The 121,896-nt window shown below is 41.3% G+C and overlaps 4 protein-coding genes, 2 long non-coding RNA genes and 1 pseudogene across 7 annotated transcripts in view; 4 read left to right on the top strand and 3 right to left on the bottom strand.

The window, feature by feature from the left end:
• Positions 1-875: 875 nt before the first annotated feature.
• On the bottom strand, positions 876-7,217 carry MTERF4 (mitochondrial transcription termination factor 4). Its single transcript, XM_044432874.1, has 4 exons — positions 7,101-7,217; positions 4,675-5,185; positions 2,932-3,116; positions 876-1,935 (listed from the first exon to the last, which is right to left on the bottom strand). Exons 1-4 carry the CDS (start codon positions 7,119-7,121, stop codon positions 1,585-1,587), a joined length of 1,068 nt encoding a protein of 355 aa, XP_044288809.1. The 5' UTR covers positions 7,122-7,217; the 3' UTR covers positions 876-1,584.
• Positions 7,218-7,266: 49 nt separating this feature from the next.
• LOC123024750 lies at positions 7,267-40,954 on the top strand. The gene is made up of 5 exons (XR_006414983.1): positions 7,267-7,312; positions 9,263-9,339; positions 28,185-28,404; positions 37,742-37,920; positions 40,831-40,954. It is a non-coding gene; the product is annotated as an uncharacterized LOC123024750 (long non-coding RNA).
• On the bottom strand, positions 9,207-54,678 carry PASK (PAS domain containing serine/threonine kinase). Of its 2 annotated transcripts, none has more exons than XM_044432871.1 (19): positions 54,617-54,678; positions 53,340-53,549; positions 52,427-52,662; positions 51,195-51,365; positions 47,898-48,038; positions 47,038-47,172; positions 46,330-46,644; positions 45,533-45,704; positions 43,842-44,007; positions 43,314-43,712; positions 40,635-41,779; positions 36,210-36,391; positions 24,617-24,784; positions 21,979-22,104; positions 19,696-19,830; positions 18,703-18,902; positions 17,867-18,000; positions 12,414-12,554; positions 9,207-11,971 (listed from the first exon to the last, which is right to left on the bottom strand). In XM_044432871.1, the coding sequence occupies exons 1-19, from the start codon at positions 54,663-54,665 to the stop codon at positions 11,787-11,789; spliced, it is 4,410 nt and encodes a 1,469-aa protein (XP_044288806.1). In that variant the 5' UTR covers positions 54,666-54,678; the 3' UTR covers positions 9,207-11,786. The 2 variants fall into 2 exon arrangements, with proteins under 2 accessions (XP_044288806.1, XP_044288807.1); XM_044432872.1 differs by having other exon boundaries at positions 40,635-41,776.
• On the top strand, positions 40,975-44,204 carry LOC123024751. Its single transcript, XR_006414984.1, has 2 exons — positions 40,975-41,036; positions 43,976-44,204. It is a non-coding gene; the product is annotated as an uncharacterized LOC123024751 (long non-coding RNA).
• A 2,785-nt stretch (positions 54,679-57,463) lies between the features above and the next one.
• On the bottom strand, positions 57,464-57,878 carry LOC123024749 (annotated as a pseudogene).
• Positions 57,879-59,987: 2,109 nt separating this feature from the next.
• PPP1R7 (protein phosphatase 1 regulatory subunit 7) lies at positions 59,988-82,363 on the top strand. The gene is made up of 10 exons (XM_044432873.1): positions 59,988-60,081; positions 62,328-62,450; positions 71,552-71,607; positions 73,104-73,169; positions 74,072-74,202; positions 76,066-76,228; positions 77,183-77,299; positions 77,768-77,872; positions 80,041-80,127; positions 81,970-82,363. The coding sequence occupies exons 1-10, from the start codon at positions 59,991-59,993 to the stop codon at positions 82,144-82,146; spliced, it is 1,116 nt and encodes a 371-aa protein (XP_044288808.1). The 5' UTR covers positions 59,988-59,990; the 3' UTR covers positions 82,147-82,363.
• Positions 82,364-88,249: 5,886 nt separating this feature from the next.
• Positions 88,250-121,896, top strand: part of ANO7 (anoctamin 7) — a 40,102-nt gene continuing 6,455 nt past the window's right edge. The window contains exons 1-20 of the mRNA XM_044432914.1: positions 88,250-88,609; positions 93,180-93,505; positions 96,656-96,731; positions 98,242-98,402; positions 99,221-99,328; positions 100,600-100,739; positions 102,382-102,439; positions 103,035-103,145; positions 104,947-105,112; positions 107,569-107,659; positions 108,326-108,422; positions 109,414-109,557; positions 109,637-109,774; positions 110,354-110,452; positions 110,542-110,644; positions 112,568-112,679; positions 114,414-114,468; positions 116,244-116,341; positions 118,165-118,307; positions 119,951-120,156. Of these exons, the coding sequence (XP_044288849.1) occupies positions 93,224-93,505; positions 96,656-96,731; positions 98,242-98,402; positions 99,221-99,328; positions 100,600-100,739; positions 102,382-102,439; positions 103,035-103,145; positions 104,947-105,112; positions 107,569-107,659; positions 108,326-108,422; positions 109,414-109,557; positions 109,637-109,774; positions 110,354-110,452; positions 110,542-110,644; positions 112,568-112,679; positions 114,414-114,468; positions 116,244-116,341; positions 118,165-118,307; positions 119,951-120,156 (2,388 nt within the window). The 5' untranslated portion in view covers positions 88,250-88,609; positions 93,180-93,223. The remainder of the gene's footprint in view (positions 88,610-93,179; positions 93,506-96,655; positions 96,732-98,241; positions 98,403-99,220; positions 99,329-100,599; positions 100,740-102,381; positions 102,440-103,034; positions 103,146-104,946; positions 105,113-107,568; positions 107,660-108,325; positions 108,423-109,413; positions 109,558-109,636; positions 109,775-110,353; positions 110,453-110,541; positions 110,645-112,567; positions 112,680-114,413; positions 114,469-116,243; positions 116,342-118,164; positions 118,308-119,950; positions 120,157-121,896) is intronic.

Below are 121,896 nucleotides of genomic sequence, written 5' to 3'. Positions count from 1 at the left end.
TCATTATCAATACAACTTCCATAGTACAAAAAAGGTGGTGGGGCATTTACAGTATCAGCAAAATACTATGTTTTTCCAAGCCCAGTGTAAGCGTCTTTAACGTAGCTGTAGCCGACAAAGGCAGACCGAGATCTTCATAGCCAGTTTCCTGTCTGTTGAACAGTGATACTGGATTTTCCCCCCAGCACTGTCTAAGGTAGAACAGAGTCTGTATCAAGCCCATATTCTATAGCAAGATCTAGGCATATGTAATGCAGCAATAAACCAAAAAAATATTCTGTCAAAGTTATTTTGTTTTGCATTTTAGATTAAAATTACAATTTATTTAAAAGCCAGTCTGCTTTATTTAAAATATGTGAAGATTGCTGGAGTTGGCTACAAGAATCCTGTTATTTTAACCCCAAGTTTAACCACAACACAATGGATCTGCCTGCACATCAGAGGTGATTGCTGGTTAGGAACTTTGCTTGGTCCCACATTTCCTTTCTCATAAAGCCTTGCATAGTCTGTATTTCACAAAACCTTTCCACTCTAAAAGCACCATTTGATTTGGCCTTCCCCTCAGTGGAGATTTTACTCTGCAACCTGCACCTTGAAGGGAAATGTCATGATCCTGACAATAGCAGTGCCTGGGGGGGGGGAGGGGGGGAGGTCACAACATTTTGAGGAATAAATTAGAGTGATTCCCCAGTACACAACAACGTGATTTCACAAGAGTATAGGAACACCAGCCTGCAACAGGTGTTATTACCATGTACCCAGTTCAGTTTTGAAAAGGTTTAAAGCCACTCATTTGATCTTTGAGAAATTGAACTACAATTTACTACCGTAAATATTTTAATTATGCATTTATGTTATTAAAAAACATCCTTAAAATGTAAATAAATTCCTACCTCCAGTGTACCTATGGAAACCTAAATGTACAGGAAACGAAGGAAAAAGAAACAAAATAGGCAACAAATGTTTTTTGGTTTCATTATTTTTATATAGCAACCAGGTTCACCAAAACTAGGTATTAACTGCTAACATGGATGTCTCTTGGAACCAATACTGACCACCTCCCACTCTCCATCTGTTTTACAAATAATACATTTCTGTTCCTCTGCAAAGCAGAATAGAGAATGAGTACATCCAACAGTAACAAGCATGAAGGGGGCAACCCTCTGGCTACCTGCCATATGGGGGGAGGCAATGCAGGATTCTTTGGAGTCCAAGAACCAAGGTCCTACAACTTCAGTGCTCCAACCCCAGCAGCCAAGTCCCAATGCTGTCTCCATCAAATCAACTGCCTCTGAGAGCAGAAATGTACTTCAGAAAGAGGCAAAATGGGAGCTGTGTGGGGAGGAGGCTGGAATTGTCTACCTATGCTGATTCCTACTGGCACTCCAGCTTCTTTCCTGCCCAATTCCAGGCATTTTTTCTAAATGACCAAAAATAGTCCTCTAACTCAAATGCACAGGCACTACAGCAGCTGTGATTGCCACCACTGCTCCTTTCTGCAGCCATGGATACACATAAGTGGTTGTGTGCATCTAAGGCAGGGGGATAACAGGATAGGTCCCAGGTCTGTTTAACCGCAAGTTGCTATTCTTCATCAGATTCTTCTTCATCACTCTCCACATCGGATAGTTCACTTTTCATTACCTCCTCCTCTTTCTGCCTCCGCTCTTCTTCACGGGCCAGCAATTTCTTAAAGATCGTATACTCCTCAACTGAAGAGCAGGCTATTGTAGCCACAAAGTCACTTTCAGAGGCTCTGATGATGCCTTTCAGTTTGGGATTGACAACCTGAGTTTGTCCTTTCTTGTCAGGTGTTTGATAGAGTCCCAAGCGCTCCAAGAAAATGAATCTGTTCTTTATCTCAACCAGCGGAGCTTGGAAGTAACCAGCTTTCACAATTTCTTTGTGTTTCACTCCCATCCTGAAATAGGCAAACTGAGAAAGAACAGCTCTAAATACATGGACTATTCAGTGGAACTACTTTTCATAAGTTATTATCACTCTATGCCAAGGACAGTGTTCTGTGCAAATTTAGGCATACTCAGGCCTAAATTTTATCACTGTGGTAAAATATCCTAAATGCAATACTGAATTGTGAACCAAGAATTGTAAGTGCATTATTTGTCTGAATTACACTTCAGAACTTTTTCTTATTGTTCTCACTACTATTATTTTGCCTAACGAAATTAAAGTCAAATCAAGCAGGTCACTAGCTCACACAACACTAGGACTATTGGATTTGGAAACCATTTCCTTCCTAAAGCCAGGAAAATATCTGAAGTATTGAACCAAAAGAGAAACAGCTGTGTAATTGTGGTGGAGGTGTGGTAGCCATTCAAAGAAATGTGTTACTTTGAAAAGCTCTGAATGTTACAAAGTTGTTACAACATACAGGATGCACCAATGGAAGCTTTAGTGGTTTTGGAATATCTGATTGGGAGCAGGTGGGCAGAGGATGTAGCTAAGGATTAGTAAAATCTAAACATCCATACATGTTTCACTTGAAAAAAAGATGGGAAACTACAGTCTCTATTACAATACATGCAAAGGCAGAACTGTTAGTTGATAGAGGAAAGTTCAACAGTACAATCAGCAGAATCCATGTAACAAACTCAAACAACTAGAAAATGTAATGGGAAGGATAAAGCCAAGTTTAGTCTAACTATTCCATATTCTGTCAGCATTTGGAGAAGGGGAAAATATTTTTTAAAAGAAGTACAGTCATGTTCTGCAGAAACAGAAGTTATATAGAACTTCCTGTTAAAACACTCTTTTCTTCTATGCAAGCTCTGAGAGTGCATTTTACTCAAGTACTGGAACCATGAGCTTAGCATTGCCAGCTAATACAGAAGCGTGCAGCATGCTATATGGAAACTAACTATAGTCATATGTATTAGCAAAAAACCATTCTAAAAATGCAGCATACATTACCTGGAATTTGTATTCCACATCGTTTAGCTCCTCCAGCAGGATGTTTGGGCATGTTTGTAGAAGTTTTGATACTTGCTGAACTGTGAAGAGGCATTTTTCTCTGAGGAGATGCTCTACAACTGTAAATCTCTTTTGTGGCAATGTGAAGACATATGGAAAATAAACTGCCACATGGTTCAGACTCACTGTCAAAGAGAACATGCATGTAAGAATGGGGCATGTTTTTCCTCCTACAGAAAAAATCACAGGGCTGAGGTAGTCTGTTCATTGAGAATGATGTCCCTTTCCCTATGGGAAAGTTTGCACCTTATTCAAGAGGTAGTAACTTTCCCAAGATGTTCCTTGTGATGTCTGAGCAGATCTGTTGAGGAATATTATCTATTGCTAATTGGAGCACCTTATAAGAAGGCACCCTGATTTGTCATTTCATGCAGTACACTTTCACAGACTATTTACTTAATGAATTTATACCTTGCCCTTCAATGTAAAACATTTCCAGGGTGGCTAATGTATGTATTGTTCCTTATTTACACACAGACATTTGTGTATTCATGTGTAAAATACACAGAAAGAAACACAGGAATAAAGGGAATACCAAGGAGCAAATAAAAAAGCAGCAAAAGTGTATCCTTTTCCTTATAAACTTGAACTGCTTTGAAAATGCAGCTTGCATGACAAAAGGGACATTCTTCTAACACAAAACAAATTTGGAGCCACAAAAGAGGAAAGACACTGAATTTCCCCCATCCATTCCGACAGAGATTTTACTGGGCAAGTATTTAAAAATCTAATTAGGATGCAGTCCTATTATTTGTGCCCTCAATGCTTGTAAGCCTCCAAATTCAGAAGCCTATTGAGCATCCAATGCAGAACAGGAGGTGCAGCAGTGATGTTCTCTGCCTCCCCACACGGCCATCTTCAGCCATGGAGAAAGAAGCTAGAACACCATCAAGACAGGAACACTCCCCTTTAGCTCATCCTTGGAGAGACAGTTACTGTGGTTCTTTGTTTCCCAGTCATGAAGTAGCAGGAAGGGGAATGAGAGTATGGACTGCCAGCTCTTGACATCAGAACTGGGAATCCAAATTAACATATACCCCACTTCCAGCTGCTGCTGCTGTGCCATAAGAACTGTTTAATTTGTAGAAACAGAGGAAGCACTCACAGAGGGGCAGATATGTAATCTTGCATTTCACCTCAAATGCTGTGGGCCAAATTATCAAAGCAGAATCTAAACTGCTTGCTATATTACATGCACAACTTAATATAGACCCCTTCCTAAATATCAATTTTAATATAATGTATTCCATTAACATCTACCAGAAAATGCTCACAAAATACAAGCAAATGGGTCTCAAAAATATGGTATGGTTCACAAAACACAATTCAGTAGATAGATTCACCCAATTTACATGTAATTTCTGGGTTTTGTAAAACAGAAATTGCCATTACTAAGTGGGAATGCAATCCTAGATTGTTAACAGTGATGTCAAAGCTAGGAAATCTGGGTTATTTAAGGGTTAAACAATGCAAAGTTAACTAACCAATCACCCATGATTTGTTGTTGGTTAACTCTGGATTCTTTAACTGCTAAACAACACAAAATGAGGGTTTAAACATCATAACTGCAGAAATGATGACTGTAAGATGGTAGACCCACTTGGCCATGGCAATCCTTGAATAAAAACCAAACCAAAACAGGAATTGTCATTATGTGATTTCATAGCTCAAAAATAGTGCTACCTTCCTGAAAGCCAAATCTTCTCAGAAGATCTGCACGATCCCTCAGATGTTTTACTGATAGTCTTAGCAGTTCTGGATTCTTCCGTAGTGCCTTCAGCATGCTGTCTGGACTTAAGCCCAAGAGAAGGAGCTCTGAAACTACAGTCAACATGGTTGGAGGTGGCAGTTTGGGTTGCAGGTTGAACAAAAGCATTATCTGATCAGAGCTGAGCCCCATGTCCAAGAATGGTTTTGCTGCCTCCCCTAGCTTTAAGTGGCCCACTCCTGCTTGCTTTTCCTGCTCTACAGGAGGAGTAGTGAAAGTCTCCAGGAGCACTTGAGTACTTTCATTGCTGTCTGTTTTGGTGCTAGAAATGGGCAAGCTTGTTCCGCTTTGTTCAGGAGAATTTGTACTACTCAATCTACGGCCCAGTTGCTGAAGAGAGGATAGAAAGACAACAGGTAATGTTTTCCAAGAAGTTGACTGGATAAAGTGACAGGTGAGCGGTGAAAAACTGGGTCTCCAAAAGACCTACGGCAACAGACAAAAAAACTGTGTTATAAAGAGAAAATCTGACACAGGAACTAGCAGATTAAACAGGTCTGCTGGTCTACAGCCATAAGAAAATTGGTAGAGACTGGTCCTGCAAAAGTAAAACCGCCTTACTCCAAATAGCTATCTTCCTAAAACTGGTAGCATGACACAATTAAAAATACTAAAGACAACCCCAGGCCTAACATATCACTGGTGATGTCATGTATATTGAAGAAGAGGTATCTTACAATAGCTCCTCTTTAAGTGGGTTGAATTACGATAAAAATATGTGAACAACCACCACACTGGTTTCAATATTTCCAATATTATAATTACACAGAAAGGAAAATATATCAAGGACTTCAGAGAACAACTGTAAGCTTTTACAACAAATTATTCATAAAGGAATCTGATAAAAAGGATTATTAGTTTGAATATATAATACATTATTGACTAAAGAAGATTTAAAGGGAAGCTATTTTAGGAATACATAGAAAAGACTGAAAATGGGGTATCACATCAAAAACTAGGGTAATTTTATTTAAAAATTTTCATAAAAGTTTTATCATAAATATTAGAGAGAACTACTGTAAGATTACACAGAGTATTACATACAGTACTTTACTTCTAAATGGTGATTAAAGATTTATAGACAACAGAATAATGTTGGTGTTGTCAATTTTTACCATACAAAGTGGAGCTATCCTAGGTTTGTCCTAATGCTGAGAGACAAACAGTAAACATAATGAAATTAGGTTATAAGATATCATTAGACCAAATGATTGCGATACACAAAAGAAGTAGAATTATGTGAATATCAGGTGTGAGCTTATAATTTATAGCAGCCAAAATATTAAGCATCACCAATGGGGAAAAAATGAGATACCCACTGTTAGATGCTGGTTAGTTGGTACACAAAAGAATGGTAAATTAACCAGAATACATATATAAAAGAATTAGGAAGTAGTGAGGGGACTTCCCTCCCAATAACTAGAAATATTTTCCAAGATTTTGACTCAGAAATACCATTGGCTAACGGTAACTATAAGAAATTGTAAATTATAGAGAGTAGGTGTATGGTTAAAATAAGATTATATTTATGTATTGAAAAGTTCTAGCATTTACCGTATATACTTTTAAAACATTATTTAGAATAACATACATTATCAATTGAAATATTTACCAATCTTGTAAAACGTTACTAATCAGATTTACTCAAATGGATTTTTGTTTGTTCTCTCACACACACAAGCAACATGAAGAACCACAACTGAAAAGTCTTGATTTCATTTTCACTTTTAACACAGAATAAAAATGCAGTTTTGCCATCACTCAGACATTAAGTAGTAATACTTAGGATACTGAGAACACATTTTATATAAATTTCTTGTTGCTGTTAGAACACACAAGATTTCCCTTTTGCGGTGTTCAGACAATGTACTTTCATCGTTTCTCAAAGCACAGCGGTACACTGGGCTTCTAAAAAGAGCAAACAACCTATGTCTGCTAGGAAACCCCACCAAAGTACAAGCTTCGAAGCATTTCTCGTCATCCCATGAAGCACAATACTGAACTACCATATAAAATTACTACAAGCATTCTGAACACGTAAAAGCAACGTGCACGCTAACACAGGGATGGGACGTGGACGGAAGGTGAAAAGGGCCCAAGGTCACGGACTCCGATTAGGGTTGCATGCAGCTGCTTCTGCGGGGCCAGCAAGGAGTAAAGCTGCAAGCGTAGGAAAGCAGAGCCGTGCCCGCCCACCAAAACAACGGGGCATAACAGAGGCTCACAGAACATAGCTCTTGGGTTCGGCCTCGCAGTTCACCCTGCTGCCCCCTATTCGCGCGCCATGAAAACAATTCGCTAGCCCACCCAGTCTACTTTTTCAGCGAGACGCGCAACCCACCTGCCTGCAAAGATATCCCATCTTCACCCTCGCGCCCCGTGCACTTCCTCCCCGCCGTGAGATAAAGGGACGGAAAAGGAAGGTGTTCGCGCACGTACTCTCCTCCTCAGAAACGGAAGCGGAAAGAAACGTTCCGCCGTGTGCCAAAGGGACCCGACTAATCTGCGTTTAGGAGTATGAACGTCCCGTTGGATGAAGGCTTCAAGTGCCAGGTGGGAAAGATTGTGGTAGAAGCTAACTGACTTTATAAAACGTTTGATTGCGTTCCTCCACATTTCTTCACTGATACTTTAAAAGGGTACCCTCACAAGGCTTTGTGTGCTCGTGTATTATAGTGGTATTTTTACAAGTATTCCAAATTCAAAATGTGCATTATTACACGCGTAACAGTGGGATTTGAACTTGGCCCTATTTCTTTTTTTAATATCCTTCATGTACGACAATGGAACCTATTGCCTAGGGAGATTATGGGCTCTCTTGTGCTAGAAGCATTCAAGATGCAACTGGATAGACATCTGAGTGGGATGGTATACCTTGGTGTCCTGTACTAACAGGGAGTCGGACCTGATTGCCTTCTTGACCATTCCAACTCTACTATGATAAGCCAATCTTGCCACCCAACTGTATAAGGAAATAGGAATAAAGGCTTCTACACTTGGGCAATATAATTAAGATCAGAGCTAAGATTTTCCATCTGCAGCTACCACCTCTGGTGCATGTGAATTGGCCCTGGACGCTTGCATATTAGACACTGGCTTTGGAGTATCAGCTCTTAGCTTAGCATTTGGCTTAAACAGAGCCAGTTTAAAAATCAGTGGCACTATGATTTAGTTGGCACATCCCAGCATCAAAAACTAATCCCAGTTAGCTAGGAAATTCTGAGGAGTAAATAAGGGCAAAATCCCATAGTCAGAAGCCCTGCAACTCTCAACACTCCCCATGACTGGCAAACACATGAACATGCATTGGATTGCATCTTAGAAGTACCAGCAAAACACAGCTGAGGTTTTTATTGTGCAATCTACTGGGACAGAGTAACCATATGTCAACTTCCATTTGTAGACCATGTTTCTCATTGCTTTCTCTTTTTTCTTAAGGGCAAATTAAAACATAGGTTTCCACAACTACAGCATATACAACTGGAGCCCATATGAAAAATAAAATAGTTATTATTGTCACTCTCTCAGCCTAGCCTGCATTAATGTCACTGTGAGGATAAAATGGTAATATAGTTGAAGAACCACAGGCTGCCCCGAAATACTTAAGATGAAATTAGAGTGCAATAAATCAAGCATTGACCTGGATTAAACTTACTATGAATTAAAAAATGAGCCATATTTTAAAAACACTGGGCATAGAAAGGCAAATTCTGTACTTGCCAATGAATTGTCGTTCTCAAGAAAAGGAGAGCTTGTGCTACAATATGCTTCTTCTCCAGGATACAGAATGCAATCTACTGATCTTATTTCTGGAAGCAAAAGGGCTGCTTTGCTTGGCCCCCAAATAACTTCCTGCTGGCAGACTTAGGCAGGGATGCTATTTGCAAAAAAAAAACCCAACAATGATTCTCTCCCACCATTTCTGCTTTTGAAGAGAGGGAGCACAGAGTAGAGAGATCTCTTTTCAGCTGCTTCTTTCTGGCACTCAGAGTAGCCTTGTGTAAAGGAAGAGAGAAGACTTTCACAGCACCATCTCTAAGCTTGAAGGGAACCAATATGGTACATATACTAATATAGAGGAAACAACTTTTCAAAAACAAATTGTAGCAGATAAAATCCATCAAGCAAAATACATCATTTTAAAGTACTTGCTTATTAAATTCAAAACAAAGCCCGAGTCATTACTTTCCTGCCATTTTTCCCTTTCTGGTCACATATTCCTGGAAATCTCCTATATGTGAACTACGTGCAATGCTTTTGCTTTGCAACCTTCTTTTTGTTTATGAGTTTTACTGGGTGGCTTGGCTTGCCAAGCCTATTCTTCATTGATTTATATCCCACTTTTTTTTTTTTAAGAACTCAAAGCAACCCCTTGAGGAAGGATAGACTGAGAGACCGTGACCAGCCCCAGCTGGCTCCATGGGCTAGTGGGGACTAGAAGCCAGATCGTCTGAGTCCCAGTCCTGCTTTCTTAACCACTATACCACATACATTGTCTTCCAGTGTGGTGATGATCAAATGAAGGTGCAGGAAGAAAAGAGCCCCATATGCCACCTTGAGCTCCTTGGAGAAAAGATGAGGTAAAATACCATACAGCGTTGGTCTTTTCTGGTTTGAGAAGGAAAACAGAGTATAACAAAAGTATGAAAAGCAAAGTGTGTAGCGTCACAAAAAAAGCCTAAGGCTGGACCACTGCTATCAGTAGCAAAAAACTGTAGCATGCACATTAAAACCCTGCTATTTCTTCGGTTCGCTTTGGCAGACAAAATGATGCAGCACAATTAAGATGGAAACCACAGCTTTCAACAATATACTTTTTATTCTAAAAAGTTCTCCTGTTTTAAAATATAGCCTACATTAAAAAAAAAAAAAATCAGGATGCAGGACTTAGTTTAAAGGTACTGAACAAGCACATTTTGCTCCATTGAAGCAACATCCAGTAAGGTTTTCTTGCATTTTTTCATGTGTAACTTGCTATGATTTCCTGAAACATTTCTTTTTGGAGTTATAGTTAATGTAGGACCATTAGTAGACAATGTATCCAATAAACACTGCCCCTAAATAACAAATACTAATGGACAAGAGCTAAGTACACAACCTTTAACATACAGAACTTACAAATCAGATTGCTTTTTGGGTAGGTACCAAATGTCCTCCCTGTGTTACGTATACACACTGGGCAAATATGACTAATTCATGCATTTTATTCTCTGCTGTATAAATTGCCTGAGAGATTCTTTCAAGATGAAGGAAAAGACTACTTAGGGCACAATCCTATCAAGATTATCAAATGCAGAGGATGTGCAGCAGAAGCTATTTTCACACACACGTACATTCCTCCTTTTCTACATTTTCACTAGACCTTGTGTCTTAGCTGGCCCAGTCTCCTCCCCTTGAAATAGTTCTTTCTGCATCAACTGCAAGGGGGTTGGTTGGGCAAGGGATCACAGCTCTGATTCTGAACTCCATAGTCATGGTGCTGTCTCTAACCTTAGTGCTGAGAATTCAAACTATTCTATGGGCCCCAAACAATTTCTAGGGCCACAGGATTATTCCTTTGTCCTTGGAGTACAGCCAATAAAGGAAAGGTATTATAGAGAAGCAAATACACTGGGGTCCAAAACAATCAAAAACAGTTAAGGCCTATTCTGTAAATAATATTTTGCAGATAGCTATATTAGTATTTTCTGAGTGCCAAATATATGAATTCTTTTCAGAGTGTTTATCTGTCAGGTCATCCAAAACTACCAGTCAGTAGTGAAAAATGATTGTGCACTGAACTAATCTGCAAAAAATAATGTACTTTTCTAAAAACAGTTGAAAATTGAATTACAAAATAGCTTAAGCATATAGAAATGGCTATTATCAATATTAATATTTCACTGATCTTCCACAGCATCTACATAAATATGTGCATTTCAAAAGTTGGAAAGATGTGCCAGACCAACTGAATATGAACTTTTAAATGACTGCTTCTTTTAGCTGAATCATCAGACATACAGTCATAGTCATAAATGTCTGGTTTGGGTTCTTAGCTGGAAAGGACCTTCAGTTTGAAGTGCAGTCACTGAATAAAACTAACTGTAATAGAAAAAAAGTGTCTTTTCCTCTGGATAAGTAAAATGTAATCTTCAATATGTGGACTTCTGAGAAGCAGGGTCATATGTGGAAGGTGTTAGGTTAAAAGTGATTATTCCTTGGCTATGAATGAATACAAATTGTCCTCAAATGGTAGGATAAGCAGCTGCAACAGGACAAATTTACAGCCACCAGAAATCTTCCCCAAAGGCAGCTCTAAACAGTTGTCAGTTTCACCAACACATAATTTACTTACCTTAAAAAAAATTAAAAACTACAGTAAGTGCCAAAAAGAAGCCCTGAACTTCCAATGAAGAAAGATACGAAAGGACACTGCTTCTGGCCTCCATCCCCAAAAGGTCCAACACTGCCTAAACCATGAAGCAACTGCATCCATAAGACTAACCAGAATGACCAGAAATTGAAAGATCAGTACTATCAATTCAGCAGTCTAAGCTATTTTGACAACAAAAACTTATGTTGCCTAAGTACATCCAAGTTAGCTGTAACAGCCAGCTCAGATGATCTTTGCAACTGTGTACGGTAAGGAAGTGGGACTGTGGTTATCCGAGCTGTCCATTGTGTTTCCTATGTAGTCTCCAGGCTTCTATATCATCATGTGTGCTATGTGCATAGTGTATGCACCTAAAAAAAAATCAGTATGTAGGTTTGAATCCTATGGTTGATTCCTACATTTTAAGCAGCATATCCACCTGCAGTTTGAGCTTTTATGCTTTGGGGGTGTTGTACATAGACACTGAAAATCAGGATTTCCACATGTAGAACTCCAGGAAGCATGTAGATGTGACAGCTGCTTCCAGAGGGCAGAATGAACAGCACAATTCCACTACTGCACGCCACAATAGCCAGAAAGTATGTCAGAATTCATGTCATTGCAGCATTTTTTTAGCACCAAAGAAAAAGCAAAATGTTAAGAATACATATCTCACTAGTCCTGAACACAGAGAGATGTTGATGGCTCTTGATCTGCAGAAGCAGTTCCTACTGGCTGAGAATTAGCCAGCTCATGATAAATGGAGTCATCATGAAAGCTCTGTTCACTTTCCAGGCTTGGAACAGCCCAGATGTCACCACGACTACAACTAGTGGAATGCATTTTGAAGTGGTTGCTTTCTGAGTAAAAAAGAGAAAGAAAATTAATAATCATGGAGACATAAATATTGTTCAGCTGCCATTATCTCTGATTGATGCTGAAATTCTATAATAACACATGAGTGCTGCAGCATTCACATCCTGCTTGTGGACTTCCCACAGGAATATGGCTGGCAACTGTGAGAACAGAATGCTAGATGGGATAGGCCTCTGATCTGATCCAGAATGGCTCCTTATGCTCTTATATTAGAAGGAACGAGCCTGCTGAACACAGCTGGATTTACCTTGACATGATCAAGCTGTACTGGACAGCACCCACAGAGATCAATTTCAAATCAACAAACTATCCCACCCCAGTGTCCAATATCCTTGAGAAAACTACATTGAATGGGAAATCATTCATTTTATACTGTTTTAGTTTGTGCTCATTTAGAAACTATGTTTCAGAACCCTTCCCACCTACCTGTCTTAGCAAATACTTTCTCCCATGAGTAGTTAGCTAGATTCACAGCTTGCAGCACCCAAGGGTCCTTCACGACTTTTTCTAGAGTTGCACGGTTCTCTGGAAAAGGCTGCAAGAGCTCAGAAAGAAGATCCATCAGGTCTGAGGGAAGCAAGAATAATAATATCAGTAGCTTTCAGACTGGCATTCAGTCTGTCAATTGTTCTAGTTACATTAGGCACTAGTGCAAATTCATCAACTTGAATGATTTTAAATACAGTATCCACTCATCACATGTCAAAAATTTTCACACACACACAGCTTCTTGAGTAATTATTTTATTCCCTCAAGAAAGCCTCCACTTAGCTACAAAAATGAAGCAGAGTCAAGCTTAAGCACCACCTGCTTAGATGGTCCCAAAGGATTCATATAATTGTAATAGCCAGTTGGCTGTCTGCTTAAAAAGCAAATCCCTCATAGATCTTTGGAAATAGGATTGTTCTGCTTTGTTTTGAAGCAACACAATTCATTACTTGATCCACAAGTCACACAAAAATGATGTACAAACTGGAAAGCGCAATCCAGAGGCAATACAGTAAATACCACTTCTGTGCCTGTGAGTGGTATGACTGTTACATGCATGTACTTGTAAAAACAAAAACCCAATTACTGCTTTTCCTAGGGAAAGACAGCTTTTCCCTAACCTTTTGAAGAAATCTGGCAGGCAAGCACCTACTTCTGAAGTGCATTACTCCCCAAGATTATTTGGCCTAACACACTTGCAAAGGGGCAAAAGAAGGAACTGTTTGCTATGTCGCCTCTGACAAGACCAGTAAAAGCAGGTTGCTTACCTGTAACTGATGTTCTTCGAGTGGCCATCTGTGCAGTCACACATATGGGTGCTGCGCCTGCGCAGTGCCTTTGGCCGGAAGATTGCCAGCTAATGGTTTTTGGCGGGAAGCTCCACTCCCCCTCCCCCCGTGGCCTATAAAGAGCGGAGCGTCCGCCATTTTGTTCAGTCTTTGCGACCGAACGTGTGCCCCCTTGTGGAAAAATTTGTAATTCGAGATAGGGAAATAGAGGGTCGGTACCATGAAAAAAGGGAACCTTCGGTACCGATAGATGTATCCACTCACCGACACCGAGCGGAGCCGGCAGGTGGGTTGTGTGACTGCACAGATGGCCACTCAAAGAACATCAGTTACAGGTAAGCAACCTGCTTTTCTTCGTCGTGGCCTCCGTGCATCACACATATGGGTAGATTAACAAGCTTACCATAAAGGAGGAGGGAAGGTGTCCTCAGTGAAGAACAGACGAAAGAACGGCTCTGCCAAAGGAGCAATCCCGTCGAGCCCAAACATCAAGACGGTAATGTCTGGCGAAGGTGCAGGGGTTCACCCAAGTGGCAGCTTGGCATACATCATCAAGCGAGACCCCAGATGCAAAGGCGGACGAGGTTGCAACGGCCCTAGTGGAATGGCCTCGAGGGACTGAAGGCAAATCTATCTTAGCTAGTTGATAAGATGATAGTGTGGACTATCCATTTGGACAGTCTCTGTGGCGTGACTGGATCGCCCTGATCTCTACTTAATGAACAGTTTATTTGAACGTCAAATAGACTCAGTCCTCAATCTGTAAAAGGCTAAGCAATGCCAAACATCAAGTGAATGCAAAGATCTCTCTAGTGGAGTTGACGGTGACGGGAAAAAGGCAGGTAACACAGTATCTTGCCCCATATGAAAAGGCGTAGTCACTTTAGGCAGAAAAGACGGGTCAAGGCATAAAACGACCTTCTCCCTGTGTAAGTTCAAATAAGGAGGGTCTATGCAGAGAGCGCAAAGTTCACTGGCCCTTCGGGCTGAAGTGACCGCCACGAGAAATGCTGTCTTCCATGAAACCAGGCGCAGATCCACTGCTGCCAATGGTTCAAAGGGGGGCTTTCGTAAGGGCTTGTAGAACAACAGAAAGACTCCAGGTAGGCATTACTGGTCTGATTAATGGGTTAAGCTTATATAGTCCCTTAAGAAATCTCTTTACGATAGGTTGAGAAAAGAGAGGTGATCCATCGACTAAGCCACGATAGTGGGCTATTGCTGCCGTATATACTTTAATAGACGACGGCTTTAATCCAGAATGGTGCAGTTCCAATAGGAACTGAAGGATTTGATGTATAGATGACATGAATGGAGAGAACGAACGAGACTCGGCAAAGTTGAAAAAATGTTTCCATTTAGCCGCGTATGATTTCCTTGTGAACGGCTTTAAGGCAGAATCAATGATATGTTGGATATCAGGGTGAAAAGCTGTCAAATTCGACAGGTCATGTCTTGAATCCGATGGTACAGAATGAACAGAGGAAGAGGAAGCACCAGAGTGATTGGATTCGACAACTGGATTCGATTCAATTGAAGTTGTCGTTGGTACCAGGGGGACAATGGTAGTCATCGGATTCGCCACGCTGTTAGATTCAATGAGAGCAAGTCCGGGTGGCGAAGCATACCATCCTGTTGGGTTATAAGGTATGGAAACGATGGTAGATGAAGATATTCCCCGTGAGAGATGTCGAATAGTGTCACAAACCAAGCTTGGTGTGGCCACCAAGGGGCAACTAGTATCCCCGATGCTTGGTCATGCACTATTTTCGCTATGACCCGCATCATAAGAGGGATCGGGGGGAAGGCATAAAAGATCATGTTGTTCCATGGGATCATGAAAGCGTCCCCTAAGGATGCGTCTCCGATTCCCGCTCTCGAGCAGTAAGCATTGCACACCCTGTTCTGTTGGGTGGCGAATAAGTCCACGTCGGGAAACCCCCAGCTGGAAAAGATGGTCGCTAGCTCCCATTCGTGAGAGGTGAACATGTGCCTGCTGAGAAGATCTGCCTGCACATTGTCCACACCAGTGAGGTGACCAGCCATTAGCGTGATGTCTCTCGGAATGCACCAGTCCCAAATTTTCATGGAAAGTCTGGCCAGAGTCGGTGACTTCGTTCCCCCCTGCTTGTTCAGATAGAAGACGGTAGCTACATTGTCCAAGGTTATCTGAACGACCCGATGTTGAAGAATGTCCTTGAAAGAGCACAGGGGTCTGAGTACTGCCAATAGCTCGAGGAAGTTGATATGATTCATGGATTCTCGATGATTCCACGTGCCTTGGGTATACAGGGTGGAGCATATCGCTTCCCATCCCAGAAGAGATGCGTTGGTACCGAGGGTTATCGAAGGAGGCCATGCTCTGAAGGGCACTCCAACAGTCAGATTGGCTGGTACCGACCACCAAAGTAGAGAATGGAGTACGGAAGATGGGATTCGAATCAATTTCGACGGTGGGTCTCTCTGAGGATGGTACACCTTGTTGAAGAGAAGTTGTAGAGGACAGAGCCAAAGCCTGGCGTGCGGAACTACAGCAACCAAGGAAGCCATATGGCCCAGGATCCTCTGGATGGACTTCGCCAGGACCGTCCCATCTCATCGCATTCGATGGATGTGGCGAGCAAGAGTCTGTTGTCTGTCCCGAGGAAGGAAGGCTTTCTCCAGCGTCGAATCCAAGCCCTGGGAGGACTCCACTATGACCAAGTTCGGCTTGGGGTGGTGGAGGAGTAAGGGGATGTCCTCCTCCCGAACCCAGTACATAGATTCGTACCTCCTGGATGTAGGCTGAGGGTGGGAGGGCAAGTCCCAGGGCTGCGTCATCACTTGCCGAAGGGTGGTTATGAGTGGCAGGATGATCAATGTCGACTGCTCTCCGCGGACATCGTAGAACTTGTCCGTTGTCGGTTCCGGACGCTGGACAGCGTCGATGTCGAGGGACTGGACAAGTCTGGACATCGTCTGGACATCAGCTCCGCGAAGGAGACGTGAGATTCGTCCGGTGACGCAGGACCCTGGGATGTCACGGCGATGTCTGGGGAGGCTGAATCGCCCTCTGAATCATCAGAATCGGCACCATAGTATGGTGGAGCCAATGACGAAGCTCCGCTGGAGAAAAAGAGCGGCTGCTACCATCCCTAGGGGATCGTGGAGATACACGTCTCGGGTCCGAGAGATGTAGTCGGTCGCGAGATGGTGGAGAGGACCGACCCATAGGAGCGGGGTAATATCCTACAGAGAGTGGATCACCCCAGGTATGATAGTAGGGGCGACGCCATCCCTCCGAACGTTGCTCCATGGAGCGGCTCCTCCGGCTCCCAGGTGGGGACATCCCTGCATCTGCCTCCACAGTGGCCGCAGGCATGGGTGTAGGCGACCGAGCCCTAAGGGGAGAGTCCTGAATTTCTCCATCAGAAATCAAGCCCCTTTGCAGAGTTGGAAGGGGCGCAGATGGGAGGTTGGCCATGCGGCGCGGGGACCCTTGAGGGGTAACCCACACAGGCTCCTGAAGAACCGGGTCGGGTGGAGTCGGTACCGTGAGCGCTACAGGTACTGAGGGTGCCGTCGAATCCGAATCCCGGTGACGAGGACGATCCAAGTCCCTCGGTTTTTTGGAAGGCTTGGAGACTTTCTCCTTCCTGGCCTTCTTATGGCCTGCCGACTTCTCGGGTTCAGCATGCTTCCACTTCTCATGCTTCTTTTTGGGGGAAGCAGAGGTAGCCACCATAGCAGACGCGCCTTTGTCCGAAGGGCGTGAAGGTGGGGCTACTGAAGCGGAGCCAGGCTTTGGAGCAGAAAGCAACAGGTCGGACTGCATGAGAGCCCGATCCCAAAGGAGCCTCCGGAAGCGGTTTTCGCGATTCTTCCTGGCCTGCTTGGAGAAGGCCAGGCAGTGAGCACATTTATCGGTCCTATGCCCCTCGCCGAAACAGAGGAGGCATAGGTCATGCGGGTCAGTTGGTGACATTTTTGACCCGCACTCCGCGCATTTGTGGAAAGCCGCTCGCTGCACCATCGCAGAAAAGGAAAAAGAGTGCAGAAGGTAAGCATATATTTTTGGGGGGGTTTTTTTAGATAGATCGAAAGAAGGTAGAGTGATAGAGAAAAAACTACAGGAACTATACGAAGCAGAGATATTTAACTAACAGGAATAAGGAGAAAAAACCGGAACTATAGAACTGGAACAATCGAGAAGAAAAGGCTAACGAGTAATGGTCAGAGCGAAAGTCGAAAGTGGCACGAGGCACAGTGAACGGCGGTTGCAAAGACTGAACAAAATGGCGGACGCTCCGCTCTTTATAGGCCACGGGGGGAGGGGGAGCCGAGCTTCCCACCAAAAACCATTAGCTGGCAATCTTCCAGCCAAAGGCACTGTGCAGGCGCAGCACCCATATGTGTGATGCACAGAGGCCACGACAAAGAACATAATGGTTACTGGTCACAAGCTATCATGCCTCTTTATATCTCCAGGCTTATCAGAGGCCTGAAATGAATGTGAAAGGGGACTGAACATTTTACTTCAGCATTATCTCAATGGTCTCACCCAGAAAAATTAGCCCTTGGCCTGTTTCCTTTCCATCTGTAACTTCTTAACAAAATACCCACCAGCTGACACACTGTATGGGGGCCTTAATACAGCATCCATAGTTTCTTCCAGTTCACAAAAAGGATTTTCTCCAAAGACGATTGTATAAAGTGTTACACCAAGTGACCACATCTCCAGCTCTGGTCCTAGATATCTACAGAGGAAAACACAGTTCAAGACAACAATGCTCTCCAAAAATTCAACCAAAAGGAAAATGCGAGCAAAAAAACCTCCACATATAACTGTTTAAGAATAGGATTTGGATGAAAAATGAACCAAACACAATTTCTTCTTCATACCTCCCAAAACATTTGTCCTCTACTCCCATCACCCAGCATCTAGTTTCTGGAGATCTTGTTGAAAAAATGGCACAGGTGTGTCTATCACTGGTCAAGCAGAACTCTCCACCCTGCCCACCCAAAAAGAGTTTGGAGAAAGAGTGTTCTAGATCAAAATAATTTCTGAGTTCAATGATAACCAACAGAATATAAAAGCCTAAATCAACTGGGAGGAATCATCTCCTATCCTGACTATTTTTTGACTATTGCATCTTGGCTTATTAAACATGCAAGTATTTTGCTTTTCTCTTTGCAGAAACAAGCAAATAAACCAGAAGTTACTAATCAACCATAGTATGTGAACCAGGAAATTATACTGAACAGCTTTAGAACAAGCAAGGATATTATATCATTGTCAAACCATGGCTTATATCTTGATTTGTTCCTAAGTTATTAACCACAGTCTGAACTGGGATACTCTGGTTAGTGGAAGTCTTCATAGTTTGTCACAACCAAAAGGCTCACTTATTCTTATTTTGGCTTATTAATTCAGGAATGAACTCTAAACGCATACATACGGATTGCCTGAGAGAACTTCTGGTGAGCAGTACTCAATTGTCCCACAGAAAGTATAGAACAGCTTGCCAGGTTCTAGGTAAGCAGCTGAACCAAAGTCTATCAGCTTAATAGTGAAATCTTCAGCTATTATGATGTTCTCATCCTTGATATCTCTGTGTAAAATATTCCTACAGCGTAGATAGCCCACAGCAGATACCAGCTGGCCAAAGATGAGACAGAAACAGAAATCAGAACTGACTCTATTACAAATAATTTAAATTACAATGCCTAGAAAATTTATACCAGTGTTTTCCTTTGAAAACTAGTTGTGTTCATTAAAAAGTTACAAACTTTATTTATTAGCATGCCCCATGTTTCCCTGACTACCCTGCCTGTAAAATATTTTCCTGACTGATCCTCATACAGATCGTTCTTTCCCTGCCCCTGCAAACAGCAACAAGTGATTTGTATCCGGATCACTGATAGGAAGCTTCTTGTGCAACCCAAGTCAGTATCACATGTTGCTGTCAGGGCTAAAAAGACTTTGCAGCCCAGAGCTAGTACTGAACCTGGCATTCATTCTAAATAGTTTCCCACTAATACATGTGAAAATTATTGCAGTTATTTGAAAGTTACTGGGGCTGACTCAATGGAAATCTAGGCAGCTGCAATGCAAAGGAAAGCAAAACAGGGGATGTTTCACTGATTGCCACTGAGGTCCTCCCTTTTTCTTCCCCAGATTACAATGTGTTGCTGATAAATGCATCATGGATATAGCCCAAAAGAGATGTGTATATGTTGACACAATTTGTAATTGCATGACTTTTTTTCAAATAAATAAGCAGTCACAGGAGTCCCAGTTGGGGGGTGGGAAGGGCTTTAACCATCTGAAACACAACAGGCTAAATTCAACCATACTTCCCCATGGCCATTTGCATCAGGAAAGTTTTTCCCATTACCTTATCAGCTAATAACCTGTAGATCCATTTAAAATAAATAAATAAAAATCGTACCTGTCTGAATATGTAGCTTGCTAAAGGCTCATCCAAATCAGGCTGGTTATCAATGAATGTAAAGAGATCCAGACCTGTTCCATGCTTCTCCATGACTAGCTGGAAGAACTGCTGGTTCTCAAATACATCTAGCACCTAGTGACAAAGGATGCCATATGATTACTTCAAAGTAACTTTATCTCACTGCGTTCCCCTTAAGGAAAAAAATGACTCAGCTACATTATAACACAATTAAATTCAGAAATTTCAGTTTAGGAGAACCTAAATGGAGATTTATTATCACATATATATATTATAGCTATCACATAATACCTTAATTGAGAACTAACAAGAAATTTCATTCCATTCCTTTTCATTACATTTCTATACCACCCAATAGCCAAAGTTCTCTGGTCAATTCATAACATGATAAACGTAACATAAACCTTTGATCATTCAAAAATGTTTGAAAATATGGGGGAGGGGGTGAAAATACATTAAAACCAACTAACAATGAAGCCTAACATATGCCTTTAAATGCCAGTAGAATAAAGTCTTAACCCAGACCCCCAATTCATATGGTGGCAAACCATGGGTTTATGGGTTAAACAGCCCAGAAATAGTCCAGTAACAAATTTGGATTTGGACTGCACATTCATACCTTATGCATGTGTTCTCTGTAGGTTTGATGCAGATTAGAAATGAACCTGGAAGCAGCTCCTCTGAGCAGACCTATACTGGCATATTTCCAGGTTTATAAGTAAACAAAGTATATTCAGATAAACTATACACAAAGGAGAAAGGGTTGGCAAAGCCTTCTTAAAGTTAACAAAGCTTATATATGATTTCTGCTTACCAATGTGCAATACAGATATGGTAATACTCAAGAAACTACATTCAACTTCTCTGGATCAGAGAAGTCCAGGTCTAATCAAAAGATCCGCTGCTGATCTCTCTCTTAGTCTGGGACAAGCTGTCCCAAAACTTCCACTTTGGTGCATTTCATTCATCATTGTAGTTGCTGCAGACCATCAAGCCATCTGCTACTTGATTTTTATATTCTTAAAAAATGGAAGCTGTTTGTTTCATCAAGTTGTTTATGAACCCAAAGTGGCTCACAAACAGCATAAAATCCCACAAACTGTATGCTAAGCCACAATCTGACACTATGACATACAAACCAAGACTAACTGGCACTAGATATTCCCCCCGGGGAGAGCACTCTACAATCAGGGGACCACTACCAAAAAAGCCCTTTTCCTTGTTGTCATCCTCTGAGCCTCTCTGGGGGGAAGCTCTAAGAAGAGAGCTTTAGATGTTGATCACAGTGTTCAGGTAGGATCATACCATGAGAGGCAGTCTACACCAGGTACTGTGATTCTGAGCCATGTAAGGGTCAAACTCAAGACATCGAGTTGGGATTAAAAATATATAGGCAGTCAGTACAATCAGCCAGAAGTGATGTTCCATCTCAGATCGTTTGAACCCCACTATCCATCTGGCTATGTTTTGCAGAAACTGCAGTTTCCAAAAAAGTTTCAAGGATTTGTTTATTAGCTTTCATATAGTCCACTCTCACAACCAGGCGCTTATCTAGCACATCACAGACTCACCTGTTAAAGATGAAAAGGAAAATTAGAGCTATGTGTCATGAGCATACTGATGGCAATGCATTCTAAACACCAGTTGACCACAATCCAAACTTTCACATCACTGTTAAATATCACGGCAACAAAAATGACCATGCAGAAGCTCATGCTGGAGAAGAATTCATGGAACTGAGCAGTATTCAGCAAGCACCACCTTCTGAAACAAACTATCCAAACGGGAACAGAACCACTACAGTGCAGTACCCCGTCTCACTTCACTTAGTCTTTCTAAAAGGGTATTATGATTACTGGTATCAAAAGCTACCAAAAGATAACAGAGAATCAACAGGATAACATTTCTCCATCTTTTTCCATACTTAGGTCATCATATAGGACAATCAAAATTGTTCCTATGCAAAAACCTGGCCAAAATCCCAGTTGAAATGGATCCAGTTAAACAGTGGAAATTATGGGGGAATCCTAAAACTTAAGATTTTACATAGGAACATTAACTTCAGTATCACAGATTTTACTGCATGGACAGGTATTCACACCAGATAAAAATTTGTAGTCAACTTCATATATGACAAATTCTTGACATCCAACTGTATTTTCCACTACTGATGCCAAACACAGTGAATTTGTGCTACAAACCCAAACAATAAAAGAGCTCACTGTATGAATTTAACAGAAACCATATCTCAACCAACTATACCTTAATGATATTGGGGTGCTGAAGCTTTCTCAAAATTGCAATCTCCTGAGTGACTGTACCCAGCTCAGGATCTTCTACCCAGCAGTAGTCCAATACTCTCTCTTTCCAAATGAACTTCACTACAGCCTGCGAATGACACAAGGGAAAGGGAGATTAATATTAAGCAGACAACTAAAATGCAGGGGAGAAATAAGTAAGGTACTTAAAAAATAATCAGAACAAATGAATTCTAAAAGATTGTATGTTTCAGCAGTATATTTGACAGCTCAAATATGTGAATGTTTCATAGGCATTTTGTATAAGTACTTCTGGACAATTATTTCTAATCTCTTTCATATACGCTAGAAATGTATTCCTTACATGCATTTCTTCCTCCTTTTAACTGTGTAATGGCTAAATTAGAATTTTTGGAGACAATTGTAAGTAGTACTACACTAATAACCACTTACAGTTTCAGGTTTCTATTTCACAATTCAGTTACATCAGAACATCTAGGTTTACACCAATGTACAGCCTGATCACATGAATTATTGCAGAAGGATGGCTGCTCATAGCTTTTAACGTAAGAGTTCCACCATTGGTAAAGATATTATTAATCTCCTGGGACAAAACACTAGGGAGTTGCTAGTGTTTTCTCCTCGACTCAAACCCAATTATTCTAAAGGATAATATACAGAGGCCCACTAGCTCCCGCTGATAGGTCTTTTGCTGTCTTTGGATTTTTGTAAGTGTGGGAAGCAAGAGTACTATGTCTCATTTGTTATACACAGGGTATTACCAGGAACGCTCAGGAAGTCCTTCTCTTCTAAATTTCTCCCAAGATTTTATGGTTCTAAACTTCCTAGTAGGAAGGCCACCACTGTTCCATTATCTAAAATTTCTAAACATTGCTTAGAATGTTGCAGATACAGTTTTTTGCAATTTGAACCCTGTCCCTTCCTGCTTCCTGTGTACACAAGTCCATTGACTAAAATAACAGGGCATCAAGGAATCGTGATATGACTATGCCATTAGATCAAGATAACATTATGTGCTGAATTTTAATTAACATCCATGTACAGACTATCAAGAAAGAATACAGCAAATGAAAACTGCAGCAAATTGTACTTAGATCAATCCCAGCGTTCCACAGCTGGAAAGGATCACACTATATATTGTACTGATTCCAACATCCTCTTATAACTGAGCTCCAGATTAAAACAGAGAACAGTGTGTTGCAATAGGTGGCCTAACCATTCCCAATATAGATCAATTGAAGTCTGTTCCAAGTAGGTGTTAATCCCAGACATCAACTGGAAACAGACAAAATAGATTAACTCTGCTACACACAAAACATATCTATATCCTCAAGACTCATGGAAAAATGTGAAGTTTTCTCTGTTAAGCAGTACTGTGTTATAGCTGTTCACTGTTATTAAACATGCAGTTCAGCATTTTCTGACTCATCCCCACTCCCTCCTAAAAAAGGGCAAACTTCAAGCTTCTTGGAACAACTTTGGGTTTTTTTTTACTAGAACCCCAGAGTCCACCAAGTGAAGCCGAATTCACAATCAAGGCTCAAGATAGCAATCATACCCTTGGAATTAAGAAACAGGATGTTCCTGAGCACATACTCAGCCCAGGCATTTGTTTATAGTGCTAGCGCAGAAGTCATAATCATAAATCTATTCCTGTTCTCATCCAACACCAGCTTCCTTTCTTTTTGTTGATGTTTTGTTAAGCTGATGGGAATCACAATTCCTTCTGATGTGCTGCATGTCACCTAGAGATCTACCAGTAGATAACTCATCTACCTTCTGCCCTCTACTGCTCATCTCAAAGAAAGAAACAAGAAGGAAGCCATGCTGGATCAGATCAAAGGCTTAGCTAATCCAGTTTGCACAGTGGTCAGCAGCATAAAGCATGAATCCAATACCATGCTCCAGCTTGTATACCCCAGCAACTGCTGTACAGAAGCATACTACCTCTGATACTGGAGTTATTATATAGCTATCATGACCCATATCCTTAGTCACCTCCCATATCAAAAATATTAGAGGATTTTGTTGTCAGATTACAACAGACTGCCTGCTGGGCCTGTAATTTAAGGATACTAGCTAGGCACTTTACAGACCTAAGGGAGTAGGCTGAAACACCAGCTGCCACATCTCCTAGCAACTAAATTATGCATGTTTTATGTCTTACTGAGAAGAAGAAGAGGCTGACATTCCTGGTCTCTGCAAACAGGAAGGAGATGACTTGACACCTCTAAAATAGCAATTATATTAATCCTGTGGGAAAATATATCCGTCTAGAGTTGTAACAAATTATTGAGAATATAAACTCTTTTGAATGCGCAATACACAAATCACCAACTTAAAACATAATGCCAAGCAATAAATAAATAGCTTAATTTGAAAGGCCCATTAAATTGTATTCATCAATAACCATGTTTCTAACTGAACTCTGCAATGAAGAAAATTGAGTGCTTCAGAAACCTACATACAAACACATTTTTCCAAAATCAAAAAGACTATGAATGAGCAATATACTAAGAAAACACTTGAGAAATAGTGTTTCTGAATACTATTAAGAGACTTTTAGTATTGGGATGACATATAAAATCTTTAAACAAAGTTTGTTTTTTTTACTCTTTCACCTCCTTGAGATCCTTCTTGCATTTGGCTGTCCAGACAAATCCAAAAGCTCCTTTGCCTATGAGCTTAAAAGTATCATATTTCTTTTCATAGTCTCCTTCACAAGCCTTCAATCTTTCCAATTCTTCAGCTTTTCGTGAATTCTCAAGCAAGGGCACAGGTTTGATCAACTGCAGTAGAAAGGAACAGACAGATACACACTACAAAATCTGAGTGACCTAATCATTGTATGTATAATCAGTAAGTAGCAGAACAAGGAAGATGCAAAGATAAGCAGGTATTGTAAGCAGCAACTTCCCCAAAATTACTGGGCTAGTTCTTTAAGTCCATCCAACTGTTTACATTAGTGGTCTATTTATATCTTTGCAACCACTTACACATTTGAAATAGATTCAAAATGATTCTTGTACTCAACCTTTATTAACCCCACAGGATGCTCATTTCAACTAATGATTACATGATTTTAAAAACCTAGATAACTTAAAATAGATCCATTTGGCAAACTTCTCCATTCTAAATATACCAGTGATCAGCATCTTGGCAATTCTATCTACTGCTCTGGGAGTATGTTGTGAACAATGGCAAAACTTGCCCATCAGTGATGGGCATCCTTATGTTGGGAGACTGCACAGAATTGCCAGGAAATAGCTAGAACAGCCTTCCCCTGCCTGCTGCTCTCCAGATATGTTGACTACAACTATCAGCATTGTTGTCTAATATGACTTGAGGACACAAACTTGTATAAGACTGATCTAGAAAGTCACTAAGTGTTCTAAATACGGTAAATTATTAGCAGGGCCTATTTTTTTCTCCCCGGCTAAGACACCCACACCCATACTACGTATGGGTAGTATCTGCGTATCTGCTTTTTTTCAAGCGTATCTGCTTGAAAAAAGAATTCAAGCAGATGCAATGTATATATTTAACAGAAGGGCTTGGATATGCAAAAATGAATAGAATCTGTGGAAAACAGAGAGGTAGGTTTGAACTCTAGAAGGCCACTTTTCAAGGGTCTGCTTCTCTGGGGATGTTATGTGAGGCTATGAATTACTGCTCAGTAGGAGTGCTGCAGTGTCTGCTTCCACCTTATTTTTCTTATTTATTTTGATTTTTATACACCACCATATTCCCATAGGTTTGGGGGGCTTACAAGAAATTAAACCCAAATTTAGACTAAAATAAGAACTTTAAATAAAAATAATCTGGGAATGTTTTTATTTATTAAACAAATTAAAGCTGTTCTCAATTATGTATTTGCAAAGGAACCCATGTATTACAGAAACGCTTTATGTCTTCCATGAATTTTCCCAAAGGAAATGAAACACAGGAAGGTACTGCCCCTCAAACATCATGCTTGGAATGAGGTGTAACTACTAAACTGCATTCTAAAGAAAAAAAGAACTTTTAAAAGCACCCTCATGTACATTACATCTAAGCAAAAAGGGTCTATACTTGCTCCTGCCAACATAAGCAAGGATAAAGAGAGCTCAGTCTCTGTCCAGGATTGCTCAAATTACCACATCCCAACAATGTAGGAATATGCAATCACAAAACAATAAAAAATGTCCGTCATACACAGGATGTGAGTGTAGTAATACACACTGCAGCATAGGAGAAAAGATACTTAACATAGCTTAATGCAATTCCTACAACAGCAGTTCCTCTACAACCCATGCTGGGAAAGGAGTATGGTAATTGCTCATAATGGCATTGCAAATAAATGTTAATACACACTGAGTGCAAGCCAGCCTCCACAAAATAAGCTCAGACTGTACATTTACTAGGGTAATGGTGATAATGGAAGGGTTCCTTCCAGTGTTGTGAGGCTGGCGATCCTTCCCAGAGAAAGCAATCACTCCAGCAGATACTGCAAACATCTTTATTCCAAAAAGCTATACATATCAAATTGAAACAGGATAGAAAGTTGACCTCTCGCTCTGACGAACTTTACCCCACACTTTGCTTATGAACCCTCCGCGGTCCCACCCCTGGAGGCGGGGCGCTGTGAACTCTCTCTTGTCGTCATTCAGCTAATCAGGATTCCATCTGCCCCAGTCTGTGCATGCGCCTACGAGAACAAGCATCCTCAAATTCTGCTTGCTCCTTATCAGTTTTGTTCTCACACTCTGTATCGGAGTTCATTCTCTTCTTTACCCCCCAAATCACCCTGTTCCTGTGCCTCTGTTTTGTCTTCTTTTGGCACAACACCATCTGGCTCTGTCCTAATCACACCATCTGTGAGAGTAGGGTGGGAAGGTTGTTCTGCTGGAACCAGAAATAAATCTTCACTGATGCTCTGGTTCTCATGAGAATTTTCCTCCCCTTGTGCGTGTGTCAGAGACTCTTCTAAGCACGCGCACATGACATCTAGTGTGACAGAGACATTCAGTCTCCTTCCACTGCCTAAGTAAGGCAGAGATCAGAAGAATGATTTTTAATAATAGATTTGATGCTGTAAGACCCCTTTTCAACCATGTCATAAGAACATAAAAAAGGCCTTGCTGGATAAGACCAACGGTCTTTCTAGTCCAGCACTCCATGCACACAGTAGCAAACCAGTTGCCCACAGGATTCCTCAAGCAGGATAAGTGCAAGACCTCCTCTTCCCCAAGCATCTCAGTATCTGGTATATGCAGGCATGCCACCCAGTCTGGTAAAGGAGGAAGCACAGTCAACAAGGCTACTACCCGCTGAAAGTCTTCTTCCTCATGAATCTGTCCAATCCCTTTTTAAAGTAATTCAGAATGGCGGCCATCGCCACACGCCCCCAGCAGCAAATTCCAGTTTAATTATACTCTGTGTGAAGTACTTTTCTTTTATACAACCTAAAGTTCCACCAATCAGCTTCAAGAGATGACCCCAAGTTAAAGTGTATGGGAGAGGGAGAAAAATGTCTTCCTTTCCACATTATTTTAAAAATGTCTATCATGTTGCGCCCCTTACTCATTCTGAGCTGAATAGTTTCAGTTCTTGTAACCACTCCTCATAAGGGAGCTGTTCCAGCCTCCTGATCATTTTTGTTGCCCTTCTCTGTACTTTCTTTAACTCAATTAAATTACCCTTTTCAGGTAAGGCAACCAGAACTGAACACAATATTCCAAGTGTGTTTGCGTCAAAGATTTGTATAGATTAAGGCATGTTTGATGAAGATGTGAGGCATGTATAAGGCATGTTTGATGAAGATGTGAGGTGTTCTCAGTGGCTGCTCCTGAATTCTTCTAAAGAGTGGGTGAACACCACATTTGCCTGTTTAGTCTAGGCCCTGGATTTTGATGAAGCTTAGATTTCTTACCTTTCCCTCCTTTTTTCAGAATGTGGGGAGGAAGAAAGAGAAGAATCTTTAAAGTTTGCTTGATTTTTAAAAATAAATTAGTATTTCAAAAGAAATGTTGGGAAGCACAGGATGCCAGCTTCATTGGAGGAAACTAACTTTGGAGAAGTCAGGATTGCTAGACCAGGATAGCCTGGAGGAGCAAGACAAATTTCTGTCCATTCCAACTGTTTGCAAAGGGCTAAATTTGTTTCTTGATTTACACTGCCATCTGGTGGTGTGCATTTTGTCATCCCAAGGTAAAGGTCTGGCTTGACACAAAAACAAAGAGGCCAAGAAGAACCATTGCTCTGTTCTCCCACCTGTGCCATCATCACTATGTTCCTGCTGAGTTTATCTGGAGGAGGAAGGCAGAGGTCCCTTACATGTTTGATGTTGTGCTGCTGCCAAATCACCCCCATGGTAACACCAACTAGCACACAGAGAGACATCTCTGCCTGATCCTGTATGGCCCTGATGGTATGTATGTATGTATGTATGTATGTATGTATGTATGTATGGGGTGCCGTTTGGGGTGCCGTTCGGGGGGACGAGAGGGGGGCTGGGCTGGCCATGGACTCTTGTTGAAATAGGCTTGCCTACTGCTGATTCTCAGGGAAGAGGAAGGATCCCCTTTTTTCTTTTTTTTTCTTTTTATCGTTCTTTTTCTCCTCCTCCGACCTACTTTATAATCTTACCCTGCTTTAATTAGTGCTTTGAGTCATTCCTGGCCATGTCGACGTTTATATATCCTGGGGAACCCACGGGGGCTGCTATTGGCGTGGTCACGGGCAATGGTCGTTACAACAATAGGGGCTTAACGTGTCCACGTAGAAGAAGGATGGACAGATGGCTGACACCTGTCCCTCCTTCTGATCCTGCCCCCAACCAGAGGGCGCCAGGTAGCCTTGTCAACCACCCCTCGGGTCTGACAGTGCTGCTGCTCAATGCCAGGTCGATCAATAATAAATCTTCCCTCATCCATGACTTGATTGTGGATGAGGGGGCTGACCTGGCTTGCATAACGGAGACCTGGGCGGGAGAGGGAGGGGATGTTGCCCTCTCCCAGTTGTGCCCGCCCGGGTATCTGGTTCAACACTGTTCACGCCCAGAAGGGAGGGGAGGGGGAGTCGCGTTGGTTTACAGAGCCTCCATCTCTCTCACGGGTCTTCCGGTCCCTTTGAGACCAGGGCTGGAGTGCCTCTACTTGGTGTTGGGCGAACGAGACAGATTGGGGATTCTATTGGTATACCATGCACCTTTCTGCCCAGCAGTCTCCCTATCTGAGCTGACAGAGACCGTCTCGGATCTGGTGTTGAGGACCCCCAGGATGTTGGTCCTGGGGGACTTCAATCTCCATGCCGAGTCTGGACTGACCGGGGCGGCTCAGGACTTCATGGCCTCTATGACGGCCATGGGCCTGTCTCAACACGTCACTGGCCCTACCCATGAACGTGGACACACTCTGGACCTGGTATTCACGACGGGGCAGGTAGAGGATGACCTGAGGGTGAAGAACTTATGTTTGACTCCCCTGTCATGGTCAGATCACCTCCTGGTGAGGTTTGTGCTCGAGAGCGGCCTCTCCCTCTATAAGAGTGCGGACCCGATTGTATGGGCCCGCCCCCGGAGCCGGATGGATCCGGATGGATTCCTGGGGGCCCTGGGGGAATTTCCGGCTGACAAGACTGGTGCTCCTGTCGAGGCTCTGGTCGAACTGTGGAACGGAGAGATGACCAGGGCTGTGGACACAATCGCTCCTAAGCGTCCTCTCCCACCGGGCAGAGTCCGCTCTTCCCCTTGGTATACACCTGAATTACGGGCGATGAAGCGAGTTGGGAGACGGCTAGAGCGTAGGTGGAGGAAATCACGGGATGAATCTGACCGAACACACTTGAGAGCCCACTATCGGGCCTATGCTGTGGCGGTGAAGGCGGCGAAAAAGAAGTTTTTTTCTGCTTCCATTGCCTCCTCACAATGCCGTCCAGCGGAGCTTTTTCGAGTGGTGCAAGGCCTGGTTCGCCTGGGTCCTAAGGAAGATCCGATGCCACCCTCAAAGGCCCGCTGTGACGACTTTGCCAGGCATTTCAGGGAGAAAATCGCTCAGATTCGTCACGAGCTGGACTCCACTAATGAATCAGAGGTCTCTGAGGAGTCGCCAATGCCACCGTCTGGTCCAAAATTACTGGAGGAATTTCAATTATTGCAGCCCAATGATGTGGACAAGGTGCTTGGAAGAGTACGTCCCACCACGTGCCTATTGGATCCTTGCCCGTCTTGGTTAATAAATAACTCCAAGCACGGGATTGGGACCTGGATTTTGGAAGTGGTTAACGCTTCTCTGAGGGAGGGTCGAGTGCCTGCCCCTTTAAAGGAGGCGGTAATACGACCGGTCCTGAAGAAAGCGTCACTGGATCCAGAGATGGCCACTAACTATAGACCTGTGGCCAACATCCCGTTTCTGGGCAAGGTGCTGGAGCGAGTGGTGGCGGGACAACTCCAAGCACTCTTGGAGGAAACTGATTATCTGGATCCTTTTCAGTCCGGCTTCAGACCCGGGTACAGTACTGAATCTGCCTTGGTCGCCCTGTACGACGACCTGTGCAGGGAGAAGGACAGGGGGAGTACATCCCTGTTGGTTCTTCTGGACCTCTCGGCGGCTTTCGATACCATCGACCATGGTATCCTTCTGGATAGACTTGCGGGATTGGGGGTTGGAGGCACTGCTTTGCAGTGGTTCCGCTCCTATCTCGACGGTCAATTCCAGAAGGTAGTGCTGGGGGACCATGTCTCTACGTCATGGCAGCTATGCCATGGGGTACCACAGGGCTCCATTCTATCCCCTCTGCTATTTAACATCTATATGAAACCGCTGGGAGAGGTCATCAGGAGGTGTGGGCTGCGGAATCATCAATACGCTGATGATACCCAGCTTTACCTCTCATTCTCCACTAATCCAGGTGAGGCAGTGGCTGTGCTGAACCGGTGCTTGGCCGAGGTAAGGGAATGGATGAGGGCCAATAAACTGAAACTCAACCCAGACAAGACGGAGGTCCTGTTGGTTGGCGGATCGGGTTTCGGAGAGGGTGGATTTGACCTGGTCCTGAATGGTGCAACACTCCCTCTTAGGGATAAGGTCCGCAGCTTAGGTGTACTCCTCGACCCGGAGCTTTCTTTGGAAGCTCAGGTGACAGCGGTAGCGAGGAACGCCTTCCTTCAGCTTCGGCTGATTAATCAGCTGCGCCCCTACCTGGAATACGACTGCCTGGCGACGGTGACACACGCGCTGGTGACTTCCCGCCTAGACTTCTGTAACGCGCTTTACGTGGGGCTTCCCCTGAAGACAGTCCGAACACTTCAATTGGTGCAAAATAGAGCTGCCAGGTTGCTGACGGGGACGGGGCGTTATGCTCACATGACTCCAGTCCTCCATCAGCTTCACTGGCTTCCCATTGAAGCCCGGGCCCAATTCAAGGTGTTGATTATGACCTACAAAGCCCTAAACGGCTTGGGTCCTGGCTACCTGAACGAGCGCTTACGTCCGTATATGCCCGACCGCCCTTTGAGATCTGCGGGAGAGTCCCTTCTCCGGGAACCCTCCATGAAAGAAATTAGGAGAGTAAGTACCCGGAGGAGGGCTTTCTCTGCGGTGGCGCCCAACCTATGGAATTCACTCCCCAAAGAGGTCCGCCTGGCACCGTCATTACTGGTTTTTCGGCGCCAGGTAAAGACCTTTTTATTTAAACATCATTTCAATTGTTAAAACATATGATCTGGCCTGGGCAACTTCTTCTTCCTTCTCTTTCTCCTCCTATATTTTTATTTTATACTGATAATTTTAATTTTGTATTTGTAAATCAATGTATTTTTTGTATTGTTATATTTAATGGTAATTTATTATGTACTATTGTATTTCAATGTATTTTATCATGTTGTAAGCCGCCCCGAGGTTTCGGCAAGGGGCGGCATAGAAATGTTATAATAATAATAATAATAATAATAATAATAATAATAATAATAATGTATGTATGTATTTAAAACATTTCTATGCTGCCCCATTCACAAAGAGCCTCGGGGCAGCTTACAAGAGCCTCGGGGTGGTACTCCCAGGAGTCCTTGTAACAAGTTTGGGATGGTTTGCTTTTTGCTTCTGCTAAAGGAGGTATGTGGCGTTCCAGGCTGATTTGCACTTTTGCTTGTTTGCAGCCATGGAAATGACTATTTATTTATAAATGGATATGCTGCCTACAGGAGTCTCAAGGCATATAAAAATGCTACAACAGTAAAACCCCAATTATGTATCAAAACCAATGGCGTATAGCACTTGACCACAGGAATTGTGGGCGGGAGAGGGGGGGGATGTTGCCCTCTCCCAATTGTGCCCGCCCGGGTATATGGTCCAGCACTGTTCACGGCCGGAGGGGAGGGGAGGGGGGGTCGCTTTGGTTTACCGAGCCTCCATCACTCTCACGGGACTTCCTGTCCCTTCGAGACCAGGGCTGGAGTGTCTCTACTTGGTGTTGGGCGACCGAGACAGATTGGGAATTCTGTTGGTGTACCGTGCACCCTTCTGCCCAACAGTCTCCCAGCCTGAGCTGACGGAAACTGTCTCGGACCTGGTGTTGAGGACCCCCAGGATGCTGGTCCTGGGGGACTTCAATATCCATGCCGAGGCTAGTCTGACCGGGGCGGCTCAGGACTTCATGGCTTCCATGACGGCCATGGGGCTGTCTCAACATGTCACCGGCCCGACCCATGAACGTGGACACACTCTGGACCTGGTTTTCTCGACGGGGCAGGAAGAGGGTGGTCTGAGGGTGAGGAATTTATGCTTGACTCCCCTGTCATGGTCAGATCACTTCCTAGTGAGGTTTGTGCTCGAGAGCGACATCTCCCTCTGTAAGGGTGCAGACCCGATTGTGTGGGTCCGCCCCCGGAGCCGGATGGATCCGGAAGGATTCCTGAAGGCTCTGGGGGAGTTTCCGGCTGACAAGACGGGTGCTCCTGTCGAGGCTCTGGTTGAACTGTGGAATGGGGAGATGACCAGGGCTGTAGACACGATCGCTCCTAAGCGCCCTCTCCCACCGGGCAGAGCCCGCTCTTCCCCTTGGTACACTCCAGAATTGAGGGCAGTGAAGCAGGTTGGGAGACGGCTAGAGCGTAGGTGGAGGAAATCACGGGATGAATCTGACCGAACACACTTAAGAGCCCACTATCGGGCCTATGCTGTGGCGGTGAGGGCGGCGAAAAAGAGACACTTCTCCGCTTCCATTGCCTCCTCACAATGCCGTCCGGCGGAGCTCTTTCGAGTGGTGCAAGGCCTGGTTCACCCAGGGCCAAAGGAAGAGCTGATTCCACCCTCAAAGGCCCGCTGTGACGACTTTGCCGAGCATTTTAGGGAGAAAATTGCTCAGATTCATCACGAGCTGGATTCCACTATTGATTCAGAGGTTTTAAGGGAGACACCAACGCTGCCGTCTGGTCCAGAATTATTGGATGAATTTCAGTTATTGCGGCCCGATGATGTGGACAAGGTGCTTGGACGAGTACGTCCTACCACTTGCCTTTTGGACCCTTGCCCATCTTGGTTAATAAAGGATTCCAAGCACGGGATTGGAACCTGGATCTTGGAAGTGGTTAACGCTTCTCTGAGGGAGGGTCGGGTGCCTGCCCCTTTAAAGGAGGCGGTAGTCCGACCGGTCCTGAAGAAGGCGTCACTGGATCCAGGGATGGCCGCTAACTATAGACCAGTGGCCAACATCCCGTTTCTGGGCAAGGTGTTAGAGCGAGTGGTGGCGGGACAACTCCAAGCACTCTTGGATGAAACTGATTATCTGGACCCATTTCAGTCCGGCTTCAGACCCGGGTACGGTACTGAATCTGCCTTGGTCGCCCTGTACGATGACCTGTGCAGGGAGAAGGACAGGGGGAGTGCGTCCCTGTTGGTTCTCCTGGACCTCTCAGCGGCTTTCGATACCATCGACCATGGTATCCTTCTGGATAGGCTGGCGGGATTGGGGGTCGGAGGCACCGCTTTGCGGTGGTTCCGCTCCTATCTCAACGACCGATTCCAGAAGGTGGTGTTGGGGGACTATGGCTCTGCGCCATGGCAGCTTTGCCATGGGGTACCGCAGGGTTCCTTTTTGTCCCCTTTACTGTTCAATATCTACATGAAACTGCTGGGAGAGGTCATCAGGAGGTGTGGGCTGCGGACCCATCAGTATGCTGATGATACCCAGCTCTACCTCTCGTTTTCCACCAATCCAGGTGAGGCAGTGGCTGTACTGAACCGGTGCCTGGCCGAGGTAATGGGCTGGATGAGGGCCAATAAACTGAAGCTCAATCCAGACAAGACGGAGGTCCTGTTGGCAGTTCGGGCTTCGGAGAAGGTGACCTGAACCTTGTCCTGAATGGGGTTGCACTCCCTCCTAGGGACAAGGTCCGCAGCTTGGGAGTGCTCCTCGACCCGGAGCTTTCACTTGAAGCTCAGGTGACAACAGCGGCGAGGAGTGCTTTCCTCCAGCTTCAGCTGATTCATCAGCTGCGCCCCTACCTGGAGTACGACTGCCTTGCAACAGTGACTCATGCGCTGGTGACTTCCCGTCTTGACTTCTGTAACGCGCTCTACGTGGGGCTACCCTTGAAGACGGTCTGGATACTTCAATTGGTTCAGAATAGAGCTGCCAGGCTGCTGACGGGGACTGGACGTTATGTTCACATGACGCCAGTTCTCCGTCAGCTTCACTGGCTCCCCATTGAAGTCCGGGCCCAATTCAAGGTGTTGGTAATGACCTATAAAGCCCTAAACGGCTTGGGTCCTGGTTACCTGAAGGAGCGCTTACATCCATATTTGCCCAGTCGCCCCCTGAGATCGGCGGGAGAGGCCCTTCTCTGGGAACCCTCCGTGAGAGAAATTAGGAGGGTGGCTACTCGGAGAAGGGCTTTCTCAGCGGTGGCGCCTAAGTTATGGAATGCGCTCCCCAGAGAGGTCCGCCTGGCGCCGTCGTTATTTGTTTTTCGGCGCCAGGCTAAGACCTTTTTATTTAAGCAACATTTTAAATGCTAAATACAATTGAATTTTATCTGGCCAGGGCGGCTTATTTTATAATGTGTGTTTTAATTAAGATTATTTTATATGGATTTTAACTTATTGTTTTATCTATGTTGTAAGCCGCCCCGAGGCTTCGGCGAATGGGGCAGCATAAAAATGTTTTAATAAATAAATAAATAAATAAGGTGAGCAGGAAAACAATATATAATCAACAATTTGACAAATCAATTGGAGAACATCTGAAGAAGCAGAACGTTTTTGTCTGGCATCAAAAAAGAAATGTTGGGGCCAGGCAAATTTCCTGGGGAAGTCTATTATATAAATGAGGGGCAGCCACTGAGAAGGTCCTTCTATTTGCCATCTTCCTCATCTCCTTTTTTCCTTATAGGCAGGCAAAGGAAGAAGTAATAGCAGAAAGAAGACTAGATTGTGTTTTTTTTTTAAAGCAAAGAACACAGAAGGCTTGAAAATATAAGAAAACTTGGAGTAGGAGAAGATAGGAGCTCCTTGAAGTTTCTAATAAGGATCAGCAGTAGTAAGAGACATATAAGAGTATCTAAAAATAACAGAGTTCTGTCCTAGTAAGGGCAGGGAAAGAGCTGGAAAGTCATTTGCAGCACCAAACATAGCATTAAACTTTAGGTAAGATGATCCCTGCCTTTTCTGGATAGTGAAAGCAAATAAAACATCTTCACACCAAATGGAAAACTCAAAGAAGGTTTGCACCATTTATTACTCTATTCCTCATTACAATGCATGGATGTGATGCAGCTAACCTATGTGTCATGGTTCATTTTTATCTCTCATTAATCCAATATTAGTCTTTACCTTCTCTGGGGGTGGGTGGGACTATCTACCTGTCCATTTAAAATATAAAAATAAATGTAGTAATGTAGTAAAACTGTAGTTTACTTTCAAAAACCAGAAGAAAAGTAGTAATTAAAGGGGGGGCAACACAATGGCTAGGGAAAAAAGGACAACATATGAAGATTAGGCTGTTTGAGTAAGTTATAATAAATACTTGCATTAAAAATAACCAACTAGTAGAGCACAAATTGTTGCCAAATTAAGAAAATGATATAGAATGTGTCCCATCTTCCTGTGAAAACCAGCAGCAGGCTGTTTATGAAGTACACACAGAGCCCAAACTACCTGGCTGACTGCACTACTTGATCACTTTTCTTTCATCCTCATAAACCATGAATTAAATGGACACATGGTCTTTTATACTTACTTCTGCAAAGCTTACTGGAGAGACATCACCCAGGGTTTGGGACGAACTACCCAAACTGGAAAGTAATAAATGTGTCTTTACTGCTGCTTGTTTCTGGCAATGGAAGAGGTCTCTCCTAACCCAAATACAGAAGAGACTAGCAGGGTCCTGTAGTTCCACACGTTTCACTTCAAAAAGTATGCCTACAAAATGTGAAACAAGACAAGACTGATATCATGGTCAGAAATAAGGAAACTCTAGGAAAAAAACTCTACGAAAAAAATTAACAAATATTCTCTGCACAAGGTTTTAACAAGGATGTTAAAAACCTTCCTTGAAAATTCTTAAAACCATATTTGAGAGTGGGTAAGTCAGAGCAGTTAAGAAAAGGACAATGCAAAACCATCATTTTTTAATATCATTTGCACCCAACCTTTCCACTAAAAATGGCATTCAGGGCAGCCCAGACACAATTAAAATTGATTAAAACAATACATTAACAAGGCATGAAAACAGAACAATTACAAACCCCCTACTGGCTTTGTCCTCCTAGAACAGAGACCAACAGAATCTTAAGCAGCAACTTAATACAATTCATACACAAGGAGCCTTATTCAGACATTCTCATTACTGTGTTCAATCAACATGCAGAGAGGGAGCACTTCAGCTCCACCCCTCTGTATTCTATTGCTGCATCCAAGTAGAGTGCATTTTATTTAAATCACTAGTCAGTTTTAGACATAATTTTCTACATAAGTTGCACACATGTCTGCCTTACCCATAAATAGAGGAACTTCATTAAACTATTCCTAAACTGGGTCTCTTTTACAGCATGCTGTCATTATAGGTTTTCTCCCCCAACGGAAGAATAATATGATAAATCTCAGGCTATACAAAAAAAAACCCCCAAAGACTTCTGGAGTATTCTGTTCAAAAGATTTCATTTTCATTTTCATTGCTTACTCCTCCTTCCTCACACTTAGCTTCTTGTGCAGATCTATTCCACTACCAACAGTCTTCTTCTATTCATTGAATTTTTGAAATTTAGCACCTAAGAAGTAAGGGATTGATCTGTATACATAGAGTTGCAAATGAATAATGGGATTAAGATCTTTTTCTCAACTCTGTATGTTTATTAAATGACATTTTGCTTTGAAGAGGTATGTGATTTCAGTAGACACAAATTCAGTTTTGAGAACTGTAAAACCAAGCATCTGTGACATCTTCTAGATAGAAAAGTTGCCCAATAATCTTGCAGAAACCTCTGGAAGAGCATAACACTGTGAATGGATTAATGGAATTCCTTTTCCAAAAAACCTGAACATTGCATGAATATACAGACTCATGTTACAATAACCAGAAATGAACCCTTATTTTATGATGAATAACCCTTGGGACTATAATGTATCTTAATTTTTTTTAAACTATCTTTAGATTTTTCCTCAAAAGGCATTTTATTTTAAAAAATCCATTAAAAATTTAAAAATCTGATTTAAATTTAAAAAATCATTTTATCTTTTTTTTTTTTAAATCATTGATTTTTATCCACCCAGCATCCAGGCAATCATCTGAAGAAGGGAGCCTCCTTATCAATGGATGTTCTCCATGAAGTTAATCATGAAGGGTATCTGTCCTGCTTGTACTGTTACCATGCATGCATACAGGGCAACAGATGTGGCAACAGAGAGATGGAGCTGAGGCATTCCCTCTCATCACCTGCTGATTAAAGAAGGTAAGAAGAAAGCCTGAACATGTCTAATACCATTCTAAAGCTACTCATAATGGAGCACCACAACTTTGGCTTTCAGAATATTCTGCTGTTCATTTCATACAAGTGGTAAAGCCCTCTGATAACCAACCAGCCCATTCAGAGCATTCAAAGTTGAGCATAATGTTGCTGAATTAGTCTGACATCAATCCCTGGAAAAATTCTGGAGCAAATTTTTAAAAAAATCAGTCTGCAAGCACCTCAAAGAAAATGCAGTGATCAATAAAAGCCAACATGGATTTATCAAAAGTAAATCCTGTCAGACAAATTTAATCTCATTTTTTGACTGGATAACTTCCCCGAATGGACAGAAGGAACACTGTGGACATAATCAACCTCAAATTTAGCAAAGCCTTCACCTTCGATATAGTTCTCCATGACATCCTGACAAGCAAATTAGCAAAAAGTGGACTAGATAGAAAAACTGTTAGGTGGATGCATAATTGGCTGCTAAATTGGACACAGTGCTCATCAATGGCACCTTCTCAAACTGGAGAAAGGTAACTTAGTAAGATGCCGCAGGGTTCAGTCCTAGGCCCAATGTTCTTCATCTTTATTAATGATTTAGATGAGGAAGTACAAGGAACTGCAATCAAATTTGCAGACTGTCGTGCATGAAGCCCCCACAGGGGCAGTGACTCATGAGGAGGTCTTGTGCTTAACACCCTGTACCCAAAAGCCGACTCCACAACTCAGTCTAGGGGCAGATGAGCAAGCAGCTGCAGCTCCCTCTGACTCCCGGCCCATTGAGCAAACGCCTGAACCCTCAGCGAAGCCAGAGAGTACCGAGAAGGAAGAAGCTGCAAGTTCTACTCGGAAGGAGGCAGAGCAAACTGCTCCTTCCCCCTCTGACACTGATCTTCCTGAGCATGAAAAAGAAGACTCAGTGGGCTTGGTGGATTTCTCTTGTGCAGCCAATTGCCGAATTTTACGACGTTATGAACAGCAGCAGTCTTTGTTACATGAGAGGGAGGAAAGGCGTGACTTAGATGAGTAGACCCACGTGGGCTTGGGGAGAGAAGCCATTAGAGGGTTAGAGGGTTAACATCTGCACGCCAAGGACCTCAATTGAAGGGCTTATCTATAGAATTGTAAATCTTGTAGATAATTAGCATTAAAGGACTTTAGTTTTATTGCTCCTGAAAGTATGGATTGTTTACATGCCAGGCTGCCATGACACAGACAATGTAAAATTAGGTGGAATAGCAAACACCCTAAAAGACAAGATGAAGATCCAGGGTGGTCCTGATAAACTTGAATGCTGGGCTGAAAGCAACAGAATGAGATTCAATAGGGACAAATGCCAAGTCCTCCACCTAGGAAAAAGAAACTAAATGCATAGGAATTTATGAGGAGGAATACTTAGCTCAACAGAACTGGAGAGAAAAAAGACCTTGGAATTACTGGGGACAACAGTATTATGTCGATGCAGCCACAAAAAGGGCAAATGGTATTTTGGGATGCATTATCAGAAATATTACTTCCAAATCACAGGAAATAATAGTTCTCCTATACTCCTCACTAGGCAGCCCTCATCTGGAATACTGTGTCCAGCTCTGGGCACCAAGATTTAAGAAAGATGCAGAAAAATTAGAAAGAGTTCAGAGAAGGGCAACAAATATGATCCAAGGTTTGGAAACACTGCCCTGTGAACAGATTGAGAACTGGGTATGCTCAACTTTGAGAAGACTGAGAGGGGACATGATATCCCTCCATAAGTACCTCAAAGGCTGTCACAGAGAGGAAGGTCAAGATCTCTTCTCACTGATACCAGAGGGTAGGAAATGGAATAATCAACTCAAGTTGCAATAGCCCAGATTCAGGCTAGTTATCAAGAAAAGTTTGCTCACTGTCAGAGCAATACAACAGTGGAATCAATTGCCTAGAGAGGTTGTGAGCTTTCCCACAGAGACATAGAGAGAAACTTGAGAGTCATCTGAGTGGGATGGTGCAAACTGGTGACCTGCAACAGCACACGATTGGACCTGATAGCCTTCTTTATGCTTTCCAACTATTCTATGATGCTATAAATGAAAAGGCAAAGGTTGGTGAGGGTTTTGCCTAATCAGGGGTAGAAATCCTCATGTCCAGGGATTCAATCTCTCCTACTGGCACCCCCAGATGACCATGTCTCCTTTCCTCTAATCACTCTTCCCCTGATGTTTTCCTCAGTTTTGTACAGTTATTTTCCACATTTGAAATATCTTTGCTGCTGGCAGTAAAAGCTTTTAAATAGAAACATGCAGGGTTGGGATGGGGGTATTTTCAGCCCCACCCCATTTCCTTCAGCCCCACAACCCCCAGAGTGTGGCTCCCAAGAACTTTACCACAACTGAATTCAGTCCTCAGACTAAAAAAGGCTACCCAGCTTTAGGCATAGGGTGATGCCTTCCAAAAGCTTTCTAAGTTTCACTGCCAACCAAAGAGCAGTCTAATTTTATGTTAGTTGACACAAAATAATATTGGATGGGGCTAGTTTTGTTTTCCATTCCAGACCTTGATGGACACCAGTTTAAACTACAAGTTCATTCACAGCCTTTTATGAATACAAGGTACCCCTTGTATCTCCTGCCCGCTATGCTATCACAATGCACTCATTTTAAGCAAAAGACTTTAAAAGGATGTCCAATCAGTTAAAAGCACTAAAGTAAGGGCAATGATGACTACATTCAACTTACTCAGTTGGGAACCATCCCTGTGGTAGCAGTTTCCTGAATAGCTGCCTTCAAGAATATCACTGTTCAAAGTAGCTACTGGGGACAGCATAGCTTCTAGTTTCACAGGAGTTGACGTCACCTGTGCTGTGTTCTGCCATTTTAATGGCAGTAATTCTTCTTGGGACTGAACACTGAGGCTTGACAAATGTATTTCCAGGGGATTCTTCTGGCTTCCTGCAATACTTTCAGTCTCTGAAGCACAGCATGTACTAGACAGCAAGCTGTTCTGACAGTATATTGGAGAACCACCACTCAGCAGAAACTCAGCTTGATCATTTGCAGAAGCATTATTTTTGTGGTCCAAGGACAGGTCAAGATCTTCCTTACTTAACAAGGAAAGCTTTATTGGCCCAGAGGCAGGAGGTAAGTCTGAATTTATCTCTCCATGAATCTTCAAACTCAGATCTGTCAGGCCACAGCAAACAGACTTCACCTCATCACCCAGCTTCCTATCTTCCTCAATGGCAGAAACATGTGGTTTAAGTGATCCCACAGGAATAGGAGCTCTACTGTTACTTTCATCAGGCAGAAACAGTAATGAATTATTTGCTGCATTTTCTAGTGTAATATTTTCAAAGCTTAAGTTTTCAGCATTCGTCATCAGATTTCCATGTGGCAAGTGATCCATCGTCCTATGGGTTTCTCTGAGACTAGATGCTGTGTTGTACTTCAGCTCATCTAGTGTGGGAGTCCCAAATGATATATGCACAGCATCACAAAGCACATTAGTCTCCAGTCCTAAACCATCTTCTGATATGGGATTCTGACTGCCCAGGCTAGTATCCTTTTGTCCAAAAGATCTAGTGGCTAATTGGCATTTCACAATGTCATGCAGTGATGCTGGTTTATGTATATACAGACTGTTGTCATCAACATCTTTCTGAATTAGGTCATACGTGCTCCTGGCAGTACACCTATCTTGCAATTTAGTACTACTTTCTAACATACATGGTTCAGAATGAAACAGTTTTGGAAAATGGGCTTCATACTGCGAAGAGTTAATAGGTTTTGTAGTCTTAGTCTCTGTGCTGTCTCTGTCAAGTAGACCCTCAGAAGGCAGAACTTTATGATGGACTGGGACGTGACTGCTAGGCATATAGCCTCTGCTGTGAAAGACAAGTTACTGTTATAGTATGCAGAATAAGGAATCATCCCACCCTCGTTATTGCATTTATTTTAAACATTTCTTCATTACCCTCTATCTAGAAAATCCCAGGACAGTGTACAAATGTGTGGATAAAGCTATTCATGCAAAAATATATAGTATTTAAAAAAATGTAATGGAAAATATAACCAAGCAGAATAGAAAATTAAACTAAAAGCATGAAAACAAAAAAACCTAAGTATCACTAAAAACAAAAGAAAAAGCCCACAAGAAAGAGCATCCTTCTGGTGCTACCACCCACTGACACGATTGTACACAGCAGAAAGGTATTTTGGGTGGTACTACCTACACTATGAAACTTCCTCCCAAAAGTACCCCAGTTCCCTATTATTGACTTTTTCAGGAGAGCTATTAAAACATTTATTATAAATCTATCCTAAATTTCTGCCAAAAATGGTATTCAAGACAGCTAATACAGATTATGGTAATAAAATACAGATTAAAAAAGAACATTAAGACATAATATAAGAACAAATCCATTAAAGCACTTAGAGCTAAGATTTTAATTCTACAAACACTTTGCACCTTATTATTTTGGGAAGATGCACACTGTTTAAGATCTAATTTACTGTAAAATATTTATTTATTTATTTATTTATTTATTTATTAAAACATTTCTATGCTTATTTTAATGTATATTTTACAAACCCTGTATTTCCCACTATGAATTCTTCCTTGATGGCATGGAATGCCATGGCCACTGTAATTCCAAATGAAGGTCTCATTAGGCAATAAAAATATCAGTCCTAGCAGGATCACATTTGGAAATATCCAAGACATTTCTTTCTATGAAAATGCTTAGGACTGGAGATTTAAGGACAGTTTGTCACACCAGCATGAACAGTACATGAAGATTCACAAATTAACTCTGCTGAACTCTATTGTTCAAGTTGATAGCAGGACACAGAAGTTCTTCCTATGGAGTTTAATCTGTAACAGCCATTTCACAAGTACTATTCATTATTTGATGTTGTTGGTGGTAGATATTTAATTAATTAAAAATCCTGTTTCCAGATCTTTTATGAAACATATCAAAAAAACTAAAGCAAAGGGAGTAATTATATATTATGTGCAAATGTACTTATTAGAGGCCCAACATCATTCTTTTTCTAAGTCACAACCCCACAAGCCTACCTTTGAAACGTTTTGCAGGACAGTGAAGAACAACTTGGAGTGGAGAAACAGCATGTGGGAACCTGTATCTTAGCATAACTATACTTAAACGGTTTCCTCACCACTTTTCTTCAGAGAAGGGAAACATAGCACCAGGGCTCAAATGCATGCATTTTGCACATTATCTGAATTAGCCTTATAATGCTTTGTACTTAGCAGAAACATGTCCAGATGCTAGGGAGGGGGTAAGGTCTTTTGGCTCTAGTCATTGAGTGAAACACAACACTACTATTTTATGATCTGTCCAGTCGTGAACATCCATGGTAACAGGGTGCCTCACATAATTCAAACCTTCTACCTACCCATTCAATGGTGTAGATGCATCTAGGGCAGATGGCACAAGAGAGGATAGGTTACTCCTTGATTCCAGCTTGGTTTTCTTTTGAGTATGGCATTCTGCTCCAGAAATCTTTGTGGTAGTGAGAGACTGGCACTTTATCATTCCAGAACTGCAGATATCCAAAGAGTCATCTTCTTCCTGAACTAGGTCAAAAGTGCACAGGGAAAGATTCCTGTCTTGCAGTTTAGTCCTACCTTCTAAAACATAAGGTTCAGAACAAAACTGTTTTTGAGAATGTGCTTCATATTGCTGAGAGTCTGCAGAGTTTGTCATCTGTGTCTCAGTGCAGCTTCCATCATGCAGACTCTCAGAAAGCAGGACTTCATCAGGGACTGGGATATGGCTGCTGGGTATATAGTCTCTGTGAAAGAAAAGTTACTGGTTATGCCATGTGGAATAGAAGAGGTATGTTTCCTACCTTTTACCCCATTGGTGGCAGTTGGATACTTTTGCAACTCTCAAAATCTCTTCCCAGGCATGTAAAACCTACCCAGTTAGTGATATGGATGCTTCTGGAGGAGGTAACAGAAAAGAGGGCAAACTTCCACCACTTTCCAACTGCGTTTCCTGTCTAATACAAAGCTCTGCTCCATTATGCTTTGACAATTCCTGTTGTTTTTGCAGCTCCACAGCTCCAGTAAGTAATGGTCTGGTACCTGGATAAAAGAAAGAAAATGGCAGCGTACAATAATTCTTTCACTGAGACTTGAACTAGAAGACTCCAGGGGCTGCTTTGTGTGTTAAACATCTAATGACTACATGACTCCCCAAAGAATTTTATCTGTTAAATATATGAGATTAACAAAAAGATACAAAGTGCTTAAAATATTAAATATTTAGCAATTATGTGTAATATTTATGTGTCCATATGGTAAGTTTCAAGGCATTCCTAAAATGTCTACCAGGACTAGCTATAACCATGGATCCTGAATTCTCAGAGGACCTTGAGTAAAAAGTTGTTCAGAAAGTGACAAGTTCACCTCCTATTTCAGATTGTTTAAGTGAAACAGAAGATAAATGGTAGATTGTATGTTTTGAAAGGCAAATAGCCCATGTTTCATGGAGACATAATGTAGTAATAATGAGGAACTTCAACTTCTCTGATAGCTATTGGAAGATGAACTCTGCCAAACATAGCACCTTCAACAAATTTGGGACATATTGCTGATAAGTTTCTTCAGCAGAAAGTGGAGGAATGAACTAGAGGATCAGCTATCTCTTACTTGATTCTAACCAACAGAGATGACCTAAGTTGATAAAATGGCAGTTATGGGAACTCAGGGGGAAAGTGTCTGTGTAATACTTGAATTCTTCATTATAAAAGAAGCAAAAGCTGAGTGTAGCCAAACATACACTCTAGGTTTTAGGAAAGCCAATTTTAATAAATTCAGAACAAGGGTGAGCAAGCTCCCATGGCAAGCATAATGCACCTAATAAGAAAAGGAGTACAAGAGGGAATTTTTAAAAGGAACAATTCCAACTCTCAGAATCACTATCTATTATCTTAAAGAAATAATGGAAGATGGGTGAAGTGCTAGATACATTTAATCATATAACTGCTAGTTCCTCTTTATTCAGCACTGATTAGGTCTCATCTGGAGTATTGTACCCAGTGCTGCAAACCAAAGTTTAAGATGCAGACAAACTGGAAAAGGTTCCAAGGAGGGCACCAAAATGATCAGACTAGAAAATAATCTCTGAGGACAGACTGAAAGAATCATGCATGTTTAGCCTTGAGAAGAGAAGACTAAGGGAAGGTATGATAGTACTCTTCAAGTACTTGAAATGCTGTCAGTCAGAGGAAGATTGAGATCTCTTCCCAATCATCCCAGAGCACAGGACACAGAATAATGGGCTCAAGCTGCAGGGGGCCTGGACCAGATGACCTTATTGGCCCCTTCCAACTCCACTGTTCTAAGATTCTATGACTTCAGTTTAGCACCATCTATCATATGCAAAGCTTTTTCCGGCAATGTAAGCATTTCAAGATGGTAGCTTTTCATTTTAACAAGTGGGCATCCCAAAGAAAACCGAAAATACAAACCAAAGTTTCTATCAGAAGAGAGGAAGTGTCAAAATAGCATTTCTATTGTAAAATCTAATGCAGTTTACAGTATTTTGTTTGCTGCTGTTGTTGAATACAGAGCTTGTATTTGGTTCCCTTCCTCCCCTACAATTTACCTTCATTATTTCCCACTGTACCACAGCCATCCACCTGGGTTCCTTTAAAGACACCGGAGATCACATTTTCTTCAGCTACGTTATAACTTCCTCTAGACTGTGGAAGTTCTACGGAGGAGGCATTAATTCTATCCATGTACTTGTAAAAGCCAGGAATCAGGAATGTGATGTTCTAGAATCCAGAATGAAACGTGGTAAAATCAATATTCTCTGCTTCCCTGTATAATGATCAATACAAATATAATGTAGGGCTGAATATAAAGGACATATCAAAGAGTAACCATTATTCTATATTCAGATAACCACTGCTGTAAAAGACTATGTTTTTCCCATTATCTGAGAGCAGACATGTCAAATATTTCAGACAATCCAAGATATACCATTGCCTAGGCCAGATGCCCAAGAAGGGCAAAACCTCTGCCCAAGAAGGCCTTGTTCCCTTTCTCCTATCACCAAGCTTTGGATAGTTTTGCCCCCATTCTCTAAGGCTGAAATGCCTCTACTAAGGCTTACTTACTGGCAGTTAAGACCTTTAAGATACAATATATTTTGGGGTATTATCCTTTTTGCCTTTGACATGACTCACCACTGAACTGGCCAAGAGTTTTCTGAAATGGAGTTTGTCCCTTCAAAGCAGTTCTGCACAACTCCAGTTTATATCCCTGTCCATCTGTTAATTAGTTGTTCTAACTACTTCACTCTTAGCAATGAAGTGGATATTATTCCTAAGTCTACCAAAAGGGTAGCACTTCATAACCTCACATGAATAAGGAAAAAGGAAGAAATTAAAGCATTACCTTCCCTAGAAGTTCCTTTTTCTCATAGCCAAACAGCATTAGAGTAAATGTGTTGTTGACTCCATAAATTGTACCATCTGCCTGAATGGTTATCAGCCCGCTGATGGTGGTAAAGACCCAGATGGTAGCACAGAAAGAACCAGCTATGGGTAAGGATGTTGCGCCATCTTCCAAAATTTCAGCATCATGTACTGGCACAGAGTTATCTAGTGTTGGGATAACTTCCTCAGCAGAAAAGTTCACTTTCAGCTTCAGGCTGAGAGGGAATGTTGTTCCTTCCCTTGCCCGGCCAACAGATCTCTGAATTCTGATATTCTGAAGTAAAAATATTACATGTTAATAGTTACATGGCAAGCCTTGACAAACAGTGTTCACTAACAATGGCCAGGAAATCAACAAATAACATTTGTTTGTTACATTTATCTCATTCAAGGGATGTATATTTTATACATGATCCTCTTCTTCTCCAGTATATCCTCACAACAATCCTATGAGGTGAGCTGACCATGACTGGCATGGATATCATGACCAGTGAGGACCAGGACCTTGGTCTCACCAGTCGGAGAGCAGCACTCCAACCACTATACCACGTCAGTTCTGGTCACTGGGTGGTTTCAAATTACTATCACAAAGTTTGTAGTTATAAACAAGAATCTTCTAGTACTCAAACAATTTTTAAGAAAGGAGGTTAAATTTATAGGATTCTACCTTTGGGATTTTTTTGCCAGGTGCAGGGATTTGAATAGAAGGAATCAGATCTGTTATATAGTGACCAACCACATCTTCTGGTGATGAGTAGCCATGGACATGAGCAAAAAGGGCATCACAGGAAATAATCTCTCCCTTAAAATAAGCGTTCCATAAAATCAGGTTATGTTTCAATTGCAAGGTACTTCATTCCAAAACATCAGTTTCTGGCAGTATTAAAGGAGAATAAAATATACACATAGAAGCAATTATACCGCTGAGGTATAAATAATTGTCACTATAAGATGCATGATAAATTTCTATATGGTTTCCTTCTTCCCCAAATTCTAATTCTCATACAATTATTGTATTTAAAGTATTTATGACACCTTACAACAAAGGACACAATGAACTTTTTAAAGTTTCTAAAAACTTTGTCATTCATTTTCATGAGGTCCAGGCAAAGCTTTGCAATGCCTTTAGGTGAACAAAAATTCCACAGATATCAAATTACAGCAACAAGACAGCAACTCTCTGCCAACCATACACTTATACCTTTGCTAACCATAATTAGGGGGTTGGACCCAATGACCTCCTGGCTCCTTCCCAGTCTATTATTCTATAATTCTATGGCTGTAAAATAATTTATTTAAACAACTCAATTTCCCATGTTGTTCTAAGCTAAATGTTATGCAAGGGAAACATTCATTTTTAAAAATCACTAGAGAAAAACAAAATGCATTTTCTTTTTTGACATGATTGACTGGCATTGTTACTTCATATTTGAGTTGAGAACCAAAATTGTTTAAACAAGTCCTAATACACATGTAGATACAGTTGCTAATTAGTTGAAATTACACCATCCTTTTAGATTTACTCACATTGCTTTTGAAGAAAACAGAGGCAGAGAGTCTTTCCACAGGCTCCAGAACCACAACACAGTAATGATTGCAATGGTTTTTAATTCTTCTCATCCATACAGAGACTGGGATTATTTCTTTGCTATGCGAAATAACATCTACCTATCGATAAAATACATGTCTTCATTTCTAACCAGCAAAGCTTAGAAACTGATCAGTCTAGCAACTGAATGTGTTGCTAGTTTCAATATAACCCATTACATCTTTATTTGTGGAACTTTGTAGCATGAGAAATCAGCACATTCTTTAAGAATATACATTCAGATATTTCATTAGTGGTTCTTATGTTTACTATGCATCAATTACTTCAGCAAGTTTTGCCAAAATATGTAACTCTTCAGCTGTCACCATTACAATCACAATCAAGTGGAATCATTTCAGGACTATCCGATGACTATCCGATGAGTTACATGATATTCTATTTATGTGCCATGAACTCAAAGACTCATGGCTGATTCTCAGAAATATTATGTAAAGAAGATGAAACTAGCATAATAACAGCCTTGCATTTTACATAGCACTAAGTGTTCACCTTAAAATAAAGAACCTCCTAGAAATCAAATTCCCACCCACTGAAATTAATTTGTGAAGGGGGTATAGACAGGAAGGGGGGAGTCTTACAATTAAGTAAATCATGCAAATTTTAAACAGCAGACTGGATGCAAGATGTTAGAAATCCTCTAAGACTACAATCTTCTGCACACTTTTAAAGTGAAGTCCCAGTGAATTCCCTGAATATTTTCAGTTTCAGTTACTGCAGTCCAAGGATGTGGACAAGGTGCTTGACTGTTTGTCCCACCACTTGTTCACTTGGTCCTTGCCCATCATGGATCACTGAAAGATCTAGAGGGAGTTGGCTCCCAGGTCCAGGAGGCTATTAATGCCTCTTTGAGAGAAGTGATAGTACCAACCTCCTTAAAGGAGGCTGTGATTAGACCTCTCTTTAAAAAGCCAAGCTTAGATCCAGGGATAATTGGCAACTACGGACCAGTAGCAAAGCTTCTCTTTTTGAGCAAGGTATTGAAGCAAGTGATTGTCAGACAGCTCAAGGCACTCTTGGAAGAAGTGGATTATCTAGACCAGTGATGGTGAACCTTTTAGAGACTGAATGCCCAAACTGCAACCCAAAACCCACTTATTTATCACAAAGTGCCAACACTACAATAAAACCTGAAAACTGAGGTTTTAGTTTAGAAAAAACAACTCACAGCCAGTCCAAGCAAATTATAAATCCTTGGCAACACACTGACCAGCCATGTGAAAGCTTGGACGAGTCACAGCTAATGAGTGGCGGCTCATGATGTCCTCACCTGGTGCCACTACTCCTTTCCAAGCATGCGCATGGCCCCTATGTGTGCTGTTATCTGATGCTCAGCTGCTGGGGTGACTTGGCTCTTGTATTGACAGAGGGCTCTGCGTTCCCACTGTGGCACACGTGCCATAGGTTCACTACCACTGATCTAGACCCATTTCAATTGGCTTTCAGGACAGGGTTCGGGGCAGAGACTGCCTTGATTCTCCTATACAGTGTCCTCTGTTGGGAGAGGAACAGCCAGTGCAATCATGCTGATTCTTCTAGATTTCTCAGCAGCTTTTAACACCATTGATCATGGTGTCCTTCTGGATAGGATGGCCAGCATGGGAGTCGAGGGCACTGCTTTGCAATGGTTCTGTTCTTATCTGGCTGACTGTGTCCAGAAGGTGGTGATGGAGTATAGCTGCTCTGCTCCATGGAAATTACACCATATGGTTCCACTAGGCTCTATACTATTCCCCCATGCTGTTCAACATCTACATGAAACTGCTGGGAGAGGTCATCTTGAGATTTGGGCTGAGGTATCAGCAGCTCAGCTCTACCTCTCATTTATATCAAATCCAGGTGAGACAATCTCCACTCTGAACCAGTGACTGAGTTCAATAATGGACAGGATGAGGGCTAATAAAATGAAAATCAATCCAAGCAAGATGAGAGTGCTGTTGGTTGATAATCTGCCTGAAAGATTAGATTGCCACTGTCCTGTCCTGAATAGGGTCACACCTCCACCTTTGGAATGGAATTCCTAAAGAGGTCTGCCCGGCCCTGTCACTACTTTCATTTTGACGCCAGGCAAAAACTGTCCCCTTTGAAAGGTACTTCGAAACCTGTTTTTAATACCTGATTATAAGAGCTCACTCCACTACCAACAGGTTCCCTGCCCCACTTCTCCCTGTACTAGTAATTGTACTGTTGGCCTATTTTTAATGTTCTTAACCACTTAGCCTATAGAGAGCTATTCAGCAGCCTATTAATTTGAAATACATAGAATAAATAAATAACCATGTATGGGATTTGACTGCAAAGTTTTAGGTCCAACAGCTGATATAATACAGAAGAGATATTTTTTCCAAACTGACAATAAGTCTTCCTTCATGTGCATACTGAACTCAAAGAAACTGTGGATAACCCTTAAGGCAAAACAAGCAATATCCACATACTTTCACTTAAAGCTTAGTGACAAAGCCATAGGAGAAATATTTCTACCTTTTAAAATAGGGGTGAACACATAACCACAAGGAGAAAGCATTAAACAATCAGCAGTCAAGGGAATTTTCTCAGAGAAGGAGCTACATCCATCTAGGGAACCCCAGAGAGCTGGCTTAGAACACTAGATGTACTAGATTGGGCCCATGAGCTTCTGCATCCCTAATCCAGTTAAACAGCTAGATCCTGCTATGAACAGCCTCAAGAGGATGCTCCATTCAACTGTGAGTCTACCAATGACTGGGGGATGGTGGAGGAGAGGAAGGCCTGGAGGAGTGTTGCCATGGGGTCACGAATGGTCGGACACGACTTCGCAACTAGCAACAACAACAACCAATTACTAATACACATTGGTGTTAATACTGCAGTTACTGTATGAATTAAGAAACAGCACTCCAAATTCACATAGATGCATGTACTAACTTATTCTACCACACACAGAAATGTTCAGCAAAGTAAATGAATCATCCACATACCAAATATGCAAATGTGCAAGAACATAAGCATTTTCCTTCTGCAATTACAATTTTAGATTTGAAAATCAAGTGAATTTTAAAATACTTCATTAAATTTGAGCAAAAACAGCCTTACATTGACACAAATTCCTCTCAGTGCCTATTCAGTTCTTTTGTAGCTATTTAACACATGGGAAAACACCAGTGTAACACAAAACATTTATACTGAAATGACATTACAAAGATTTATGCTAAAGAACAATTATACCATATTTCACACACCACTGTTCCAGGAACTACTGCTCCATGTTCTTCAGCATCAACATATTCTTCCTTTAGTGCTTCCATAATATCCCAATTTGATTTTGATATCATCTGAGATAATTTCTGGCCAATCAATTCCTGAGTAGTATAACCCAGAAGCTTACAGGCTTTGTCATTGGCAACTAGAATCTAAAGAAAAAGAAGGGAGGTTAATGGAATTTCTCTTCTACTGAACCAGATATTAGTTTCTTTTAAAAATATATGCTAATGAGTCATTATGATGCAGAGTTTGGCCCTTAGTTGAATAGGATGTCCTTAAGTTTCACTAGATTGTTCTCAACAGCCACAAACTGGGTTAAAGTTTAGTAACAGCTGCTTTATGATTTATCTTCTGAAAATGATACTGTTTTGTTTGAAGTATTCTCTGCTTTACTCAAACAATTTATTTTATAAAGCTACAGAATTTGTCTTGTAGGATTCTTACAAAGTTACTATTTCATTAACACAGCTTTAGGTTTGTTTACAAACATGCCATGAGTAAATACTTGATGCTAAAATGCTAACAAGCAAATAACCAGCAAGCAACAATATTATGGGTTCTCAAACTAGGCAGTAACGTTTACTTAGCAATTACTTAATTGGTTCTTAACAATAAACGTAGTATATCAAGTACAGTTATTACCAAACTACATCCAACCTAATTTTGGCCTTCACTTTTCAGACACTGCCAGCTGCAGCTGCACTCAGTGAAAAAGCATCAACCACACACAACAATGTAATAGCAGAGAAAAAAAAATAATCCATGTGAATTCTATTCCATTTTGAAAAGGGGCTTGGATAAGTCCTCCTTTCCGAAATTAAAAATGCATATAAACAGCCCAGTAATATTCTGAAACCATACTTCTCCACTGAGATCTGTTTGCTCTTTCATTCCATGTTTTTAGCATTCATGAACTAGCATAGGAAAGTGATGCTTGAAGCACCTTGTAAGATACGTATATAGCAGGCTCTGTGATATTTATAGAGAAGCCTTTGTGGAGTGAGGAAACAATCTGCTTTCTACATCTGAACAATGAAATTGTCTTAAATTAGTAAGAATGTAAAACTGTCTTTGGTTTTATTTAGTGCAAGTGAATTATTGCAATATATTGTGAAACTACAACAAACTTTTACATTTAGTGGACCTTTACATAAACACAATTGACATGCTATGGAACTGTAATTCACACTGCACAAAAGCTAGTTAGTACCTCAGTTGTTCTGGCATCCACAGTGAAAATGGCTTTGTTTGGGTTTCGCACAGCAATTGACAGGGCCTGAGCAGATTCTCCTAAGGCCAAGGCATTTAAGAGAGAACAAGAGGAGGAGTTGCATATTGAACAAGAAAGGGAAGCAGGTTCCAAATGAGTCCAAGAGCTATACAGTTTCCTTGTACAGATGTTCCGAGCAGCCAATGAAGCTAAACAATAGGCATTCCATCCATTTTCTAGGAAGAAAGAAGAAAATTAAAAATTTAAACATCTGAACTTTGAATATCCGAAAGGAATTTCAGGACAAATAAAAATAACACCATCAGGTCCCAAAATGTTAATAAAACTACAGTGAAGGGTCTCAGCACTGTTGATCAGGCATGTCCTAAGTAGAAAGTAAATTATTGCCTACATAAAGGAACAGAATTTAAAAGACTGAACTCAGTCTCTTGGCAGTACTGCTTTAAAAAAAAAAACAGGCCATCTATAGACAGTATCAACCTTTATATAGAGATTTCAAAAGAAGAAAAAGTAACAGGTAGAAACAGCAGAATATCACAAATCAACTTAGCAAGGGGCAGCATCTTACAATGACAATTTGAGTAGACACATCCGTAATTCATAATCCATCCATAATAAAGATGGAGGAGGAGGAGATGTAAGCTGCCTTGAGCCCTTTGTAGGAAAAAGGCAGGATATAAATTGGAAAAAAAAATTCAAAGTCAATTATGATCTGCTCCTGCCCAATTTTCCAATAAACAAGCACTTTAGTTCTCATTCTTCTAGTGTCTTCTTTTGCAGCAGCTTTTTCATAAATACTTTCATTCAACTGCACTACAAGCTGGAAAAGTTGAAAGTAACTCCTCTCTCTTGGATGAACAAGCACATACATTGTACTATTCCAACTAATCACCTGACAAAGAAGTTTTCTTCTTACAGAGCCTTGAAAGGCCACTCTTCCTTTTCTTGTTGGCCAAGGGAAAGGACTTGCTCAACTCTTCACATACCCCTGGAAATGTGAGAGTTAATGAAGAGCCCACAAGGACCTCTTTGGAGGATGCATACTCTTTGGTTACCATGGTTGTGCCTGAAGTAGAGTAGTTTTTCCTAGAAAATGCAGCCTCTGTAATGGAAAAAGAAGTATGTCAGATCTAAGACAGAGTATGTCATTCACTTTGGCTTAATTGGACTTGAAGGGTACTTCATGATGTATTGTGAAATTGTGCTGCCTCATTCACAGAATGTCATGGGGGGTGTCCATTCAATGCTGGCTTCCATTTGTAACACTCCTGTATTATCTCACTGCTTCTTTTACTGTAAAGCCTGTTGAAGACAATAATGGCACCATGTATTTTGCTTGACAATCTAGGGAGTAGTTTGTCTGCAAGTGTTGAGAATTCCACCAAAGAGAGAGGTGGGAAGAAAGGGCAACCCCATTCAGCATAGCACAGTACCTCTTTTTTTTCCTTAGGGCATCAACCATTGGTGCCCTTGTCTTCCTCCCATTGTGTGATGCTTACCTTGGGCCTAGCCTACCCAAAATCATTAAAAACTTGTATTTGTTCATTTTTTTAAAAGCAGGAAGTTGGGGAGGAACTGGATAACAAACCGAAATGGGAAAACTCTGTAGGACAAGGATAACAAGGAGTGTGACAAGAAGAAAAGGCCACTGAAACTAAAATGGGCAGGAAGTCAGCAAAAGTGCAAACATTATTACTATTATCATTAAAGAAAATGGATAGAAGATACGCATTCCGGCAAAAAGTTGCCAAACCTCAACCAAGAGCCATTGGTTTCACAACTGTTGCCATGCTTGCTGTTTCCCTAAGAATGAGCAAGCTAGGCCGGGACCTTAACGAGTAATGACAAAGGAGAGAAGCGGAGGGCTGGTACCGGGAAAAAGTGGTTAACGCCGTGACTACGATCTATTCATGCCCGAATCTGCCCAGGAAGGCAATTTACACACCGATGCTGTTTAACAAAACCGACGCAAGCACTCCACAATAGCTGGACAATCTCCCGCTGCTACTTAAGCCAACCCATCCCACCGTTTTGGGTGCAGGGACTAATTTTTAACAATACCGCCCCCCCCCCCCCCCCCCGAGTCTGTGAAAACAGAGGCAAACTTTTGGCTATCCCGCTGTGAGGCGCACATGCTCAGGGCCACCCTTTCTATTTTACGCTAAGTACCGGAGCTGGTCCCTGGTGCTGTGGAACATAGGCTCTGAGGCTGAGCCATCGTGCTTTCCTTCCGCTCCCCCGAACGTGTCTCCTGCTTCTGTGAGACCCTAACACCAACTATCCACTCACCCCCAGCTCGACCCAAGAAACAGAGAACAGCATTCGTAGTTGCGCCGGCAGCCAAACAGACGCATGGAACTTGTAACCGACAATTTGGCGAGCCAACCAATTTGGAGGGGCGGAGCTCGCCAACGCTCGAGGACCCAAAAGAAAAAAATTCCCGCGCAAACAGTTGCTAGGGACGCGCCAGACCCGATAGATAACATAGGAAGATGGAGGTGGAGCGTTCCATGACCGTTACTATTGTGCAGAACTCTTTCTCTTTTCAGTACTGACGCTCCACACGCTTGCGGTACTTCTCGCTGTTTTTAAAATCTTTCTTATGTAAAGACATAACCAGACCTTAGCATTTTCTGAAAATATCATTTTGATAGAGGAATTTTTGGTTTCTTTGTTAACAAGTAATGAGTAAACATGGATGGAAGGGAAAATCACAACATAAATATACATCATGAAATAAATACGCTTAGACATTGGGCACTATCTGGGCATCGATATCATAAGTTTACTTCTTCATCCAAGTCATCGCCTTCGGATTGTCCTATAAGCTTGCGGATGTACGTTTGTTTGTTCAGTCGCCAAAACTGATAATATGCTGCAGTATTTCATGTAAGTCATTGCCCCACATAGGATTGCGATGCAAATTTCCAGTCCCCACCCCAGTATTACGGTTGTAGATGTCTGAGGTCAGCTTTCCTCAGTTTACTGCCCTTCAGATGTGTTGGATTTCAACTGCCATCATCCTCAGACAGTATGGCCATGCTGAGTGGAGCTGATGGGAGTTAAGGCTCAACACATCTGAAGGGCAAAGGTTGTTGAAAGCTGCCGTAAGAATGCAAGGTTATACTCCGCTTTTCCAGTCATTTCTAAGTATACATGCATAGAAGTGCACGGTGAAGTATGTCAAGCGTTCAGTTTGGTTCTTACCCTCACCCTCATTAAAGTGCGATGGTGTACTTTCTTTCTCAGCCATTTTATCCCCTCCTTTTATGCAATGCACAGTTGTGAATATCCAGTCCTTGCTCCCTTTTTCATACCGACAAATGAAAACAAATGGACAGATACCGCTCTCATTGCTTTCTATGTGTGTATATGCTAATAGCTCCTACCTTCCATTTTCCTAATTTTCCCTTCTCATCTCAGTTATTTTTCCTACATAATGTCTAGCAAAGATATGTTAATTAGAATTGAAGGCTTTTGAAATACAGTAGCTTGTTTAAAAAATACACACACAAATACGTGCACATGCTCATGAATGCACACACAATACTAATTATAAATATGTGGTGCTTTTGAAAAATAAAAGCATTTTGCTCTTAATAAATTCACCCCTAGTGAAATTCTCTTGTCTATGCAAGGCTAACAAGTACAGGGCCCCTCTTATTTAAGAACTGGGTTTAGAAACACTAAGGAAATGGCTGTTGTCTTAACATAATCCTTTGGAAGCCTCCTTGAGAACTTCTTGTAAAGCAGGGCATAAATAAGGGTGCAATCTTAGGCATGTTTAAACAGAAAAAGACCTATAACTCTCATTATCTCTCAATTAATACATTTGCAAATGAAGGCATGGATGCACTCCGATATGAAAGCAAGCTGAGTTAATGTCCTTTTCAATGCCTTAATAATCATATTAATGACAGAAAACAATATTCTGGAGAGGGAATTGATTTGACAACTATTCTCAAATTGTCCATTAAACGTGCTGTTATGTTCAGCCACTTCTCATCTAATCGTTTTTGCAGTTTGAATCAGAACTAGTATAACTTCATTGCAACTGTATCTGCAATCTTTCTCAGCAAACATTATCAATTGAATTAATGAGACTGACTGCATTACCAATATTTTTGTTGCAAAAATGTATGTAGGTAATGTTTTCTTTAAATTTTCACCATCATCTGTGGGAAATATCAGTTCTTTTATGTAGCCTAGAGCTACATTCTGTTTGACTGTAACATGCTTCCTACATTTTGATATAATGCACATTCTATTGCAATTCAAATTTTGTGCTGCTCATGTTACAGTTCAAAACCCATTTGTCTGTGAGTAAATCCCATGAAATTTAATGGGACTCACTTCTGAATAATAATTTTATAGGACTGTGCTACTAGTTTTTCTTTAATAAAAAAATGTAGGTTAACTTACTTTGACCAGCCATCTCACAGCATAAAAAATACTGATGTGTTATTCTTGGTTTGCAAGATTTTTAAGAAGGCCACAGTGAACGGGAACAAAACTTTTCTTTGATTGTAGAGCAGCACAAATCCTCATTTGGTTCTTGTCATAGGATACACAATGAGAATTCTATAGGAGCAGATAGTTTCTCACTGTCATTCCCCAGAGTGGATTGACTGACCAGTGTAAATCATTTTAGGGTGATGAAAGCTGGTAGGGCTGTAAACATCAGTACAATTGTGCTTTTAAGTGTCTATGGTGTCATTGCCTTGTTTGTTTTTTAAGATGAAGGGTCACATCTCACTGGCAGAGTGTATGTTTTACATCCAAAGTTTCTGGGTTCTATCCCTGGCATTTCCAACTAGGGCTGTAGAAGAGTCCTGTCTGAAAATCTACAGAGCTACTACCAGCCACAGTAGACAATAATAAGCATTTGGTTTGATTTTCTGCATCGAACCATTTCCCTGTTCTTGCACACCTCAAAAGGAAAAATATAATCTCAACAGGAATTTTAAAAAAGCTATAGAAATGTATATCTTCATTATAAAGAATACAAAAGTTAGCTTAGTCCAAGAGACCAAAGCCCATATCAACATCAGATTTTCCTGACTCTTCTTTCTTCTTCTCAGCTAGAGTGGCATCACCAGCTGGTACCCCTCTACCAGCCAGGACTGAAGCAGCTAGAGTACCACTACCTATCTTATACATGAATATTTTCAATGTCAGTGTTGGCTAAAGTCTTTACAAACTGACCAGGCCAGAAAGGTTCAACATGAACCCCACTGCTTTGATAAGGGCATTGATGTTGTCCTCGTGGCACTGTCTTTGTTGTTGTGAAGGATGAGGGCAGAGTAGATGCAAGCAAGCTCAGAGAGGAAGGCCATACCAGGGTGATGTGCAGTACTACTTGCTGGCTAGAATGGGCCTTAGCTTCAGCTGAAGGATCCAACATCTTGTGAGCCACTGAGGAAAAGGGAAAAGGAGCACATCCTAGACAGTACTAATATTTAAATACTAAATTCTGCCACACTTTAAAAAATTACTGACTAAAAAACTTTATTTTAAACATATGTCAGTGTTCACAAATAGATTCCTTGTCCTCAGAATCCACAGAAACAGCACAGTGCATATCCATATATATGATACAGAAGAATTTAACTTTAAAACAAAACAAGTTCCCATTGTTATAACACTGTATTGGAATTTGTGCATTTTCTAATATGGGTTCTTATTTAAAACTGACTGTAAAACTCATATATACAATCCATTAAAATTGGAGCTTCAGAACTTTTAGGATTTTTATCATATAACATCCCAACCAACAGTCCTCCTTTTAGTAGGAGACAGCTTAATCATGCAGCCAGATTAAACAGGTACCTAGAATGCCATTTCTACTTCTAATATGAGAGGCGTGATTCCAAATGTACCTATCATATTAGAAGTAACATACAACCCTTAGTTCCTCTGCTACATATTTCTTAGCCAAATGAACTGCTCCAGAAATGCCTGTGACATCAGAATCCTTGCCCTATATAACAGGTGGCAAAACATCTTCAAACAGCCCTGCTCATAAAACAACATCAAATGCATTTTTAAGATTACATAATGGTGACTTTTCATCAGCAACAGCACAATGGCATACTTATCTACTGAGAAGTAAATCCCATTTAATTCCATTAGACTTATTTCTAGATATGTATGGGATTGTGGCATATAGTGGGTATATACTGTAACAATGCAACACTTGAGTACTGTTCTACATCTGAAAATCAATTCCCATTCAATTGAATGTATGCTATTAATAATGCAAGTAAGAAACCCAATATGATCATATTTGTGGTATAAGTAAAACACTGTATCTCTCATTCAAATATTTCTATGATATTAGAATCTATATGAACACCGTATCTACTGTAGCAAAAGGGACTAATTTGCCATCTTTGAACAACCCAAATTTCTAATTTATCACTAAGGAATGATTAACATGTTCCTTACAAGCATTTTAGTCTTCTGGTTTCAATAAAACACAACAAATAGGTTGTATAATAGAGGTTTATTAAAGTTATGCATGGTATTGAGAAAGTTGAGAGTTTTGCATTCTCTCTTACATCATTAAAGCTAAGGGTCATTAAAAGAAGACAGAACTTTACACACTTTAATTTATGAAATTTACTGCAAGAAGTGATGATAGCATGTGGATGATCTATTAACAGACATAAAGAATCTCCATATTCAGTTGCAGTATGCCACTAAATACCAGTTGCAGGAACAGGGGTTGGGCACAGAGAAGAGTTATTCCCTTCGTGTCTTTTGTGGATTTCTGAGACGTTAATGTTGGCAACAAAATTCTGATCTAAGAGTGCGATTCTAGGCATGTTTATTTAGAAAACATCCTGTAACTTCCAGTATTTCCTAGCCTAGTAGGACTTAAAAAAAATCTCGCATAGAATTAGCCCTTAAATGGATCTTAGATCTGATCCACGGGACTCTTATACCTCTTTGTTTACAATTATATCGATTTTACATATATATAGCAAACGTCTTTTAAAGAGGGAAGGAAAACCCACATAAAACATTGTAGTGAGTAACTGAAGAAAACCACAGAGGCCAGGCACCAGAACCACAGTATTTGGACCAGAAAGAGAAAGCGACATCTTTCCTCCAAAGCAGTCCGGGGATGGGTAAATCCCATTAAAGATATAAACTGACTCTCCTTCTTTCCACCCTGTATAATTCCAATTTTCTGCACCTATATTTGCTCACATGTCTCATCCTGGATTAAAAGCAGCTGGATTTTAATTCCAATCAAGAACCAGCAATGACAATAGCCTGCAGTATTGCTACAACTGTCCACCAAACGTAGCTGGGGTGATACCCACTTGCCCACCCAGTTCTCCTGAGATCCTCCTGCCCGTATTTTCCTGGATAGTGGCCAATATCCCTAAGGAAAAACTACATTTCCCAGGAGGCCGCGGGGCAACGCGCAGGCGCAAAATCTCTCACGGGAGTCTCTGCGGAGAAGTTGACCCTATGATTGGATGGAGGCCGTTGCGATTGAGTTATTCATTGGTTGTTCCGGGAGTTGCGTCTGATGCCGGAAGGGGGAGGGGAGCCAAGCATTATGGCGACGACGGCGGCAGCTGAGACGGAGAGTGGGGAGGGCGCTCAGGAGATGATGGAGGGTGAGAGGCCTGATGGTAGCGCGCGGGGTCTGAATCTGGGTTAGAGCAGGGTCGGGCTTGCTATAGCAGCTGCGGGAGATTGGGTTGGGGGTCTCTGCAGCCGTGGGCGCTGGCCTTATATGGGTGGAGGATGCTGTGGAAGGGGCTTCCAATGTGTTGGCCAGGGAAGCTGTTTTTGGGCTGTTGGGTGAAAGCGCTGTATATGCATTCCAGTCAGTCGGTGGTGTGTGTATTGTGTTGTGGGAAGGGGGTGGCTGTAAGTGCCTCCCAAGCATACACGAGGCAACTGTAGTCTCCTTTAATTGCAGCCGCCACCCAAGCCTGCCCTGTTTCCTCTCCTGTAGGTTGCCAGATGTCTCCATCTCCCTATTTATTTTATTCTTTTCGAAGAGCACTTTACTGCTGTGCTGCTCCACTTCTGTTATACTCTTAAATTATATAACCACAATCCTGTATAGGGTTGTGAATGGACAGTCATTTTAAATAGGTTTTGGAAGAAAAGACATTTGATGACTCTGCCTTCCAGCAGCTCAAATGGCATTGCTGACTGGCTGTAAGAATCCTTGACGCTTGCAGTTCAAGCTGCTACTGACTCATTAAACCGTATTTCACCCATACCTTTTATTTTCCTCAGTGATCCATTAGCTCCTTCTCAGATTGCTCCATTGCCTCAACTTCAGTGTTTTCCTGCTTTGCTTTACATTGTAAAGAAAGCAATGAGCAGTCTTACCTAGCAATGTAAGACTGGAATATGGACCATTGGCAGTGGTGCAGACTAGGATTGGACCACTAGGCCAGTGTGCAGGACCCTACAACCTGGGGCTTCCTGCAAATTACCAGCCAGAGACTGGCAGGTAAGCAAGATATTAGGCCTGGCACTAGCACCTGGGTCAGCATGAACATACCACAATCACCCAATTGTATAGTTGGGTCTTTAGTCTGGTATGTTTATTATACTAATGCTCATTTTTCTCTTTGACTATACTTTTTACAAGAAAGGGACTTACTTGCAATTAAATGCATTTACATGTGGCAGTAGACACAACCTCAGTTTTACTCATGATGGTACTATGTTTTAAGTGGTTATATTGTTATATATTTATATTGTTAACTTATATTGTTTTATTGGATTCTATTTTTTTATGGTTGTGAGCTGCCCTGAGGCTTCGGTGAATGGGGCGGCATAGAAGTCCCCTAAATAAATAAATAATAAAATGTGAAACTGTACATAAACAAAGTATTATTCTAATCAGTACTGGCAGTTTTTGCAGAGATTAATTTAAAGTCTAACTGATATGTACAACTAGTTGTAAAGCATGGAAGGACAAGGAGGAGAAATCTTAACTGGGTCCTTTATAACTGAAATAATAGCATGGCCATCTAAAGGGGATGCAAAACAATTAAATCCAGTTTATGTTTATTCAGATGTGTTCAATGGGCCCTATTCCCAAGTAGGTGAGTATAGGATTACAGCTTACATTGGTTGATGCCCACAGTTGTGTTGATGGACTGTCACCAGTGTTGAGTTAAGTCTAGTTAGCCTGTGAATAGAATAAGGAGATACCTTATTCCATGGGTAACAGTATTATGTCATCCAGCCCTGTAAAGGCCTCTGTGCTATGCTTTTAATCCATACCATTAGACTGGCAAAAAAGGGACTTGAATTGCAACAGGGTACAATTCTCTTTCCTTATCATGGAGTTACCACCAGTCATTTATTGGGCATCTGATTATAGGCAGGTTTGAGACCTGCAATGCCTTTTGGGGCCAGGGCCTGCATCAGAGTAATCAGATAGCTTAATATCTGTGCTTGTTCAGAGTTTCACAGTTCAGATGTCAAGGCCCTGCTCAATCCCATGTGTGAACATAAAGCAAAAGCAGCTACATGAACAGCTACAAATCATATTCATATCTCAGCTTAATAATTTAAGATATGCAATTCAATCACCCAAGTATATAGCAATTTATAAAAACAATTATATGTAAGCTAAATATACTGCTATACTGTACCACCCCAAACTTGGTTCATATGGACTATTAGAATACTTAGCAATTAGGTCTTCAGGTATGTGAATCCTGTTTGAACCCACTGGGATTTCTCATTCACCATGCACAGAATCAGGCTGCCTGTCTCTTACTTTGTAAATGCAGAAGCTCTATTGTCATTAATAGCTTGTGGATATTTTATACTTTACCCCATCCTTTTTTCTGAACTAAATTAGTCTTGTTCTGTGTATTTTACTTAGTTGACAGAAGGATTGAGTCTGAAGAGTCAGGAGATGATGAAGGCAAGAAGCATGCAGTTTGCATAGTAACAGACCTCAGTCAACAGAGTTTAAGGGATGAGCAGAATGGAGAGAACTCAACAGGTAATTTGTTCTAAAAAGGATATAGCATATAAAAGAAATGGTGTGCCATCTCTCAAGGTTTAGAAGGCAAGTGTTATTGTAGCATCAGGCTTTATGGTGTGATTTTTTTAAATGGTTCATTGTGTTCTCACCGTACAAGTTAGCAGTGGTTTTGTACATTATAGCTCTTTGATAATCTGAGAACTTGTGTGATTTTTAATGGAAAGGAAATGTATGAATTAATATAAGATTCAGGGGTGGGCAACTTGTGCTACTCCAGAAGTTATAATTTACAAATCCCATGAACCCTCAACATCTGTTGTACGGGTAGGGCTGATAAGTATTGTAGGGCCAGATATTTGGAGGGCTCAAGTTGTCCATCCATGATTTAATATTCTGGTGTGTTTAGCTTCTATGAACAAGATTTTTGCTTCTCTTTCCCCCGACCCCCATATTTTTCTTTCTGGATTCATATAACATCCACATTAACATCTTCCTAACATGAGATAGCAGCTTACATTATAAGCCAGTGATGTTGAACCTTTTAGAGACCAAGTGCCCAAACCCCACTTACTTATCACAAAGTTCAACACCGCAATAAAACCTGAAATCAGCCAGTCCAAGCAAACACACACACACACCCGCCCCTCTCCTTGGCAGTGCACTGATTGGCCATGCAAAAGCTCGGATGAGTCGTGGCTTGTGATGTCATCGCCTGGCACCACTACTCCTTTCCGAGCATGCGCATGGCCTCTATGTCTGCTGTTATCCAATGCTTGGCTGCTGGGACAATGCTGGGGCAACTTGGCTCACATGCCGACAGAGAGGGCTTTGCATGCCATAGGTTTGCCACCACTGTTATAAGCCTTATAATTTCTTACCTAGCAGAGGTTGTATGTGGTTGGAAATGGACTGAACATAGAGAACCAACATTATTGAAATTAAAATTCAAGATGACTTCTTATAGTCTTGTTCAAGAAAGGTTCTATGGTCTATACATTTGAACGTGTTTCTCTTAGCAGGAAGAACCAGTGTTTGGGCATGCAACTACTGTTTGGACAGTAATAAAATGTCCTTTATTTTAGAAACTTTATTTTCTAATTTGCTATTAAGTTGAACAATAGTTGCAATGTTTAGGTTACCATAAGTTTTTTTTCCTTTTTACTTAAATGCCTTGTAATATCCAGCTACCATTATACTGTTTTGGAGTAAACAAGAAATCTTTACTGGAAGGAACAGACAGATCTGGAGTGATCTCTACTTCATAATGAAGAGGTGGCCTGATATTGTGTATATTGGAATTTGTAAGCTCATGAGACAGTCATATTGGCATTCTTTTAGAAGGAGAGTTTGTGTGTGCTCTCTAAAGTAGAGGGTCTAGACATCAAGAGTAGTTTCTCTTGGATCTAAATGTTTATTTTCTCTCATTTTTCTCTTGCTGAAAGCCAGCAGTTGTTCTGTTACACTGTGTACCACTGTTGTACATAATGATCAAATGTTTTATACCATGCTTTGATACAGAATGTGAACAAACCATAAAATAAACTAGTGCAGTCTTCCCCACTAGGGTGGGGAACTTTCACTTCCAAGAAGGGTTGGACTACATTTCCCAGAATCTCCCTATCAGCATAGCTGGAATTCTGGAAATGTGGTGAACACTTCTGGAGGGTACCAGGTTGGAAAAGACTGAACTAGGCATTAAAGGAAATTAGCACTTGAGATTTAATGAAATGAGATGGCCTTACACTGTATTTAAAGTCTACTGAAAGGTGTTTGGTAGCTTGGCAGTTAGCTGGTTGCTCTAGACTTGCAAATATTACATCCAAGTGAATAGATTGTCCAGATACATTTTCAAGCTGTCCTATGATGCAGGCCCATGCAAGTGAGGAGTCTGATAATATGTTTGTTCTTAAGCAAGACCATATATTATTCTTTCATAGCACTTGATTTCAGTCTTTCTTCATCTCTTGCATGATAGACAACTACAGAAGAAACTGTATTACTTGACAATTTTAGATTTCTAACCCTTTTTTCCCTTTCTAATGTAGCACAGCAATTAAGTTGATAGATTTCAAAATTACAATAGTGGGGCAGCCCCTCATTTGTTCCACAGTCACCTTGACTACCTTTGCCAAGGACTGAGCCATTCTTGCCCATTTTGATGAACAACATGCTTTGCAAGGAAAATAAATATTTGTCTTACTGGTGCAAATGTTTTGTTTTTGTTTTAATTAGTCTCTTGCTCTGCAGTAGTGCAGGTACTTTGGGCTGATCTAGTTGTACCCTTGGATTGTTTTAGAATTTTCCATTGGTGTTCCATCTTTGCTAAGAAGCACAAGAACATTTAGGGATAAGAATTCAGTTTCCTTTTTTGATGAGTTTAACTTTAGTTTTTCCAGGCAAAGTCTGACTGGTGCATTTATAACAGCCATTTGTTATCCAAGGCTAGAGTGGGCAGAATTGCTATTTGCTTCCACTTCTGAAACACATTGGATGTACTGCAGACTCACTAGAGAACAAAATGATTGAGGAAACACTGGAAATATTTATGTTGAAAACATGTATTTGAGTTAAGAATTTCTGTTTATTTCACATTTCCTATGTGTGTGCATACACACATAACTTTTATTTATTAGCTATCTCACTGTAGGTTATTGGATAATTTACTGTTATTCAGTAATACTATTGCATAGGGAAAATAATTACACTCCAAAGTAATTGTGTTAGGTACCAGTACATAAGGAGACCTGGAGTGTTAAAATGTCAAGAAGTGTAATTATGTCTTCTAGAATCTAGCATTAAGAACATCTTTGTGCTATATGTGCAACTTTCAAATTACTTTTATTGTACAGAAGAGTGAGAGTCTGAATTGTCTTGAAGGGCTCATGCTGCTAACATGACAGGCACACCAATTAAATATGTGGGATGAGATGATAATAGCATTAAGCAGTGCCATGAAGATGAGATACTAGAGTTATTAGAGAGGACTTCAAAGTGTGGGATTTGGGAAGCCTATCATTTAGACTTGACTTCAGAACTTGTATATTTCTGTTCAAGAATCTTTGACAAAAACAGGCATTTCCCTGCCAACTTATTTGCCACCTTGAAGTAATCTGCCCTGTTAGACCTCTTCTAGAGAGCACGGCCATTTTCTGGAATGGGAGCAAGTGTTTTTAATTTGGGCATAATGACAGCAATTGTCTGCCTGTGACTCTGGCAGCATCATGAACAAATTGCTCTGCCAGGATGGATGAGACTGAGAGCAATTGAGACAATTGGAACAGCCTCTCGGACTGTTGTTCATAACGATTTGGTAGCTTACTGTTGCACAGAGAACTCTCTTTGCTTTCATTCTCAAGGTCCCTCTTGGTTTTTCTAATCCTGACCAGACGGCTCAGTACAGTGGCCTGCTTCTTCCAACCCATTTTGTTTGGGCTGAGCATTATTTACAGCCTGTATTTCAACAGCTGCACACATGCAGTTTTGGCCTTGTGGCAGTCTGGATTCTTCCATTGTACATTGCTTGCGTATGCAGAGCTCACAGAGGGAACTCGATTTCTGCCTCTATCACATATTGGCAAAATTATCAGCTGACTATCTAACACATCGTGACAGCAGCTTTGATTATGACTTCCTGACAGTTTTGATCCTAAACGGGTGCATGGTAAGCAGGTGGTCACTTTGGATATGTTCACTGAAATAATTGAATGAAATGTTTGGAGTGAATATTATGTCCTGGAATCCAGAGTTGTAATTCTACCTTGTTCACACACACAATGCAAGGATACATTTATCCTTATCATATCTGAAGATTGATGGTTTCGGCAACTGAAAGTAATAATCATGAGAATGGATATTTAATTGGAGTGTTAGCAGCCCACAAGGACCTGCATATATTATCCATATGAAATGCTCCTCAAATGGTAGGCACATGTACGAGTATGGAAATGTTGGGCATACAGAGTAGGTGGGGAGATACTAGCTTCAAATTCCCAGTTATTTTGGCCCTCGTTTCTTTGTCCTGGGTCATTCCTTTTCTTGGCTCAATGTTCTACCCTAACTGCTTCCATATCTTAGGCCAGCCTTCCCTGAGATACCTGTGGGATAGGCAGAAAGGAAGCACTTCAGACATGGGGGTGTAGAAAGAGGAAGAGAAAAGGACAAACTTTTGCAACCTGGTATCCTCCAGATGTTTTGGTCTACAACTGTCAGCATTCCTCAGCCTTGGCCATGCTGCCTGGAATTGATGAGAGATAAAGTCCAAAGCATCTGAAGGGTACTGGGTTGGGGAAGGCTGCTCTAGGCCTCAAATTCCTCTTTGTTTTGGGTCTTTTCAGCTGTAACTATGTCTGTACCTCTGTTACCAAAATGAAAATGATGGGGATACCCTGCTTTCCCAAAATTAAAACCTGGTCAAAGCAGCTTGTATTAAAATAACCACAATCTAAATTGCATCATGAAACTGATACAGGATTTGTTGTCATGTGCCATCACATCACCTCTGACTTATGAGATCCTATGAATACATTCCCTCCAAAATGTCCTGTCCTTGACAGCCCTACTCAGCTCTTGTAATCTTAAGGCTGTGGCTTCCTCTCTGGCTTCCTCCTCTTCCATCTCATATTTATACTTCCTTTTTTTTCTTTGAATTTTATTTTCTTCTCCAGTGAGTCCTGCCTTGTGCCCAAAGTATGACAGCTTCAGTTTTGTCACTTTTGCTTCCAGGAAAAGTTCTGGCTTGATTTGACTACTTGACTGTCTTTCTCTTGGTCCACAGTATCTGCAAAGCTCTCCTCCAGCACCATTTGTTAGACACATCCATTTAGCTATAGCTTCAACTGAGCCTGGAAAATATGCATGCGGGCTACAATTGCTGCAGCACAGCCACATTTTATAGAAGCCAATGGAGCAAACTAGTTCATTGGTAGCTATAAAAATCCCCTGATGACTACATTCACAAAACTGTAGAGATGAATGTTACCTATTTGGCAATTAAATTAAGAAATTTAATTAGAATTTTAACCTGAATACAGGGGATTTCATGTATCAGTCCCAGCTAGCATGGCCAGTGGTCTGGAATGTTGGGAGTTGTAGTCTGAAATTTCTGGAGGGTTCCAGGTTGTGGAAGGAGATTGTGTAGGGCTTGGGACAAATTATATGACCTGGTATAAGGCAGTTCCCTATATTCAGATCTCAAAAAATATGTTCAATGCTGCTATAAGGATGAACTCGCCAGAGACCACAGCTCTGCAATGTTTAAATCTTACTGCCCTGGCATTGTGCTTCCCAGAGTTTTGTGGAGGTAGCATTTTGTGTGGGGGCAGCGGGGGTGGGGGTGGAGAAAGTGGGGGAGAGAGCACACACAAGTAAAATAACACTAATATATAGATGAAGGTAATAACCAAGTGTGGTTCCTAATAGGCATTCCTGTTTTGGTGTTGTACACATCTTACATTTGCAGTGCATAGAGTAACTCTCAAAATACCTAATTTGTGGGGCTGAGTCTTCTCTCAGAGTGCAGTTATTAATAAAAACATTAATCCTCATAATGCTGTGTGTGACTAGGTTTTCTGATTAAGTATATCCTATGATAAACTCACAAATCCTTTCTGTAGGGAAAAACTAAATGTTGCATAACAGAACTGGGTGTTACTGAGGAATCACACTGGCACAACCAAAATGTAACAGGTTCATTGGGGTAGAAAAATACACCATTTGAATCAAAATTTCCTTTAGTTTAGCCACTGCTTTTGAGGAAGGAAAAGTCAATGATTTTGTTAATGCTCTTTTTGACAGAGTCTGTCATCTTTCATATCTTCTGTATACTTCTTATGTATCTTGTTTCCATCTTTTTTATTTTATCCTGTTCAGATAATATGTTCACGTGTTGATCTTTCCTAATTTAGGTTTGAATTTCCTTTTGATTTCTTGGATCATCTGGAAGAGGTCCCTATTTTCCTCTTTTGTTGTTCTTTGCACTGGTAGTTATTTTTGTCCCTATGTGATAGCTACTGAAAGGTTACATTTGGGATTCAGATCTATTTCTGTCACAATTTACTTTTGCTTTTCACCTATACTTAGCAACTGTGTTTCTTCTGTCATTTATCTAGGCTGTTTTCTTTTTTGCTACTGAAATTGTATTTCTGCATTCCTTCCTCTGGTTTCAGTCCATAGTTCTTCTAGTTCAAGATTGGTTAAGTTCAGTAATGCACATCTCTTCTTTATGTGGACTTTAAATTCCTCAAGCATATTATTTGAGTTGTATTTTGGCACTGTGCTTCTGTTAGTGATCTTTTTCAACTTATGGTCATTATCACAGTCTGCTCCTGGTCTTGTTTTGGCAGTGAAAACGCAGTTCAACTATGTTGTATTTCCAATTATATAGTCTGTTTGATTTCTGTATTGACTATCCAGTGATGTCCACATATACAGTCACCTGGTTGGTTGCCTGAAATAAGTATTTGCGATAAACACATGATCAGCTTCACAAAATGAGACATTCCCTGCTTCATTTCTGACCCTTAATCCAAAGTCTCCCAGAACATTTGATTCTGCTTTCTTTCCTACTTTTGTATTCTAATCTCCTATGATTATCAGCATGTCTTGTTTTGGTGTATTACTAATTTACTCTTGGACATTTGCATAGCATTTTTCAATTTCTCCTTCACCATCTGTTGTTGGAGCATAAACTTGTTATGCTATGTTAACAGCTCTTCCAAGAATTGATTCAGATTTTGTATTGTAGCACAGGCAGTAGTGAACTATATCTAAACTCAGTATTACAGGTATTCTTGTTTCTTCTCAGTTTGTCGTTTCTAGAGTAAAGCGCTTTGTGTTTGTCCAACTGAAAAATGTCCAATTGCAGTCCAATTTAGTTCGTTCACACCAAGAACTGAAATGTTTAACTGTTCCATTTCTTGCTTTACAGCTTCCAGTTTACCTTGATTCATACTGTTCACATTCTGTTCTCCAGTTGTATGTGTTGTGAAGTGTTGGACTCTCCTTTTGCCTTTGTTCATGTCAGCCACTAGACTTTGATCTAGTTGCATAATAAGCTAGTTGCAAGAGTTATTTGCACTTGTCTTTTGCTGTTCCTGAGTACTTGGTTAGGTGTGTCCAACCTGGCAATCTCATCTTCTGGCACTATCGTTTCATTTTGGATTGTTTCTTCATAGGGTTGACAAGGGAAGCACATTCAAAAGTGGTGTACTATTGCCTTCTGCCCAGCACTAGAGTTAGCCTTAGCATCACTACCATTGTCTTGAACAATCCTCCTGCACAAACCACCCAGGTAACTATGAGATGTAACTATGGTTGGAAAGCAACCGAAAGATTGAGAGAAGAAAGCAGCAAGGAGAACAATGGCAGAAAATGAGCCGATGCATTTACACATACTGAAGTGGAAAGGGCCCTGTGTCAGTGGTAGCGTACACGTTTTGTGCACAGAAGCTCCCAAGTCAAATCCCCCACATGTCCAAATAGGGCTGGAAACATTTCTACCTAAGACCCTGGAGAACTGCTTAAGTAAGGAGGGGAGCGTATACGCTATATAGACTAAGGGTATGACTCATTGTAAGATAGCTTCCTATATTTTGAAGGTTCATTTTTTGTGTGTCTGTGGATTAGGTGAAACAAAAGAACTTGCAGAGAAAAGATTTGAAGAGAGAGAGAAGGTGGCACTGTGTAGTGTTTCTGGAAGAGAATTTCAACTGTAAAGTATGGTAAGGGAGATTGAGCAGATCTACTGAGGAAAGTAGGAGACCTGCTTAAGAGAGGATTAAGTAGATTCTTGTTCAGTAGATTCCTGCAGATCCTTTGTGTTAATATACATGTTTTCTTTTATGTTGCTCAAAAATGAAGGACAGAATCCACACACTTTCCAAATAAAGCGTGTGCAAGCACTGTGTCCATATCCATTTGTGCACACCCTCTTAGAGAGTGCTTATAGTTCCAAGAATCTTTTTTAAAGGTCAGAGAGATGAAACTGTTTCTTCAAACTGCTAGCAATATTTAGCCACCAATGAAAAGACAAGATGGCTTACAAGTACATTTGGTTTCCTTTTACCCCGGGAGAATGTGACTAGCTTTAGTGGGCACAATGTTAATATGTCACAGTGCATGCTGGCCCAGTTTTCATAATTACCCTCACAATATGCAGGTTATCTTGATCCCTGAACCCAGAAAGAGGAGGTATTTGGAGTGATTAAGAACACATGGCCCATTGTAGGGTTGCTGGATGATTTGTCAATCAGATTCAGACAAGCTGTGCTTTTGAAGATGGTTCATAAGCTACCTCAGCCACCTACCCCACCTAATTTGCATATCAGGACAATCTGTGCTCAGCTAGCATAATTATGTTAAGTAGATGATTCACAACTGGCATCCATAGGGCAGAAACTGAGCCACACTGGTGTATTTCCCCTCCATAATTGTGCAAACCTGGTCCAGAAGTCACACCCAGCGATGTCAATTTTGTAAATCTGGACAGTATGCAACCAACATGCATAAAGTAGTTACTGATCCACCACAGCTTATTAACCACTATTTTCTTGTGATAAGCACGTCAGTATTTTGCCACTAAAGATGTGTTTCTTCCATTACAACTACTGTATCATATTATCCAAAGTGCACAGACTACCTCTTCACTGTGGAAGATTGAGAAAATGGCTGGAATCCACATGTAACCTATGATATGTGATGACAGTATTTTTTTACTGTTAGCTGTTCGTCACTTAACCTGCCTTCTTTAGCTATTGAAACACAAAATTGCTAATGTAGATTTTTCAAGGGTATATGGGTGCTTCTTTTGTACACTGTGCATCAGGCTATAGCTACCTGGTACTGGGAAGGAGATCATTAGCTTGGAAGGACTTATTTATTTATTTACTTACTTACTTACTTATTTATAGTTCTTATATCCTGCCCTTCACAATGGCTCAGGGTGGCAACAGTGTCTCAGGACTTCTGTGAGATTTGCATAGTTGTAGCAAAACCTTAATACATGGGCTGCTCCTTCTGTCTTTGAAGGCCTGCTTTTGCTTGTATTATGAGAGAGGTAACTGCAGTTTTGCTTTCAGTTTGAGCAACATGGACTTATGCAGGTGGCTCTTGCTCTTTTGCAGCTGAAGCAGAGACACCGGTGGATATGGAGACAATTAGCCTGGATCCAGAAGCAGAGGTAAGATAGGTTTCACATTCTAACATCAGAAGAGCGCACCATGTCCAGGCAAAGTGCTTTGGGAAAATCTCTGAAGCCTAGTCAATCAAGCATTTGTTCCCAAGATTTATGAAACTTTAAAAAATATATTTATTTTAAAAATAAAAGAAAAAACCTCTGAGCTTTAAATATGGTGAGCAAAGTTCTTTGTATAAGAGAAGCTGAGTAGAGAAATTAGATTAGAGAACTTCAAAGGCAACAAATACACTTTGCTGAGAGAAACTTGATTCCAAGGGAATCAAAGCATAGGTGCATGCCTTCACCTTTGAAGATCTGTGCTGTCAAAATGCTTTTAAAATCAATAGCTATAGGGGAAAATCTTGATCAGTCAGCATGTTAGAGGACTCTGCTTGATGAGTCTGTTTACAGAACAAAATGGGTTAGCTCCTGTGACATAGCTGACTCAGTGTGGAATGTTTAACTGGTGTATGCCAGGCAGTGTTCAGAATAGGCAACCCCAAAGTGAGAGGTCACCATGCCAGTCCCCAAGGGTTATTTGAGGGTGAAATGTTGTTTAACCCTCATTGGCTGGGTTTGCACAACACAGTAATAAGTTGCATATTCAAAATGTTGCCCACATAAACCACGGCTCAACCCCCAAAGAGCCCGCCATGTCACGCCAGCTAGGTTATAGATGGTTTGCATTGCCTCCTCTGTTTGTATGTTTCTGTGCATCACTCACCAAAACAGGGAAGCATACTTGGCCTGTTCAACTTTAGAAGCAATGTTGCATTTGGCACAGTTCTGCACAGGATAACAGAGTTTGCATTGTGCCTAGAAGAAAAATAGGGGAGGAATGCTTAGTAAGTGGGAGATATAAAATGTTCCTCATGGCAGTGTGAAATGTTCCTTAAGGATTCTGGTTGTTCATTTCATGGCCACTGCACAGACTCAGGCCTCATTTGTTTGGATTTCCCTTTTGCAGTATATTTGGAATAATTTTGGAATAATAATATGAATGACTATCTACTGGAAATATAAAATCTGACATGAAGTTAGAATTACTAATTATTTAAAAATTATGGGGAAATAACCTGGCATCTGAATAGGTATAGAAATCAGTGTAGGTACTTCTGTCTTTTATAGCTAAGTTGGATAGAAGCTGGATTTGGTTCATAAAAGAATAAAGGGGAAGTTGCTTTTTCAGTGTATGCCTTTTAACACCCTATATGCCTGTTTGAGTACTTCAGCATTGATATTTACAGAACACACGTCATTCCTTTAGGGAAGACATCTGGGTGGTGCACAGTGAATGGGTTTGTGCTCTAAACTTTTCCATGACCTTGATGACAAAAGCTGCCGGCTCTTCTGCACACAGCTACTATTAAGATTCTTTTGAGAAATCCCTTTGGATCTGCGCTTTTTCACACTTGCCTACCATTATGCTGATTAAGAAGTATTATTGAATCAACTTTTACATTAATGTTTCCACAACCTTTGGCTCTTTTGCCTTTCAGGATGTTGATCTGAATCATTTCCGAATTGGCAAGATTGAGGGTTTTGAGGTACTCAAGAAAGTGAAGGTGAGGATCTAGTTAAGGAGTCTTCTCTGCATGAGAGTATGTGAACAGCAGCCCTAGCAGACTGCTATATATTTCTAGCTAGGGGAATGTTCCAAAGGGCTATCACTACTTTCCCTAAGAGCCAGGTGGTGGGGCAAAGACAGAGGACACTAAGCAACAGCATTCTGCTCTGGGCTAAGCTATATGCAGTGTAGAGGATCCATGATCCAAACCTCTTTTTTTAAAGAAAAAAGTGGAGATGAATTAGCTTGGAGTAGTGTTAGAGAATGGATGTTTAGCTTTTTCCACTTACCCCAACATTTTCCCTAACTGAAGTCAACTGCCATGTGCCCAAGTTACTACTAACCTCAAATGGGTGTCGGGGGAAAGATGGCTATAATGCAGATACTTGACATTTCTCTGAAATTGAGCTAATCAACACTGGCAGCTGATTTTGATCAGGAAAAGGCATGGGCAGGAAGAATTAAACATGCCTCTCTCAGTGCCTTTGCTCAAAATTAATTCAGGTCCCCCGTGGCTGCTTTTCAGCTTTTTTTAAAAAACGGGCCTCAGGCAAGCTGATCACTGTCCTCTGTGCCACTTGTAGTTTGGTTATCCTTCTCCCCAGCTGAGCAATCCAATGATGCTCTGAGATTTTAGTTTCTTTCCGGCCTAGAGACTGCCATATTGGCAACAATTGTATGGTCCTGCTGCTTTTCCCAATGAAACCTCACAGTAGGACATTTTGCCCTCTGCATGAGGCTTCTGTTTGGAAATATTAGGAGAGCTAAGAAAAGCAAATAATTGCAGAAAGAGGCAGCAACCAATGGATCAAAACTTATTTTCAAAGCTACACTTAATAGCAATGGACTTGCACATCCTTGTTTTCCCATATTTGATTATTTTTTTTCTCCACCCATTAGACTCTTTGTCTCCGTCAGAACTTGATTAAGTGCATTGAAAACCTGGAACACTTGCAGAGTCTCAAAGAGCTGGATCTCTATGACAATCAGATTCGAAAGATTGAGAACCTGGAGGCTTTGACAGCCCTTGAGTGAGTACCTGAACAGAAAACAAAGAGGTTGTTTTAGCTATCAATGGGGAAACTTTTAGTGTTCCTTCATAGAGCCTGTGCTCGTGCGCACAGTCTGTCTGTCTGTCTGTCTCTGTCTGTCTCTGTCTCTGTCTCTCTCTCTCTCTCTCTCTCTCTCTCTCTGTGTGTGTGTGTGTGTGTGTGTGTGTGTGACTTTCAGAACTTTCTAATGTCTGTGTTGTGCTGCAATCGATTTTCTAGGGCAGCTTGAAACACTTCTCCAATACACTAATGATAATATGATAAAGTGGAATACATTTAAAAGCCTAGGAAATTGAAAGCATCTCTGCTTGGCAGCAATGGATAATGTGTGGGCCTTTTGGAAGAGGGAAATACACAAACAGGCCACCATTACTGAGATGGTGGGTGCACTCAGGGGAGAGCATCCAGAGATTACCGCAGTGCATGGGCAGGTGGAATGACAACAGGCATTCCTTATGTAGCATACCATTCTAAAGGTAGTGTTAACACTTCAAATTGTGTTTGGAAATGACAGCGTGGGACTGAAGCCGATGACAATACTTCAATGCTGGCAAGATAAGTTTCCGTGGGTTTTGGAATTACAAGCATTATTTTTAACACTTGTTTTGCTTAGTCTTAAATTACATTTTTTCCTTACTGTGAGGAAAAACTTTCCTTACTTCCATGAATGCCACATGCAAGATAATGGCCACATTCAGTTATCATTCCAAACCATGCTTTATGCTAACCATAATTTAGATTTGAGCTGCTAAACATGCAAACAGGGAATGTTCATTTGGCAAAATTTCCTCCTGCTGAGCACTCCAGTCTTTAGTTCAGGGATGGGGCTCTTCATATGTTGATGGACTTCAGTTCCCATCATTACTAACCACTGACTTTGCTTGTTAAAGATGATGAGAGCTGCAGTAAACTGATACCCAGAGGATCCAACATTCCATTCCTGCTTGTGTCCTCTGGAGCTGGAATAATGGCTGTATCTAAGCTTCTGGTTTAGCTCTTGTGCCAACCATACTTAGTACAAACCATAGTATGCAACCATGCTTCAAATCATAGAATATTAGAGTTGGAAGGGACCATGAGGCCATCAAATCCATCCCCCTGCTGTTGCAGGACACCACATTACACCATCCCACTCAGATGGCTGTCCAGTTTCTTTTTGAATGTCTCTAGTGTGGAAGAGCCCACCACCATTCTAGGCAGCTGGTTCCACTGTCATATTGCTCTGACAGTGAGAAAGCTTTTCCTGATGTCCAGCCTGAATCTGGGTTGTCCCAGCTTGATTGATTTTTCCATGTCCTACACTCTGGTATCAGCAAGAAGAGATCTTGACCTTCCTCTTGACACCCTTTGAGGCACTTATAGAGGTACTTATGGTTTCTCTGGCCAATTGCAAACCATGATGTTTTCAGTTAAATATCTCACCAAGCCATAGTTAACCTTCTTTAACCATGATCTGACAGAACTGGAATTTGCCAGTATGTGTATTTATGTGAATTTACTGCTTGTGCAGGGGTGGTCCAGTGGATGTTTTAGGTTGTCTGGGAGACCTGTATACAAATCCAGATTTGACCATGAACTGCCCTAGATTATTATCTCTATTTTTGCTTCTCTAGCAAGCAAATAACTTAATAAATGTGATTGCATGAATGAAACTAGGAAATATATTGACATAAATTATAGGATAGAATGCACTAACCTTGATTAGATTTGTAATAATAAAGCTTGATTCCAGGATCCACATGTACAGTACCTCCAGCTCCTTAAAGGAAAGATATGGTATAGTTTTAATGGATGTGAACTATTTTCCTTAGTTTTGAGATAACTTCCTTTGTTGCCTATTAGCGTCCTCGATATTTCTTTTAACATCCTACGGCATATTGAAGGACTAGATCAGCTCACTCAGTTAAAGAAGCTCTTCCTGGTCAACAACAAAATCAGCAAAATTGAGAACCTCAGCAACTTGCAGCAGTTACAAATGTTAGAGCTGGGATCTAATCGAATCAGGGTAAGTATTTCTTTCTCTGTCATAGTACAGATCTTTCCTAGATCTGGCTGAGAAAACAGCCACATCAAACAGAAAAGGGAAGAATGCTACAGTGTATGTTACAGCTGCTGTGCTGTAACAATGACTTGCAAAGGGAGTCTAAAAAGTATGAGGACAGAGTACACTTAGCTCTTAGAAATAGTGATATCTAGGTAAAAAGCACAGCAGTAACAAAAAGGTAAAGTGATATGCACAAAAAATGTGAAAATGAATGGTGGAACTAATTACCTAAAAGCTAACAATGCAAGATGAAAGATCTGAACTGAAAGGTGAGGACACAACAAGGTGAACTTAAAAATAAACACACAAATAAATAGTCTTTGTACCAGTATTCAGATACCCCTTGTTGTAAATACTTTTGAGTTTAAATACTAATTATTTTTTGATGGTAAAGCTGACCATATCTTCAGCCCCAGCATCTTGCTTTGGGTATTTTGCCAATAAGCACTGCCTCATTGCTGTAGCTCTGCATGGATTTCCTCAGTGTTCAATTATTAACAAAGCACACTATGTTAATAGGATTAAGCATGCCATTTGCTCTGAATGAGCTAGACTAATAGTTTCATCTTTTTAAGGAATCCCTTCAGGACTCTGCTCAAACCTGAAATTTGGAAGTTGCTATTTAGTTTAATAAATGTAGGAAAATTACTCATAGGTTTATTTCATACTGTGCAAATTCAGTTTGATTGGTTAGTGCAAAATAGAAATGACCCATCATCAAAACATGAAACTTGTGTTTTGAGCAATCTCATTGGCGCCTTGAAATGTCAGTCAGGATAAAGGAGAAAGTGAGGCAGTGGTTTTGTTGGCTGTGCTTCAGACTTGACTACTCGTAAACCTGTTGCAGATTAGTGATGCGTTGTTCGCTCAATAGCATCAGGGATTGTAATGTTGCTTGTTGTCGACATTTTGCAGGCAATTCAGAATATTGATGCCTTGACCAACCTGGACAGCCTGTTTCTGGGAAAGAACAAAATCACTAAGTTGCAGAACTTGGATGCCCTGACAAATTTGACAGTGCTTAGCATACAGGTATCAGTCCTGGACTTCTCCTTTTGCTTATTAATAGGGGATCACTTAACTTGTTTGCTTTCTTCCTTATATAAGCTTAGTGGTAGTTGCTGTTTAGACCTTCAAGTACTCAATTGAGATGACCATGCACGTCCTTATCTACTTGCTTCTTTGAACTTAATGCTGGAAATGGATTTAAATGGATTTTCCATACCCTTTTGACAGTTGCAAGACTATTATTACAAAATTCAAAGAACAACCTTTGAATATAGGTTGGCCTGAAGACTTGACCATTTTTGAATGGGTGGTCTTTAGGCATAATTTATAAATGAATGAATATAAGAAAATTTGTTCTTTTTTGAAGCCCATGCATAACTGTGCTCAAGAATAGTAGTGTATCCTGTCACAGCTTGTTCCATAAATGCATAACATTATTTTCAAAGAGCTAGGGTTCTGTGTGTCTAACCCAGGTTTTTATGTCTACTCTAGAGTAATCGGTTGACCAAGATTGAAGGGCTGCAGAATCTGGTGAACTTGCGTGAGCTGTACCTTAGTCATAATGGCATAGAAGTCATTGAAGGACTGGAAAACAATGTGAGATGCTATTTGTTTGTATTCATTTGTTTGGTGCCTTCTGTATACAATCTTTAGAACCCATTTGAAGGTGGGTTTCTTTCTCAAGAAGTTTGCAATTGAGATATACACTCCAGGGAAGAGGATGGAAATGAAGGCTAATATAAACAGACAGAATATGCATTTCTTTCAGTTACACATAGAAAGGCATAGTTACAGCACAGCAGCCTTCCCCAACCTGGTAGCTTCCAAATATGTTCAACTTCAGTCCCAGCCAGCATGGTCAAGGATTGGAAATGCAATGTGTTGGATGTAGGAGTAGACAAGAAACTAGTGTAGAGATTGAAGGAGGGGTGGAAATGTGGGCAGAGTGATGAGAGGAGTGAATAATTTTGGCAGCAGACTACTGGAAGTGAGGAGACCAAGGTGAGACAATAGAAGAGGGCTAAGAGTGTTCGATGTATGCTTGAATGATTGCAAAGAAAGAAGCAATGCGATTTGACAAGAAATGGAACATGGGACAAAGAAGAGAGTCCAAGGCTTTGTGCTCTGTTTAACACAATCAGTCAGTAGTTCCATATAAGCATGCATTAACCCTTTTTGGGAGAGAGGAGCTAAGGAAGACTGTGCCACTTGTCTGCTGTTTGTAAGCGATTGCAAAAACACTGGATTATGAACCTGTGCTGTATAAATTCAGAGTCCATAACAATTTACATGCTAATGATTGGGTCTAGGTAGATAGTGCAGCATCTGTAGATTCTAGAGGAGTTTGTAATCAGGGAGACACTGTCTGCTCAATTGTTTCAAAACAGAAGGAGGAACTTCTGACAGAAAAAAAATGGAATATAACAGTTCCTTGTCTTTCAGTAGTTCCCATGCAACTGAAAGGGCATTTTGGTTCAAGACGAGGAACAGGCGAAGAATTTGGCTAGCTTATTTGGCCTCTCCATAGCAGAATATAAGCTTCCATTTTTATTTCAAAACCTTGATACCCCTTGTGTAAAGGCCTCTTGAATTTAATCCTCCTCATTTAGAGCAGTATCTTCAACCTGATTCTTCATAGAAGAAAGAACAGACATCTCACTAGCTGTGTTCACAAGCTTTGTTTAATATTTTATTCGAAGAAGTAATCAAGTAAGAAGCACAAAAAAGTTTTTTAAACAAGGCAACCATTAAAACAAGAAAACCCTTTTCCAAGGGCCTCCTCATTCAGATGCATAGAGAGTGGCTATGGACCTTCTGTGTCATAGCCGCCTTTTATGAAATAGTCTGCCCTGTGAGGTGTTTACACAGATACCTTTTCTGCACCAGGCAAAGGGTATTTTTAATACTCCCAGGAGATTCTTAGAGTCAATTCTGTGCATGTTTAGACAGAAACAAGTTCTTTAATTTCCAGCATGCCCCAGCCAGCCATACTGACAACTATAGTTTCAGTCAAGGAACCTTTGTTGGCATAACAAAACAAATCTACATAAATCTACACAGTCCCACAGATATCCCCCAAACACAGCATTGTTAATGGGCACTAAAGCGACTCTTAACAGTCTCCCACAGAAAGGCTGCTGTTCTTTGCTATGTCAGCCGACTCTCTGGATTGGACAAATAGAACCTTTTCCCTGTCTGACCAAACTCTCATATTGATCAGAACCAAGCCTAGGTACTTCATGCACAACTTCTCAAAAAGTGAACAGGGTAAAAGCATGCGTGATATTGTTTCTGCCCCTCACCCATATTGGCAGTTCCTTTCAATATATGGCACCCCTAGAATCTACCCAACATTAGGGCAGAAAGCATGGCATTGCATCTTGCCAAGGAATATGCCCTGCAGTCTTGTGGCCCTTTAATCCATTACTATTCTCTTCAAAAATGAGCTGTGCTTTCTTATGAGTGGAAGCATTACATCTCTGCAGGAGGTGGAGCGCATGGACTCTCAACCTTACTAGGCTGGTCCGAACTTGCTTGCTGGTTGTTAATTATCAACTAGTTGAAGGAATTACCCTTACTTCTCTCTGTTTGAATGCCAACATATTGTAGGTATATGCAGAAGAAGTCAGCTAAGTGCAATATATATGAACTCTGGATAATTTGCTGCCTAGTATGCTCCTTAGCAATTCCAACATTTGGCTCAAGGATGCAAAAATACAGGAAGGCTAAAAGAGAGACTGAAGTTTTCTTTTTCTTTTTTTTAGAATAAACTTACAATGCTGGACATTGCAGCCAACAGGATCAAAAAGATTGAAAATATCACCCATCTAACAGAACTCCAGGAATTCTGGGTAAGTCTGAAATGAGGACTGAGATGAGAATTGAGATTTAACAGTATTCAGTGCATGGGCCTGTAGGACACAAATCTACGTAAGATGTGTATATGTTAATATATGTCTATACACATATTTAGACATCATTGCTAGAATATATTTAAATTTCACAGAAGAAAAGCTAGCCAACTAATTCCTATCTAAATCATACCAAATCAAATTATTTAATTTGAATCCCACCCAAATCAGTAGTCCCTCTTCAGTTATAATTAATTTGCAGTGGCTGTGAACATGTGTGAAAATGCACAAAATTAATGGTTGGTATTTTTTTCTATTGAATGCTTCCCTGAAGATGGCACCTTTTACACTAAAATGAATCTTCAAAAACTTGACTCTGCACTAACTCAAAAGAGGTCCCTGGCCAAGTCTCCACCACTTTACTTCCCAAGCTCCACTCAGAGCCTCCTCCAATTTTCCCATTCAGTTCATTACTTTATCAGTTCTCATTACGTTTATTAAATAATACAGTGTACAATTCTGATTGGAATAGAGACTCAGAATGCTGGGTAGGAAATGGGAGAAATGAGGGCTGGTGAATGGGACAGAGGAGGTGAGGAGAGGAAGTTAGGGAGGAGAATTGATGTGGAGACATGAAGGAACAAGCAGCTTTGGAGTAGGGATGGATGGACCAACAACTGCCATGTGAAGGTAACAGAGTGAACCTGGAAAGGGAAAGTTTAAGATGTGGATTTTGGGCTACCACAGCATATACAGAGGGGAAGATTAATTGTTCCCCCTCCAACTGCAGCTTCCCTGCAAATCTCCTGCCTAGCACAACATTTATGTTTAGAAATAATTTTTCATCAGAATCAATGGAAACAATTTTTAGAAACTGAATTGACATGTTGGGGGGATGGCTGATAGCACCATGAGAGAAGTGGGTTAGACTTTTCCTCCCCAGCTCTGCCCACCTGAATCTTTCCCCCTCCCCACTGCAATTCAGCTTAGAAAAAAATCACCTTCCATTGGCACCAGTGGAAGTTTTTTCTCTAGTTTGTCACCCAGGGAAGGATCACATAGGGAAGGGGCGTCAGCACATGGGTAAGCGTTGTTAACATTTCCCTTTCTAGCTGCCATCCCCCTGAAAACCATATCCTGGATGTCAGTTAAGCTTAGAAAAAAAAGGTTCCATCAGCATCAGTGGAAACTTGGGCTCTGGGAAATAGATTCATGGTATAGGCTTTACTCTGTGGAAATCTGACATATAAATATTAATAAATGGCCCAGACAGATTTGTTTTTTTTCCTTTTCTTAGCAGAGGCTAACACTGAACAGACATGCCAACTGCAATATCCTCACTTCTTTTGATATAACTTGATTTCTACACCCCTGTTCTATATATAGATATATATATATGACTTAAAATAATTTCTCAAGTGGGCATCATTTTTAAAATATGCTCCTTCATACAAGATTCCTGTTATCTCCCATTATAATCTCCCAGTTCTGCAATCTGGCAAGTACAGGCATCTTCTGAGAAAAAGAACATTCTCAATAGATCATATCCTGCCTACCATGAGAAGATGGGCTTGAGAGCATGGATGAATTATTTCCAAGTTTAAATGTAAATGCATAGAACTACAATGTCAAAGCTCAAAGATTAGGGGCAAGATGGAAACTCATTTGTGCTGCTGGTTTTTCCCAAAACCTGTGGGACATTGGGAAAGCAGAACAGCATCTTTACTCCTATGTTTTTCCTTTGTAATGGGATCAGCATGTATTAATGCCATCGGGTCAGCAACCATGGATATTAGCTGTTGCACTGTCTCTAAAACAAGCTTTACTGTGTGTGTTTCCCAGATGAATGATAACCTCATTGAGTGTTGGAGTGACTTGGATGAGCTGAAAGGAGCAAAGAACTTGGAAACAGTCTACCTAGAGCGAAACCCCCTCCAGAAAGATCCCCAGTACCGACGCAAAATCATGCTGGCCCTTCCATCCGTCCGGCAGATAGATGCTACCTTTGTCCGGTTCTGAATCTACTCCTGTTCTTTCCTCCCTTGCCTTCTTTCCTCTCAGAGTGTCACAGCTGGGATTTTTATCCACACTGCAGCCTCTGTCTTCAGCCCACTGACACTTACAGAGCAAATGGCCAACCAAGAGCACTGATATCAGACCTTGCATATAATGCACACTCTTATTGTTTTTGAATATTACTATTATTATAATAATTATTAAATCTTAACATGTGATATTTCCTGGTCATGAAGGTGTCTGTTCCTGTTGCTCAGTCCAACAGCAAAGTCAGAGATGCACTCTGAAGCCAGTGTTTCCTTTCTGTAAAGCAACACGAACCCCTGGTTTTTTAAGAACTGCTAGTAGTAGAAAGAGATTTTTTCAATATATCCCTTTTCCTCAACTGACAGCAGGGATCAATCATCACCTCTCAAATGAGCACAGAGACAACTTGATATTAGCCAGACAGAATTGTCTATTCTAGTAGCTTCTGCCAGACCTTGCTTGAATTGTCATTCAGAACATAAGAGTTGGGCTGTTGCTTGCACCTGTCAATATTTGCACTGGAAAAGATCATTAATCACATCCTGGTTCTTCTCATTATGCAAACATGCCTGTGCTCCATATGCTTCTATTTACTATTCCAAACAGCTGATATGCGAACCTGCATTCCCGTGGGATGGGATCCAGCCATTTAAAATTGCCATTTGTTGACCCATTACGCTTCTCTGGCAGCTCTATAACAGTAATCTACATTCTGCAAAACATTGTAGAACAATCTGCACATTTGACATGTGAAATTCACCTTGTGCTAATGTGTTGTGAATGGGGGATGCATGAAAAATCCAATTAAGGAGTGAAGTGTGACTAATCTTGTCAACCTGTTATGGGTATGGTAGGATGGAGCAAAATATCTCTAATAAATGAAGCTTATGTTGTTGAAAGATAAACATCTCTGCCTGGTGGGCAGAAAAGATCCTGATTATATGAGTAACTGACCCAAAGCAGGCACTAATTTGAGGCCAACGTTTGTTTTCACTGAAGCTGCTTGACGTAACCATGTCGCCTGAACATGCTAGCGGTAGAGATTTAATAGTTTACACTATTTCAACAGGTATCCTGAAGGCATCACACAGTAAGTGCATCTTACAATCATTATGAAAGAGCCACCAGACCACCTTTGGTGTAAGGAAGCATCCAGCACTGGGTTAACTCCACACACTGTCCAGAAAGGCATGGATCATCTGTGCTGATGCTGCTGGACGCCACCAATTCCTTTCCTTGATTTCTCCCAGGAAAGAGTTCTGTTACTCAGCCTCTCTTCTCTGGCTTTACTCTCTCTTAGCTGCTGTTGCTGTCTTATTTTCTCCTGGAACTTACAGATAGCGCTTAAAACCTTCAGAGAAGTCTTAAGCAGGTATTTGTCTGCTTAAGTGTAGAGCTAACGTGCATAGAGGGGCATAGGTACACACACGAACCGTGCCCAAGATTTCTCACACACCTGGTTAGACAGTTGTGTATTGAGCGTGAAGATCTAGAAAAGGCTCTTCAAATGGATTCAGCAGAAAGCACTTGCAGGATGCCTTATCAAAATTTTAAAGAGAGAACTCAGCCAAATGTGTTCACAGAGCCCTCTTCAGTCCTTTCTGCTCAACACAAGAAAGTCTGGCTGGAAGTCAGAGATGATGGGGTGAGGAGGGAAGGGGAGAGGGGTTACATGTGTGTCGAGGAGCATGGGTGGACATTAGCCCAGCAGGCAAATGCCTTCCCAGAACTTAGTTCTCCATCTGGACAGCCCAAGACCATCTTGCAAGATTACTATTCCGGACTACTCTTCCTCAACAATGAAATCAGCGGGCAGCTATTGAAACAAGCTGGAATGAAGGCCTATCTGTGTTCCACAGGCAAAGTTATGATACCACAAGTAAATACTGTATTTTATGGATATCAAGAAGATAATCTTTGTTCTTCCTGGAGCCCTCTCACCCCTCTAGGTCATGAGTTAGGCACAAGCTGGTTGTGTGCAAAAGCCCCTTCAGACAAAGTCACAGCTATGTTTCCTTTCATACCAATTCACTAGGACAAAAGGGCTCTTAAACCTCACCTAACACCTTAATGAAACTCTGCAGTTTGGACACTTGCCTCTCTGAAGGCAGAGTTTAGAAGATGAAAGTTTCAGTCACTGTTGTCCTTTCCCTAGGCATTAGATTAGTTTGTAGACATCCTGCTGTTGGCTGTGTCTTCACACCATATAGAACATTGGACACTTACTGTGAAAATTCATACACTCTTCATGGTAAATGTCCAGTGTTCCTTTCTCCAAGGAAGGCAGTCTAGCCTGAATGTCATGGTTGCATTGGGATTAAAACCCAGACATTCTTGGTCCACATCCTACACTTATCCAGGGTGGGCAGAAGGTACTTAAGATACTTGGGACCTGTAGATCAGGAACGACTCTCAGCATAGCTAATAGAAATGTTGGAACTGATGTCTAAAACTTCTGGTGATCTACTTTCTGCCTACCCCTGGACTATACTGGCTTGGCTAAGAAAGTTAATGCTTTCTTCATAAAAACATTCAATCTTATACTTTAAGAGGTTTCAGCCCTTTGGCAACAGTTGATACCACAATAAGCTATAATTTTCTCATGACAAGGGTGGACAGACTTTGATTTCAAATTGTTGTGAAGTAGCTCTTGCACCCCTCTGCAATGCTTTATACTTGAAAAAGGGAGAAGACAACTTGTCTGGAGAAAAACCCATAGAACTGGTGGGAAAAAAAGAAGGTAAAAGAAGCCAACTTTCTTCTGGAAATAACATGATCAGTTAATGACACAATCCCCCGTAAGGAAGGAGCGGGGAGGCAAAATAAGGAAAAATGGATTTGAACTGAAGTATAGATTTACATAAGGCATTAGAAAATATGCCTTAACCTGGAAATTGAATAGTTAACATTTAGGCATAAATCTTCATTGGATTCTTCAAGAGCAATGAACAGGTGATGAAAGCACCTCTGCATTTCCAGTCCTTTTCTATCTGTTTCTTTGAAATGAATAAACAGCATTCTTCATCCTAGTACCCTCCAGATATTTAAGATGGTATATTTAAGATGTTCATTCCCATAATTCACAGCCAACATGGTCAATGGTCACAAATCTGTGGAGCTGTAGTGCAAAAACATCTACGTGCTACTTGATTGAGGAAGGGACAAAATAAATTATTCTTGGCTTTACTGCCCTATGGTATTTTCCTAGTTATAATCTACTGCCAGTACCTTTCGCCTCAAGAAATTGGTCCAATTCCTGTTAAAAGGTTTTTCCAGGTGTCTATAGCATGAACTCTGGACTTGCTTTGTTGGTTTCAGAGCTGAATTCCCCCTAATGTCAGACTTTCTGACACTCGTCAATTATGATCTCACAGATGATGGCATTAGAACTCTCAAGTCAGCAGTAGAAGGTGAGGTCTTAACTCTCTGTAGAATAGATAGCTGTCCAGATAGTTAAGGTGCAGTTTGTAATTTGGAAAACTGGTTTTAAATTTGCCATCTTGCAGCTACAGCATTTCGGTAAAATCAGTATAGTTTTCTGTCCCAAAATTCCTATATAATAATTATAGTTTATCCTTCTGAAGTTCAAGCAGGCACAGTGAGAGAAATGCATAAATGTTTAGGAGATATCACCGTTTCCAGAAGCTAGGATAATATACTTCAGGACTGACTGAATCAGACTTCCCCACCTGGTGCCTCCCAGTCTTTTGGACTATAACTTCCAGCATTCCTAGTTATGCCTTTGCTGGTGGGAGTTATAATACAAAACACCTGGAGGGCAGAGTTTGAACTAGATGTTAAGATTCAATGATAAGGATTACAATTTTGTGAACTTCCTCAATAAGTAGTTTTTAAGAGTACATTCAAGGTAGTTGCTTGAACTTATCTTGTGGGAATACAATTTTAGCCATGTTACCAGGAATAGCCTGGGGCTTCAGGATTTGCAAAAATATGGTCATGTCCCTTCCTTGAGAAAGCACCGGTGTTACTCTGGCTTAGAGCTTCAGCAGTTAGTACTCAGTTTTGCTCCCAAATCTAACAACATTTCCACATTGTCTTTTGTTTGGGTACCTGTTGGTATTAAAATGGTTTTTTTTTCACAAATTCATACAACATCGACAACAATTGTCCGGAGCATCTGCTGCAGTCCCAATCTGATCCCAATGCCATGGCCCCTGGTCCAGGCCCCCCTAATCCTTTAGAAGTTTTCTGCCTTCTGTGCAAGTTCCCCCTGTACACAGACACATTCTAAATGGTTCAAATGCTTCACCTAAGGCTCAGTTACTAGCAATAATAACTTTAAACTACAAGAAACTGGCATTATTTGCATTTTTTTTAAATAAGTTGGCTCCACCCACCCCAGAGCATGTCCAAAATTGAATTTGGACCTAAGACTGAAGGACAGGTCTATGACCTCTTAACCTCTGATCTACAGCTACATGCATGCAGTTCTCAGCCATATTTTCCCTAGCATTTTAGCAGCAGAATTTTAAAGTTGTTGGCTACATAAAATTATTTCATATTTCAGCTCTATTGAGGCTGCAGTTCTATATGCATTTGACAGGGAATAAGCCCTTTTAACTCAAATAAACTTTTAAATTTTTACACAAATATGTACAGATTGCCCTGATAGAGGAGAAAAAAAGGTCTGCCCATTTAGACATAGTCTGGCGACTGATCTAGTAGATGATCCTGCACTGAGAAAATGTTAAAAGAGAAGGAAGAGAATATCACTGAGTTCAGATTTGGTCCTGTTTAGATTTAGACCCATTGAAATAAATGGGGTATAAATTAGTGTAAGGGAATTTTTTTCAGTTACATTTCAAGATTCTTCAATGTGTTTCCCACACTGAAGCTTCAGTAACCTTAAGTGACTGAAAGTACTGAAGTTGATGTTCTGTGCTGTATAATTTTCCCCCACCACCACTAGTGGGGGCATTTTCCTTTTCAGGATGTATGCAGAGGAAATGGCAGTATCTTGCCTTTCATAAACAGAAAGCAATAATTCTGTTGTTCAGTATTGTTGACATGTCGAAACCTGCCTGTTTTACTCCTATCCTTCTTTTACTTGCTTCCTTACTTTGTGGAAAGAATTAGGCTAGCCAAATGCACTTTTGCAAGAAAGGAAATACACCTCAAAAACAAAGGAAACATTTGCATAATCTTTCCATTTGTTCATTTGTATCTATAGATGCAATTTAGAAATAATTAATATTACTTGCATAGAAATGCTTCTCTCCGTAGATGGGAAAACTGTGAAGTGATGACCCGTGCTTAGTCTACTATCTAGATGCCAACTGCTGATGAGCGACTTCAAAGTCCATCCCTCTCTCCTTATGGTTCTTTTATCTTTAAACTGAACTAAGCATAATTCCAGAGGGGAGGGATCCTTGTGCTAACAATCAAAAGGCACTGCACTGCTATTCCATCTTTTCTTCCTTAGTGTGTGTGTGTGTGTGTGTGTGTGTGTGTGTGTGTGTGTGTGTTTGCTCTGGATGAAGCAGTGGGAAAACATGCAAGAGCTCCAAACTGAATGTCGTTATCCGCTCTGGTAAAATCCCATGAAAAAGGCTGCACAGTAAAAGCCTCATCTAAAAGTACCCTTAGACTGGACAACCCTTTAAGTAAATCACAATCCTCTGTAAAGTCAGGCACATAACCATGCTAGCAGGAATAGGGATCTGTAGCGACTTTTACTGCTGCTCGTACTGTTACTATTTTATTAGTATTCTATTACTAATTACGAGCTGTACAACAATTACAAGTGAAATGAGCTCTGTTTGCAGATATATAATCTAATCAATGAAAGGACATATCAGAGAGGAAAGGGAACAAGGAGGCATCCAATGGATTCAGAGAGAATCAGCAATACTTCCCCCTCTTTTCTTCTCCCCCCCCCACCCCAATCTTCTTCTTTCAACATTGGCCAAAGCATAAAAATACTTAAATTATTGAGGCAATTCCTTCCTTCTTTTTCATAAATGCCCTTTTCCTTTATATATTTGCCATAAGGAAAGCTTTGATAAAAATGTGACTGCTTGCATTCATGCCAGGATCTGCAAATCTACACCCTCATATCAAACAAAGGCAAGGTCTACTAAAAGCTATTAAACAAGAATGCTCTTGGGAACCTGCCTGAAAATTTCAGATTCCTCCACCTTATGCATACACCAGCATATTTACCGAAACAACACTGTGCTGAAGTGGATGGTGAAGAACATAAAAAGTGCAACAGTGGAACCATGACATTTTGCTGTCTTTGAAATTAAGGGGAAGGAAGAAACCGGGAGGAGGTGAGGAAGAAAATAACCAAGTACAATTAGCATCTTTTGTATTTTCTTGGAATTGTCTGGGGAATTGCACAATGGAGCTGCCATCTGATAGCCCCTCAACTGAGAGGAAAAGGGAGAGGATGCAATAACTCCATCATCTTCATCAGGTATTTTATATGCAGATATTTCTATAGTGTAGCATATACAGACTGGGATGGAGCATTACAAGCAAGTATGTGCAGAGACATCATGCTATATGATTAGTTTTTAAATTTCTATTTCACATTCCCTTCTGAAACTCACCTCCCACCCTGCAATCCTCTTTTCAGCACCTTGGAAAACACCAGGTCAGTCTCTTGGCTGGATTATACCTCTGGTAGTTCTATTTTTCCAGGCTTATGTAATTTGGGTCCCTTCCATGCATCGGCTCCCTATAACCTGGTGCATTCTGTGCTGCAACTAGAGAGCAGGAAGGGATGAAGGGCCATGGTCAGTAGTACAATGCATGCTTGCTGTACGTAAGGTCTCAGGTTCAATTTCTTGCATCCCCAAGTAGGGCTGAAAAAACTCTTGCCAACAACCCTGGAGAGTTGCTGCTGGTCCAGATGGACCAATACTCTGGGTACACCATAGCAGAGTAGTAAGAGCACAATAGTTGTACATCTCACCCCAGCTGCCAAAACCTCAAGCAACTGAGCTATGCCAGAAACGACAAAGGAAGACATAATATTTCCTATGCAGACTACTAAATTAATTTGAGTTGAAGTCTGAGGCAGACTTGTGGAAGTAGAGAAATCCTCTCAGAATCCAAATCTGATCATTCAGACCTTCAGTATGTGGCCAGCACCAGTCTGTTTATCTTTCCAAAGGAAACTTGACTGTGGCCCAGCAAACTGTTCAGTGCATGTGCCATGGCAGTACTTTGTGGTTGTTTTCCTTTAAAAAGCTGCTTTTTCATAACCCTTCAGAGCTGGGTTGGCACAAAAGACTCAGTATGAAAGATCTTCCCTCACATTTCCCTGAATTGTCGCTATATTGCATCTTGTTGCCCTATCTATATTACACACTTAACATCAGTTTAAGTGATGTTCAGTTTCTGCCACCTGAACCCCCACTCTGAGAAACACACATATTCACACATAAAATGCTAGAGATTGTGGTCCAGTGATGCTGAGAATTCCATTAGAATTGCCAGGATCACTCCCTTTCACAGAACCACAGTTCCCAGAGTTCACTGGGAACAGAATGACTATTATACCAACTGATGTTGGCCTTGGCGGTGTGCCTCCTATTTTAGTTGCTCTGTTGTGCAAACCTATGTATGTCTACTCAGAAGTAAGTCCCACAACATTCACCCAGGACTTACACCCAGATAAGTGTGTTCAGCCCTATTGTGGGAGAATCCAGAGGTGGGCAACATGTGGCCCTCAGCCTTTCTGGCATAACCAAAGATATTGTGCAATGAAATATCAGGGCAGATGTTGCCCCCTGGTGAAATAACCTCTCTATTCTGAAATAGTTCATATCCATTTGAGCAGGACTACCACTGGTCCTGGATTCCATCTTTGGGAATCCTGGTTTAGAGTTCAAAACCCATTCAAGAAATTATTCCGCATGGTTCATAATGTAATATAAGCAGAGCCGCTGGGAATTTTAGACTCTGAGTTTAATGGAGCTGTCCTGTTTAGATGGTGGTGTGCATTATTTCAATTACTTCAAAATGTAGTAAGTCAGCCCTCTTGCGTTTGGGGGCCTCAGGCTCATTCCGTGGAACAGAGCCCTGGGGATATGCCCCAAAGTCCTGCCCTGACAGCTCAAATGCATAGCATTGTTTTCTTCCTAAGAAACCAACATTTTGTTTCTAATTTCACCCTCCAGTCAACATGGAAATTAACATTTGAATTAATGGAGGCAGTAACTACAAGCCTGTGGCACTTTTCCTGGCTCGCTTCTGGTCAGACAGGTTCGTACTGCCCAGTCATCCTTGTTGTCCGGCCTGCAGCATGCTGCCAGCTGGCAAATTCTGGAAGCCGTCCTGTGGCTGAAGTCTGCTTTCATTTCCGCTGTTTCTAATTCAGGTTCAAATTTGAATTTTAAAGCCAAGGTGTAAAATTGCTAAGATCACAAAGCTGGATGTGTGTGTTTGTGTGTGCATTTTATAATGTGTCCTAGAATACACCATTCAGTTTGTTTATGCAAAAGCAGTTCAGCAAAAATCTTTCAACTCACTGGAATGGCTATATTTTAGGACATTTCAAGAAAACAGCTTCCTCATCGTCTGTGCAGTGAAATTCTATGCTTCAAAAAAGAGGATCTTATTGTGGTTTTGTTGCTTATTTTCAAGATTTTGTTTTGCCAGTTTGCACAGTGGTTGTTGTTCTTCCAGAAACTTAGCTGCTTGTATGTTTAGGCTACTGCTGATCAACAGAGAATTGACAGCATTGTTCTGTGTGGGTTATGTTTGTCAATTGCACATGTCACTTGCCAAAGCCCTATAGAAAACCATCAACTCTAGCATATTTCCATCCTCTGAACAAGCCATTGTTAGATTAGAATGTTGGATTGGGACTTGAGAGAGCCTGGTTTTAGTTCCCACTTGGCTATGAAGCTTGCTGATATTATTATTATTATTGTATCATAAACCTTTGGCTGTCCTTAATGAATGACTTTTACAACTTGTCCAGGTGAACAGGTGAATAACTGTATATTAACTGTCTGTATAATGCAACTTCCCCCTGCTGTGTTCTCCGCTTTTCATTGACTTCTAGGCTTATCCCCTTTATCACTAAACAAAGAAATTTTCCCACAACTGAGTGACTTTGGACCAGTTATTGACTCTCACCCTAACCTACCTTGCAAGGTTGTTGTAAGGATACAAATGGAGCAGAGGAGGGGGACTTATTGGTTCCTCAATAAGATGGGGATAGGGAGGATATAAATGTAATCAAAATTGAAATAAATAAATGGAATGCTCCTGTTAATGGCTCTGGACAGTTTGGAATATGAACCCAGCAGGGTTGTATAGGCCTCTCAGGGTGCAGTGTTTTCAGGAGTGAGGAAAAGGTGCATATTTTATTTTTCCCTGCTTTGTAATACGGTGCTAAAAATGCCCCTTCCCTACGTATTTATTTATTTATTTATTTATTTATTTAAGGTTTTTGTAACCCCTCCGATTAGCCAGATTGGCTCTCAGAATGGTTTACCAATTTAATAGCTCTGTGGTTGGGGCATGTGGGGGGGGGGGGGCATTTGGTTCTAAATATAGAGGCACCCTTGCCCTTTCCCTTCCGCATTCAAGCATACTCAGGCTAAAAGCAGTCAGTTCCCTTCTTTCCACTGCTCTCCGTTTTCCTTTTCAGCTGAGGTATGAGTATATGGTGTATCAAACTGTTCCCAGCCATAGACATGATTGATAAACACACACAGTGAGTTCACTGTTCAGCTTGGTTTCTTTAAGCCTTAGTGCAACTTCCAGAGCCATGTCCAGACATTGCACAGAGAGAGTTTCTGCCTTCACTATGTGGCTGGGTGAGAGAAAAAGCAACCTACTAATAGGAAGTCCACAAAGTGAACAGCAGGATTCCTTACTAGACCGCTGTGCCTGCTGGGACATGCTGGGAACTGTAGGCCTTCTTCCTGTCTAAGCTTGCATAGGATTGCACAATAAGTGTGTTTTCCTTTGGCCAAGGAGACCAGTTATTAGTACAGCCATTTAACTCACATGCCTTTATGTTAACAGGAAATTGCCAAATAGCCTCAGTTTGACATTTTCTCCACACTTGCATTGCTCTTGGAATTTACAAATATGGCATGGCTTGGAGCTTAAGATAACTTTATTTAAGCAAGTTCCTGGAATATTTCCCATTCCCTCCTCCCCCTGAAACCTTCCTTTTTGGAAAAGCATGTTTTCAGTAGACGCTGAACATCCAGGAGGTTTGGTGTCTGGTTAAACTGTAGCGGTAGAAAGTTCCAGAGAATTGGTGTTAATATAATAAAAGCTCCATTCAGAGCTATTATAAGCTAGTCCTGTAAAATCTTGGGCACCATTAGAAGGGAAGTTATTCCTGGGCACATCAGCCAGGAGGGGAAGGGGACAATCTCTTTAGCTGGATGTGAGTGCCAGTAATTGCAAATTAGGGTTAAGTAAGGCCCTGTGTACAAAAGCTCTGCCCACAGGCTTTTAACTTACTTCCTGACATCTGAATGTCAAATCGATAGAGCTCAATAGTTTGCCTAGCAATTTCTCTAAAGGAAATGCCGGTTTTCCCAAAGACAGACACGCTTCCTGTGGGGTGTTGTTATACCACCTCATCTGGCAAGGGGATTTCCCTTCATTCTTATTTCCCGGATTGCATCCATTTGAGTGAAGCATTAAGAAAGCGGGTCGGGTGTCTGAAGGTATTTTTTACAATAATGCCTGATTAAGAGGAAGCTGTGTCTCCTCTGTTGTCCTTGCAGAACTATCAGATCCAGCTTGGGTTTATGTATTTGCACTACAGACAGCTCTGCTCACTTTCCTTGTAACCATTTACAGGAACCTTCTTTTGCCTCCAGAAGCAGGGGGACTGGTTAGACAGGGAGCAGATTGCCGGGAATAGTTGTATTCAACCTGAACCTGAAAGAGTACTAGCTCATGTCCATCTGAGGGGAGGGCTCAGATTCTCTTGCAGAATATTTCTTGCAGCGTATTTCTCGGTGCTATGATGCAAATTCAGTTTGTTGCTAAATTCCTCCTAGACCTCCCAGAAGAGTTCTGCCTGTCAGTGTCATGAAGAATAAAGATGCAACGGAGGAAGACCAAAGAAGATGACACCTTGATCACAGATGAGCAGAATCCTAAAGAGGCAAAATATGGGAGCATGAAGAAGAGCTCTGAGCCCAGAGCTAAAGAGTATAATTATGGAACGCTAGCCTTAGGTTCCGAGAAGAAGGTCAAGTTGTCCAGTTATGAAACCCTAACTGACATGCCTGAGCAGAATGTGCAGGATGTCAGCCACTCTGGACAAAATACACAGGATGACAAGAGTGGGAAGCAGGCCATGAACCTTCCTGATATCCCACAGGTATGGAAAGAAAGCTTATTGTTTTGTAGTGGTGAGAAAGATCTGGCTTCTAGCCATACAGATACATGTAAAAAATCTAGGTAGTGTACTTTTTATAGTGTAGGAATGTGGTGGCAGAGGCAATGAGGATGCCACCTGATGCAAAAGCAGCAACCTGATACATATGCAGTAATAGGCAAAAGCATCACTTATTTTTCTTTCGTGTTTTGAAATATAAAGGCAGAAAAAAGGACACAATTCCTTCCACGCTGCTGCCAAGTAACATGATTTAGAGTTTACTTGCCCTGAAAATTGTCTGTGAGTCTCTTTCAAAAAGGGGTTCACTAGCTGGACAATACCCTGCAGTAGATCACAGACTGCATTGGTAACATGCCTGGTTAGTGTCTACCTTCACTGTGGTAGCACAGCCTTCTGGCCTCTTCTGAAGTTTTTCAGATAGCATTTTAGAAAAGAATGTCTTCTGTAAGAACATGAGGTTCTTGATGAGAAATATTTTGCCTTGGAATCTTTGAGTGAAAGGGGAGTTTATGTATTTTTTCTCATTTTGGTATGGAGGCGGCACCATGATCAGCTGGAGGAACAGAAGAGACAGCAAAGTGCGTAGAGGTTTCCATGCCCTCCTTGTGTTGCTATTGTGTACAACAGTTTCTTGTTGCTCTCTGTCGCACTGCGGAGACCAGCATGGTGTGCTAAAGTAAACCAAATGCTGTAGCTGTAAGATGATAAAGAGGAGCATTATGAAATAGCCATATGGCAAGTACAGACTGGTACTATGGAAACTATAAATAATTCCAAGGGAACTGTTTTTGAGCACTGCATGAACAAGCTGGATTTTCCACGTTTCTAGTACCACTGGACCTGTTTAGACATAATGCTTAACCATGGTTTCATGTTATTACAATTTGCCACAGTGTGCCCCAAGCATAAGAAATAATTCAGAAGCTTTCATTTGCTGCAGTGTCTAAAATCAGACAAACTGTGTTTAATCTTTACTAGGTTTCATTGAAATGAGCCAGCTTCATGTAGGTGTCTTGGTTAAACATGTGGTGTTTAAGATTAACCACGATTTAGAGTTTGACCAATAAGCTAGACTGCAGTCAATCAAAAGCAACATTGTCCAATCCCATTGTGATTGCACCACAGAAGGAACTGGGGAAGGGGAGAGTGTGGAAGCTGAAGCTTGCTGTGGCTCATGCGCACATCACTAAACCTTGCAGCAGTTCAGACAGTGCACTGTGGCTGCTGTGTGAGCTCACTCCTAACAGAAATAGAGTTTGCACATAGGAATGGTGGAAAAGCCAAACAGAGAGTGGTCACTTCCGGGGCTCTATTGTTATTTGTGTGATAGCACTCAAAAGCGAACCCTCAAGTGCAAGCTAGGACAACTTTGTTCCACATGCTGCCTCATATTTTATCACGACAAACCTTGTGCATACAGGCAGTGCTCAACCATAGCTATCTCTAGGATTGCTGTTCATAATTCTGGTAATATTCAAATGCTACCCAGTCTCCCTCCACAGTCTTCCTGCTAACCTCACCCAGAACTTTGTTTACATCAATCTTTGTCCCTTTCTTGTTTCTAATCAAGAAACTTACTGTTTTCAAAGTGCCACATACATCTCCTGGAGTATCTGTCTATATACAGTTGTACTGTGGAGGTGGGGAGCAGGCGTTTGAGGAAATTGTTTTGGTTCCCACACTTGAGCTGTTTGAGAAGAAAGGATTTTAGGCTAGAACTTTCAAAGAACAACATTTTGATTTACGAACAAGCATTGTGACGCCTGATCTGGGATGAGACATCCCTGTTTTCTGGCAGCTGCCAATGGCTAGATCGAATAATTTACATTGATACTAGATCTGACTTGCAGATTATTCAAGCTAGATTCTCTGTAATGGGAAAGGAAGGACAAGGAACAGATTTTAATATGTTTGCATGAGGGGATTTAACATTGGGACCAAGAAAGCCATCTGGTAGCAACAGTGGATCTACTGTGCAGCAAAGGCAAGCAAAAGGATGGGCACGTGTCCTGTTTTACAGAGGTCTGCTCTGCTTTTGAAAATATCCTCAATTTGAAGGACTGTTCAATTTGAAGGTTTAAAGAGGATGGACCACAAGAAGGGAGGGCAACAGAGGGCTTGAAGTTGCCCATCCTCAGTTAGTACTTAAGCAGCAAGATGTGCTGGTCACCTGGTCACCATCTTCCTCATGGTTGGAGAGGCGTACTGTTCCTTTATTGAAATGATAGGTATCATTTCTGAATTGGCATTGCTACATATAAAGGATGTGCACATTTTATGCATACCTAAGACCTGTTCTGTTTTCTTTTTTGGTGAAGCAGTTCCTATTTTCTGGGAGTGTATCAGTGGCTATTCTATGAAGGCTAAGGCTTTGGAATTTATGGGTGGGGATTAGGGAATGGAGGCATAAGAATTTATGTCTGAATGATGGAACAACACTTTGTAAAGCATTGGCCTGATGCAGGACTAGGTGGTATTTATTTTATTTTATTTATGTTTTAAAATTTGTATGCCATCCAATTACTAACGTCTCTGGACGGCTAACAGCATAAATAAATTGACAACCCACTCTGGCTGCAAGTTAATAAAATACAATAATAAAAATTCAATATTAAAACATATTAAAATATTGATTAAATAAAAAGGTCTTAACCTGGCGCAGAAAAGCATATAATGACGGTGTCAGGCGAACCTCTCTGGGGAACGCATTCCATAGTCGGGACGCCACCACAGAAAAGGTCCTCCTCCGGGTACTCTGTCTCCTAACATCTTTCACAGAGGGTTCCCGGAGGAGGGCTTCTGTTGCCAATCTCAGGGGGCAGGAGGGCAAATAGGGAAAAAGACATTCCTCTAGGTATCCTAAAGGTATGTGTATGGGTACCATTTGGTACTCTGCTTTAGACAACCAAACAACTTGGGCCAGCAATGAGCAGCACTTTACCTCTCTAGGTGCTCTGTAAGGTCCTCTTTAAGACAATTTTCATAGTTGTGGAAACATAAGTAATGTTCTTTGCAAAAAATATGACTCAGAGATAAAGCAGTAAGTCATTCTGGTGAAAATACAACATATTGGCCTCTCTTTGCCATGAGTTCATTTGCCTTTTCACTTAGTATTAACTTTGTTGTTTTCAGTGGACTAAACAATCAGCCCCAGGCCGTGTTGTGAACAGCACTGCAAACTTCTTCAGTGATGAGACGTCCAGGATAGGTAAGTAAGGCCACTGTTCACCATGGAATGCCCCAAGTTGGCAGAACATTCCTTTGTAAAGGATACTGTTGAAAAAAACCCTCCTGTCCTCTTGCAGTTCCATTGATTTGAGAGCTCAGCTTTTGTCTCATTCAAACCTATAACTTTTACATGGCTCCTATTTTTTGCAGAATTATTAATTTGCGTTCAATTATTTTGATCACCAATTTGAAAATAAAATAAATGTTCAGAAACACAGTACTTGGAAACTGGGTTTATTGCAGGAGGTTCTTCTCCTCACTGTCAGGGCTTGCTTGTCAAACAACTTAGGGTCAAACTAGAGATTTTAAGGAACATACTACTTTTTAACTCCATATGTCCTTCGTAATACTTTTAAGAGTCTTGGGAGTATTTGAAGAGGTGAGTCAACCAAAGTGATTATGTGTTGACCCTTTCCCAGTTCATAGATTTTCTCTTGCAAAACCAACATAGCCCATGTCATTTAAAAAGTTTTTTTTCACACCCTCTCAGGGAGGCCCCCAAACCAGATGTGAGCTACAATAGGGTTGAATTCAATATTGGAGAAGCTCTTGGGGGGACTATATTCCTGTGGGTTTCAAAGCCAAAAGGGATGAGACCATAAATGAAAAACATGCCAGTCTGTTGTAGCTTTAAGCTCTGACTGCTGGTGACTAAGCCTTAGGTGAGGCATTTCAGCATTTTCGAATGGGACAAAACTGCACAAACATCCAAATGCTGGGTAACTGGGGGCAGGGGCTGAGGCCAAGGGAAGAGGGCTTAGCCTTTGCAGGTCTGTATTGGTTTGCTGGGCCTGAGGTTCTTCACACCTGTTGTAGGTGATGGCATTTGCAGGGAAGAAGCAGAGGTGTGGGAAAGGAATAAACACATATCCTTCCATCTGACTCACTGATCCTCTACTCTAAGTGTCCCCTCTTCCTGTTTTCTGTTGTTTTGACACACATATAGAAGTAATATATAGTATTTGCCTCACTAACCTGTTAAGAGTTTTTGGGAGTATCTATAAGCACATGGGCAGGGATGATATGGTAAACATTGTTTACTTGGGCTTCCAAAAGTCCCTCACCAAAGGCTCCTGAGCAGAATTAGTGGTAATGCAATAAAAGGGAAGAAGAATGCCCCATTCCCTTTACTCTGACTTGATAGGATTGATGATATTATCTCAGCGGATTCCAAGTACACCACTCCAAGCCTGAAAGATTTGTTGCTTTAGATAAATATATAATTTGGAGTACTTTATATAATAAAATATATAATATAATTTGGAGTACTTTTTCCTTTGTGAAAAATGAAAACTTTTTTCTGGACACTCGACGTTTTCAGGATAGGCACCAGGAAAAGGTGATGGGAAGTGCAGAGAGCTTCCCTGATCCCTTTTTACCCTTCTTCTAGGATCCACTGTCTTGGATTTCTCTTTGATGACTAATTACAAACTTTGCTTACAGCTGAGAAGGCTGCTGGTGTAATGTTTCTACTCTGTGCTTTGTCTCAGACTTTGTGCTTGTATGGGAATCAGATTGTCAGGATTTGGAGGGACAAAATGAAGAGGAGGAGAATGCAAAACCCAGGCAAAAGAGATTGATTGAAATGCACAGAGTGTGGCGAGAGAAGTTTCTGAATAAACTCCAGATGGCAGGTCTCAGAATGGAAAAGGTAATCGAATGCACTGGTGATAGAGTTTTGTTTGTAGGGGAAGAAGTGCTTATGCCTTTTGTTGTATTTGTAGGCTTGGTCTTAGTCTTCTTAAAGAGGGAAAGCAAAGTTTTTTTTTAATGTATTCCTCTGCCCTTCCTTAAACCCTGCTCAAAAGTATGGACATTTTTGAAAGCTTGCAAGGCTGAATATGAAGACAGCACCATGTGGGGAGAAGGGGACATGACAACTTCAAACAGAGGCCGTATCAGCACCCATGTTTTCTTTCTGCACAACTGGCAGCTGATGAAGTTAAGCAGCATTGGGGAAAACCAATACAGTTATATAATTTCACACATTTCTCTCCTATGCATGGCTGGCACCCATGTGCCCTCCACCAGTAAATAACATGTGCCTGAGTCTGCCTTTATGGGTGTGAACAACATGTGGCCTTCCAGATGTGCTGGCCTACAACTCCCATAAGCCCTAGCCAGCATAACCATTGGCAGGAGATGATGAGAGAAGTAGGCCAAAACATCTGGGCTGCAAGTTGCCCACCCCAGGATCAGAGCTAGTATAGTCACCCTGGAGAGAGAAAAGGACCAGATTCATTTCAGCACAGTATAGTCCTCTGAAATGGCTGGGCATAGAGCCAGTAAAAGCACCACCATACAGAGGAACTATCCATTGCTACCGTGAAGACACATCTGGGCCCAGCCACAGGAAATGGTTGAGTGTATTGGGAAAAGGTATCTTTTCCTATGAGAATTACTAAATCTCTGCTAGAGGATTCCAGGCAACTACTTGATCCTGATTCTTTTCATTTCCTTCCATTCTAGCATGTGGTCCAGAATGCAAGGAAGCTGGTGCATTTTATCTTGCTGAATGCTCCCTGGAGTGTACTCTGTTATTACGCTGAAGATCTCAGGCTGCGGGTTCCCTTGCAGGTGAAGATGTGATGAAGTATAACCTCACTGGGTCAAACTTTGCACTACACCTAGGTCATATGTTGTCCCTTGGTGTAAGCAAGCAGCAAAAGAGGTGGATTGCATTTCATCTTGTTGACTTGGTGGGGCTGTGTGGGGGAAGTTGCATATTTAAGTGCTTTTCCAAAAGAGGTGTCAAACAGAGAAGCAGCATGTTGGGGAGGAGGAGAGTCATAAAAGAAACCTTTTATGTGACATTTTAGCTGTTGAAAGCACACACACAGAGGGGGATTTAAGAGGCGTTGCCCAGGAAATGTTTTGCCACCTTATTTTTTGTTTGGCCTCAGGGCCGTAGTGGACAACACATTAAAGTCTTGAATCCATTTAATGTGTCTTTTTCACTTGTAGATTTTTTCCAGGATTAGAACCAGCTGGGCAACTTCAAACTTCTGCAAAGGAGTGAAATGAGCTGGCAGAGGAAGGAAGAGAACCTTCTCCCTTCTCCCTCTTCCCACTTCATCTTATTTCTGCCTTCTCATTTTTATCACTACTCTTTGGGCAAGAGGATATCGGTATCATGGGGTTCAGGGCTAGTTTACTTGCTGTCTTCTGTTGTCAGGGATATTCCTCAGTGGCCGGAGTGAAGTGCAAATGTGCTTTCATCAAGCATCAGTGGGTTGTTTGCGGGGTGGGGCAGGGGCAGTGAAGAATCTGCTTGATCCTCTACTGTATTGCTGAGAGGACAAGAGGGACTCCATAACTGATAACACTCACCTTACAATGTCTGTCTTTTAATCTGTGTTAGCACTTCCCAGAAATGGGACCTACAGGCACCTAATGCGCAGGAGGGAAATAACTGTTCTAGGTATTAAGGAAATGCAATGAGTATCGTGAGCCAGCTTGCTGTAGTGGCTGGAGTGTTGGGCTGGCACTCAGGAGACCTGGCTCTAACTCTCCACTTGACCGCTGGGTGACTTTGAGCCAGTTCCTGGCTCAGCCTCACAGGGTTGCTCTGAGGATAAAATGGTGAGAAGGAATATGTGCACAGCCTTGGGCTTTTTGCAGGAAATAAATAATTGCCCCAAAGTTTATGTGCATTTGTGCCACTCTTCTTACCTGTAACATATTCCTATCTTTGTTACCTTCTGCTTGTGAGCCTTCGCTGACTTGGTGCCCTCCAGGCTAGAGAAGGCTATCTTGTGTGCATTCTCTCTCTTTACTCTCTCACCTCTATGGACTATTGACAATATGCCCTTCTTGCCTACCATAATTCTCTATGAATTTACCTCCAGGTTGTGCCCAATCAGGCTGTAACAAACTGGTCTCACAGGATTCTGAATAAACTGGGCATTCCTAATATGCTCTACGATGAGGTTCCTGATGTTCCTATAGATTACTACACCTGTCATTTTAAAGCAAATAAGTTACCCTGGTAAGATTTCGAAATTAGTCTTCTCCCTTGATCTAACCTCATCCTCAGTTTGAACAGTCTATCAGTCACACACCCCAATCCATTCTCTTATTGTACTTCAGTGGTGTAGTGACAAAATTTCAAAATTCCAGTATCATGGTGTCCCAAAAGCTTGCAGAAACGGAGAATCCAAAAACTGCAGACAACTTTGTTGATCCATATCAACAAACCAGTTCTAGCAGTTTTCCCTCCACCAGAAGCAGTTCCTTTGTAAAGCTAGCAGGTCTAAATTGCCTGTTCAGAACCAGAACAGCTCAGAATATTTTGCATTGCAACAGGGAAAGCTCACAACAATATATTGTTGCTGGAAAAGTAAATCTGTTGGGATTGCAGCTCTGTGAGAAGGAAAAGGGAAGCCTGACAGTGGTGGAAGATAAAGTCAGTATCCTTGCTAATCAGACCTGTGTGCTTTGCTCCATTACTACACTGTTATACTTTTAAACATGATGATGTGGTTTGCATGACACAATATGGCTTGTTGTGGATTGGTAAAACCATGATGAATTGTGTCACCCACACATGCAATTTTGCAAGTCCAACTGCTGCTCTGGTACTATTGTGCCATGAGTACCTTGTGGGTTTAGGATATATGAAGGTTAAACCATTTTGCATAACCCAGAGTCTGTTCTAAGTTTAACCCTTGAACAACTCATATTTGCTGGGTTCACTTGCCATGACAACATCTGTGCATCACATGACCAGCAAACATCTGGCATGTCCCACAACTCATCATGGGTGAAATAACCTTTGATGAGCTGGCAGTATCATGCAAACCGATCCACTGAGAAGACAGCTAAAATAAGGAAATGTGCCAAATTTGAAAAACTGAACTGCACAGTTCTAACTTACAATGAAATAGGCTATAAGGAGCAGCTATATTTCCTGCTTCATTCTTTTGACCAGGGTCATAGCAGCATTGTGGAAAAGAGCTCAGAGCCTTTAAATACCTTACTGAAAAAATGTGCATACCATTATTATTAATTCTTCATTATTATTACTACTACTATTTCATTTTCATACTGCCCATGGCCAAAGCTCTCTGGGCAGTTTAAAACCTTATCTGTTTTCTTCCTGCCACAACCTCCAGATAAGTGTTTTGCTTCTGACACTGCGTGCTGTTGAACTGAACTTCTTAATCAAAAAGGAGAACTATGTTGTTAAAGAAATAGTTCTCATATAATAATTTAGCCATTTGCTAAATTATAATTACTACTTCTGATTCATTGATTCAGTGCTGAACTCAATGGCTATAACTTGGCTCAATATTCTGTTCCTCTTAACCCTGCAATGACAATATCTCAGTTCATGGGTTCCTGTTTGCCCCATCAAAATAATAATAGTGTCCACAATCCTTTAACAGTGATATTGGGGAGCTACAGAATTTTCTTAGTCTGGTACTTCTTCCTGTCTTCAAGTTTGGGTTACAGAGGTTAATGCTGGCCTCTGTATTCATAGCCAATCTCCATAGAAAGTAAGTGTGTGGAAATAGCACCTCCGTGATTGCTGCTAGAGAGCCAGGCTGGGGCTGGGAAATATCCCTTATCCTCTCTTACAAGTTCTGAGGTTCATGTCAGCAGTTTTTCCATAAATTTTTTTTTCTCAGGTTTCTTGGGAGTGATCACCATGAGACCTTCTTCAGCAGCACACAACGGCACAGAATAGTAAGTCTGGAGAGTGGGATGAGGCAAACTTCCAGGCTGCCCTGGACATAATATGCATTGGGAGCCTTGGGCAACTGGTCCACTCCACAAGTGCTCTTGGCACGCTTGGTCACCCAGTCAGCGTAGTTAAGCAACCACAGGGACCTAATTAGGGCTTGATGAATTTCACTGCTGTCAGTAGGAGAAAGAAGAAGAAAGTTAAAAGAACTTGAGAGCTGGGAATGAAATCTTTAAAAAGGTTTCCTCAGACATTGTGTTTTCTGATGGCATAGAGTTTTCCTGAAGTAGAGAATGTGATAAATGGTGAAAAGAAAAGAAAAGAAAAGAAAAGAAAAGAAAAGAAAAGAAAAGAAAAGAGAAAAGCCAGACCATATCCTCCCAATTAAAGACTCCTTTAAGAGAAGAAAGTATACAACTATACAGCCACTTATTATTTAAGTATGCATATATACTGTATGGTGGAAAACCAAACATTAGAATGGAACTCTGTTACTGAAAACTTATCTAAAGGTTCATCCTTAGAATAATACAATTTAACTGATGGTTGCTTACAGAAGTCTTAAGCCCTCTTGAACATCTTTCTTCTTCCCCGCAGCTGTATGAAATCCTCGCCACCACAGCGTACGGTGACCGAAAGGCAGGGCAAGCTGGAATAGAAAGGCTGCTGAGTGAGGATGTCTTCACAGCTGCATTCCCACTACATGATGTAAGTTGGCAGGCCTTCTGCCCATTCTATTTTCAGATGAGTTACACCAGGATACCCTGGCCATAGTTACACAACAGGCTATACAGCTGTTTTGTATGGAGATCATTGGTCCATCTGGCTTAGCTTTCCCCATGTTTGTGGCTCCCAAAGTGTTGGATTACCACTAACAGACAGAGCATGATTGCAGTCTAACACTTCTGGGTAGCACCAACTTAGGCAAGGCTGATCCAGCCCAGTACTGTGTACTCTGACTGGCAGTCCCCCACTTGGGTCATGAGCAGAGATCATTCGTTTCACCTGCTAACTGGAAATGATGGGGACTGAATGGAGAACTTTGGCCCTGAGGCAATTCCTTTAAGGACAAGACAAAAATTCTTCATTCCCTATAACTAATCCTTCCTAAAATGGCAGAATACTAAATATGCTTATTATACATGCAGGGAGCAGGATCTAACCCTTAAATCGAATGTAGAGTGGGAATTGTTTACTGGGAGCTCTACTGCAGTAAGTTACTCCTTGCAATAAAAATAACTGCTTACATTGACTAAGAAGTGATACCTGGATACGGGCAAAATGAAAAGAAATCAAACCCACTGTTTTAAATCTACTTCTTTTTGTCATGATTTCCTTTTTTAACTTAAATGTTGCAGTGTTAATGGTTTTCCTCTTATTACTACAGTGATCCTGCACAGGTAGCATACATAGCATCTGCACAAACTTAACTGGGGGAAGAGGGCTTACTACCAGGGGAGAACCACCTTTTCTAGGAGGCATGAAGTTTTTACCATATAGTACTTGTGAGTCCTGGTGCTTTTAGATGTGTTGATGCCATCTCCCACCATCCCATCATATCTGGAGGGCACCAACATGAAGAGGCCAGCTGCAGGAGTGAAGAGTCAATGTACAACTGTCCATCCAGTCTGTACAACTCAACCAAGGATGTGTACAGCCCATACCTCCCTGCATTGATGCTCAGCACTTGGAGCAAAGAACTACTCTCTTTGAAAAAGTGGTTTTGCTTCTTTATTATCCTTTCTTTACAGCCCTAAAAAAGAGAAGGGAAATGTGTGGCCCTCCAGATGTCAATGAACTATCATCCCTTGCCATTAGCCATGGTGGCTAATGTTGATAGGACTTGCAGTCCAACAATATATGGAGGGCCACACATTCCTCGCTCCTGCCTTAAAATGTTGGCCCTGTTTGACTTCCATTTTCCTTTGACTTTTCTGCCCCATGGAACAAGATAAAGATTTGCAGGCTCATTGGGCTTTCAATATTTGAATTATATTGTACTTTGGGAGGTAATGAAGTGTTTGCTTTATAAATACATAACTAGATTTGATATTTTTGGGAAGTCAGGTTTACAACATATGACCAATATTGACTGTGTGATAAAGTATCTGACTAGGCTTATGTAAGTAAAATGCCTGCCTTTCAGTCACTAAAATGTCTACTTGTTTGAAGAAAAGACAAACAAGCAATATTCTTGTATTTTGGTTATGGATTACAGCTATGATTTTGTGTAAGAATGAAAAGATGTAATCCTAAGTAACCAGTTTTGCTCGTATGGTTGAAGAATTGTTTTATGAATATACATTTTTATTCTATTTATTAATATTAAATGATCAATTATATTTTATAAAGATAGTTAAAACTGCCTTCTTCAACCAGATGGCCTTCAGATGTGTTAGACTGCAGCTCTGCTTGTTCTCAACCAGAATGGTTGGGAAAGCTTATGTGAATATAGACTACCCCGCCTGTTAAACAAATAAGTATGGATAACCTCCCTCTCTGCCATAAGGGTCCCTACAAGATACCGTCAGAGGAGATGGTCCCTCCTCCATTGAACCAGAGGCAGATTCTTTTCCAGTACTGGGCCCAGTGGAGTAAGTGGAAGAAGTACCAGCCTTTGGATCACATCCGCAGGTACTTTGGGGAGAAGATTGCTCTCTACTTTGCCTGGCTTGGTGAGTACAAGGCCCCTTGCATGCTCTCTGTAGCACCTCAAACACTTTAGACCACAGGAGTGCTCTGGTTCTTCTCCCTCAGTGCAAACAAGTCACTCCTGCTCTTCGCTCTGCTTGGCAGGGCAATCCATGAAGACTGTGAGCATGTTCCACAAAAGGACAAACTCTGGTGGCAAGGAGAACATTGGGGGATCTCACAACCAAGTCCGTGAACTGGAAAGAGTTCAGTAAATGCCTGCACTATTCATGTGTGGTCAGGCATTTTCCTGCTCAGTTCTGATTTCTTTGTTTTGTTAGTTTTGTAATTTATAAAATTATGTTTATAAATGCAGATTTACCTCTGATGCCATAGCTTTTCAGATTGTAAGCCGTCCAGAGACCCACAGGGTATTGGACGGAGTAAAAATACCCAAACAAACAAACAAATGGAATGTTCCACAAGTGTTGTCCTGCTCTAAAGCAGTGCTTCTCACATGCTCCTTTTATCTGCCCTCTTCCATCTGACTTTTGTGTATCAAGAAAAGAATACAAATGGAAGAACTGTCTGTCTTCAAAATGAGTGAAAGGGCTAGAGCTTGGTGGAAGAACACAATTTGACATATGGAAGATCTTGGTTCAGTCCCTGGAATTTCCATTTAAAGGTTTTCAGGTTGTCAATTTGTCTGATAGTTTGAAAAATTAGTACCTCTCAAGAGTAAACAGATCTGGGCTAGACTGGGCAATGATCTGCCAATACATGGCATCTTCATGTGTTCAATAGTATGCTTTATAGTGCATTTTCAGAATGTGCTTAATGTACCTGAATGCTGAATGATCCCTGTTGTGAAGCTCACCTGGATTTAGGGATTGCTATGTACAGGTTTTTACTTGTGTTATCAAGCATTTTTTCATAGTCACAGAGTGCACTTAATGGTTGTTTGTGAATAGGTTGCATTCATATGTCTTCTTTCCTCAAGGAAAATCAAATGTAATTATAGGTCAGGTTGTGTGGCTCTGAATTGGCACATTGTTATCTGTGTGTGTCTGCATGTGTGCGTGTATGCACCAAGGAAAGTGGTCATCACCTATGGCCACAGTTAGTATTGCTAGGCTAACACAGCTGAGGATGCAACCTTACGCATGCCTGGGAAATTATGGCAGCATTAGGGCTTAGGCATTTTTCTGTCTAAACATGCATAGTACTGTCTTCTAATATATAGAAGTAGTCTGCTTTGCCACACTGTGGTGCTTGCAGTCATCCAAAAATATTCCTTGCTCATAGTTGCCATATATAAGACTCCCACAAAGCATTCTACTTAACTTGGTCTTTTCAAAGAATGGTTTGTGAATGCAAAATCCTTCTTCTAGCCTGGTTTTCTAGATGTATCCACTCTGAGTAAGTGGGGTGAGGGGAGAGTGGCCATTTACTACCTCTGTGGGCATTTCCCAGGAACTATAATTAACCCATCATATTTTTAACACACTTCAGAATGTGTTTCTTAATTTGGGTAAGAGCATAACAAAAGCCAAGCCTGATCAGACGAATGGTCCATCCAGTCCAGCATTCTGTTCCCACCACAGCAAACCAGTTGCCCACAGGAGCCCTCAAGCAGGATGGATACAAGAGTTCCACTGGGCCAATTGCTCAGGCATGCTGTCTCCATCAAAGGAGGCAGCACCGAGCCAGAAGGACTAGTTGGTTCTAGTTAGGATGTTATAAGAACGTGGTAAGCATGAAACTAATACCATTTTCTTGAATATTATAAGGGCTTGTATTGGTCTTTAAAGCCATCCTGTGTTCTAGGAACCCTTTCATTTAATTTTGATACTGCCCAATAGCCAAAGCTCTCTGAGTGGTTCACAACAATTAATTAGTACAATAGTTACAATAAAAATACAAATACAATAAAACAAAAATACAGAAAAATTCTAGTATACAAATTAAAACAGTTAAAATATGCAACTTTGATTTATTTATTTGTTTGTTTATTCATTTCATTTCATTTCATTTCTATACCATCCACTCTCTGGGAAGTTTACAACACACTATAAAAATAGAATAGATAAAAACATTAGGAATTAAAAATTAATTTAAAATAACATTAAAAGACAATTAAAAAGACATGGTTTAATAGCTAAAACCTAAAATATTTCAATTAAAAACTAGATCTAATTAAAACAGCAGACATAACCTGCCCTATGCCATGAAATGCCTGGGAATAGAGGGTCATTTTAACCTGATAATGAAAGATAACAATGTTGGCACCAGGCAGGCCTCACCAGGGATACCAGTCCATAACCGAGGGATTGTTACTCAGTGGTCTATTTCTGGGTAATATAGGCCTTTTCCTAAGATGGCCCTTTTACATAAAATAGCTGCCACTTAGTTCAGCTGAAGGTAGGCAGTGGAGACTCCTTTTTCTGCACTTTGGCCCACTTCTGCTTGTTCTAACATGCTTTGACTTGTCTTCTTTCAGGTTTCTACACTGGGTGGCTTTTACCAGCAGCTGTAGTGGGGACGCTAGTCTTCATAATAGGCATCTTTATGATGTTTGAGGACGTGCCTACGTAAGTGCCAACACATCCTTTCCCCTCCTTTCTCACTTCCGTGCTCAGAAAGCCTATAGTGGTTTTTAAACCCTGGATGGTTTTATGACACTTGATCTTCACGTAGGTATTGCCCACAGTTCCTGAGCAGAGTGTGTGTTTTCATGGGTGAGGCTTTTGAAATCAATTAAGATATTGATAATTATGATATTATTACCCTGACTTATACCAAGAATTTTACATGGGGTGTGTGGATTGGATGATGTAATCTTCCATGCTACTCCTATCTTTTTCTTACTTCAGAAAATGCATTATGGAAAAAAGGATGGAAACAGAGCACAATGCCTTTTGATTGGCAGTACTAGTAGCCCTCTGTCAGGAACCCCCACCCCCAAGTTTTCCAGCAGACAAGAGATTTCTAGTTTTAAGATTCACAAAGTTTATTGGAAATATGCTCCTTAGAGACAGAATGTGAATAGTGGCTTTGCTACTTAGCTGATACCCCAGCTTTGTAGGGGCCTAAGGCAGTCACACTTACCCCTGAAAGAATGTGAGTAAGAATGATTGTTAGGACAGGAACACCAATGACCAGACCAGAGAAGGAGTTCAGAAGAGCAGCTAGTTCATCTCTTCAGCTAATTGTAACCATTTCCTCTCTTTTTCCTTTGCTCTTCATATGAACTACAGGCAGGAAATCTGTACCAGTGATGGTAAATACAAAATGTGCCCACTTTGCAAAGTCTGTCCTTACTGGAACCTCTCCACCATCTGCACAATGTTTCAGGTACAGTTCATAGCTCTGAAGACCAGTTGTGAGCTAAAACACACAATAGATTTATTAACACATTACTAACGCCACCATAGTGCAAGATAATACTTCTAGTGTGTGCTCTGCTGGAAGCTGGGGAAAGAAATTAGATATATCATATGTTTATTTTCTGTAGACGATGGAAGGGTATCTAGGTAGTGTTGTGCAAATGAGACTCATTTATTCCATGTTCCTGTAGCAGCAAGTCCCTGCCAGGTTTGGGGAAAAGCATGGCTAAAAGTGTGAGCTGGAATGGGGAAATCCCAACATTTTTTAAATCTCCAAATGAAAGGACCATCTTGAAATGCATTGAAATGAGTATTTAAAAATCCTTAAAAATCAGAGAAAGGAAGAGGCAGGAAAGAAGTCAACTTCAGGCCCAAAATTATTTGAACAACAAATCCTAAGACTCGGGGGTCTTCTCCAAGACACAACAGCAGCACTGTGGGCCTCTCACAGATGGTTGGCCTCTCACCACTGTGTGAACAGCACAGAAGAGCAGCCATGTTGGATCGCGCCATGACCCTCTTTGTTTTTAATATCACCACACCACTGAAGCACCAAGGAATGTGCCCTTCCATTGAGCTATTGTCCTCCACCATTTTGCATAACCCTGCCTGCTGGATCCTCTTCACCTTCTCCTGGAGGTCTGTTTTACAGGATGACGCAAGATAAGGAGCCCAGTTTAGATAGTTCCATGTAGTTCAAACAGTTTCTTCTTAATTACTTGGCTGGAATATATGTGTGTTTGTAGTGGTCATTTGGTAGAAACCACCACAAATATTCACCATGTGCTGGCGGCTATCATATATAAACCAATTTGTTTCAGTCTTTCGCTACTGCTTAATATAACTTTTGGAATTTGGGGTTGTTTTGTTGGATAATATAACTAGCCCTTCATAGTTTTTTGTTTTGTTTTGGCACATATTCAACTGCAATTCCTGTCTGTTTCCCTCCTCGCCCCCAGGCTGGTCGTCTTTTTGATCATGGAGGGACTGTCTTCTTTAGCATCTTCATGGCTCTGTGGGCAGTCACCTTCCTAGAGTACTGGAAGCGAATGAACGCTACCCTGACACACCGCTGGGATTGCTCAGACTTTAAAGATACTGAGGTACTGCTTTGGGGGACCTCTAAGTACAGCCAAAATCCCTGAAAGACTTAGAGTGCATGTCAGATTTCTCTCTTTATAGGAACGTCCACGGCCCCAATTTACTGCCATGGCTCCCATGATAACCAGAAATCCCATTACTGGAGAGGAAGAGCCCTATTTTCCTAAGAAGAGTCAATTCAACAGAATAGTAGCTGGATCAACGGTCATCATCATGATGGTGAGAAAACTGTTGTTTGGGGGTCAAGATGTCAAATATAGGAGGCCTAAAAGTTCCTTTCAGTAATAATTCTTTATGCAGCGGTATCTTTGCTAATCAGTTTCTTTCAGAGAAGAAGGCAGTGGGCTGTCATGCTTTGTGGAGAGCGCCACGCTGTGAAATCCTCACCTCAGACCTCACCTTTAGCTGAATTGCCTATTCAAATGAACATCCATGGCCATTAAGAAACACTACAATTTGGATGGAATTGTAGGTGGGCCACAGCTTAATTTCAAAAACTTTCTGGTGAGATCAGTTTAGACTCCTGCAAGAGCTGTCTGTTTCTTCCCTGGCAACCAGGAAAGAGGGGGAACAGAGAGAAAAGAAGGTAGTAGAATGAGAATAAAAAGGAGTTGACAGAAAAGCAAAGGCACTTTGGACACAGACCTTGCCATTTCAGCCTCACCCTCACTGACATCAGCGCTCAGTATTAAAAATGCTGTCCACCCCTGCCTGATCCTGAAAAGCCACAGTGAGAAACCCATTCATAGTAATTGAACGTCTGGTAATACTCTTTGTTTTGCCTGGCTCTGTCTGCAGATTGCGGTGGTGGTGATGTTTCTAATTTCCATCATCCTTTACCGGGCCATCATCGCCATAGTCATATCGAGGTCTGGGAATTTCCTCATCGTGTCTTCGGTAAGGCACCTATGTGGCTCTCTTCCAGCATCACTTGGTCATACCATTGGTATGTGAATGTCACATTCTTTCTTCTTTGCCTCTCTCAGGCATCTCGTATTGCCAGTATCACAGGCTCAGTGGTGAACCTCATTTTCATCCTCATCCTCTCCAAAATTTACATTGCACTGGCACAGTTCCTGACCAAGTGGGGTAAGTGGGCTTTGTTGGGAGCATTGGAGCAGGATCTGTGCTTCTTGCTTCTTGCCCCAGCTTCTTGAAACCAGAACGTAAAGTGAATGCTTGAGTTATAGGAGAAAGGGAGATGGGGGCTTTCATGAAGTCCACAGGACCCACTTCTCCTCACTCCTAGCCAAATCATGTGCTGAGAGTCCTGCAAAAGCAGGAGCTTAGGATCTAGGCTGCTTCTGTTCCCCTGTAATCTGGGCATTGTATTAAATGCATTTGGTGTCCAGCTGGCAGCTTTAAAACAAGAATGATGAAAGTGACAATCGAGTAAGTTTCCTAGTTTGCAAAAGGGGCTAATGAGCTGGCAGCATATATTTGAATTCTCTGTTTGGCAACATCAGAACTACTTTAAATGTTTCTAAAGAATTTGCCCAGAATTTTTGAGACACAGAAGCACTTTTTCCCCTGAAAGTACTGTTTTAAATTACTGTCAACCAGTAAAAGCTTATATTACCACTCCCATTTTGTTTGCTTTACCCCATCTGTGCCACTCGTGGTAGTAAAGATATAAATGGGTTGTTTGTTTTGATATGAGTGAATGTTTTGCAGGAGGTCTCCCATACAGTAACCAGAAGAGTTACTAATCTCATGACCAAGCTGTCCACTTGTTTTTTGTTTTTAGGTTAGATAATGTGGGCATTGCTCAAATTAGAGAGGACAAAATGTGTGAGTGTAGAATCCTTTGTGAATCTATATGCCCCACATTCTAATTCCCTTCAGCTTTCTAAGAGTAGAGTTCCATGCTAAAACTACATCCCTCTACATCTCTTTTTCTGGTTATCTGGTATCGGAATCCTTGCACATCCAGCAAAATTCATCCTCAACAAATTGTAAACAGAGCATGAAAGGCTCATTAGAACATAGCATGCTTCATTTCCACAAGTGTCAGCCTTACGGTAGAAAGGAAATCTGTGAAAATGCTTTCTGGAGTTGTATTGCCACTTTCTTGTAGGTCTACTATCTATCTATCTATCTATCTATCTATCTATCTATCTATCTATCTATGGCTCTTTTATACCGTCATTTATTCCAGAAAATCTCTCAACAGTTTACAAAATTAAAACAACAGAGCAGTTACAGCAATTAAAATCTCCACAGTGCCATTACTTGATAGAAGATAAAAATAATTAAAACTTCTATCAACAAATTAAAAACTGGGAAAATAAGAAACGTTTTGGCCTGGTGCCAGAATGAATAAAGTGCCCGGTGCTCCTCTTTGGGGAGCATATTCCATAATTGGGGTGCAGTCGCAGAAAAGTCCTTTCTCCTATTTGGTATTATGTGAAAAGGAAACTTGATGAGCTACTTCCAAAAGTGCCATAGGGAGAAAATATGGAATGGGAACATGCTTGGGAATGAAGCAGAGTCATGCCTGATTCCTCCATCACTGCCTCCCAGTGTTTGCACGCTGACCATGAATGTCTGCAGAAGGGCCCCTATGTGCAAAGGCTTCTCATGCGTAAGTGCACTGGAACATTGGTCATGCTGTGGTCCCAAACAGTTGCTTGTGTGCAGGCACTGTTTTGTTTTGTAGACATTCACACTTGTTGGGTAGACTCAGGTAGTGGCATGCCGTAACCCCAGTCCACCATCCATGCCTTAGCTCTGTGTGTTGCGGGAATGTGTGAACGGAACTTAAATCAGAAATGCACTCTGGAGTCTTTCTCCATCTCAACCACATTAGATAGAAAGCATCTGTAACCCACAGTGTACATTAGAATCTGTGACATGCGGGCAGTGTACATGGGATCAGTTGAAGAAACTTGAGTCATCCAAAATCTTTGTTAATGTAAGCCAGTAAGGATGCCCCAATATGTTTTACCGCCAGGTGGGCCTGGAGGGTGTCCATCATTCTCATGGGATCCATTTTATGTTTCTCTGCCACAGAGATGCATCGTACCCAGACCATGTATGAAGACGCATTCACATTTAAGGTGTTTGTATTTCAGTTTGTCAATTTCTACTCTTCTCCCATCTACATCGCCTTCTTTAAGGGGAGGTAAGTTGTTTAGGGCATGGCCAGCATTCCTATCCCAAAGCTGGTGCAACTTTCCTTTGTAGCATAGAATGCTTGAAAGTGTTATCTGTCTCAATGAAATATGTCCCAACTGAATGAATGCATTTCATTATTTTTATTAGTATATTTCTATACAGCCCATAGGCAGAGCTCTCTGGGCGGTTCATAACATTTAAGTCACGCATCCAAATTTCAGTCAGGCCCGACTCTGCTTAGCCTCCATGATTAGGCAGGATCAGGTACTATTTTATGAATGAATGCAATTCCCTACCTCTCTGTAAACCTAATTTTCTGCTTATAACCCTCTTCATTTTTCCTATCATTTCTTGTTTTTACCACTTTCCCCAACACTTGTTCTGCATCTAGGCCATGTGTTGCCTGCCTCTGCTCTAGTTAAAACAAGGCAGCTAAACATCAACATATAAAAAGTTTCTGTGGGGAAGATTAAGGAAACCCAAAAAAGTCAGTTTAACTTATTTATGTTTGGGTACAGCCTTGGGCTGCATAGTATATGCCAAATTTCAAGTGAAGGGATGAGAACATATGCTCTTGGGGAGAGCATGGGGGAGCTAAAAGGGGTCAGGCAAAGGTGCCTGGCCAAGACAGCCAGTGTCTTACCAGGGCACAGTTATTGTACTGTAGCTTTCTTTACCTGGGGAAAGCCTGGACACAACAGAGCTGGGTCTCGAGAAAGGTGCTAGCTGGAGAAATGTTCCTCTACCTGATGCCTTAGTCATGACATCTTTGTCTGCCTTGCTTCTTCACCAATGAGGGAAAGTGTGGAGCAGGCTAAACTAAATTCTTCAGCCAATGCACTGGCCGGAGGTACTCCTGGATACAGTAAATACTGTACTTGGATACTCTTGGATCCAAGAGATGTCCATCACATCTCTTCATCCATAGCTGAGTTAATGTGCTACATGGTTCTACTAATGTGAGGGTTCTACTAATGTGGCCAGCAGTTTCAGAACACTGTTTAGATGTATCTGAGCCACAAATTCAGCAGCAATCCCGTCTGTGAGCTTTCACTGTTGCATTCAGTGCATGATGGACAGAAGTGTCGTACTGTTGCCGTCTACTGCCCAGTTGCAGTATAGCATTGTAAATCTGGATGAGAAGTATTACAAGTCAGACTAAATATATGAGACTTGGAAGCTGCATGTGTCAAATATGTTAACTGCAGATTGTAATGTTTATGACCTTGTATACTGAATGATTAAAAGTGCTGGATCTCAATGACTGCCAAATGCAGATGGCATAAACTGCAGCCTTGGGGAAGTGTGCTGCCTTTAGGCATAAATAAGCATGATGTATGGCTAGTAAAACCTCATCGGCCTTATTTATTCATTAAAGGCTGCTTCCGGAGGGGGTATCTTGTTGTTAAGAAGCCCTGGAGGGAATTCTTAGCCTGTAACTAAATATTGCATATCAGTGTGCACAGCAAAACCCAAATGGCTCTCTCTAAGACATGTTTGGAACCCCATGATGTGGGGGGTGAGAAGCAATTTGGTCAATGTAACTGCTTGCATTCTGGACTCCCCTTGGCAGTGTGGCTCTGCAGGCTGTCATGATGAGTCCCTGCAGTTCAAAATTTACCAGTATATCAGTGGGTGTCCCAATATGTATGTATCTTTGTGGGGGGAGGTGCAGGGTAAGGTATTTATTACTGGATTAATAAGTCTTGTAACTGGCTGCTTTCTTTTTCTCCTCCTCCAGGTTTGTAGGCTATCCAGGCCACTATAACAAATTGCTTGGCATTCGCAATGAGGATGTGAGTATTTTGGGAGAGATGAGATGGGATCTAATAACAACTGCTGGGTAGGGATGCTCAAGAAGAGCAGATATCCCACGTAACCCATATGAACTTTGTTGATTAAAGGGTGGCTGATAAATCCATCTATAATGAATAAAATAAACAAACAAAACAGGTTGGCCATAGGGTAGCTTCACATCCAGTGATGGGAGTGTATATGCTCCAAAAAGTCCAGAAAGATCCTTTCTTCCAGCTCCAATCTATTTTCCAGCAAGTCCAGAACCCACCTTGCCCTCTCCAATAGTCTGCTGTAGCACACCATGTGGCATTTCCCAAGGGAGTAGTGCAGTCACCCAAAGGGTCAAATTGAACTCACTCCCTGGATCTTAATACAGCCCTTAATCCAGACCTATCCAGATGCACGCTTCCCTTCTCCCTGACTGCTGTTTGCATTTGTGCAAGGCTTTCTCCCACATTCTAACAGGTTGAAATGCCTCTCCAAAAGCTTTAAGTTCAAATATTGTTTTTGATATTTTGTTTCTGCCCATTTTCCCTTCTACTCTACCTTCTTTTGCTTTTGGCTGGCCCACAGTGCAACATGGACCATGAGAGTGTCTGCAAAATTGAATTTAGCCCTTTGGCTGAAAGAGACAGGACACTTCTGAAGCAGGGGAACTGGTCCTAGTTCTAAACAATAGTAAATGAAGTGATGCACCTGTGTCTGGAGTAGTGATGTGAGAAATCCTGTTTGGGTGTGGCAATCCCTCTGATTTCCTCAGCTCAGCTTCCTGGGTTCTGCCTTGCTTTGTCTCTGCCCTAGGTCTGCCTTGCACTCAACATTCATATGAGTGTCCAGCAGGAAGTGTGTCCAACTGTCATGTGGATACAGCTAGTCAGGCCAGCTTGTACACTTGCTGCTTTCAACCCCACACCCCTATGCAAGCAGAGTTCTGCTTCTGCACATGTGATTTGTGGGCTTTGCATACCTTGTACAAGAATTCAGTGCAAAGAAGGGGCCTGCAAGTGTTCCTGGGAATTCATGGACTTGATCTTGGGTTGGCTAACTTCCTAGGCCAGGGCCAAGGATGAGAAAGATGTCTGGTGAGTGCAAAAGAGCTGTATTCCATGTGGCTTTTTGCGACACTAGCCTAAACTGAACCATTGCAGGTGGAGGTTCATACAACTGAAGAACACTCCACAGAATGTCCTTGGTACAGATCAAGCAAGTACTGTTTGTGTTCATCCAGGTCCTCTGAACTTTCCTTTTTATCTACCACATTTGTCTACAATCTGTTCATTTTGCATGGATGGAAAATTGTGCAAAACAAATGGGAAAAATGCAACCCAAATCTGCATATCTTCCAAAAGTGCACACTGTCAACAGAGACTGCAATATGCAAATATAAACAAAAATGTATGCACATTTTAAAATCTGTTTTTATAATGCACATTTTTTTCAAACATGAAGACATGCTTGAGAATTTGCAAACAGTTTCAGATCACACATTCTTCTTCTCACACTTGTGTTTGGGGTTGCAAATGCAGTGTGTCGGCATGATTGGCAAATATAAACAAAATTCTCATCCATTCCTACCCTGGCATATAGAAATCCTAGATGTCAGGAAGAAGGGAACTAATTCTCTGTGTGTCAAAATATTTTGTTTTGTTCTCTTTCATGGAGGAGTATTCCATCATGCATGCCTTCATATCCCTTCTCTAATAATAATGCATGATTTGAAGAACATTACTGATTGTCTACCATGTACTGTAGGCTATCCTTCTATTTTGTCCAGTGTGCTCCAGGTGGCTGCCTCATCGAACTTGCCCAGGAGCTTCTGATCATCATGGTGGGCAAGCAAATAATTAACAACATACAGGAGATCCTTATCCCGTGAGTGACATTGTCCTTTGCTAGTATGGTGTAAACTATGCCCATTATGGGAGATAATCTCTGGACCGTTGCCAGATTGACCATGCAGTAGATTAGTCATTAAATCAATTATGGGGGGATGTCATATTTGATTTATTTCATCTGAAGGACAGGAACTAGTGCAAGAGGCCAATAAAGCTAGTGATAGTGGTAGTAATACTATGGATCCTAATCTTTAATGTGCTGGAACTGGATAACTGGGAACAGAGTACTCTTTTCGAATCATAGTACTTGAAAACAGCTACGTTTGGCTAGTATCTCACACAATAATCCATCCAGTTCAGTCAGTGTAGCCATGGGAAGCTGGGCCAAAGGGAAGTGGGGTGGGGAAGAGATTGGCTAAAACTTAGTTCTTATGGAATGTCTTAGGGCTGCTTCACAAAATAATTTGTTATGATTAGGCAAGAGTAAAAGACCATCCATGGGTATACACGCATGTGGAAATGTAATGTGTGAATTGAGCAGTCACAGATATGGCTTCATACCTACTTTCAGTGAACTGAGTTCCTCACAGGTTGTCCCTAAACAGAACATTGAGGAGAAGGAAAGTGGGTTGCAAGGAGTGTAAGCTGAACTCTCAGGGAGAGGAAGGTAATTCTGTTTAGGTCTGAACACAGGAAAGCACATACTGTGAGGTGCTCTGCTAATGGCAACTTGCCAGCTTCTCTTCATAGAACCATCTCATTAAGTAGGCTGGAGTGATATGTGGATGTTGGCAGCAGTGTGGAAAGCCTTGACGTATGCTTCCAGCTTCCAAGTACAGGACAGAGAAATGAACCTCGAGCAGACTGGATGCAAAACAAACAAAAATTATAGAAGACAAGAGCACGGGGGATTTCACAGAAAGAAAATGAACTTGAAGAGCAAACTGAATATGATGTGTGTGATCTGTGAACAGGATCCCATTAAAACAATTAAAATCAAAGACTGGATACTAGAGTAGGGAGGAGATATGCAGTTAATGGGAGAAAATTCTAGTGATACCTTACATTTATATCCTGCCTTTCTTTCACAAAGTGGCATGCAGTGGTACTCCTGGGTATTGCTAGATCTTGGACTGAATGGTCCGATGGGGGCCTCTTTTAGATGGCCATGCGTAGTACTCCAGTTGGGCACACAGCTATCATTCCCCACACTCCAAGTGCCATTCCATTCTTTAAAAATAGTTTCTGCACTCCTGGTCAAGTAAAGCAAGGATCCCAACACAGTGGCTGCAGGTACTGTGCCACCGATGGTGACCTCTAGTAGTGCCCATTATTTATTTATTTCATTTCTAAACAGTCCATTGCCAAAGCTCTCTGGGCAGTTTACAACAGAGTATACAAACAATAAAATGCAGTAGATAAAAACATAGGCAAGCTACGAACCTGCTGCTTCAGGGGGAGTGTGACTTCATCTAGAACAGGTTGAATACACCACATCCACTCAAAGAATCATTCGCCAGCAGCATCTCAGTCTTGCCTGGACTGAGTTCAGGTTCTTAGTCCTCATTCAGTCCATTATTGTAGTCAGACACTGGTTTAGCACAACTGCAGCCTCCCCCATCAACAATGAATGGGAGAGATGGAGCTGTGTGTCATCAGCATGCTCTCCAAAGCTCTGGATGACCTTGGAGGGTGCCAAGTCAGGGAAGACTGCTCTGTAAATTCAGTGATGGAGATCAAATAAAACCATGTCTTGGTCTGGATGCATACAGCCAGCAGTCATTAATTGGCCACTCCTCAATGATTAAAAAAGCAAGTGGCCAGGATGTTCTACTAACCCTGATCTTCTGTTCTCCACAGAAAGTTGAAAACATGGTGGCATAAGTGGAATGGTCTCTCCATTAGGAACAAAGAAGGCCAGGAAAAGTTCATGAAGCAGCTCTGGGAGAGTGATTATGAATTGCTGCCCTATGAGGGGCTCTTTAATGAATACCTGGAAATGGGTATGATTCATCTGAGTGAAGCAAAAAAAAGATGAGTAACTAAAACTGCTGTTAATATATACTGCAGCAGTCAAAAAGTCCCTACTTCTTTGAAGTAACTATTGCCAAATAATATTTGTAACTGGAATGGAATGTTAAACTCCCACAAGGAAAGCATTAAAAAAAAATCTATCTCCTATGATCCAGCCAGGCAACTTGTGCCCCCTCCCCGCACATGTTGTTGGATTGTGACAGGGCCGTCTTAACGCATGGGCCTGATGGGCACTTGCCCGTGGGCCCCATACTAATCTGTGTATGTTAACCCTTGGAAAATTGGAAAGCTTCCAAAATTAACAGTAGTTGTAGTTGTCCTAGGAGCTCCAGTATACTGCTTCGCCCGGGGCCCATAATGCTGTTGTTAGCCGCCCCGAGGCTTTGTTGCGATGGGGGTGGCATAAAAATGTTTTAAATAAAATAAATAAATAATAAATAAGACGGCCCTGGATTGTGACTCCCATCACCTTGAGCCAGCATAGCCAATGTTAGCAATCATAGGAGTTGTAGTCCAACAACTTTTGGAAGGCTACAAGTTGTCCACCCTGTCCTATGACAACACATTACACAAATGGGTATAATTTCCTTCCTGAGGATTTGGACTCTGGTTGGAACCTGTGTGTATTAGATGAACCTTAGGCCTGATCCAGTGGGATTCTTATGTTCTTAATGTTTAAAAGCCTTCTGGGTTAAATGCTAATTATGCAACATGTTCACACCAGCAATTGCTGAAATTGCACTGGCTGGAAGAACTAGAGTCCTGAAAACCAAAGGTGTATGGATATCTTTAGGTGGACTAACATAGACAGGTTAGTCCTTGTGTGCTCTTCTTCTACCCAGAGAGGAACAGCTCAAAATTCTGCATTCACATGCTTGTATAGCAAGTGCTAAATAATGTTCAATTCTTACAATGGCTTCCTACTTTAAAATTGGAGGTCTCTTATAGAAACAAAGACATGGATTGAGACTGTATCTGTACTAATGGCTTCCACAGGTCAAATGTGGCAGGGAAAACACTCATTAGCATGTTCTAATGGTTAGAATTGTTTGATATGGGATTGTTTGATCTGTGGATTAGCATTACTGCAGGGACAGCCTGAGAGTTAGAGAGCAAGAGTGCTGTATGGTGTGAGCATCTTGCCATTCCTCCCACCAAATACACAATCAGGAGTAATCTGGTGTGCATTAGATCTGCATTCAGATCTAATGCAGGATACTGTCAACTTACAGTTCAACAATGTAAACTTTGGCTATAACTCTGCTATCATAAGAGCCGAAAGGTAAAACCTGGTTTCTTCTATTTTCAACAAATGCTGAGCTTGTTGAGATTCTGAATCAGATGATAAAGATGATTCCCTTATTGTGAAGCTAGTGTAGCCGTGCTGATTTCCAGAACTCAAATCCTAGTAGACAACATCTTCAAGGAACTAGTTTGTGAACATAGACTGTATCCTGGAGGAGATAGCTGCTGTAGTCCAATACTTTTGGCAGGTATGAGGGTCAGAAAAGCCAGAGCAGAGCATTTCCCAGTCCAGCTGTTGACAGCATTCTTAGGTGGGACCATCTGTGCTTACCTTGCTGGTAGTAAAACATTTTTTTCTCTGCTTCAGTCATTCAGTTTGGCTTCGTTACCATCTTTGTGGCTGCCTGCCCCCTTGCACCTCTGTTTGCCTTGCTCAACAACTGGGTGGAAATTCGCTTGGATGCCCATAAATTTGTTTGTGAATACCGGCGTCCAATTACTGAGCGGGCCCAAGGCATTGGCATCTGGTTCCATATCCTGGAGGTCATCACACACTTGGCAGTCATTAGTAATGTGAGTATTGCTGGCATAAAGGTGAAGCAGTCAAAGTACAGCCTTGCCGTGATATCATTAGACTGTTTGAAGGTCCTTCCTGAAAACAACTACTCCGTCGCAAAGCATCCGTAGCTGAATTATTACCCTGCTGTTTGCCTTCATGGATGTTTATGATGGGTTGTGTTTACTCACTTGGTGGTTTCTTTCCCAAGGCAGTTTTGGATGGAAGATAAACAAAGTGAGGTAGTTGCAGTTTGCTTGGTGCTGCTAGAAAAGATCGTTCCTTTTCAATGGGAAGCAATCCATCTCAGTGCATGTTCATACATTACTAAATACAACAGCTAGTTGAGGTTACTGTTCACTTAAGTGGCTTAGCTGCAAGGAAGAAGCTATTTCCCCCAAGCTTGATACACATCACAGAACAGCAGCTGACCAAATTACTGAGCATGGCTTCACTTCACTCTAACCTTCATAGCTGGCTGGAGATAGCACAGAGCAGGGAGCCTCTTTCTCTGTGCAGAGAAAGGAATCCAGTGGCTAGAGATGCAAAGGCCAGGAAAAAAAAGTCAGGGACCATTTTTGTGGCTTATGGAGTATTTTCTTTCAGAATATTGAACAAAATGCTGCAGTGGAGATGTTCTTGTATTTACTCACACATTTTTTCCTAAAAACTATGTACTAGATATCAGTGTAAAACTACACACAGTATCAGATCACAAGTCTTGTATATTGAGACCTAGATTGTAAAAGAACCTCTCAAATGTAAGTGCAGGATAAATTTATGCCTCTAGGGGGCACTGTAATAGTCACAAAAGAGTAAGGAGATTTCAGTTTCTTCTTAGCATGTGGGCTTCATAGTTGGTGGATCTATTTCTGTCCTTTGGACTAAGCTTCAAAGGATGGAGGAAAGTACAGGACAAAAAACAGTAGCTGAAAGTATACATACTTTAAAGGTAAGAGTTAGCATTTATCTGAATGCCGAACACTGAACCACATTATAACTGAATTGATTGATCTGCATAACACTTAACATAATTCATGCTTAATTACTACTAATTTGATGCTTTGTTGCAACCCCCCTGCTGCCGCATAGCTTAATGTTTACTGGCAGCACGTCACTTTTCTTTCCTCATCAAAATGGCTAGACTGACATAGAGGCATTTCCACACTGCTGGTTCCTTTAAGAAAAAAAATGTGATCTGCAAACTCTGTCAAATGAAATGTGCATTTCCAAAAGCTGCTAGGATGCTACTACTTTGGAGGATTATGGGCAGCCATATTGGCTGGCACCTTAAGACCATCATACCATTTGCCCAGCAAACTTTCTTTCTGCAAACTTCTTTTGAAGTTAGAATGGAATCTGTGCAAGGAAAAATCAACAAGCCAGTGTGATTAGCTGTACTTATAGATGGATGGACAAATGGGAGAGAAGTAATCAGAAAGCCAGGTTGTTTACAGTCATCTATGCATTCACACATATGGGCTCTGCTTCTGAGTAGGGCCTGAGTTGGGAAGCTGATTAAACTGCACGTGTATCTGTGAGGCTTGATTCAGCACCCCATCCCCCTTTCCCCTCAGTTTTCTTTATAGGAATGAGTGCTTTATGTCTGCTTGACACTATATAGCAGAGAACTAGAGAAGTCATAATTTTCTTTGCTTTCTTTATATTAATTGCTTCCTCATTTTATATTTTTAAATGCGCCTTATAAACTGGCAAAACCAAAGAAGTTCCTTATAGTTCAGGTCTTCCTTATAGTT

This window comes from Varanus komodoensis, unplaced genomic scaffold (genome assembly GCF_004798865.1).
Source record: "Varanus komodoensis strain SLA01 unplaced genomic scaffold, ASM479886v1 scaffold25, whole genome shotgun sequence".
NCBI classification, from domain to species: Eukaryota; Metazoa; Chordata; class Lepidosauria; order Squamata; family Varanidae; genus Varanus; species Varanus komodoensis.
Note: the sequence above shows the minus strand (reverse complement) of the source record. Positions and strands in the feature narration are given on the sequence as shown.

Bases quoted from the DNA above. Each gene is read 5' to 3' on its own strand.
- MTERF4 (XM_044432874.1), bottom strand. From the start codon at position 7,121: ATGGGATATCTTTGCAGGCAG. The intron at 3,117-4,674 runs GTAGCACTATTT...TCTCTTTGACAG, and splicing joins AAGATTTGGCTTTCAGGAAG to TGAGTCTGAACCATGTGGCA. The intron at 1,936-2,931 runs GTAATGTATGCT...GTTCTTTCTCAG, and splicing joins ATGTGGAATACAAATTCCAG to TTTGCCTATTTCAGGATGGG.
- PASK (XM_044432871.1), bottom strand. From the start codon at position 54,665: ATGGCTCAGCCTCAGAGCCTATGTTCCACAGCACCAGGGACCAGCTCC. The intron at 53,550-54,616 runs GTACTTAGCGTA...TTTCCATTACAG, and splicing joins AGCACCAGGGACCAGCTCCG to AGGCTGCATTTTCTAGGAAA. The intron at 24,785-36,209 runs GTAAGTATAAAA...TTTCTACTGCAG, and splicing joins CTCCAGTAAGCTTTGCAGAA to TTGATCAAACCTGTGCCCTT.
- PPP1R7 (XM_044432873.1), top strand. From the start codon at position 59,991: ATGCCGGAAGGGGGAGGGGAGCCAAGCATTATGGCGACGACGGCGGCA. The intron at 60,082-62,327 runs GTGAGAGGCCTG...TATTTTACTTAG, and splicing joins CGCTCAGGAGATGATGGAGG to TTGACAGAAGGATTGAGTCT. The intron at 73,170-74,071 runs GTGAGGATCTAG...TCCACCCATTAG, and splicing joins AGGTACTCAAGAAAGTGAAG to ACTCTTTGTCTCCGTCAGAA.